Genomic DNA, 135744 nt, shown 5'->3' on the forward strand with positions numbered 1-135744 from the left:
ACATGTTTTTGGACAAACCTAATTGCGATGTTATTAAACATAACAAATTTGGTAAGGAATTACCTTTCTAACAATTATTTCCGTCTCGAGTTAAATTAAAGGGCTTGCTACATTAACCAGATAAATCCATATTTATTCAAATTTGTTTTTTTGATTAAAAAATGTTCTTTGAAATGTTACTTCTAATTTGCTGTTGCAAACAGTTGTAACATCTTTGTATCTCTTAATTAAAAAGACACTACGATAGGCGCGTTTTTTCACCAATTGTAGTGATTTGATAAAACATTTTCTTTTGATGGTCCTAGAAAATTTAAAAATTGGGATTTATATGATTGCGTTATAAGTTCTAGGAGTTTTAATGTGCCTGTTCTATTAATTCCTTCGCTTCATACTTATATTCCTCTCTAATAGCCACTAATTTTGGAAATATTTTTTTATTTTGAACACAACTCACCAGACCGCACTTAATATACTCACAACATCTTCGATTTCTTCGATGTCTGTTACGTTAAATTCTTCAATTTGTTTACCTTTTTCTTCCCAAAATCGAACAACAACAAGATATAAAACATTACTTAATTTTTATTTTAGGGTATAACGCACTCGTGGGCAGCAGACCTAAAGTCAAATTAGACCAAGAACTTCATTTGCTGGATCTATAAATTGTGGAAAATGAATAAACATCATATTATTTTCGAAAGTTATATTGATGATTTAATAAGTTAAGATTTAATAATAAATTTTAAACTATGTGTATTTGTATTAATTAAGAAAAAGTATTTTTAGCACATATTTTCTTAAAAAGACAATAAGTTTAAAAAGCACCTCGATAAAATAATAAACGCCTATTGAAACTAAACAATTAAAATTTATATCTAATTTTTTATTATTTTTATAAAATGTTAAGTAGTTTTACTGGCAAAGCATTGTATCTTTTTGGATACAACTATGGAAATGAAGTAAAAGCGTTGGACAGCGTCCTTAACCAACGTGACTGGTGTAGTTGCCATTTTGAGTCATCAATTTGTAATAATACCCTTATAATACTATAACAACACTTAAAATAATTTGGTTCGATTGGACTAAAATATGGATGGTACTGGGACAACAAATTATAATATGTTGTTTTACCTGACACGCCTCTTAGCTTTATAAAAATTAATTTCGTACACTCGTTGCGCAAATTGTAATAATAATTCAATGAATGGACTGCATAAATAGACTAAAAGATTTTATAAATGAAAATAGCCGTTTGATTGAATGCTTAAAAAAGTACTTCGCTATTGCACTTATCCTAATAATGTTTAACAAATAATTCTACCTGCTCTCTGGCTAGATTGCTAAGACACAATTTAATACATATAATATTAACATCAACCTTTTGTAAAAAAAAAAATTGTATTTATTCTAAATGAAATAAAACGGTTTCTTTTGTCTGTTTTAGGATACATAAAATTTAATTATACTTAAATAACTAAATAAGTGATTGACTTAATATTAATATTTATAAAATATTGAGGCATACATGATCCGTTTCTAACAGCTGAATTAAAACAAATATTTAGGTCTTAAACTGTAAATAAAAAGTGTGTTGAAAGTCAGTCCATATAATACACAGGTTGTCGCTAAGAATAATTATTCAATTGCACTGCAATTGACATGAACCGTTGTTAGATAATTTTTTTTTTTATGTTAACAACCAATGATTGTTTAAAGGCTTAAATAAACCTTTAACTATATTTAACGCCTACCGTCTCCAGAAAAATTACTTAAAAGCTTAGTAACCGTTCTATCATTTCACTAAAAAACTTGTCTGTTGAAAATAAAAAGGGTAAAAATTTCACACAGTTTTTGCTAATAATTAAGCTAACGTTATACCAATATATATTAATAGTGGAAAAAATTTCAAATTCTAAAACAAAATGGTTTGTAAGTATCATATTTTTTAACTTTGAGAAACTTACTAACTAACCGATATGTGTTTAAATTTGTTTTTTAATTTAAACACATATCGGTTAGTTTTTGTGTTGGAATTTTTTTTTAAATGGACAATATGTAATATATTATTATTATATGCTAATCTAATACAAATTTTTGTTTATTATTTAGACACAGTTTAACGCATATAATATAAGAAATATATATTTTTTAAATAGCTCAGTGCGGTTGCTAATGTCATTTTGAATTGTAAACTAAACTCTTTTTTAGTTAAAAATTACTTAAAGTGACAAAGTGACTTTAACTTGTTTACTTGACTGTTGTTGACTTGAACCGTGACTTGTTTTGGTCAATGATTTCTTTTATATATTAAATATTTAATTATATCATATTATTATTATGATAGCTAAATAATCTGTAATTGTCATTATTCATAAACACAATAATATATAATTATGATTCACAATAGATAGTGGTTCATTAATGGTCAACAGTCACTTTGGAAATGATAGGTTATTTTTATACTATATAAAATTATTTATCTTAAATATAATATTTATAAATAAATCACTTTTTTGAAAAAACTATCTTTTCTGATCTATTTACTTGACAATAAATGGGTATTTTCTTGAATAAAAAAATACAATAATTGGTATTAGCAAGCCACTGGACAAAATATGCCTACTTGAACATTGAATCACATAATAGACAAACACTAAATATTTAATTGTGTATAAGGTAATAAGCTATTAAAATTATATGCTTGTCGGACAATTATTTAGGATAATATGATTTTTTGACCGGCCAAAAAAAAAATCGTCCTGAACAAACATATTATTCAAATATTACATTTTATAGTGTACACAAAAACTACTATACACAATAAAGATATACAAAAATATTAATATATGATAATCCTTCGTTGCGATAATAATATGTTAGGTATATTTGTTGTGTACATTAAAGCAAAATTCCTTTGTAAAAGTAAATAGAAAGAAATTTTGAAACATATAAAATAATAATTACATTCTATCAAATCATAATCATTCAGACTATGCAATGACGTCAATGGTCTTAATTAAATTGTTTATTGTCTTGTGCGGCTGTTGTTTTGTCAGGAAAAAAAATGACAAATGTTATTGTGGCCATATTTTCGAGCCTCGAGTTCGAGCCGACAGAGATTTTTAGAGAATTATTGCTAGATCATCAGCAATTCCCATAGGATTTACTTTGGAGAAGGATGGGCAAGGCGGGGAGGGGTCAGTTTTTAGTGTATATAATATATAATATAAATATTATTGTAGGCAATACACGTTTAGATGGCCAATATATATATTTTAATAATATTATGCATACAAGTTAATATTTGTCCCAATACCTCTAACCGCTTACTACAATATAATATACAGTGTGTTTGTTCAACAACAATTTAATAATATTTACAAGTCGGAAGCGTTTACAAATAATAATGTCATTGTATGATTGTTAATATTATACGGGTGGGTGTATAGCCTATGGTACACAACAGTATTATAATATATATCTATATATACCTCTACCTACCTACCTATGTGTATGATGTATTATAAATTGTATTATCTGTATTGTAAGTCAGTCCAAATTTACCTATATGTAAAGGTACGATTAAACTGAAACCCGACCGGAAAGGTTAATAATAATATATAAACATGATTATAATAAATAATTTATGGGCAGTCAAAACCAGTTACGTCCATTTTGATCAAAAATGAGATTATATTTGTTTTGGATTTTAAAGAAAATATCTGATTTTTAAGTAAAAACCGATTAAGTCTATACGCAATCTCTAGTAGAAAAATGTTTGATAAAAAATAGTTATCTCAAAGACAATTAATAATAAGACTATAACAAGTTAAGTCAACTTAAACGGTTGTGGTTTAAAAATAAAAGATAAATATCTATGATCATTTTAGGTTAAGTCCACCTATACCATTTTTACTTAAAAATTTTTTAGTAATTTTTACAACAATTTAGGTTAAGTCACTAAAATTAATTTCTGATCAGTAAATGATAACAACAATGTACAACATTAAAATATATTATTATTTGTTTAGTATTAAAATATATTAAGCTAGTTGATTTTATTATTATACCTACTGTGTAAATTTCTTTAATTTTATTCTCCACGATGAAGCGAGGTCGACTGTTGGTGGGATTAGTTGCTCCCTCAAACGAAAGCTCTGATGAACCTAGTAAGTATATAGTATATTATAATAATTAAAAAATGTATTTTATTAGTTTATGGTATTAATATTATAATAAAATACTTCTAAATTAAAATGTTTTTAAACAAACAGAGAAGGATCCAAAGAAGATAATCCAAGGCATTCTCTACATCATCAAAATAAACAGCTGTCAGATATTGGTTGGTATATGCTAAAAATAAAATTAAACTTTGTATAGTTTATATTAACATAAGGTCCCGTGTTCTTTTTATATCTATATGAAAGAAGGAACTAAAAAAGTTACTAAGTGGCTTGAAGATACGGTTATTTTCAATTGTTCAAGACCAGCTGCAGCTGAGAATCAAACAGTTCCCATTGAAAATGGTAAGAAAAAAAATAATTATTTTAAATTATAAATTTGTAAAATTTGTATTCAGTAAATAACATTATATTACTATATTAAAAATTGACTGGAAAATGATTTTTAAATATTATATTTACTATTGAAAATTAAAATATGATTTTATTGTGCTTAAATATAAATTAGAATGCAGTCAAATGGAGGATCTAAAAAATTGAAAATATTTTTGCAGCACATACATTTTTGGCACTCGTGCACAAATAATGTTTTAGTACATTTTTTTTCGATAAATATTCATAAACCAAAGATTACATTTTCATCTCAATGTTAACACTGTACGCGACCACTTTGGGAAAAAATCAGGACAGTTATTTAGTATTAATTTATTTTTATTCCATCGAACGGCAGTGTCCATATAAGACATATTATAATAATTGCAGGGATCAGTGGCTAAAGGTGTTAACTGACATTTTTGAAATTGTGCAGGAACGCCACTTTTGTAACTAAATATTACACGAAAGCTATGGAACTTTTGTATATTAAATAGATGAAATAACTTGTAAGAGGAAAAATATCGGTCTAGAGATTCACTATACTATAACACTATAACCCTTTTATTAATGCAATAAAATGCATTTTCAAAAAAAAATATTAGTCAACACCTTTACTTCACCACAAATTTTCTGACTTCATTAAACCACATTGTATTGTTTTCACATATTAATAGTGACTAAAATATATTTTATTATTTGTTTGCAGCTCGAACGAGGCGCAAGACTGACAATTTTCATTTCCTAGTTTAGTAATGAAGGTAGTTTTAATTAAAATAGGGGTCATTATTGAAATGGTCATGTCGAAATGTGTATTTTCTTATTTAATAAACAGTTCTCATAAATCGTTTTTTTTCTATTTCAACTATCATGTTTTACAATTATTATATTTATTTTTTCTAAAATTTATTAAAAAGGAGAATTTATTACACGAGGATCAGCAAATTAAATAATTACGAACAACATACTTGTGTAAGTTTCATATTTTTATAAAAACATCACTTATGTTGCACTACATTTTTAAAGTTTCAATCTCAGAAGTAAGTATTCCTAAAAAAACTGTTATATTTATATGCGTCATATTTATATCTGTGGCTTGGAGCAAGAAGGGCCAATGTCACTTTTAGCAACTTTCGGAAAATGAGCTTTGGAGGTTTTATTTTCTATTAGGCTCTATGTTAACTTTTTTATCAAACTCTTCATGAGTAATTCATTTGTTGGTCTAGAGTGTGATTTTTTCACAGTATATAAAGAATGATTCAATTTTTGCAATTAGCTGACTAACTCGCTTATGTACAAAATTGACATTGGCCCTTCTTGCTCCAAGAATCAGATACATCAAAATACAATTTATTGTGGTGGTGGCAAAAAACATTAAAATAACAATTAAAATTACTTGTTTTCGTCACTAAAGCACCGTGTAATCCTATAGACAGCCTAGAGGGGGAGGATATGTATAATTTATTAAATTGAGGCTATCCAAGTCAATTGTACTTAATGTCAATTTGGTAGCTTTGTCGCGTGCTTACAACGGTTGTATGTTTTTCAACATGAACGACCAGATATGTACAACGCTAGTTTTTTAGAGGCGAAAACATAAATCAAGCTAATTAACAAGCGCGCATCGAACGATATGTCTTTCAACATACCTGATCAAGTACTGCCAGCTTTTGGTGCGGTTTAATTTTGCATTTATAATTTATTAAAAAATTGACATAATTTAATACGTTCATCAATCATTTGTCGTATTTTTACTTGTGCCAAAATTAAAATTTAACCTCAAATAATATTTTGAAATCCAGAAAACTCCATTGAAATTACAGTCAAGACCAGTGGACAGCCTCCACCAGTGAATGGCCCTATAAGATCTTCGCCTTATAGACTCGTAGAAAACCCCAAATATGTGTAATTGATATTTAATAAAATATAGATATATTTCCCTCGCATTGTTCTATACATTTGGTGTTCGATATTTGACATTTGAAAATAAATGAATGGGCCCTAACAAAAGTTTTTTTTAGTGTCATTAGAAATTTATATTGTATATATATATTTATATTTATTTATTTATAATTCAACGGGACTAGCCCTTTTACAATAAAATATGTGGTATACATAGTTAAATTAATACATATTAACACAAGATAAATTAAATAACATGCACATCAATACTAACAATTATAATAATAGTTAATAATGTTCATCCTGTAATAGAATAATTTTTTAATAATATGCTTGACTTAAGCCTGAAAGTATCGCGAGATGTATAAAAAAAAATCTAAGGTGGTGCAGACTTTATTAGAAGTTTTTAGCGCTCAAACTAAAAAGGAATCATTACCGATTTTAGACTTAAAATATAGAATAACAAAAACATCACGATTTCGAGAATAATAGGACGGAATTAGAAACTTTATTTGAACTAAAATCTCAGGACATACAATAATTCAATAAATCATACACAAATATAATGTCAGTCAACTGACATCTTAACGCTTGATAGAAGAGAATCTAATTTGTAATATGTGTATTTGTATATGTTAGTTATAACTAACATGTAATAGTCTTTAAAAACGGGAATGTTAGTCATAAAAGCAATTATTTAAAAAAAATGTGTATTGAATATTATCAAGATCTTTTAAATAAGTGGATTACGATTCAGATCAAATTACTGAGCTAAACTCAAGAACGGATCGAACGAGAGAACAATTAAGTGGTTTTATAGTAGGTAATTAGATTTTTAAATTTTCGAGTGTTTCTATTTATAAAGCCTAACATTTTGTAAGATTTGCTAAGGTTGATTTCATGATTAGTTTTAAAATAAAAAGCTCAGAACTGAAGTAAATATCAAGATCCTTAACTGAATTAAACTCTACTTCAGGGGATATTATTCAATTTATTGATACAATTAATAGGATTTTTAGAACAAGTATAGGAAACATTTATATATAGAACATTTTATGATTCTAATACTATTACAGCCAAACCTTGTTTTACACTATAAATTATGGGTGGGTAGCGTATTTTTAAGCTAAAATTTGTAAAAATATATGTTAACTCAAAAAAAAAGGGATTCACTTTTATAACGTATACTGGCCTTATTTTTATACACACATATTTGCCTTTACTTCAAACCGTATGTTGCTAAAAATACTCGGATGAAAAATTGAAAAAAACAATAACCGTTTGGATTCTTCATAAAATTTACAAGGTATCGATAGCGGTACATTTTTTAAATTATATTTTTAATTAGTTAATTACTTCCATGTGAACAATTTTTAAAGTTTTTTTCTATTGATTTTTATAATATCATTAATTCATTTTGTTTCTACTTACCTCTTTATACTAGTTCAACTTGTTAATTAATTTTGTGTTAACTTTAACAAATAAAAATGGATTCAACAGGACATCTCTACTGAGTATACTATAAGATTTTATCATACACGTTTATTAAGATATTAGCACGTCGATAATAGTTATATTCGGCTGTCGCAGATTGTTGTCGACGAGTCTGTGGATCAGCAGATACTGTTCGAGCAACTCTACCCGGCACAACCCGTTATGTCAATTCCTTTGTATCGACCGCAGCCGGTGTAAGTACACTGTATATGACTTATGTCCATCATAGTATTACCACAGAATAGATTCTGGACATTCTCCTATTGGCCGAAAACGCTAAAATATTGTAACGATGGCATATTGTACTTTATCATTTTACATGGATTTTACCAATTAATAATTATAATTTTCCAGTGGCGTATTATATATAAATTTTAGAATTCATAACTTTAGTTTTATTATAAAATTGTACATTGTAACCATTGGTTACATTATCATATTATACGAATTTTTTGTTAATTTTATACCACCTATGATGTGGATATATTTAACATATTTTGATGTTATTAAATAACATTCTTACTTCTAATTTGACTGTGTTATAGTAAAGGATAAGTTATATTTGAACTTTATCCGTACTCGTGTTACATCTAATTTTACTACACAGAACTTGAAAATGACTTTTTATGTCCGCAGATGTCAGGAGTTGTGGGAAAACGGTAGACGGTCCCAGCTGCCGTTATATTTCAACTTTAGTTAACTTAATACATATTAACACAAGATAAATTAAATAACATGCACATTAATACTAACAATTACAATAATAGTTCATAATGATCATCCTGTAATAGACTAATTCTTTAATAATATGCTTGACTTAAGCCTGAAAGTATCGCGAGATGTATAAAAAAAAATCTAAGGTGGTGCAGACTTTATTAGAAGTATTAGCGCTCTAATTAAAAAGGAATCATTACCGATTTTAGACTTAAAATATGGAATAGCAAAAACATCACAATTTCGAGAATAATAGGACGGAATTAGAAAGTTTATTTGAACTAAAATCTCAGGACATACAATAATATAATTCAATAAATCATACACAAATATAATGTCAGCCAACTGACGTCTTAACTCTTAATAGAAGAGAATCTAATTTTACTGTACTCTAAACTAACATGTAAGAGCCTCTAGAAATGGGAATGTTAGTCATAAGAGCAATTATTTTTAAAAACGTATACTGAATATCATCAAGATTTTTTATATAAGTGGATTACGATTCAGATCAAATTACTGAGCCAAACTCAAGAACGGATCGAACGAGAAAACAATAAAGTGTTTTTATAGTAGGTAATTCGATTTTTAAATTTTCGAGTGTTTCTATTTATAAAGCCTAATATTTTGTAAGATTTGCTGAGGATGATTTCATGATTAGTTTTAAAATAAAAAGCTCAGAACTCAAGTAAATACCAAGGTCCTGAATTAAACTCTACTTCAGGGGATATTATTCAATTTATAGATACAATTATTAGGATTTTTTGAACGAGTATAGGAAACAATTTTACATTTATCTGTATTCAAAGGAAGTAAATTACTTGTACTCCAAACAAGAAACTTACCCAAATATAACATACAACATATTCACTTGACGACAGAAAGTAGCTGATAATTTGATATTTTTCTACAATATTACGTTAAAATATGACTTATATAATTATGGAAATTTGTCAATGTACATTCATTGTTTAATGATAAAAAAATAAAGAAATAAAATGATATTAATTAAATGACTGTTAACTGTATGTATTCTATTAACTTCAGTAAGTTTCATTGCCGTAATATTGGTATAATAATTATATTGTGTATTGTATATAATATTATATTGCTAGCCAATATCATAACGGCGATATTATTGTTATTATTAGAGAATGTCAATATTATGAAACAAATTAAAATTTTGTACATCGTAATTTTGTTATTTTTGAAATCATCTAAAAATGGGCATTATTAAGAAATTGGTATGGAATTTTAGAAAATGTGGGTTTGTGTGTTGGCTAATATATGACAATATCAAACAACGAAAAATATGATAACGGAATGTTGAGTTATTAATTCTTAGTTTCTTCACGAAATAACGTTAAAAAAAAATTAATAGATCTTTTTTCTGTTAAGGTACTCTACACTAGCATTTATTAGGGTGCATTAAAAATGTGTGAATTAAATTAATCATCAAAACAGATAACTTTTTGTCGAGTTATATGAGTACTTCCAAATTTTAACTTAAATACGAAGTTTTGAAAACAAATTGCCTATACAATATTCCTTAATAGCTGCTACCGTAAAGGCCCATTAAAGGTAAACTTCACATAAACTAATGTAAGTGGTAACCAGGTAACATAAACCTTATTAAAAAATCTCGCAAAATAAAATTATTTTGGCACGTTATTCGCGTCATTATTCAATCAATGCTTGGCGAACATCATCATCAATTTTGTATAATATATTCTATATTTAATCGGTCGACTACCATAAATTCCTACTAACTATCTTGAGAAATTTCGATGTTAGCATTGAAGAAAAATACATGTAGGTATGTTGTAAGTTGTGATAACTTAATGGCAATAATACGGCCATTTATTTAAAATTCACTCTATTATTAAACTACAAAAAAATATAAAGTAAAACAAAAATCTGACCTGACAAACGAATCAACCCAAGTTGTATCTGCACTTTGTAGTAGTTAACGGCTAGCTTAACAAACACGTCCCTTATCAATTAGTTTATTTCAAGTGTCCGATTCATCACTTTGACCGTGTTTTTAAGCAAATAGTATGTCTAAAATAGCGGAGAAATAAAAACAATATTCTGTAATCAATAATTATCTTTAGTTATTTTATAGGTAGGTACCTGTCAACTTCCACTTTCTGTTTTATTGTCAGTTCCTTCGTCGACTTGTTCATCGGTTAGCATAGTTATTATGGAGTTTTTACAACCTCGTATAGTTTCACCACGATTATGTTTATGAGTGTTTTCCGCAGTTCTTTAAGAAACGAACTAGGACAAAGTAACGGCAAAAATATTCATCTTAGATTATTGGTGATCATTGTAGTTTTTATTTAAGCAAAATTGGTTGAATGGTCTATTTGATAATAACCGGTCCGAATAAATTCCAGTAGTCGAATTAAAATAATACATATTTGTCGCTGACGGTCAAACACTTCAGATACCAATGGTTTATTATAAAAAAAAAAGAATATTAGATAGTCGTATAAACTTATGTCTGGATTATCCTGTCTGGTACTAAATAAATACTACATAAATGATTAAACGATCAACAACAAACGAAAAAAGAAATAACACCTACTTGTGATTGTTGATCAAAAAGTTCAGATACAAATAGTTGATCAACAAAACGTTTTTAAATATTTGTAATATTACCGTTATAGTTGCTATTTCGACTTTTGGAAAGTTCTGTTGTCTTAATATTTGCGATCACTCATCACCGTTCCATTAAGATAGTCACAGAAAAAAAATAAATGTAAAAGAAATTTCTGAAGAAAACATTGAACTTTGTGAACGAAAAAAAATCTTTCACTGATTGGCAAAATACAAATAATGATTGTTGTTTACAGTTTATTTATCGACCAGGCAATTTTGATTTTTCCGTAACCAAGTGACTTATCGTTGCTAAGTTACTAATCGTGTATGGCGAACAAACGTGGCAACGTTATAATACAGGTAATTCGAAGAAAATGATCTCATAAAATTATCGACAAACTTTGACTACTGTTACTGTCGAAGAAAAATGTATTTAAAAGCCATATTAATTTTTAAAAAAACTGAAAAGTTTTTATTCGCATGCTATGAAATCCTTTTGGCTTATAGATTGAGGGTAATTAAATAACAGTGCCAGAAAAAAATTATCCAAAAATCTATACAATGACTACCCACCATAAAAGGAATTCAGTATATTTTATCATCAGGTCAAACTGTTTGGTATCGAAAATATAATTTGACACTTATTTTTAATACAGTAAACTGTTAACGAGCAAAGCATATTGTTTAAAATATTTTTACGATATTATTGAAAAATAAGTGCATTCTGCTTACAATAATTTGCAGCAAATAATATTTTTAGAATTAGACCGGTTAAGATTAGAATAGGTCGTCTGTCTACTGCAATTTGTTCTTGATTCATAGTTTTTAAAAAATAAAAACATTACAATGTTTTAAATATGTATCGACTTAATAACTTTTGTATTGATTTCACACCAAACCTCTCAATAAACGTTTGAATATCATAATATGTATATTACCGCAACATGATAAATAGTTTAACAGTAAAAAGGGTTTTTAATTTTTGTAAGATTATGGTTAAAATCATTAAAAGAATATACGAAAGTCGTATGTTGTTTGAATATTTTTCAAATGTATACTAACTAATAAACACTATTTGAATAACATTAATACAAACATACCTGTATTGGAATTGGTCGACAAATGCTTTTCCAATAGTCGCCACATCGTTTTCGAAAATTCTGCCGTCTCAGTGACACAACCTTCAATCCTTTCGAGTTTCGATCACTGTTATCCATTAAAAAAAAAACAATAAAAAAAAAATTTCTAAAGAAATAATTGAGTTTCATCGGAAAGAAAATTGCTTGAGTTGATGTAAAAGTAAAAACCGTAGGTAATGATTATTGTTTATTTATCGACTTGGCGATTTTGCTTTTGTCCGTCGCTAAGCACATTATTAGCAGTATATAACGACCAAATATTAATACATTAACTATAATAATGTGAATCCGAAAATCTGTATATTCACAAAAAATATAAACGCTATTTAAGCCATATAAAAATCATTTAAGTATTAAATATTATTACAATATATAGCTGTGTACTTAAGTTCAATATAATCGATAAAATTGTAAAAATAAAAAAAAACACTGAAAAGAAAAATTTCTTTTGGATTTCGGATTTGTTGAAATGGAATCCTGAATCCGAAATCAAGTTATAGTCAAAGTTATGCGTTTTATTTTTAATTTTCACCAAAACATTTTACTTAGGGTGTACCTAAGTAAAATGTTTTGTAGCTTTATACTGTAATGTTATTTAATAGGTTTAACATTTTTAAAGTGGCTGAAATATCGTTTTTTGTTTTAAATCGGAATTTTCGATTTCTCATCACCACTTCAAACATATTTTTAAGTAATTTAAGTGTACTCAGATACAATTTTGGTAATAACCGGCCGAGAAAAAATTTCAGTAGTTGTATTAATAAAAAGACATATTTTTTTATTGTTAGTCAAACACATCAGAATAGTTGAATAGTAATATTATTAAATATATTATGTAAGTTTTAAAAATATATGCGATTGTAAATCTAAACTAAAAATGTATTAGACAGTTTTGAAAATATATTATTTTAAAACATGATATTGTTCTATTCATCTTCTTTACGTTACAAATTATAATTTTAGATTGTAATTTCATGTATGTCAGCATGTGGTTTTCTAGAATTTTTTCTAGTAAAATTACCTCTTAAATTTTAGTGTTTGTCTATTTAGGGCGAGTGAACCTAAGAACACCTTTTTTTCATAAAAAAAAAACATTATAGCCTCATAAATAATTTTAAAATAATAACATCTTCGTATGATATGGATGGGATAGCGGTTATATTAGGTATATCTTAGGTGCTTTTATGAAATACTAGTCCGTGCATTGAAAATATGTTGTATAAATTATCTATTTAATATTTCAAACACAGGAAGCTTTAACACATTCATATTGCTTTATTTTTGTTTATGCCAAAAAATTAAGTGTACCTCGGTGGTGATTCACAGTGATCCAATGACTGAATGAATTTTGTTCTAATACCATAATATAAAATACATTTTCTATTATAATGTTAATTAGTTTAAACTCAAACTGATAACAGTTAATTGTGAGTCCCTTTCTAGTTCAACCGATTTTTAATTAACCTTGGCAAAACTAATTTACTATTGTGGAGTGCCGTTGAGTATTGTGCGCAGAATAAAATATTACTACACTCCTACCAATCTTTTAACCCATGCGGCAAAGCTAAAAATATTAAAACTTTAAATACTCAATCTTTTATTTATTTTTTTCAATATGGAATGTTTGATGTAATGGCCAATATTCATGAACATATTTTGGACAATATTAATCACGAGTTATATCACCTGTAATAATAATTATTACTAAAAAACTAATATTTAATTTCGTTGAATAACTTAACGTGACATACTTCTTTTGAATATAGACAACATAATTACTACATCAGTTGTACTTTAGTGTTATCCAATAGTATCTTACGACTATTATTATGATATAATGTAGCAACCCTGTAGCCCTGTATGTATGTATTGCAGGCTGTTTGAGTGTTGTTACAATCGTGGTGATAGGTTTTTAGATATTTAATAGAATAACTTCAGAGTAAATCACAAACATTTAATTTAATATACTTATAAAACATGTACAACGACAACCAGTTAATAGCATAAGTTCAGTATGCTTCAAAAATATGATGATTAAGACAATTATAAGCCGCTTAAGACTTCAAAAGAAGATGATAGGTAGAAACTTCAAGTGTAGTGTATGGTGGTCCCAGTACATCTGCTCTGCTATGACTGAAGTTCTCCCTTATATGTTGGTCCGCTCGCTGAATGGCCGTGGGAATCCTCGCAATTATCGAAAGTCCGCGTATGGATGACCTCGCTCGTCCATGGCATCCGCTTATGTCAACGGTGGAGGAAGGGTAGAGGCATGAGAGTGCAGCCTTCGCATGGTCGAAATTGGCTAGCTTCGATGTGAGATTCGCACGGTAGTTGCCAAAAACGTTAAGTTTCTCTTAGTGGTTGGCCTCGTGTTTGAGGTCAACTGTGAACAAAATTGCAAGTTGTCTGCTTTCGCAAGATGCTGTAATGACCTTTTGGGTCTGATGTGAAATCGGCACGTGTGGTACATTCATATTTAGCAATATTTAATAATGAGAAGTTATATAATATAATATATAGATATATGTATATGTTAGTCCTGATAAGTTGTACAATGTAATAAATATATATATGTATCTATTAGCCCTGATAAGGGTGGGTCCGTTACATCTCCATCGTTTTTTTTTAGTTTTTTGGACGTAGTACAAAAAACTTCATTAAAGGTTACAATTTGCTTGGGATAGTTACATAAAGTGTTGTGTTACATGATTAAATTCATAATAAAATGTATAAAGTTTAAAATACTTCGTGTTCTTAACTAATTTGCTTAAGAGGTTAATAATGGTTAGTTAACAATATATATTAATGGGGTTTCCTTAGAACAATAAAAAGGTGGTTAGTACTTATTTGTATAATATATTAGATTAATTAGAACATTTTTTTTTTTTCGCATGTGCGCTTATTTACATACATCAAATTATCCTTATTCTAATGGTAGTAAGACCCAGTACGTTAGAACTTAATTGAATCTTAACTAAATGGTTTATTACCGGATGGGAGAAATGTAGTAGTGATAGTTTATAATTTGAGTTACTGTTTAGAATAAATACTACAATAGAGGATTATGTATATCTATATATATTCTTTTTTTTTTTTTTTTTTTTTTTATCTCTACAAATCTCAGGGCATATGATGTTTCCAGCCCCTAATAAAACGTGTGGTTCTGGAAAGTAACGTATCTGCGGCCCGGTTGTGAAGAGATCGACTGGCGTCGTTCTCCTAGGGCGTGTAGACACGCGTCTAACTCGCACTCATCATCGTCCCCTATGTCAATGTATAGGCTTAAGGCCATGGTTGTATCATATGGCCCTTAAAATATATATATATAAAAATGATTCTTATTAGTGAATCTTTTAATCTAACTGCTAAACTAAATTTCTACTTTTACTTTCAGTTAATATATTATAAAATGTTAATCTACTCCTCTTAATTCTACTCCTTCTTCCTCTCCTGGAGTATATACAATTTGACGTCGCGGTTGACGTAAAGAATTCCGATGGTTAATGTCATGTAGATAAATTATGGCAAGTATCATTAGTAAATTAATTGAACATATTATAAATAAGATATAGTTATAATAAAAATGTTTGTTTGGTGCTTGCAACAGATTTTGTTGAAGCTGCAACTGAGAGAGGGTTTTTCCCGTATTTAAAAAATCAGTTATGGACCTTATTGGTGATTGAAAAGGGTCAAGGATTTGATCAACTAAAGTAGAAGTCAAAATGTTTGCTTCTTTTATTGTCACATTTGCTATGTAGTTACCATAATTATCTTGTTCGTTAGTTGGAGTGCTTGGAATTAATACATGATCGGCACCATAAGCCTTGCAAGTTTCGTTAAGAGTTAAAATACCAGTACCCATTATATCAATGAGTGCTAGGGACTTATTGGTGCTGTTACTGCAGGTAATAAGTATTGACTCCCCGTTTGAAATGAAATACCATTTATTTTGATGTGTTAACTTATAGAACACCGTAGTACCTAATTGGTTGAATGTTATATCACAGACAGCTGGTGCTGTGTCTAACTCTTGGAATAATAAGGCTTCGCATAAGGGTTTATTTGAGGTTAGATGTAATGGATAAATTTCCGGACATAATCTAAATTCGTCGGTTTGTTGGCATTCTATTTGATCAATCCTTTCGAAAGTGGAATATAGCTTTCGTGAGGCTGTCATAGCTATGTAATGGAATTTGGGCTTGATAAAAACACAATTATGGTTAATACAAACAGGATGAGGTAATATATGAAATACATCTAAGGTTTCATCATATGTTAACGGAATTCCTATTTTTAGTACAACTCGGTCGTTAGAATAATATATAGCTAGTTTGGATACCTTTAGTAATTTAGGTATATTTCGTAGTGATAAGGCGTAAGGTAATTCGGTGTTTGGATCGAATTGATCTGTAATGGACTTAAGTTGTTCTAGAATTGCCTCGTCATTAATCAGACTAGGGTGTATATAACCTAACCTAGCGCTTTGGAGTATTTCAAAAAGAGTGTTCGCTTCTAGTGAAAATTGATTAAGTAATGCGTTTAGAGCTAAAGCGTTGTCTATTCGAACGCGATCCAAATCTCCTATTGTGTTATTTTGGTCATATGCGGATATCATTTCCAAAGTATCGACAGACGGCTGCTTAGAAGTAATGTTAGGAAGGCCAAGGACCTTTGTTAGAATTGGTAGAACCGAATGTTCACCTGATAATACCTTGTCTATTATTTTATCTGAATTTTGTATACATAGCTCACTGCATAATCCGAATAGTAGGCGAGCTGCCTTGCTTAATAATTTAAAAGGAATTCCCCGCTTTGAACGACTAGGTTCAATAGTTCTGAAGATTAAATCAGTTTTATTTACAATGCTAGATAGAGAAACCCTTGCTTGTGTGTTTAAAGTTACACAATGATCGTGAATAGAATTAATATAGCTTTCATTAATTGATGCTAATTGAGGGGAAAATGATTTAGTAAAGTGTTCACAATATTCGTATGATGCATTAACCCTTGCCTCTAGTAGTTGGGCATTCTGATTGTACTGACTTAAGTCTAAATAAGTCAATAGAGTAACTTCCTTGGTTTGAACCTTAAGAGAATCAAGTTTTTCATAGTATAACCCGCTTTGGGTATCGGATAATGTGTCAACGTGGTACCGAAAATCCGCGCAGACTGTTCGAAGTATACACATTCCTATGACCCTGAAATGTTGTATTTCGTATTAGAATATATCTTAACAACCCGTATAGCAATTTGTTGCTATATTTGTTTTCTATTTATCCAAGTGATTGAAAAAAGTGGTTTAACAGTATTTTAAATTTTAAATCTTTAGCTTTTTAAAGAAAGAAAAGAAAACTATCATTTTATTTTAAAAGTAATTAAAATAACATAATATATTAGTTTATTATAACATATGACAGACATAATAATATTATTTCGTATCGCGTGTCGCCGGTACGTGTCTTCGTTCGTATATGATTATAATACGGGGTTTGGTTGATAAATATCAACGAGTCGATTATCCGAATAGAATTAAATATACTAATATCGTTTGTACGGTGTAAAATAATGTTGTGTTATACTATACGTACGGTATAGTATAGGCACTGAAAGGTAATATATTTTTTTTTTTTTTTACGTGACATACTTCAAATTCATCTAAGTTGTCATAATTTAATTCGTTTATCTGCGAGAAACTAAACGGTTTTGTTGCGTTTCATTTATATTTATTGGCAAAACGCCATCCTTTATTATACTAGTTATGTTAGCGCTGGTAAATTACCAGGTGTAAATTGTAATTTATTCACTAAAATACGTGTGTCTTCCGATAATGGATTTATGATTATATAATTTACTGATGTCGTTCATGTCGAAATTATCATGCTAAACTTGGTATTTAATTCGCGAGCCAATAATATATATTTTTTTTTTTTCTATTACATACAGGTATGGTTTCACTTTTTATCTCACGATTCGCGTTAATAATTTGTTCACGTCGGTTAACCCGTTCAATTTTTTTTTTTAAATCAATTTAATTTCGATAGCTGGATCTATTTCGATAGAATTTGCAGCGTCGTGTTTTTCAATTATATTACTCGCGTTAATTAATTAATTTGTGTTTTCGATAGAGTTATCATTAGTATTCATTTTATCACGCTTTTTTACCGCGCTACTATAAAGCATTTTACTCGGTTTCATCGAAATATTTCTATCATTACTATGTAATTTAATCGCGTTATTCTTTGATATCCTGCTATCTATTTTTTTTTTTTTTTTTAACCTCATGGCTATAATCGAAATCATTATTATCATTAATTATATTAGCGGTTTCAACCGTACCGGGATTAATGTTTAATTTACATGTTACCGTTTTTTATCGATAGTCTTTTTTTTTTAAAACGTTCAAAGATTCGTTACTTTTTATAATTTTTCCAACTTCTTTATTAAAATTCGCGTCATTTTTAGTTTTTAGTGGAAATTCAACGATTTAGGTTGATCTTTCCACTCTTAATTTATCATAACCTTGTATATTTAATTTATCTTTATCATTATCAACATGCAGTAGGATTCTGCTCAAATTATTTTTTATATCAACATGCAGTAGGATTCTGCTCAAATTATTTTTTATATCAACATGCAGTAGGATTCTGCTAAATTTATTTTTTATATCATTGTTTAATACCGGAGTTAACGTCTTTATATTCGTGTTACCGTAACTAAGGACTGTCTCCGTGAAACATCCACATTAGCATTTTTATTGAAAGTATAGACTACCGGACTTAATGTTTAAAATTCATATTACCGTGTCTTGGGGACTGTTTCCGTGAAACACCCAATTTAATATTTTTATCGTTTAGTGCCATGTTCAACACCTTTCCTATTAATGGACTTATAATTTTATGATTATCTCAATCGAGTATACCTAAAATTTATCCAATGGATTGGGTTTTTTATGTTCTGTTAGAAATTGCCTTATACTAAAATCCGCCATAAGTGTAAGGATGCTATTTGCCCATCCATTCTAACTTAGCAGTAAAAATAAAATTTTCAGAATATTAATTTGTTTAGCGTTCTAATACAAATTCTTTTCAATATCAATACTAAACTACGATTCAAATTTTATTTATTTAAATAGCCTAACAAAGTACTCTGGAAAATTGGTTAGGATTGGTTAAAAAGAAAAGTGATCAGTTTCTCGTTCTAACATCCTTGTGTTAATCAATTCCAAGCCTAACAAGATATATATATAACGTGTATATATATAAATATTTTCATAAAATTGGTATAGCAAAGTGGGAAAATAAAAGCATGAATAGATCCGCAGATCGGTAAGCTTCCTTTTAAACATAAAAAGTGGCCCTTTTTAGGCGTTTAATAAATAAGTAATATTCAACTCGAGTCGGCAACTCTAACAGAATGGCGAACATATTATATTTATTTATATATCTATTATTTTTTTTTTTTATACGCTACATATTATTTAATATATGTATTATAAAGAACAGCATTTTACTTATTAACTTATAATTAAAAAATTTTTTTTTTCTATAGGCAACACCCAGAAACTCGCCAAGATTGCCATATTCATAGTTATTTATTTACTTCTAAATTCGTATATATATATATTTTTTTCTAACTGAAAGTTACTTGGTTATAAGTCATTAACCACAATTGATTTAATTATTTAGGTAATAATAATGATTTTGACATTAACAATAGTTAAGTTAATTTATAATATAGGTATTACTGAGACGTATATGAACTTTTGATTCGATTTATGGTCTATCAATCTGGTCAAGGTGTTTCTAGGTGTTATTTCTCTTTAAGTGATAAGCATTTTTTTTTCTTTCTATCACTGGAAATGCGCCGATTGGCGATTCAGCGATCTCTCTTTAAAAATGATGCCTGTACCGTTGCAATCATTACATATAGCTGGACGAGTTCGAACAGAAGTTTTATAATTTCTATTATTATTATTTGTATTAATACTATATTTCATACGTGATTTACAAAAAAAGGAAATATGGCCAAGCCTATTACAAATCCAACAGCGTGTGTTTGCATACTTGTTAATGTTAACATTACTACGGTCAATAATGTTAGAAACAGTCTTAGGTGATTAAGATTTTTGTTTAGGTTCCCTTACACTAGATTTGCTAACATTACGTTGTGAATTATAACATCTATCTATTTCTTTTTCTATTGATTCAACTGACCTCCCCTTAACATCCTTATCTACTACATCGTTACAATCATTTCCTATGTCATTGTTTCCTATTTTAATTAGTTCAGGGGATTCTATAATTTCTGATTCAAAAAATCCTTCATTACTACTTTCATTACTATCGCTTTTGGTCAGGTCTATTAATTGGTCTATAACTTGATTTCCTAAAGTATCTTTTGATTCCATTTTTTTTTTTTTTTTAATTTTGGGAGATGACTGGGCCTACCTACACTTAAGATTATCACTTATATAAAACAAAAATTCTTAACTTAGCTTAATACAATTTAAGTTTCTTATCTACTTACAAAAGAGCGTTCATATTTGAATGGTTCTTCCAAAAACGTCGATTTCAACGAAGTGCTTCAATTGACTTGTCCCTTCCAGTTGAAATCAGTTGGACTTGATGTCGTTACCGTCTTTGAACGATCCCTTTAGACTGCGCCAATGTAGCAACCCTGTAGCCCTGTATGTATGTATTGCAGGCTGTTTGAGTGTTGTTACAATCGTGGTGATAGGTTTTTAGATATTTAATAGAATAACTTCAGAGTAAATCACAAACATTTAATTTAATATACTTATAAAACATGTACAACGACAACCAGTTAATAGCATAAGTTCAGTATGCTTCAAAAATATGATGATTAAGACAATTATAAGCCGCTTAAGACTTCAAAAGAAGATGATAGGTAGAAACTTCAAGTGTAGTGTATGGTGGTCCCAGTACATCTGCTCTGCTATGACTGAAGTTCTCCCTTATATGTTGGTCCGCTCGCTGAATGGCCGTGGGAATCCTCGCAATTATCGAAAGTCCGCGTATGGATGACCTCGCTCGTCCATGGCATCCGCTTATGTCAACGGTGGAGGAAGGGTAGAGGCATGAGAGTGCAGCCTTCGCATGGTCGAAATTGGCTAGCTTCGATGTGAGATTCGCACGGTAGTTGCCAAAAACGTTAAGTTTCTCTTAGTGGTTGGCCTCGTGTTTGAGGTCAACTGTGAACAAAATTGCAAGTTGTCTGCTTTCGCAAGATGCTGTAATGACCTTTTGGGTCTGATGTGAAATCGGCACGTGTGGTACATTCATATTTAGCAATATTTAATAATGAGAAGTTATATAATATAATATATAGATATATGTATATGTTAGTCCTGATAAGTTGTACAATGTAATAAATATATATATGTATCTATTAGCCCTGATAAGGGTGGGTCCGTTACAATAATATAAAGTAATTAAATAATTGGTTAATGGTTTTTAAAAAAAATGCACTACTATAATAGAAAACAATAATGTTAATTCTTCAGTTTGACCACTTTTACGAATATAAAATAATTTACCGGATGAAAAACTGGTTTTCTGATTTGCTTTGAAGAATCGCTATTACAATCAAGGGTCCGGATATTGTTCTTAAAATTCCTATCCGATATTTATTCTGGAACAAATAAACTTATTTCCAGAGTAAATAAACTGCCATACCATTTATTTTATTCAACTTTTGTTACAAAATATATAAAACTTGGATACATGTAGAGGTGGATCTCTTTTTTTTTTTATCTCGTTTAAAATAAAATATATAATATAATTATAATACATTAATTGTAACGAAATGCATATAATAATTCAAATTTTAATAATTAAAAAACAAATTTAACCACTATTTATTTACATAGGTAGTCATAAAACATAATAGTCATAATATAATACAATACATTAATAAAAAAAAATATATAAATATAATACATTTTACTTTAAGCACTATTTACTGTCCTTTAAATAGTATAAGTTTGTTATACCAATTCCGTAACCTAGTTTTTTTAACTACTAACAATTTATTGATTGATAAACTCTTATATTTTTTTCAGTCTGCATACACAGTTTAATTAAATCAGGACTTGGGTATGACAAACCACCTCCATCCCTCAAATTAATTGCTTAAGACTTTAATTCCGTGATGCTCGGTTAAAAGGCATTAATTCCAAAAATTGCGAAAATGGGGTTAAGTATTAATCGTGTAAAAAAAAAAAATATTTGTTTGTGAAATTAGTTATTTTGGAAAAACATAATTTTATCCAACGACAAACTGAATTTAATCTATTTTAACACCTGTACACGTATATTCGGTGTTAACTGTATTCGTTTAGTCGATTGCAGGTCATAATCAGTTTTTAAAATTTAATTTAGAAAAAAAAATTGTACTTAAGTATTAAAAAATATTTAATTTTTGCAAAAAGTAAATTATAATGATAAACAGCTAAAAACAGATTTTACTATTTCTATTATTATTTTTTCATACTATTTAAAATAGTTAATTAGTTTTATCATCAACCATTAATTTTGTTTTTAATATAATAATTTTTTTGATATATTGAACGCTGTACACGGTGATCATTGTGTCGTAAGCCACTCAATATATCATAGGCTTTAATGCGCATACATTTCATTAACTTTTTAAATTGTGAATAATGTACTAAAAATGATATGTTTGTTAGAATATATTTCCCTATAAACTCTTCAAATTAAAAATAGTTCGCCTTGTAGAGTGGAATGTTGGCCATCAGTAAAGCTTGAGCGGGTTCAAAATTAGGCGCATTATTTTTGTTATTTTGATTTAATAACAATTGTTCGCATATTTTTTTGCAGTTTTCAAGTGTTGTGTGACCAAAAACCGACATGTAAACGAAACGTAATACCAAACGGTCTGTTCAAATATTGAAAGGTACAAAACCGTTTTGTTTCATTCGCGTACAATGAAATAACTAGAGCTCGTTTCTAACTTTAAGTAAAATGTTTCTAAGTAATCGTTCAATCGACATGTTTCCAAGTCACTATTAACTTAAGTTTTTAGTCGGTGATTCTATAAAAAAAAAAAAAAAAATAATAAAAATAATAATATTTCTTATAAAATGCTGCACTCAAAATTGCTTCTGGTAATCGTTTCGAGTTTGGTGGTGCCCGTGTGTCGATCCGCACTATCCGAGGAGAATGTTACCAAATCTATAACTTTGAAATGCACTTGTGTGATGTCCGGACTGACACACATGCGATTGACCATGCTGGCGATTACAAACCCATCGACTCCGCCGAATTCACTTCTTAGCACAATAATGTGGTACAACGGCAGAGAAGTAATATCTGTACTGTACAATTTGGACGGTGTGAAAATCGGCTCGTTGTGGGCATTGCATTTGTACACGGCGTTGGTGAGGAGTTACTTTGACGTGGAATCGAGTACCGAAGACCGGAGTGGCAGGTTGTACAACCTCGAGAGTATTATATTCCCGATACATAGTTATGTTACCGAATTACTGTGGTCCGACTGGCACGGTACCGGTTGTTCCAAGTTCGACATAGACGACCGGTACCGACAATGGCTTGAACGAAAACCGGATGCCGATTTATCGGAGATAACAAAAATGGTAAGGGACAACAACCATGAATTGCATTTGGTTTTGGACGAAAAAAAGATTCGATGAGCGCAGACGAGCATCTGACGACCTTGGCGTTGGCAGAGTCTTTGAAAATGAAAAATCTATTCTTGAACGACTTGGGCAATGATCACGACACCAGACGTGAATTGATGAGTTCGTACGACGTTCAAGTGAATTGGACGGGGGCCGACCGAATTCTCACAAAGGTCTGGGTAAATTTAAGTGTCATCACGTGGACCGAAAATAACTTTCAAAACATCAAATCGTACTACACGGCGTGTTTTGATTTTTTCAAGATCATCTATTTCCACCTGATATGGAAGGACCTGTTGTATAAAACGCCATTCTTCCAAGTATATCAATTACGTACAAAAATGTCACGAGTTACTGACAGAGTTCGGAATGGTGTTACGCATCGAAGACGATACAGACATCCAGAAATTGGCAAGATCTATCGACATGGTCGCCAAACGGAAGAAAGCAATAGATTACGCGATAGACGTTTTAAAAGAAATACTGCACAGTAGCGCCATGTCATTAATGTGCAATGCCACCGATTGGATGACCCATGCAGAAGTGAGACGCGAATGGCGAGCCGTATTATTTGCCAAGGACGAATTTCCCGAACTCGGTACTCAGGAAACCGCGAAGGCTTTCATGAATCGTCTGACAACATTGTGTCGGGGAGTGGACTTTGGCATCATACGATCGCTCATTGTATTCATTGATGAAATCAACCAGGAGTTAAATAAAAGTCAGTAAAAACTGCGTTGTTGTACTGTGATGTTTGTCGTCTAGATATAAACATTTTCTTATTATAATAATTCATTGTCGCTGTTAAATTTCAAATAAACATTCTTTAATTCGAGTTATATTTCTGCATCTTTTGGTATCCCTCGAGGTGGGTCATATTTCCCTTCTTTAACGTTCACGTCCTTTAAACAGTTTTGTAAACACCAGTTCTATGCTGGGGACCTAAAAAAATATATGCAATTACATCTTCGTTAGAGATTTGCATCTTGGTTTAAGCGGATTTGGACCAACTAGGTTGACCTACTAAACTTGATTGAATATGTACATATTGTTTTTTGAACAAAAATCAATTCTAGCCGATTTTTTTATAATTAATACAATTCGGAATTATTTATAATTTATTTAAAAAAATATATATATTGCAGTATTGACATTGTTTAACACGATATTACAATTCATAGTAGCATATTTGTTTTGTTTGGTTTGCCTTTTGTAGGCCGTCGTAAATGGTAAAAACACCATGTTCAGCTAAATCCTACGTTAAAAACAACTTTTAAAAAAAACATAACACTGTAAATTCTAAACCTTGTCGGCTTCGCAGCGAAGACAATAACATTGTAATATTAGTTGTGTAATTGGCTGTTGAAAAAGCTAGTTTCTTTTTAAATAAGTATACTCACAGTGAAACAAGCGATAGTTCAAAAACTATTTATATCTTACCTAACTCATGTATGTATAAACGAATTCATTGCTAAAATACATGGACTAAGTTGGCATTTATTGAATACTTTCTTAGTATTTAAAATCAAAATGCAATGAAGGCTATAAAAAAAAATCAAAATATAATATAAGACGTTCATCGAAATTCAGTATTAGATCAGGCTAAGTAATAATACAAATCAGAACTTCAATAAGTAATTAAAATAAATAAAACTAAGCTTATATTAAAATTAAAATTGATTATTAACCGATTAGGAATATTATTAGGTTGTGATGGGCTAGATAAGATTAAAATAGTAAAATCAAAATATTAAACAGCACTGTAATAACTTCATGTTTTAAGCTAAACAGTTATTAAAAATTATATTCTTCGTCGAGCTGATGTTTTCAACGTAAGACAATACAGAAATATGAATAAAATAAAAAAATGTTATTATGGTTATCTTTAAGTTATGGTTATCAAATTAAACGATTTTTTTATCTGTATATGCATTGACAAGTTAAATATTGAATTTAAAAACTATACAGAAAAAAGAAGTAGATAAAAAAATCGTTTAATTTGATATTACAATATATCTGAACCCTACACGATAGGATCCTAAAAGTATGTTTGTTATTGTATCCAATGAGTATGTACACTAGTGCTGCACAAAAATGTATGAGTTGGATTACAATCAAAACTTAAAGATAACCATAATAACATTTTTTTATTTTATTCATATTTCTGTATTGTCTTACGTTGAAAACATCAGCTCGACGAAGAATATAATTTTTAATAACTGTTTAGCTTAAAACATGAAGTTATTACAGTGCTGTTTAATATTTTGATTTTACTATTTTAATCTTATCTAGCCCATCACAACCTAATAATATTCCTAATCGGTTAATAATCAATTTTAATTTTAATATAAGCTTAGTTTTATTTATTTTAATTACTTATTGAAGTTCTGATTTGTATTATTACTTAGCCTGATCTAATACTGAATTTCGATGAACGTCTTATATTATATTTTGATTTTTTTTTATAGCCTTCATTGCATTTTGATTTTAAATACTAAGAAAGTATTCAATAAATGCCAACTTAGTCCATGTATTTTAGCAATGAATTCGTTTATACATACATGAGTTAGGTAAGATATAAATAGTTTTTGAACTATCGCTTGTTTCACTGTGAGTATACTTATTTAAAAAGAAACTAGCTTTTTCAACAGCCAATTACACAACTAATATTACAATGTTATTGTCTTCGCTGCGAAGCCACGTAACAGCGACAATGAATTATTATAATAAGAAAATGTTTATATCTAGACGACAAACATCGCAGTACAACAACGCAGTTTTTACTGACTTTTATTTAACTCTTGGTTGATTTCACCAATGAATACAATGAGCGATCGTATGATGCCAAAGTCGACTCCCCGACACAATGTTGTCAGACGATTCATGAAAGCCTTCGCGGTTTCCTGAGTACATGCACAGTGTAATTTTCACCTGCACGGCATATCTTTAGGGTATTCTTATTGATATATCTAAAGGCTTTATCAACATACATATAAATAAGGGACCTTATATATATTATAATATAACGTATTTGCCCACGTGTGATTTTATAAAGGTCATACGAATTTTTATAAGAAGCTGTTTAAATAATTAGGTCTAAAAAAAATTTAATGAATAACAAATTATATATATTTTTTTTTTAAACTAAAACTAAAAAAAAAAAATTCAGTGAAACCTGTCTACGATAGAATTTTATTTCGGTGCCGTGTGAATCCGTCTTAGACCGGTTTCACAGTAATATTTTATTTTATTTTGTTTCATACGCCCAATAGGGCAGAGAGTGTACATTATAAAAATTTGAACAAAACAAACAAAAACAGATGTCATTATTGAAACATAATATGTTTTAGTTTAACAACATTACTATAATATTGTTTAACGTTAGAAACATTTTGCTTTGTCCGAACTCCAGTTAGAATCGGTGGTTTGCAATGCTATTATACTAAAGCATCCAGTGACATTTTCATTTGGACCGTAAACCTCTTGTATAATTTTCCAACATCCGAACGGCACTATTGGACGTAGCTGATTCGACACTTGACTTTTCGTTATTAAATGCACACACTGTCGTATAAAACCAGCATCACAATGGAATGGAATTTGTTAGTTAGTTGATTGCCATAATATTGCATAAAATCTATCATATTTTGCACTTACTTTTCGAAGAGGACATCCATGTGGGAATGACGGTATGAAAAGTCTTTTTAATCTTTCAACTGAAGTATGGTTAGAATGAAAAACAAATTTTAAAACGTCAGTGTGGTCCTTATTAAAAAGAGGTACACCTAACGCTGTACGACATCAAAACGTTAAGTTTTAAAAATTAATATTTTTTCTCTGTTACTCTACATAAATAAAATGAAAATCTCTTACACTATTTTTGTGATTCCTTTATATTTGTTTCAGTACGCTGATGCAAATCTTCTTGTAAGAATACTTTAAGAGGGGACATCACTGGTGTGACATCAAATGGTGCGACTATTGCAGTGTTAAATAAGGTTATATATATAAAAGATATTTAAGTGCATAAATAGGTGTTCAAGCATAATTTGTATCATAAGTAGTAAGGCCTTCAAATTTCAAATTTACTTATAACTGTACTATAATATTTACTCTTTTTAGTGAATGAATTTTAAACCGTCAAACAGGATGTGTAAGGGCAAATTATTTCCATCGAAATTAGTTTTTTTTCTGAATTGAAAAACAGAAATAAATACTGCTCTGTAGCTTGACGTGTTGATACAAATTTTAAATACCATCTGATAAAAAAAAAGAACAGAACTATATAATAATACTAAAACAGTTAGGGTGTGAAGTACGCAGGATTTTAGAAATTGTTGTAACTATAGCCGATAAAATCACAAAAAAAATATCCTCCCATTAAAATATCTGAAAATAGCTTAACCCTAACCTTAACTAACCTGTGATACATTTTGGGTTTGAAATATTGTATAAAATAATTTGTGTATCACAGACCATGATAGTTTACATTTTATTCCTGTGACAAGTTTTCAAAAATAGCATCTCTCTCAATTCAAATTGTATGTGATTGGTAATTATTTGTCAGTTGGCTATTACTAAACTCCAACATGCTATACCGAAATTTCCTTTCATCGTAATTATTCATTTTAAATATACCCACACTCTAAGAGATAATAGTGGTAGTCTGCTTGTAACCCTCCTTACATGCTCTAAATTTTTTAATTTTATTTTAATTAAGAAAATATTTACAATCTGTATACAAACCAACAATACAATAAGTAAATGGGCTGGATAAGAAAATTAAACAGGACGACGTGTAGGAAAGGAGCGTCCATTAATTTAACTTCCAGATATGAACTTAAAGGATTAGTTTAAGAGATAAATATTTTTATTATTGTAACATGTTAAGTAGATCTCGCGGTCAGTTCCGTTTTAATCGGCGAAGAGGATTGTAGGGTAATGTGAGAGACAAAAACTTAGATACAAGAGGGTTTAAGTGGTTAAAGTTATCGTCTAAGCTCGTCGAGAGCAATAAGATATTTAATTATTTTGTTATAAATACAAAAAAATAATAATATAAGTAATCCCTATATGTTTATACGTCCAAACGTCTTAATTCATTTAACACGCGTCATAGGTTAATTATATTAGTAATACCTACTTCCACCACGAACAGGAACCGGCATACAGCGCCTGATAGTCATTTAGATGCTATTTGATTTCAGTTGAACGTCCAATACAAATTTAATGGGCATCTGTAGATAAAAATTCTGAGGCGGATAAATCGTTGGATGGGTATTGATAGTTTTGAATAAGTGATTACGTGATACTTTTCGAAAAACATCTACCTGAGTTGCTGGAAATTTACTTTCTATTGAAATATAATTTGTTATTTATTTAAAATATTTGCAGATCTATTTATTTAAATACCTTCTTATAGAAAATCGTATGACCTGTATGAAATTACACGTGGACAAATACCTTATATTATAATAAGTATAAGGTCCCTTATTTAGTTCGACGATAAAGCCTCTGTCAAAGTATGCAAACTAGTCCTGCACAAAAATCTATGAGTTGGATTACAACCAAAACTTAAAGATAACCATAATAACATTTTTAATTTTATTTATATTTTTAATTTTTAATAACTGTAATTAAAAAACGTAAAATCGTCTAAGCTGTACATATAAGTTTAGCTTAAACATGACGTTATTACAGTACGTTTTTAAAAATAACACTATTTAATTGCAATGCGATTACTTTATATTTTAATTAACCTGAGATATTTATGCCGTATCAAATCATTATTTTATAGCGATTTCATGGTAATTATAAGACTTTAAAATGTATAAATAAAGAAATAGCCATTGATTATATTATTTAACTACAATGATATGTTTATTAGGACATTAAATATTTAAAAATAGAATGTCATGTGTCATAAAACTGGTAGAATATTTAAGAATATTTGATAAAATATGTGCCTAAATAACTATGCAGTATTGTAATATTACATTTTTTTTTTATTACTATAATATTGTTTAACGTTAGAAACATTTTGCTTTGTCCGAACTCCAGTTAGAATCGGTGGTTTGCAATGCTATTATACTAAAGCATCCAGTGACATTTTCATTTGGACCGTAAACCTCTTGTATAATTTTCCAACATCCGAACGGCACTATTGGACGTAGCTGATTCGACACTTGACTTTTCGTTATTAAATGCACACACTGTCGTATAAAACCAGCATCACAATGGAATGGAATTTGTTAGTTAGTTGATTGCCATAATATTGCATAAAATCTATCATATTTTGCACTTACTTTTCGAAGAGGACATCCATGTGGGAATGACGGTATGAAAAGTCTTTTTAATCTTTCAACTGAAGTATGGTTAGAATGAAAAACAAATTTTAAAACGTCAGTGTGGTCCTTATTAAAAAGAGGTACACCTAACGCTGTACGACATCAAAACGTTAAGTTTTAAAAATTAATATTTTTTCTCTGTTACTCTACATAAATAAAATGAAAATCTCTTACACTATTTTTGTGATTCCTTTATATTTGTTTCAGTACGCTGATGCAAATCTTCTTGTAAGAATACTTTAAGAGGGGACATCACTGGTGTGACATCAAATGGTGCGACTATTGCAGTGTTAAATAAGGTTTATTATGACTGTTTGTATTCTATACTATGGGTACAACAAGTATAATTGAAAATAGATATAAAAGTGATAGAGACCTAAGGAGGAGGCTTACAGTAGAGCCATTTGTACATAACTATTTAAATTTAAATTAAATAACATTCAGTAGATCTCTGGACCCATTGCGGTTGAGACACCTGTTTGGTATGCCCGGAAATGTTTTTGTGTGAAGTTATGTAATATGTCCGTTGCATTTTGAATGAAGTCCCGATTAGAACATGGGTGCTATAAAAAGTTCCATATTGGTGATGTTCTATGGAGCTTTGATATCCAAGCATAGGCATATGAATTAAAAAGCCTTAAATACCTTAAATAAAAATAATTTAATTTAAATGCTTTTCTCAATCACATATTTGAAAGTCTATTACTTATGTACCATATACATTATAATTTTTTTATTCTAACACAACTACATTATTTTTTATTTATCCTCATACAGTACATCATTACATGTCTTTTTCTCCATTATCCTGTTTGGATGTAAGCACAGGGGCCATATATTCTTCTTAAAATTTTTCTCTCAAATAAAATTAATCAGCTTTCCTCTGATTATCTAAGAGGCCATGTCTCAAAGGCACATAAAATAATAGGATGTATCAATGTCATATAAATCTGTACTTAAAGATTTCTTTATATGGATATCCTGAGCATAGTATTTATCCAAGGACAAAATACCACTTAAAGGCCTTTTGTATCCTGTTAATCTTTTCCATTTTTAGGCCATTGACTTGTATTAAAAGATGACTAAACTATTTGAAATATGGCACCGCTTTGAATGTGTGTCCTTCGAAGTTCATAAAATGTCCCTGTTGATATTCCTTCTTTACGATGACGTTTGGCGCCTCCTTTTCCCCAACCCTTTTCCTCCTTTGCCGCGTCCGGTCATTGTTGCTGATTGTCGTTCGGAGAGCTGCGGTAGACTGAAGAAACAAATCGAATGATGCCGGACAACGTTTTCGCGCCGTATTTATATGATCGGGCCGTCGCGCGGACCAATCACGGCGCGGTATCGCGCGAACCCCCTCTGTTTCGGCAGGTCGTTCCGTCGACCAATGAGAACTCGCGCCTATGATCCGAATTTGTATATATATACGAGCTCATTCGGTGTGCGGAGACATATTCGACCGTTTCGAGTTTTCACAGACAGTTTACGAACTACCGACATGGCCCGTACCAAGCAAACCGCCCGCAAATCTACCGGAGGCAAGGCTCCCAGGAAGCAGTTGGCCACCAAAGCCGCCCGCAAGAGCGCACCGGCGACCGGAGGAGTGAAGAAACCCATCGTTACCGTCCCGGTACCGTGGCTCTCCGTGAAATCCGTCGTTACCAGAAGAGCACCGAGCTGTTGATCCGCAAATTGCCTTTCCAACGTTTGGTCCGTGAGATCGCCCAAGACTTCAAGACCGACTTGCGTTTCCAGAGCTCGGCCGTCATGGCTCTGCAAGAAGCCAGCGAAGCATACTTGGTCGGTCTGTTCGAAGACACCAACTTGTGCGCTATCCACGCCAAGCGCGTTACCATCATGCCCAAGGACATCCAGTTGGCTCGCCGTATTCGCGGAGAACGTGCTTAATCGTCTCAATACTCTACAAATCCTCTTTAAAACGGCCCTTTTCAGGGCCACTACATGCGTTACAATTATTTCTTTATTGACCTTACAGCGGGCGCCGCGCTGTTGGTAAAATGAATACAACAGTTTTGTACTTAATAGTTTTATTATTATCGACGGTCGTGGGTATCCCCCCGAGAATGTTGTTACTTACATTTTTAAATTAATGTTGAAAATTCCCAACGACCCGTTTTTATTGAAGTATTATTTATATTAAAAAAAAAAGCGGGTAAAAGAATAGGCGGTAGACACGGCGGTGGCGATGGACGACGAACGGGTCGGTGTAGCGTTAGGCACAGTGTGAAACGTATTTTTGGCGCGCGCGGGAAGTAGTCGGCGGCGACGGCGGCCGCGTTATAGTCGATATGAGTTTGTTAGGTTGTAGAACGCGGTGTGTAAAGGAATTATTATTTTCTATACTCTGCGCCATGAGAGAAGTAACCCGTTTCGCGCATCACGACTGTCCCGAGGCCCCATTTCCCCCACTTTGTGCCATTCGGTGTCGCGCTGAGGCGTGCATACAGCGCGAAACAGACGATATACAGAGTGATTGTGTATAGAGTATATTATTTATTATAATTTATAAATATTTATATTTATAAATTAACATAATTTATTATATTATTATTTTATTTATTATAATAATATAATATGTTATTATTATAACATATTTTTACAACCAGGTCAAGTGAGGTCAGAGGTTTTTGTGTACAGGCAAAGGAAAGCCGCGTCCCGACTTTTGGTGTACAGGCAAAGAAATGACGCATCCCAAACCTTCGTGTATAACCTAATTATATAAATTAAAACTAAAGAATATTTAAATTAAATATGAATTTAATATTTATTATAAAATATATAATATATTATTTATTATTATATTATTATTATAATAATAATATAATAATGTAATAATTCAACAGTAAACGCAAGCGCGTGGTTCAAAGACGTAAGACGTGAGTCTTATGACTTGTGACACACTGTATCGAGTTTACGTTATAATACACCCTATATATGCAGCGCCGCCGCCGACCGTGGGTGTGGCCTATCGGTGGCGATGCGCGGAATCGGACGCGTTTCGGTCGAGCAACGGGTTACTTCTCTCATGGCGCAGAGTATATCCGGTTTGTCCGACGGGAGGGATGGACGCGTTACTAAAAAAAAAAAATAAAAAACCCCGTAGATTGTGGCGCGTCGTTTAAAACTATATTATCTGAAAGTAGGTAGATACGGGCTCCGCACGTTTCCGCGGCACTGAATTTAAAACACACGGACAGTGATTTTAGGAAAATATGAAAAAACCCGTTTAATAAAATGTCCAAAACAAACGGTCTTTACCTACAAATTGCAATTTTTTTTACATACATATATAGCTAATTTAAGTGTTATCTATAGCTAATATTGTTTTCCCGTTTTTTTTCTAATTTGTGTAGTAATTTTATAAATTTTTAGTAATATAATGTGAATAAATTCGATGAATGTACAAATAAAACACACGTGTACAGACCAACGACAAACATAATAAATGATACAAAAGACGATAACGCACACGGCGTCAAAACAAAAGGCGGTCGTCGGTCGGTGATATTGTCTATACAAATTAAAAACCCCAGATATTAATAACTTAAATAGGGTACAACACTACGAATAATAATAATATTATAACGGGAGACGAGACCGTGTATCAAAATAATTTGGTGGCCCTGAAAAGGGCCGTTTTAAGTGGATATAGCGCGCGACTAATATCGAAACGCTTATTTGGAACTGGTGTACTTGGTCACGGCCTTGGTGCCTTCACTGACGGCGTGCTTGGCCAATTCACCGGGCAACAGCAGACGGACGGCGGTCTGGATCTCCCGGCTGGTGATGGTCGAACGCTTGTTGTAGTGGGCCAGACGGCTGGATTCGGCGGCGATGCGTTCGAAAATGTCGTTGACGAAGCTGTTCATGATGCTCATCGCCTTGGAGGAAACGCCGGTGTCGGGGTGGACTTGTTTCAACACCTTGTAGATGTAAATACCGTACGATTCTTTCCTCTTCGGCTTGCGCTTCTTGTCGGACTTGGTGATGTTTTTCTGCGCCTTGCCGGACTTCTTCATGGCCTTGCCTGCGGATTTACCTCCTGGTGCCATAGTGACTGCGGTTGTACACGGTTTGCGGGTCGTCGAAATAGTTGGCCGGTAGCTGGTGGACGAATGATGGTTCGAAAATCGTTTACGCTCATATTTATTACGCGTCGCGACTTGGTTTATCGAGTACGGTTTGTAAGAGTCGACGAAAAAACGACGAGTAAAAATAACACTTTGTGTTTAAAGGCGAACCCTACAATTTGCCGTTTTTTCATCGTCAACGTCCATGCATCGAAGAAAAACACGACGAGTATAAACAACACTTTGCATTGAACGTTTATATCTACAAAGTGTGGTTTTTCATCGTCGTTATTTTCAAACGTAGGCCAACATACAGACGCTTTTACGTCGTAAAAGTGTATAAATACCGATTTTGGCCCGTTTCGATCATCAGTATCGTCTGGATTTTCTCTCGTTTCACTACACGACAATCTACAATCGAGCATCATGACCGGACGCGGCAAAGGAGGAAAAGCAAAGAGCGGCAAATCGAAGACCCGGTCGTCCCGTGCCGGACTCCAGTTCCCGGTCGGTCGTATCCATCGTCTGTTGAGGAAGGGCAACTACGCCGAGCGCGTCGGTGCCGGCGCTCCCGTGTACCTGGCCGCCGTCATGGAGTACTTGGCCGCTGAAGTGTTGGAGTTGGCCGGTAACGCCGCCCGTGACAACAAGAAGACCCGTATCATCCCCAGACATTTGCAGTTGGCCATCAGGAACGACGAGGAGTTGAACAAACTGTTGTCCGGCGTCACCATCGCCCAAGGCGGTGTGTTGCCCAACATCCAAGCCGTCCTTTTGCCCAAGAAGACCGAAAAGAAAGCTTAAGAACGCGTCGTCGCCGTATTTATACATATTAAAACGGCCCTTTTCAGGGCCACCAAATATTAACTAGTTATACAACACTCTTGTTGTTTTCGGCATAGATGACGTGCGGCGTTGTGCTAAATATCGTTGTATTATTTTGTCAAGCCTTAGAAAATATAAGTATATTTAAAAAAAAATAATTGTAACATAGAATTTCAACAAATCTACCTTAGTCCTTTTTTTATTTTTTCAAGGTCAAAAGCAATTTATAAAATGTGTCTGTTAACTTAAATTGGAAATAATACTCAAGTATAGTAATATACATAAATACTTTTTTTTTTTTTTTTTTTGTCTTTTCATTAATATTGTCATCAATGTTAATAGATTTAGATCAAAGACTTACAATATTATGTACCCATTTGCGATTACAAATATACAATTAGTATGTTACATTTTTTATACTATATTATACATTTAGTTTGTTTTGTGACGATTAGCATGTATATTACGGAGTACATATCATTCTGTATGTACTATAAAATATTAATTTGAACAATTACATAGTATACCGTTAAAACTACTCGTGTATGTTATTTATTATAAAGGCAATACACTATAACGTTATGTTAGTTTATACGGTATATATACTTAGAACACTCATTAAATATACTCGACTGCATTAAATGACATATGAACGTTAACCGATAATAATGTAAATAATATAAAATGGTGGCCCTGAAAAGGGCCGTTTTAAAGAACAGTAGGTAGGGTGCAAAGCGAACGGTCGTCGGGAATTAACCTCCGAATCCGTACAGAGTGCGGCCTTGGCGTTTCAGAGCGTAGACCACGTCCATGGCGGTGACGGTCTTCCTCTTGGCGTGCTCGGTGTAGGTGACGGCGTCGCGGATTACGTTTTCCAGGAACACCTTCAACACTCCGCGGGTCTCTTCGTAGATCAGGCCGGAGATACGTTTGACACCACCGCGGCGGGCTAACCGACGAATGGCCGGCTTGGTGATTCCTTGGATGTTGTCCCGGAGCACTTTACGATGACGTTTGGCGCCTCCTTTTCCCAAACCTTTTCCTCCTTTGCCGCGTCCGGTCATTGTTGCTGATTGTCGTTCGGAGAGCTGCGGTAGACTGAAGAAACAAATCGAATGATGCCCGGACAACGTTTTCGCGCCGTATTTATATGATCGGGCCGTCGCGCGGACCAATCACGGCGCGGTATCGCGCGAACCCCCTCTGTTTCGGCAGGTCGTTCCGTCGACCAATGAGAACTCGCGCCTATGATCCGAATTTGTATATATATACGAGCTCATTCGGTGTGCGGAGACATATTCGACCGTTTCGAGTTTTCACAGACAGTTTACGAACTACCGACATGGCCCGTACCAAGCAAACCGCCCGCAAATCTACCGGAGGCAAGGCTCCCAGGAAGCAGTTGGCCACCAAAGCCGCCCGCAAGAGCGCACCGGCGACCGGAGGAGTGAAGAAACCCCATCGTTACCGTCCCGGTACCGTGGCTCTCCGTGAAATCCGTCGTTACCAGAAGAGCACCGAGCTGTTGATCCGCAAATTGCCTTTCCAACGTTTGGTCCGTGAGATCGCCCAAGACTTCAAGACCGACTTGCGTTTCCAGAGCTCGGCCGTCATGGCTCTGCAAGAAGCCAGCGAAGCATACTTGGTCGGTCTGTTCGAAGACACCAACTTGTGCGCTATCCACGCCAAGCGCGTTACCATCATGCCCAAGGACATCCAGTTGGCTCGCCGTATTCGCGGAGAACGTGCTTAATCGTCTCAATACTCTACAAATCCTCTTTAAAACGGCCCTTTTCAGGGCCACTACATGCGTTACAATTATTTCTTTATTGACCTTACAGCGGGCGCCGCGCTGTTGGTAAAATGAATACAACAGTTTTGTACTTAATAGTTTTATTATTATCGACGGTCGTGGGTATCCCCCCGAGAATGTTGTTACTTACATTTTTAAATTAATGTTGAAAATTCCCAACGACCCGTTTTTATTGAAGTATTATTTATATTAAAAAAAAAAGCGGGTAAAAGAATAGGCGGTAGACACGGCGGTGGCGATGGACGACGAACGGGTCGGTGTAGCGTTAGGCACAGTGTGAAACGTATTTTTGGCGCGCGCGGGAAGTAGTCGGCGGCGACGGCGGCCGCGTTATAGTCGATATGAGTTTGTTAGGTTGTAGAACGCGGTGTGTAAAGGAATTATTATTTTCTATACTCTGCGCCATGAGAGAAGTAACCCGTTTCGCGCATCACGACTGTCCCGAGGCCCCATTTCCCCCACTTTGTGCCATTCGGTGTCGCGCTGAGGCGTGCATACAGCGCGAAACAGACGATATACAGAGTGATTGTGTATAGAGTATATTATTTATTATAATTTATAAATATTTATATTTATAAATTAACATAATTTATTATATTATTATTTTATTTATTATAATAATATAATATGTTATTATTATAACATATTTTTACAACCAGGTCAAGTGAGGTCAGAGGTTTTTGTGTACAGGCAAAGGAAAGCCGCGTCCCGACTTTTGGTGTACAGGCAAAGAAATGACGCATCCCAAACCTTCGTGTATAACCTAATTATATAAATTAAAACTAAAGAATATTTAAATTAAATATGAATTTAATATTTATTATAAAATATATAATATATTATTTATTATTATATTATTATTATAATAATAATATAATAATGTAATAATTCAACAGTAAACGCAAGCGCGTGGTTCAAAGACGTAAGACGTGAGTCTTATGACTTGTGACACACTGTATCGAGTTTACGTTATAATACACCCTATATATGCAGCGCCGCCGCCGACCGTGGGTGTGGCCTATCGGTGGCGATGCGCGGAATCGGACGCGTTTCGGTCGAGCAACGGGTTACTTCTCTCATGGCGCAGAGTATATCCGGTTTGTCCGACGGGAGGGATGGACGCGTTACTAAAAAAAAAAAATAAAAAACCCCGTAGATTGTGGCGCGTCGTTTAAAACTATATTATCTGAAAGTAGGTAGATACGGGCTCCGCACGTTTCCGCGGCACTGAATTTAAAACACACGGACAGTGATTTTAGGAAAATATGAAAAAACCCGTTTAATAAAATGTCCAAAACAAACGGTCTTTACCTACAAATTGCAATTTTTTTTACATACATATATAGCTAATTTAAGTGTTATCTATAGCTAATATTGTTTTCCCGTTTTTTTTCTAATTTGTGTAGTAATTTTATAAATTTTTAGTAATATAATGTGAATAAATTCGATGAATGTACAAATAAAACACACGTGTACAGACCAACGACAAACATAATAAATGATACAAAAGACGATAACGCACACGGCGTCAAAACAAAAGGCGGTCGTCGGTCGGTGATATTGTCTATACAAATTAAAAACCCCAGATATTAATAACTTAAATAGGGTACAACACTACGAATAATAATAATATTATAACGGGAGACGAGACCGTGTATCAAAATAATTTGGTGGCCCTGAAAAGGGCCGTTTTAAGTGGATATAGCGCGCGACTAATATCGAAACGCTTATTTGGAACTGGTGTACTTGGTCACGGCCTTGGTGCCTTCACTGACGGCGTGCTTGGCCAATTCACCGGGCAACAGCAGACGGACGGCGGTCTGGATCTCCCGGCTGGTGATGGTCGAACGCTTGTTGTAGTGGGCCAGACGGCTGGATTCGGCGGCGATGCGTTCGAAAATGTCGTTGACGAAGCTGTTCATGATGCTCATCGCCTTGGAGGAAACGCCGGTGTCGGGGTGGACTTGTTTCAACACCTTGTAGATGTAAATACCGTACGATTCTTTCCTCTTCGGCTTGCGCTTCTTGTCGGACTTGGTGATGTTTTTCTGCGCCTTGCCGGACTTCTTCATGGCCTTGCCTGCGGATTTACCTCCTGGTGCCATAGTGACTGCGGTTGTACACGGTTTGCGGGTCGTCGAAATAGTTGGCCGGTAGCTGGTGGACGAATGATGGTTCGAAAATCGTTTACGCTCATATTTATTACGCGTCGCGACTTGGTTTATCGAGTACGGTTTGTAAGAGTCGACGAAAAAACGACGAGTAAAAATAACACTTTGTGTTTAAAGGCGAACCCTACAATTTGCCGTTTTTTCATCGTCAACGTCCATGCATCGAAGAAAAACACGACGAGTATAAACAACACTTTGCATTGAACGTTTATATCTACAAAGTGTGGTTTTTCATCGTCGTTATTTTCAAACGTAGGCCAACATACAGACGCTTTTACGTCGTAAAAGTGTATAAATACCGATTTTGGCCCGTTTCGATCATCAGTATCGTCTGGATTTTCTCTCGTTTCACTACACGACAATCTACAATCGAGCATCATGACCGGACGCGGCAAAGGAGGAAAAGCAAAGAGCGGCAAATCGAAGACCCGGTCGTCCCGTGCCGGACTCCAGTTCCCGGTCGGTCGTATCCATCGTCTGTTGAGGAAGGGCAACTACGCCGAGCGCGTCGGTGCCGGCGCTCCCGTGTACCTGGCCGCCGTCATGGAGTACTTGGCCGCTGAAGTGTTGGAGTTGGCCGGTAACGCCGCCCGTGACAACAAGAAGACCCGTATCATCCCCAGACATTTGCAGTTGGCCATCAGGAACGACGAGGAGTTGAACAAACTGTTGTCCGGCGTCACCATCGCCCAAGGCGGTGTGTTGCCCAACATCCAAGCCGTCCTTTTGCCCAAGAAGACCGAAAAGAAAGCTTAAGAACGCGTCGTCGCCGTATTTATACATATTAAAACGGCCCTTTTCAGGGCCACCAAATATTAACTAGTTATACAACACTCTTGTTGTTTTCGGCATAGATGACGTGCGGCGTTGTGCTAAATATCGTTGTATTATTTTGTCAAGCCTTAGAAAATATAAGTATATTTAAAAAAAAATAATTGTAACATAGAATTTCAACAAATCTACCTTAGTCCTTTTTTTATTTTTTCAAGGTCAAAAGCAATTTATAAAATGTGTCTGTTAACTTAAATTGGAAATAATACTCAAGTATAGTAATATACATAAATACTTTTTTTTTTTTTTTTTTTTGTCTTTTCATTAATATTGTCATCAATGTTAATAGATTTAGATCAAAGACTTACAATATTATGTACCCATTTGCGATTACAAATATACAATTAGTATGTTACATTTTTTATACTATATTATACATTTAGTTTGTTTTGTGACGATTAGCATGTATATTACGGAGTACATATCATTCTGTATGTACTATAAAATATTAATTTGAACAATTACATAGTATACCGTTAAAACTACTCGTGTATGTTATTTATTATAAAGGCAATACACTATAACGTTATGTTAGTTTATACGGTATATATACTTAGAACACTCATTAAATATACTCGACTGCATTAAATGACATATGAACGTTAACCGATAATAATGTAAATAATATAAAATGGTGGCCCTGAAAAGGGCCGTTTTAAAGAACAGTAGGTAGGGTGCAAAGCGAACGGTCGTCGGGAATTAACCTCCGAATCCGTACAGAGTGCGGCCTTGGCGTTTCAGAGCGTAGACCACGTCCATGGCGGTGACGGTCTTCCTCTTGGCGTGCTCGGTGTAGGTGACGGCGTCGCGGATTACGTTTTCCAGGAACACCTTCAACACTCCGCGGGTCTCTTCGTAGATCAGGCCGGAGATACGTTTGACACCACCGCGGCGGGCTAACCGACGAATGGCCGGCTTGGTGATTCCTTGGATGTTGTCCCGGAGCACTTTACGATGACGTTTGGCGCCTCCTTTTCCCAAACCTTTTCCTCCTTTGCCGCGTCCGGTCATTGTTGCTGATTGTCGTTCGGAGAGCTGCGGTAGACTGAAGAAACAAATCGAATGATGCCCGGACAACGTTTTCGCGCCGTATTTATATGATCGGGCCGTCGCGCGGACCAATCACGGCGCGGTATCGCGCGAACCCCCTCTGTTTCGGCAGGTCGTTCCGTCGACCAATGAGAACTCGCGCCTATGATCCGAATTTGTATATATATACGAGCTCATTCGGTGTGCGGAGACATATTCGACCGTTTCGAGTTTTCACAGACAGTTTACGAACTACCGACATGGCCCGTACCAAGCAAACCGCCCGCAAATCTACCGGAGGCAAGGCTCCCAGGAAGCAGTTGGCCACCAAAGCCGCCCGCAAGAGCGCACCGGCGACCGGAGGAGTGAAGAAACCCCATCGTTACCGTCCCGGTACCGTGGCTCTCCGTGAAATCCGTCGTTACCAGAAGAGCACCGAGCTGTTGATCCGCAAATTGCCTTTCCAACGTTTGGTCCGTGAGATCGCCCAAGACTTCAAGACCGACTTGCGTTTCCAGAGCTCGGCCGTCATGGCTCTGCAAGAAGCCAGCGAAGCATACTTGGTCGGTCTGTTCGAAGACACCAACTTGTGCGCTATCCACGCCAAGCGCGTTACCATCATGCCCAAGGACATCCAGTTGGCTCGCCGTATTCGCGGAGAACGTGCTTAATCGTCTCAATACTCTACAAATCCTCTTTAAAACGGCCCTTTTCAGGGCCACTACATGCGTTACAATTATTTCTTTATTGACCTTACAGCGGGCGCCGCGCTGTTGGTAAAATGAATACAACAGTTTTGTACTTAATAGTTTTATTATTATCGACGGTCGTGGGTATCCCCCCGAGAATGTTGTTACTTACATTTTTAAATTAATGTTGAAAATTCCCAACGACCCGTTTTTATTGAAGTATTATTTATATTAAAAAAAAAAGCGGGTAAAAGAATAGGCGGTAGACACGGCGGTGGCGATGGACGACGAACGGGTCGGTGTAGCGTTAGGCACAGTGTGAAACGTATTTTTGGCGCGCGCGGGAAGTAGTCGGCGGCGACGGCGGCCGCGTTATAGTCGATATGAGTTTGTTAGGTTGTAGAACGCGGTGTGTAAAGGAATTATTATTTTCTATACTCTGCGCCATGAGAGAAGTAACCCGTTTCGCGCATCACGACTGTCCCGAGGCCCCATTTCCCCCACTTTGTGCCATTCGGTGTCGCGCTGAGGCGTGCATACAGCGCGAAACAGACGATATACAGAGTGATTGTGTATAGAGTATATTATTTATTATAATTTATAAATATTTATATTTATAAATTAACATAATTTATTATATTATTATTTTATTTATTATAATAATATAATATGTTATTATTATAACATATTTTTACAACCAGGTCAAGTGAGGTCAGAGGTTTTTGTGTACAGGCAAAGGAAAGCCGCGTCCCGACTTTTGGTGTACAGGCAAAGAAATGACGCATCCCAAACCTTCGTGTATAACCTAATTATATAAATTAAAACTAAAGAATATTTAAATTAAATATGAATTTAATATTTATTATAAAATATATAATATATTATTTATTATTATATTATTATTATAATAATAATATAATAATGTAATAATTCAACAGTAAACGCAAGCGCGTGGTTCAAAGACGTAAGACGTGAGTCTTATGACTTGTGACACACTGTATCGAGTTTACGTTATAATACACCCTATATATGCAGCGCCGCCGCCGACCGTGGGTGTGGCCTATCGGTGGCGATGCGCGGAATCGGACGCGTTTCGGTCGAGCAACGGGTTACTTCTCTCATGGCGCAGAGTATATCCGGTTTGTCCGACGGGAGGGATGGACGCGTTACTAAAAAAAAAAAATAAAAAACCCCGTAGATTGTGGCGCGTCGTTTAAAACTATATTATCTGAAAGTAGGTAGATACGGGCTCCGCACGTTTCCGCGGCACTGAATTTAAAACACACGGACAGTGATTTTAGGAAAATATGAAAAAACCCGTTTAATAAAATGTCCAAAACAAACGGTCTTTACCTACAAATTGCAATTTTTTTTACATACATATATAGCTAATTTAAGTGTTATCTATAGCTAATATTGTTTTCCCGTTTTTTTTCTAATTTGTGTAGTAATTTTATAAATTTTTAGTAATATAATGTGAATAAATTCGATGAATGTACAAATAAAACACACGTGTACAGACCAACGACAAACATAATAAATGATACAAAAGACGATAACGCACACGGCGTCAAAACAAAAGGCGGTCGTCGGTCGGTGATATTGTCTATACAAATTAAAAACCCCAGATATTAATAACTTAAATAGGGTACAACACTACGAATAATAATAATATTATAACGGGAGACGAGACCGTGTATCAAAATAATTTGGTGGCCCTGAAAAGGGCCGTTTTAAGTGGATATAGCGCGCGACTAATATCGAAACGCTTATTTGGAACTGGTGTACTTGGTCACGGCCTTGGTGCCTTCACTGACGGCGTGCTTGGCCAATTCACCGGGCAACAGCAGACGGACGGCGGTCTGGATCTCCCGGCTGGTGATGGTCGAACGCTTGTTGTAGTGGGCCAGACGGCTGGATTCGGCGGCGATGCGTTCGAAAATGTCGTTGACGAAGCTGTTCATGATGCTCATCGCCTTGGAGGAAACGCCGGTGTCGGGGTGGACTTGTTTCAACACCTTGTAGATGTAAATACCGTACGATTCTTTCCTCTTCGGCTTGCGCTTCTTGTCGGACTTGGTGATGTTTTTCTGCGCCTTGCCGGACTTCTTCATGGCCTTGCCTGCGGATTTACCTCCTGGTGCCATAGTGACTGCGGTTGTACACGGTTTGCGGGTCGTCGAAATAGTTGGCCGGTAGCTGGTGGACGAATGATGGTTCGAAAATCGTTTACGCTCATATTTATTACGCGTCGCGACTTGGTTTATCGAGTACGGTTTGTAAGAGTCGACGAAAAAACGACGAGTAAAAATAACACTTTGTGTTTAAAGGCGAACCCTACAATTTGCCGTTTTTTCATCGTCAACGTCCATGCATCGAAGAAAAACACGACGAGTATAAACAACACTTTGCATTGAACGTTTATATCTACAAAGTGTGGTTTTTCATCGTCGTTATTTTCAAACGTAGGCCAACATACAGACGCTTTTACGTCGTAAAAGTGTATAAATACCGATTTTGGCCCGTTTCGATCATCAGTATCGTCTGGATTTTCTCTCGTTTCACTACACGACAATCTACAATCGAGCATCATGACCGGACGCGGCAAAGGAGGAAAAGCAAAGAGCGGCAAATCGAAGACCCGGTCGTCCCGTGCCGGACTCCAGTTCCCGGTCGGTCGTATCCATCGTCTGTTGAGGAAGGGCAACTACGCCGAGCGCGTCGGTGCCGGCGCTCCCGTGTACCTGGCCGCCGTCATGGAGTACTTGGCCGCTGAAGTGTTGGAGTTGGCCGGTAACGCCGCCCGTGACAACAAGAAGACCCGTATCATCCCCAGACATTTGCAGTTGGCCATCAGGAACGACGAGGAGTTGAACAAACTGTTGTCCGGCGTCACCATCGCCCAAGGCGGTGTGTTGCCCAACATCCAAGCCGTCCTTTTGCCCAAGAAGACCGAAAAGAAAGCTTAAGAACGCGTCGTCGCCGTATTTATACATATTAAAACGGCCCTTTTCAGGGCCACCAAATATTAACTAGTTATACAACACTCTTGTTGTTTTCGGCATAGATGACGTGCGGCGTTGTGCTAAATATCGTTGTATTATTTTGTCAAGCCTTAGAAAATATAAGTATATTTAAAAAAAAATAATTGTAACATAGAATTTCAACAAATCTACCTTAGTCCTTTTTTTATTTTTTCAAGGTCAAAAGCAATTTATAAAATGTGTCTGTTAACTTAAATTGGAAATAATACTCAAGTATAGTAATATACATAAATACTTTTTTTTTTTTTTTTTTTTGTCTTTTCATTAATATTGTCATCAATGTTAATAGATTTAGATCAAAGACTTACAATATTATGTACCCATTTGCGATTACAAATATACAATTAGTATGTTACATTTTTTATACTATATTATACATTTAGTTTGTTTTGTGACGATTAGCATGTATATTACGGAGTACATATCATTCTGTATGTACTATAAAATATTAATTTGAACAATTACATAGTATACCGTTAAAACTACTCGTGTATGTTATTTATTATAAAGGCAATACACTATAACGTTATGTTAGTTTATACGGTATATATACTTAGAACACTCATTAAATATACTCGACTGCATTAAATGACATATGAACGTTAACCGATAATAATGTAAATAATATAAAATGGTGGCCCTGAAAAGGGCCGTTTTAAAGAACAGTAGGTAGGGTGCAAAGCGAACGGTCGTCGGGAATTAACCTCCGAATCCGTACAGAGTGCGGCCTTGGCGTTTCAGAGCGTAGACCACGTCCATGGCGGTGACGGTCTTCCTCTTGGCGTGCTCGGTGTAGGTGACGGCGTCGCGGATTACGTTTTCCAGGAACACCTTCAACACTCCGCGGGTCTCTTCGTAGATCAGGCCGGAGATACGTTTGACACCACCGCGGCGGGCTAACCGACGAATGGCCGGCTTGGTGATTCCTTGGATGTTGTCCCGGAGCACTTTACGATGACGTTTGGCGCCTCCTTTTCCCAAACCTTTTCCTCCTTTGCCGCGTCCGGTCATTGTTGCTGATTGTCGTTCGGAGAGCTGCGGTAGACTGAAGAAACAAATCGAATGATGCCCGGACAACGTTTTCGCGCCGTATTTATATGATCGGGCCGTCGCGCGGACCAATCACGGCGCGGTATCGCGCGAACCCCCTCTGTTTCGGCAGGTCGTTCCGTCGACCAATGAGAACTCGCGCCTATGATCCGAATTTGTATATATATACGAGCTCATTCGGTGTGCGGAGACATATTCGACCGTTTCGAGTTTTCACAGACAGTTTACGAACTACCGACATGGCCCGTACCAAGCAAACCGCCCGCAAATCTACCGGAGGCAAGGCTCCCAGGAAGCAGTTGGCCACCAAAGCCGCCCGCAAGAGCGCACCGGCGACCGGAGGAGTGAAGAAACCCCATCGTTACCGTCCCGGTACCGTGGCTCTCCGTGAAATCCGTCGTTACCAGAAGAGCACCGAGCTGTTGATCCGCAAATTGCCTTTCCAACGTTTGGTCCGTGAGATCGCCCAAGACTTCAAGACCGACTTGCGTTTCCAGAGCTCGGCCGTCATGGCTCTGCAAGAAGCCAGCGAAGCATACTTGGTCGGTCTGTTCGAAGACACCAACTTGTGCGCTATCCACGCCAAGCGCGTTACCATCATGCCCAAGGACATCCAGTTGGCTCGCCGTATTCGCGGAGAACGTGCTTAATCGTCTCAATACTCTACAAATCCTCTTTAAAACGGCCCTTTTCAGGGCCACTACATGCGTTACAATTATTTCTTTATTGACCTTACAGCGGGCGCCGCGCTGTTGGTAAAATGAATACAACAGTTTTGTACTTAATAGTTTTATTATTATCGACGGTCGTGGGTATCCCCCCGAGAATGTTGTTACTTACATTTTTAAATTAATGTTGAAAATTCCCAACGACCCGTTTTTATTGAAGTATTATTTATATTAAAAAAAAAAGCGGGTAAAAGAATAGGCGGTAGACACGGCGGTGGCGATGGACGACGAACGGGTCGGTGTAGCGTTAGGCACAGTGTGAAACGTATTTTTGGCGCGCGCGGGAAGTAGTCGGCGGCGACGGCGGCCGCGTTATAGTCGATATGAGTTTGTTAGGTTGTAGAACGCGGTGTGTAAAGGAATTATTATTTTCTATACTCTGCGCCATGAGAGAAGTAACCCGTTTCGCGCATCACGACTGTCCCGAGGCCCCATTTCCCCCACTTTGTGCCATTCGGTGTCGCGCTGAGGCGTGCATACAGCGCGAAACAGACGATATACAGAGTGATTGTGTATAGAGTATATTATTTATTATAATTTATAAATATTTATATTTATAAATTAACATAATTTATTATATTATTATTTTATTTATTATAATAATATAATATGTTATTATTATAACATATTTTTACAACCAGGTCAAGTGAGGTCAGAGGTTTTTGTGTACAGGCAAAGGAAAGCCGCGTCCCGACTTTTGGTGTACAGGCAAAGAAATGACGCATCCCAAACCTTCGTGTATAACCTAATTATATAAATTAAAACTAAAGAATATTTAAATTAAATATGAATTTAATATTTATTATAAAATATATAATATATTATTTATTATTATATTATTATTATAATAATAATATAATAATGTAATAATTCAACAGTAAACGCAAGCGCGTGGTTCAAAGACGTAAGACGTGAGTCTTATGACTTGTGACACACTGTATCGAGTTTACGTTATAATACACCCTATATATGCAGCGCCGCCGCCGACCGTGGGTGTGGCCTATCGGTGGCGATGCGCGGAATCGGACGCGTTTCGGTCGAGCAACGGGTTACTTCTCTCATGGCGCAGAGTATATCCGGTTTGTCCGACGGGAGGGATGGACGCGTTACTAAAAAAAAAAAATAAAAAACCCCGTAGATTGTGGCGCGTCGTTTAAAACTATATTATCTGAAAGTAGGTAGATACGGGCTCCGCACGTTTCCGCGGCACTGAATTTAAAACACACGGACAGTGATTTTAGGAAAATATGAAAAAACCCGTTTAATAAAATGTCCAAAACAAACGGTCTTTACCTACAAATTGCAATTTTTTTTACATACATATATAGCTAATTTAAGTGTTATCTATAGCTAATATTGTTTTCCCGTTTTTTTTCTAATTTGTGTAGTAATTTTATAAATTTTTAGTAATATAATGTGAATAAATTCGATGAATGTACAAATAAAACACACGTGTACAGACCAACGACAAACATAATAAATGATACAAAAGACGATAACGCACACGGCGTCAAAACAAAAGGCGGTCGTCGGTCGGTGATATTGTCTATACAAATTAAAAACCCCAGATATTAATAACTTAAATAGGGTACAACACTACGAATAATAATAATATTATAACGGGAGACGAGACCGTGTATCAAAATAATTTGGTGGCCCTGAAAAGGGCCGTTTTAAGTGGATATAGCGCGCGACTAATATCGAAACGCTTATTTGGAACTGGTGTACTTGGTCACGGCCTTGGTGCCTTCACTGACGGCGTGCTTGGCCAATTCACCGGGCAACAGCAGACGGACGGCGGTCTGGATCTCCCGGCTGGTGATGGTCGAACGCTTGTTGTAGTGGGCCAGACGGCTGGATTCGGCGGCGATGCGTTCGAAAATGTCGTTGACGAAGCTGTTCATGATGCTCATCGCCTTGGAGGAAACGCCGGTGTCGGGGTGGACTTGTTTCAACACCTTGTAGATGTAAATACCGTACGATTCTTTCCTCTTCGGCTTGCGCTTCTTGTCGGACTTGGTGATGTTTTTCTGCGCCTTGCCGGACTTCTTCATGGCCTTGCCTGCGGATTTACCTCCTGGTGCCATAGTGACTGCGGTTGTACACGGTTTGCGGGTCGTCGAAATAGTTGGCCGGTAGCTGGTGGACGAATGATGGTTCGAAAATCGTTTACGCTCATATTTATTACGCGTCGCGACTTGGTTTATCGAGTACGGTTTGTAAGAGTCGACGAAAAAACGACGAGTAAAAATAACACTTTGTGTTTAAAGGCGAACCCTACAATTTGCCGTTTTTTCATCGTCAACGTCCATGCATCGAAGAAAAACACGACGAGTATAAACAACACTTTGCATTGAACGTTTATATCTACAAAGTGTGGTTTTTCATCGTCGTTATTTTCAAACGTAGGCCAACATACAGACGCTTTTACGTCGTAAAAGTGTATAAATACCGATTTTGGCCCGTTTCGATCATCAGTATCGTCTGGATTTTCTCTCGTTTCACTACACGACAATCTACAATCGAGCATCATGACCGGACGCGGCAAAGGAGGAAAAGCAAAGAGCGGCAAATCGAAGACCCGGTCGTCCCGTGCCGGACTCCAGTTCCCGGTCGGTCGTATCCATCGTCTGTTGAGGAAGGGCAACTACGCCGAGCGCGTCGGTGCCGGCGCTCCCGTGTACCTGGCCGCCGTCATGGAGTACTTGGCCGCTGAAGTGTTGGAGTTGGCCGGTAACGCCGCCCGTGACAACAAGAAGACCCGTATCATCCCCAGACATTTGCAGTTGGCCATCAGGAACGACGAGGAGTTGAACAAACTGTTGTCCGGCGTCACCATCGCCCAAGGCGGTGTGTTGCCCAACATCCAAGCCGTCCTTTTGCCCAAGAAGACCGAAAAGAAAGCTTAAGAACGCGTCGTCGCCGTATTTATACATATTAAAACGGCCCTTTTCAGGGCCACCAAATATTAACTAGTTATACAACACTCTTGTTGTTTTCGGCATAGATGACGTGCGGCGTTGTGCTAAATATCGTTGTATTATTTTGTCAAGCCTTAGAAAATATAAGTATATTTAAAAAAAAATAATTGTAACATAGAATTTCAACAAATCTACCTTAGTCCTTTTTTTATTTTTTCAAGGTCAAAAGCAATTTATAAAATGTGTCTGTTAACTTAAATTGGAAATAATACTCAAGTATAGTAATATACATAAATACTTTTTTTTTTTTTTTTTTTTGTCTTTTCATTAATATTGTCATCAATGTTAATAGATTTAGATCAAAGACTTACAATATTATGTACCCATTTGCGATTACAAATATACAATTAGTATGTTACATTTTTTATACTATATTATACATTTAGTTTGTTTTGTGACGATTAGCATGTATATTACGGAGTACATATCATTCTGTATGTACTATAAAATATTAATTTGAACAATTACATAGTATACCGTTAAAACTACTCGTGTATGTTATTTATTATAAAGGCAATACACTATAACGTTATGTTAGTTTATACGGTATATATACTTAGAACACTCATTAAATATACTCGACTGCATTAAATGACATATGAACGTTAACCGATAATAATGTAAATAATATAAAATGGTGGCCCTGAAAAGGGCCGTTTTAAAGAACAGTAGGTAGGGTGCAAAGCGAACGGTCGTCGGGAATTAACCTCCGAATCCGTACAGAGTGCGGCCTTGGCGTTTCAGAGCGTAGACCACGTCCATGGCGGTGACGGTCTTCCTCTTGGCGTGCTCGGTGTAGGTGACGGCGTCGCGGATTACGTTTTCCAGGAACACCTTCAACACTCCGCGGGTCTCTTCGTAGATCAGGCCGGAGATACGTTTGACACCACCGCGGCGGGCTAACCGACGAATGGCCGGCTTGGTGATTCCTTGGATGTTGTCCCGGAGCACTTTACGATGACGTTTGGCGCCTCCTTTTCCCAAACCTTTTCCTCCTTTGCCGCGTCCGGTCATTGTTGCTGATTGTCGTTCGGAGAGCTGCGGTAGACTGAAGAAACAAATCGAATGATGCCCGGACAACGTTTTCGCGCCGTATTTATATGATCGGGCCGTCGCGCGGACCAATCACGGCGCGGTATCGCGCGAACCCCCTCTGTTTCGGCAGGTCGTTCCGTCGACCAATGAGAACTCGCGCCTATGATCCGAATTTGTATATATATACGAGCTCATTCGGTGTGCGGAGACATATTCGACCGTTTCGAGTTTTCACAGACAGTTTACGAACTACCGACATGGCCCGTACCAAGCAAACCGCCCGCAAATCTACCGGAGGCAAGGCTCCCAGGAAGCAGTTGGCCACCAAAGCCGCCCGCAAGAGCGCACCGGCGACCGGAGGAGTGAAGAAACCCCATCGTTACCGTCCCGGTACCGTGGCTCTCCGTGAAATCCGTCGTTACCAGAAGAGCACCGAGCTGTTGATCCGCAAATTGCCTTTCCAACGTTTGGTCCGTGAGATCGCCCAAGACTTCAAGACCGACTTGCGTTTCCAGAGCTCGGCCGTCATGGCTCTGCAAGAAGCCAGCGAAGCATACTTGGTCGGTCTGTTCGAAGACACCAACTTGTGCGCTATCCACGCCAAGCGCGTTACCATCATGCCCAAGGACATCCAGTTGGCTCGCCGTATTCGCGGAGAACGTGCTTAATCGTCTCAATACTCTACAAATCCTCTTTAAAACGGCCCTTTTCAGGGCCACTACATGCGTTACAATTATTTCTTTATTGACCTTACAGCGGGCGCCGCGCTGTTGGTAAAATGAATACAACAGTTTTGTACTTAATAGTTTTATTATTATCGACGGTCGTGGGTATCCCCCCGAGAATGTTGTTACTTACATTTTTAAATTAATGTTGAAAATTCCCAACGACCCGTTTTTATTGAAGTATTATTTATATTAAAAAAAAAAGCGGGTAAAAGAATAGGCGGTAGACACGGCGGTGGCGATGGACGACGAACGGGTCGGTGTAGCGTTAGGCACAGTGTGAAACGTATTTTTGGCGCGCGCGGGAAGTAGTCGGCGGCGACGGCGGCCGCGTTATAGTCGATATGAGTTTGTTAGGTTGTAGAACGCGGTGTGTAAAGGAATTATTATTTTCTATACTCTGCGCCATGAGAGAAGTAACCCGTTTCGCGCATCACGACTGTCCCGAGGCCCCATTTCCCCCACTTTGTGCCATTCGGTGTCGCGCTGAGGCGTGCATACAGCGCGAAACAGACGATATACAGAGTGATTGTGTATAGAGTATATTATTTATTATAATTTATAAATATTTATATTTATAAATTAACATAATTTATTATATTATTATTTTATTTATTATAATAATATAATATGTTATTATTATAACATATTTTTACAACCAGGTCAAGTGAGGTCAGAGGTTTTTGTGTACAGGCAAAGGAAAGCCGCGTCCCGACTTTTGGTGTACAGGCAAAGAAATGACGCATCCCAAACCTTCGTGTATAACCTAATTATATAAATTAAAACTAAAGAATATTTAAATTAAATATGAATTTAATATTTATTATAAAATATATAATATATTATTTATTATTATATTATTATTATAATAATAATATAATAATGTAATAATTCAACAGTAAACGCAAGCGCGTGGTTCAAAGACGTAAGACGTGAGTCTTATGACTTGTGACACACTGTATCGAGTTTACGTTATAATACACCCTATATATGCAGCGCCGCCGCCGACCGTGGGTGTGGCCTATCGGTGGCGATGCGCGGAATCGGACGCGTTTCGGTCGAGCAACGGGTTACTTCTCTCATGGCGCAGAGTATATCCGGTTTGTCCGACGGGAGGGATGGACGCGTTACTAAAAAAAAAAAATAAAAAACCCCGTAGATTGTGGCGCGTCGTTTAAAACTATATTATCTGAAAGTAGGTAGATACGGGCTCCGCACGTTTCCGCGGCACTGAATTTAAAACACACGGACAGTGATTTTAGGAAAATATGAAAAAACCCGTTTAATAAAATGTCCAAAACAAACGGTCTTTACCTACAAATTGCAATTTTTTTTACATACATATATAGCTAATTTAAGTGTTATCTATAGCTAATATTGTTTTCCCGTTTTTTTTCTAATTTGTGTAGTAATTTTATAAATTTTTAGTAATATAATGTGAATAAATTCGATGAATGTACAAATAAAACACACGTGTACAGACCAACGACAAACATAATAAATGATACAAAAGACGATAACGCACACGGCGTCAAAACAAAAGGCGGTCGTCGGTCGGTGATATTGTCTATACAAATTAAAAACCCCAGATATTAATAACTTAAATAGGGTACAACACTACGAATAATAATAATATTATAACGGGAGACGAGACCGTGTATCAAAATAATTTGGTGGCCCTGAAAAGGGCCGTTTTAAGTGGATATAGCGCGCGACTAATATCGAAACGCTTATTTGGAACTGGTGTACTTGGTCACGGCCTTGGTGCCTTCACTGACGGCGTGCTTGGCCAATTCACCGGGCAACAGCAGACGGACGGCGGTCTGGATCTCCCGGCTGGTGATGGTCGAACGCTTGTTGTAGTGGGCCAGACGGCTGGATTCGGCGGCGATGCGTTCGAAAATGTCGTTGACGAAGCTGTTCATGATGCTCATCGCCTTGGAGGAAACGCCGGTGTCGGGGTGGACTTGTTTCAACACCTTGTAGATGTAAATACCGTACGATTCTTTCCTCTTCGGCTTGCGCTTCTTGTCGGACTTGGTGATGTTTTTCTGCGCCTTGCCGGACTTCTTCATGGCCTTGCCTGCGGATTTACCTCCTGGTGCCATAGTGACTGCGGTTGTACACGGTTTGCGGGTCGTCGAAATAGTTGGCCGGTAGCTGGTGGACGAATGATGGTTCGAAAATCGTTTACGCTCATATTTATTACGCGTCGCGACTTGGTTTATCGAGTACGGTTTGTAAGAGTCGACGAAAAAACGACGAGTAAAAATAACACTTTGTGTTTAAAGGCGAACCCTACAATTTGCCGTTTTTTCATCGTCAACGTCCATGCATCGAAGAAAAACACGACGAGTATAAACAACACTTTGCATTGAACGTTTATATCTACAAAGTGTGGTTTTTCATCGTCGTTATTTTCAAACGTAGGCCAACATACAGACGCTTTTACGTCGTAAAAGTGTATAAATACCGATTTTGGCCCGTTTCGATCATCAGTATCGTCTGGATTTTCTCTCGTTTCACTACACGACAATCTACAATCGAGCATCATGACCGGACGCGGCAAAGGAGGAAAAGCAAAGAGCGGCAAATCGAAGACCCGGTCGTCCCGTGCCGGACTCCAGTTCCCGGTCGGTCGTATCCATCGTCTGTTGAGGAAGGGCAACTACGCCGAGCGCGTCGGTGCCGGCGCTCCCGTGTACCTGGCCGCCGTCATGGAGTACTTGGCCGCTGAAGTGTTGGAGTTGGCCGGTAACGCCGCCCGTGACAACAAGAAGACCCGTATCATCCCCAGACATTTGCAGTTGGCCATCAGGAACGACGAGGAGTTGAACAAACTGTTGTCCGGCGTCACCATCGCCCAAGGCGGTGTGTTGCCCAACATCCAAGCCGTCCTTTTGCCCAAGAAGACCGAAAAGAAAGCTTAAGAACGCGTCGTCGCCGTATTTATACATATTAAAACGGCCCTTTTCAGGGCCACCAAATATTAACTAGTTATACAACACTCTTGTTGTTTTCGGCATAGATGACGTGCGGCGTTGTGCTAAATATCGTTGTATTATTTTGTCAAGCCTTAGAAAATATAAGTATATTTAAAAAAAAATAATTGTAACATAGAATTTCAACAAATCTACCTTAGTCCTTTTTTTATTTTTTCAAGGTCAAAAGCAATTTATAAAATGTGTCTGTTAACTTAAATTGGAAATAATACTCAAGTATAGTAATATACATAAATACTTTTTTTTTTTTTTTTTTTTGTCTTTTCATTAATATTGTCATCAATGTTAATAGATTTAGATCAAAGACTTACAATATTATGTACCCATTTGCGATTACAAATATACAATTAGTATGTTACATTTTTTATACTATATTATACATTTAGTTTGTTTTGTGACGATTAGCATGTATATTACGGAGTACATATCATTCTGTATGTACTATAAAATATTAATTTGAACAATTACATAGTATACCGTTAAAACTACTCGTGTATGTTATTTATTATAAAGGCAATACACTATAACGTTATGTTAGTTTATACGGTATATATACTTAGAACACTCATTAAATATACTCGACTGCATTAAATGACATATGAACGTTAACCGATAATAATGTAAATAATATAAAATGGTGGCCCTGAAAAGGGCCGTTTTAAAGAACAGTAGGTAGGGTGCAAAGCGAACGGTCGTCGGGAATTAACCTCCGAATCCGTACAGAGTGCGGCCTTGGCGTTTCAGAGCGTAGACCACGTCCATGGCGGTGACGGTCTTCCTCTTGGCGTGCTCGGTGTAGGTGACGGCGTCGCGGATTACGTTTTCCAGGAACACCTTCAACACTCCGCGGGTCTCTTCGTAGATCAGGCCGGAGATACGTTTGACACCACCGCGGCGGGCTAACCGACGAATGGCCGGCTTGGTGATTCCTTGGATGTTGTCCCGGAGCACTTTACGATGACGTTTGGCGCCTCCTTTTCCCAAACCTTTTCCTCCTTTGCCGCGTCCGGTCATTGTTGCTGATTGTCGTTCGGAGAGCTGCGGTAGACTGAAGAAACAAATCGAATGATGCCCGGACAACGTTTTCGCGCCGTATTTATATGATCGGGCCGTCGCGCGGACCAATCACGGCGCGGTATCGCGCGAACCCCCTCTGTTTCGGCAGGTCGTTCCGTCGACCAATGAGAACTCGCGCCTATGATCCGAATTTGTATATATATACGAGCTCATTCGGTGTGCGGAGACATATTCGACCGTTTCGAGTTTTCACAGACAGTTTACGAACTACCGACATGGCCCGTACCAAGCAAACCGCCCGCAAATCTACCGGAGGCAAGGCTCCCAGGAAGCAGTTGGCCACCAAAGCCGCCCGCAAGAGCGCACCGGCGACCGGAGGAGTGAAGAAACCCCATCGTTACCGTCCCGGTACCGTGGCTCTCCGTGAAATCCGTCGTTACCAGAAGAGCACCGAGCTGTTGATCCGCAAATTGCCTTTCCAACGTTTGGTCCGTGAGATCGCCCAAGACTTCAAGACCGACTTGCGTTTCCAGAGCTCGGCCGTCATGGCTCTGCAAGAAGCCAGCGAAGCATACTTGGTCGGTCTGTTCGAAGACACCAACTTGTGCGCTATCCACGCCAAGCGCGTTACCATCATGCCCAAGGACATCCAGTTGGCTCGCCGTATTCGCGGAGAACGTGCTTAATCGTCTCAATACTCTACAAATCCTCTTTAAAACGGCCCTTTTCAGGGCCACTACATGCGTTACAATTATTTCTTTATTGACCTTACAGCGGGCGCCGCGCTGTTGGTAAAATGAATACAACAGTTTTGTACTTAATAGTTTTATTATTATCGACGGTCGTGGGTATCCCCCCGAGAATGTTGTTACTTACATTTTTAAATTAATGTTGAAAATTCCCAACGACCCGTTTTTATTGAAGTATTATTTATATTAAAAAAAAAAGCGGGTAAAAGAATAGGCGGTAGACACGGCGGTGGCGATGGACGACGAACGGGTCGGTGTAGCGTTAGGCACAGTGTGAAACGTATTTTTGGCGCGCGCGGGAAGTAGTCGGCGGCGACGGCGGCCGCGTTATAGTCGATATGAGTTTGTTAGGTTGTAGAACGCGGTGTGTAAAGGAATTATTATTTTCTATACTCTGCGCCATGAGAGAAGTAACCCGTTTCGCGCATCACGACTGTCCCGAGGCCCCATTTCCCCCACTTTGTGCCATTCGGTGTCGCGCTGAGGCGTGCATACAGCGCGAAACAGACGATATACAGAGTGATTGTGTATAGAGTATATTATTTATTATAATTTATAAATATTTATATTTATAAATTAACATAATTTATTATATTATTATTTTATTTATTATAATAATATAATATGTTATTATTATAACATATTTTTACAACCAGGTCAAGTGAGGTCAGAGGTTTTTGTGTACAGGCAAAGGAAAGCCGCGTCCCGACTTTTGGTGTACAGGCAAAGAAATGACGCATCCCAAACCTTCGTGTATAACCTAATTATATAAATTAAAACTAAAGAATATTTAAATTAAATATGAATTTAATATTTATTATAAAATATATAATATATTATTTATTATTATATTATTATTATAATAATAATATAATAATGTAATAATTCAACAGTAAACGCAAGCGCGTGGTTCAAAGACGTAAGACGTGAGTCTTATGACTTGTGACACACTGTATCGAGTTTACGTTATAATACACCCTATATATGCAGCGCCGCCGCCGACCGTGGGTGTGGCCTATCGGTGGCGATGCGCGGAATCGGACGCGTTTCGGTCGAGCAACGGGTTACTTCTCTCATGGCGCAGAGTATATCCGGTTTGTCCGACGGGAGGGATGGACGCGTTACTAAAAAAAAAAAATAAAAAACCCCGTAGATTGTGGCGCGTCGTTTAAAACTATATTATCTGAAAGTAGGTAGATACGGGCTCCGCACGTTTCCGCGGCACTGAATTTAAAACACACGGACAGTGATTTTAGGAAAATATGAAAAAACCCGTTTAATAAAATGTCCAAAACAAACGGTCTTTACCTACAAATTGCAATTTTTTTTACATACATATATAGCTAATTTAAGTGTTATCTATAGCTAATATTGTTTTCCCGTTTTTTTTCTAATTTGTGTAGTAATTTTATAAATTTTTAGTAATATAATGTGAATAAATTCGATGAATGTACAAATAAAACACACGTGTACAGACCAACGACAAACATAATAAATGATACAAAAGACGATAACGCACACGGCGTCAAAACAAAAGGCGGTCGTCGGTCGGTGATATTGTCTATACAAATTAAAAACCCCAGATATTAATAACTTAAATAGGGTACAACACTACGAATAATAATAATATTATAACGGGAGACGAGACCGTGTATCAAAATAATTTGGTGGCCCTGAAAAGGGCCGTTTTAAGTGGATATAGCGCGCGACTAATATCGAAACGCTTATTTGGAACTGGTGTACTTGGTCACGGCCTTGGTGCCTTCACTGACGGCGTGCTTGGCCAATTCACCGGGCAACAGCAGACGGACGGCGGTCTGGATCTCCCGGCTGGTGATGGTCGAACGCTTGTTGTAGTGGGCCAGACGGCTGGATTCGGCGGCGATGCGTTCGAAAATGTCGTTGACGAAGCTGTTCATGATGCTCATCGCCTTGGAGGAAACGCCGGTGTCGGGGTGGACTTGTTTCAACACCTTGTAGATGTAAATACCGTACGATTCTTTCCTCTTCGGCTTGCGCTTCTTGTCGGACTTGGTGATGTTTTTCTGCGCCTTGCCGGACTTCTTCATGGCCTTGCCTGCGGATTTACCTCCTGGTGCCATAGTGACTGCGGTTGTACACGGTTTGCGGGTCGTCGAAATAGTTGGCCGGTAGCTGGTGGACGAATGATGGTTCGAAAATCGTTTACGCTCATATTTATTACGCGTCGCGACTTGGTTTATCGAGTACGGTTTGTAAGAGTCGACGAAAAAACGACGAGTAAAAATAACACTTTGTGTTTAAAGGCGAACCCTACAATTTGCCGTTTTTTCATCGTCAACGTCCATGCATCGAAGAAAAACACGACGAGTATAAACAACACTTTGCATTGAACGTTTATATCTACAAAGTGTGGTTTTTCATCGTCGTTATTTTCAAACGTAGGCCAACATACAGACGCTTTTACGTCGTAAAAGTGTATAAATACCGATTTTGGCCCGTTTCGATCATCAGTATCGTCTGGATTTTCTCTCGTTTCACTACACGACAATCTACAATCGAGCATCATGACCGGACGCGGCAAAGGAGGAAAAGCAAAGAGCGGCAAATCGAAGACCCGGTCGTCCCGTGCCGGACTCCAGTTCCCGGTCGGTCGTATCCATCGTCTGTTGAGGAAGGGCAACTACGCCGAGCGCGTCGGTGCCGGCGCTCCCGTGTACCTGGCCGCCGTCATGGAGTACTTGGCCGCTGAAGTGTTGGAGTTGGCCGGTAACGCCGCCCGTGACAACAAGAAGACCCGTATCATCCCCAGACATTTGCAGTTGGCCATCAGGAACGACGAGGAGTTGAACAAACTGTTGTCCGGCGTCACCATCGCCCAAGGCGGTGTGTTGCCCAACATCCAAGCCGTCCTTTTGCCCAAGAAGACCGAAAAGAAAGCTTAAGAACGCGTCGTCGCCGTATTTATACATATTAAAACGGCCCTTTTCAGGGCCACCAAATATTAACTAGTTATACAACACTCTTGTTGTTTTCGGCATAGATGACGTGCGGCGTTGTGCTAAATATCGTTGTATTATTTTGTCAAGCCTTAGAAAATATAAGTATATTTAAAAAAAAATAATTGTAACATAGAATTTCAACAAATCTACCTTAGTCCTTTTTTTATTTTTTCAAGGTCAAAAGCAATTTATAAAATGTGTCTGTTAACTTAAATTGGAAATAATACTCAAGTATAGTAATATACATAAATACTTTTTTTTTTTTTTTTTTTTGTCTTTTCATTAATATTGTCATCAATGTTAATAGATTTAGATCAAAGACTTACAATATTATGTACCCATTTGCGATTACAAATATACAATTAGTATGTTACATTTTTTATACTATATTATACATTTAGTTTGTTTTGTGACGATTAGCATGTATATTACGGAGTACATATCATTCTGTATGTACTATAAAATATTAATTTGAACAATTACATAGTATACCGTTAAAACTACTCGTGTATGTTATTTATTATAAAGGCAATACACTATAACGTTATGTTAGTTTATACGGTATATATACTTAGAACACTCATTAAATATACTCGACTGCATTAAATGACATATGAACGTTAACCGATAATAATGTAAATAATATAAAATGGTGGCCCTGAAAAGGGCCGTTTTAAAGAACAGTAGGTAGGGTGCAAAGCGAACGGTCGTCGGGAATTAACCTCCGAATCCGTACAGAGTGCGGCCTTGGCGTTTCAGAGCGTAGACCACGTCCATGGCGGTGACGGTCTTCCTCTTGGCGTGCTCGGTGTAGGTGACGGCGTCGCGGATTACGTTTTCCAGGAACACCTTCAACACTCCGCGGGTCTCTTCGTAGATCAGGCCGGAGATACGTTTGACACCACCGCGGCGGGCTAACCGACGAATGGCCGGCTTGGTGATTCCTTGGATGTTGTCCCGGAGCACTTTACGATGACGTTTGGCGCCTCCTTTTCCCAAACCTTTTCCTCCTTTGCCGCGTCCGGTCATTGTTGCTGATTGTCGTTCGGAGAGCTGCGGTAGACTGAAGAAACAAATCGAATGATGCCCGGACAACGTTTTCGCGCCGTATTTATATGATCGGGCCGTCGCGCGGACCAATCACGGCGCGGTATCGCGCGAACCCCCTCTGTTTCGGCAGGTCGTTCCGTCGACCAATGAGAACTCGCGCCTATGATCCGAATTTGTATATATATACGAGCTCATTCGGTGTGCGGAGACATATTCGACCGTTTCGAGTTTTCACAGACAGTTTACGAACTACCGACATGGCCCGTACCAAGCAAACCGCCCGCAAATCTACCGGAGGCAAGGCTCCCAGGAAGCAGTTGGCCACCAAAGCCGCCCGCAAGAGCGCACCGGCGACCGGAGGAGTGAAGAAACCCCATCGTTACCGTCCCGGTACCGTGGCTCTCCGTGAAATCCGTCGTTACCAGAAGAGCACCGAGCTGTTGATCCGCAAATTGCCTTTCCAACGTTTGGTCCGTGAGATCGCCCAAGACTTCAAGACCGACTTGCGTTTCCAGAGCTCGGCCGTCATGGCTCTGCAAGAAGCCAGCGAAGCATACTTGGTCGGTCTGTTCGAAGACACCAACTTGTGCGCTATCCACGCCAAGCGCGTTACCATCATGCCCAAGGACATCCAGTTGGCTCGCCGTATTCGCGGAGAACGTGCTTAATCGTCTCAATACTCTACAAATCCTCTTTAAAACGGCCCTTTTCAGGGCCACTACATGCGTTACAATTATTTCTTTATTGACCTTACAGCGGGCGCCGCGCTGTTGGTAAAATGAATACAACAGTTTTGTACTTAATAGTTTTATTATTATCGACGGTCGTGGGTATCCCCCCGAGAATGTTGTTACTTACATTTTTAAATTAATGTTGAAAATTCCCAACGACCCGTTTTTATTGAAGTATTATTTATATTAAAAAAAAAAGCGGGTAAAAGAATAGGCGGTAGACACGGCGGTGGCGATGGACGACGAACGGGTCGGTGTAGCGTTAGGCACAGTGTGAAACGTATTTTTGGCGCGCGCGGGAAGTAGTCGGCGGCGACGGCGGCCGCGTTATAGTCGATATGAGTTTGTTAGGTTGTAGAACGCGGTGTGTAAAGGAATTATTATTTTCTATACTCTGCGCCATGAGAGAAGTAACCCGTTTCGCGCATCACGACTGTCCCGAGGCCCCATTTCCCCCACTTTGTGCCATTCGGTGTCGCGCTGAGGCGTGCATACAGCGCGAAACAGACGATATACAGAGTGATTGTGTATAGAGTATATTATTTATTATAATTTATAAATATTTATATTTATAAATTAACATAATTTATTATATTATTATTTTATTTATTATAATAATATAATATGTTATTATTATAACATATTTTTACAACCAGGTCAAGTGAGGTCAGAGGTTTTTGTGTACAGGCAAAGGAAAGCCGCGTCCCGACTTTTGGTGTACAGGCAAAGAAATGACGCATCCCAAACCTTCGTGTATAACCTAATTATATAAATTAAAACTAAAGAATATTTAAATTAAATATGAATTTAATATTTATTATAAAATATATAATATATTATTTATTATTATATTATTATTATAATAATAATATAATAATGTAATAATTCAACAGTAAACGCAAGCGCGTGGTTCAAAGACGTAAGACGTGAGTCTTATGACTTGTGACACACTGTATCGAGTTTACGTTATAATACACCCTATATATGCAGCGCCGCCGCCGACCGTGGGTGTGGCCTATCGGTGGCGATGCGCGGAATCGGACGCGTTTCGGTCGAGCAACGGGTTACTTCTCTCATGGCGCAGAGTATATCCGGTTTGTCCGACGGGAGGGATGGACGCGTTACTAAAAAAAAAAAATAAAAAACCCCGTAGATTGTGGCGCGTCGTTTAAAACTATATTATCTGAAAGTAGGTAGATACGGGCTCCGCACGTTTCCGCGGCACTGAATTTAAAACACACGGACAGTGATTTTAGGAAAATATGAAAAAACCCGTTTAATAAAATGTCCAAAACAAACGGTCTTTACCTACAAATTGCAATTTTTTTTACATACATATATAGCTAATTTAAGTGTTATCTATAGCTAATATTGTTTTCCCGTTTTTTTTCTAATTTGTGTAGTAATTTTATAAATTTTTAGTAATATAATGTGAATAAATTCGATGAATGTACAAATAAAACACACGTGTACAGACCAACGACAAACATAATAAATGATACAAAAGACGATAACGCACACGGCGTCAAAACAAAAGGCGGTCGTCGGTCGGTGATATTGTCTATACAAATTAAAAACCCCAGATATTAATAACTTAAATAGGGTACAACACTACGAATAATAATAATATTATAACGGGAGACGAGACCGTGTATCAAAATAATTTGGTGGCCCTGAAAAGGGCCGTTTTAAGTGGATATAGCGCGCGACTAATATCGAAACGCTTATTTGGAACTGGTGTACTTGGTCACGGCCTTGGTGCCTTCACTGACGGCGTGCTTGGCCAATTCACCGGGCAACAGCAGACGGACGGCGGTCTGGATCTCCCGGCTGGTGATGGTCGAACGCTTGTTGTAGTGGGCCAGACGGCTGGATTCGGCGGCGATGCGTTCGAAAATGTCGTTGACGAAGCTGTTCATGATGCTCATCGCCTTGGAGGAAACGCCGGTGTCGGGGTGGACTTGTTTCAACACCTTGTAGATGTAAATACCGTACGATTCTTTCCTCTTCGGCTTGCGCTTCTTGTCGGACTTGGTGATGTTTTTCTGCGCCTTGCCGGACTTCTTCATGGCCTTGCCTGCGGATTTACCTCCTGGTGCCATAGTGACTGCGGTTGTACACGGTTTGCGGGTCGTCGAAATAGTTGGCCGGTAGCTGGTGGACGAATGATGGTTCGAAAATCGTTTACGCTCATATTTATTACGCGTCGCGACTTGGTTTATCGAGTACGGTTTGTAAGAGTCGACGAAAAAACGACGAGTAAAAATAACACTTTGTGTTTAAAGGCGAACCCTACAATTTGCCGTTTTTTCATCGTCAACGTCCATGCATCGAAGAAAAACACGACGAGTATAAACAACACTTTGCATTGAACGTTTATATCTACAAAGTGTGGTTTTTCATCGTCGTTATTTTCAAACGTAGGCCAACATACAGACGCTTTTACGTCGTAAAAGTGTATAAATACCGATTTTGGCCCGTTTCGATCATCAGTATCGTCTGGATTTTCTCTCGTTTCACTACACGACAATCTACAATCGAGCATCATGACCGGACGCGGCAAAGGAGGAAAAGCAAAGAGCGGCAAATCGAAGACCCGGTCGTCCCGTGCCGGACTCCAGTTCCCGGTCGGTCGTATCCATCGTCTGTTGAGGAAGGGCAACTACGCCGAGCGCGTCGGTGCCGGCGCTCCCGTGTACCTGGCCGCCGTCATGGAGTACTTGGCCGCTGAAGTGTTGGAGTTGGCCGGTAACGCCGCCCGTGACAACAAGAAGACCCGTATCATCCCCAGACATTTGCAGTTGGCCATCAGGAACGACGAGGAGTTGAACAAACTGTTGTCCGGCGTCACCATCGCCCAAGGCGGTGTGTTGCCCAACATCCAAGCCGTCCTTTTGCCCAAGAAGACCGAAAAGAAAGCTTAAGAACGCGTCGTCGCCGTATTTATACATATTAAAACGGCCCTTTTCAGGGCCACCAAATATTAACTAGTTATACAACACTCTTGTTGTTTTCGGCATAGATGACGTGCGGCGTTGTGCTAAATATCGTTGTATTATTTTGTCAAGCCTTAGAAAATATAAGTATATTTAAAAAAAAATAATTGTAACATAGAATTTCAACAAATCTACCTTAGTCCTTTTTTTATTTTTTCAAGGTCAAAAGCAATTTATAAAATGTGTCTGTTAACTTAAATTGGAAATAATACTCAAGTATAGTAATATACATAAATACTTTTTTTTTTTTTTTTTTTGTCTTTTCATTAATATTGTCATCAATGTTAATAGATTTAGATCAAAGACTTACAATATTATGTACCCATTTGCGATTACAAATATACAATTAGTATGTTACATTTTTTATACTATATTATACATTTAGTTTGTTTTGTGACGATTAGCATGTATATTACGGAGTACATATCATTCTGTATGTACTATAAAATATTAATTTGAACAATTACATAGTATACCGTTAAAACTACTCGTGTATGTTATTTATTATAAAGGCAATACACTATAACGTTATGTTAGTTTATACGGTATATATACTTAGAACACTCATTAAATATACTCGACTGCATTAAATGACATATGAACGTTAACCGATAATAATGTAAATAATATAAAATGGTGGCCCTGAAAAGGGCCGTTTTAAAGAACAGTAGGTAGGGTGCAAAGCGAACGGTCGTCGGGAATTAACCTCCGAATCCGTACAGAGTGCGGCCTTGGCGTTTCAGAGCGTAGACCACGTCCATGGCGGTGACGGTCTTCCTCTTGGCGTGCTCGGTGTAGGTGACGGCGTCGCGGATTACGTTTTCCAGGAACACCTTCAACACTCCGCGGGTCTCTTCGTAGATCAGGCCGGAGATACGTTTGACACCACCGCGGCGGGCTAACCGACGAATGGCCGGCTTGGTGATTCCTTGGATGTTGTCCCGGAGCACTTTACGATGACGTTTGGCGCCTCCTTTTCCCAAACCTTTTCCTCCTTTGCCGCGTCCGGTCATTGTTGCTGATTGTCGTTCGGAGAGCTGCGGTAGACTGAAGAAACAAATCGAATGATGCCCGGACAACGTTTTCGCGCCGTATTTATATGATCGGGCCGTCGCGCGGACCAATCACGGCGCGGTATCGCGCGAACCCCCTCTGTTTCGGCAGGTCGTTCCGTCGACCAATGAGAACTCGCGCCTATGATCCGAATTTGTATATATATACGAGCTCATTCGGTGTGCGGAGACATATTCGACCGTTTCGAGTTTTCACAGACAGTTTACGAACTACCGACATGGCCCGTACCAAGCAAACCGCCCGCAAATCTACCGGAGGCAAGGCTCCCAGGAAGCAGTTGGCCACCAAAGCCGCCCGCAAGAGCGCACCGGCGACCGGAGGAGTGAAGAAACCCCATCGTTACCGTCCCGGTACCGTGGCTCTCCGTGAAATCCGTCGTTACCAGAAGAGCACCGAGCTGTTGATCCGCAAATTGCCTTTCCAACGTTTGGTCCGTGAGATCGCCCAAGACTTCAAGACCGACTTGCGTTTCCAGAGCTCGGCCGTCATGGCTCTGCAAGAAGCCAGCGAAGCATACTTGGTCGGTCTGTTCGAAGACACCAACTTGTGCGCTATCCACGCCAAGCGCGTTACCATCATGCCCAAGGACATCCAGTTGGCTCGCCGTATTCGCGGAGAACGTGCTTAATCGTCTCAATACTCTACAAATCCTCTTTAAAACGGCCCTTTTCAGGGCCACTACATGCGTTACAATTATTTCTTTATTGACCTTACAGCGGGCGCCGCGCTGTTGGTAAAATGAATACAACAGTTTTGTACTTAATAGTTTTATTATTATCGACGGTCGTGGGTATCCCCCCGAGAATGTTGTTACTTACATTTTTAAATTAATGTTGAAAATTCCCAACGACCCGTTTTTATTGAAGTATTATTTATATTAAAAAAAAAAGCGGGTAAAAGAATAGGCGGTAGACACGGCGGTGGCGATGGACGACGAACGGGTCGGTGTAGCGTTAGGCACAGTGTGAAACGTATTTTTGGCGCGCGCGGGAAGTAGTCGGCGGCGACGGCGGCCGCGTTATAGTCGATATGAGTTTGTTAGGTTGTAGAACGCGGTGTGTAAAGGAATTATTATTTTCTATACTCTGCGCCATGAGAGAAGTAACCCGTTTCGCGCATCACGACTGTCCCGAGGCCCCATTTCCCCCACTTTGTGCCATTCGGTGTCGCGCTGAGGCGTGCATACAGCGCGAAACAGACGATATACAGAGTGATTGTGTATAGAGTATATTATTTATTATAATTTATAAATATTTATATTTATAAATTAACATAATTTATTATATTATTATTTTATTTATTATAATAATATAATATGTTATTATTATAACATATTTTTACAACCAGGTCAAGTGAGGTCAGAGGTTTTTGTGTACAGGCAAAGGAAAGCCGCGTCCCGACTTTTGGTGTACAGGCAAAGAAATGACGCATCCCAAACCTTCGTGTATAACCTAATTATATAAATTAAAACTAAAGAATATTTAAATTAAATATGAATTTAATATTTATTATAAAATATATAATATATTATTTATTATTATATTATTATTATAATAATAATATAATAATGTAATAATTCAACAGTAAACGCAAGCGCGTGGTTCAAAGACGTAAGACGTGAGTCTTATGACTTGTGACACACTGTATCGAGTTTACGTTATAATACACCCTATATATGCAGCGCCGCCGCCGACCGTGGGTGTGGCCTATCGGTGGCGATGCGCGGAATCGGACGCGTTTCGGTCGAGCAACGGGTTACTTCTCTCATGGCGCAGAGTATATCCGGTTTGTCCGACGGGAGGGATGGACGCGTTACTAAAAAAAAAAAATAAAAAACCCCGTAGATTGTGGCGCGTCGTTTAAAACTATATTATCTGAAAGTAGGTAGATACGGGCTCCGCACGTTTCCGCGGCACTGAATTTAAAACACACGGACAGTGATTTTAGGAAAATATGAAAAAACCCGTTTAATAAAATGTCCAAAACAAACGGTCTTTACCTACAAATTGCAATTTTTTTTACATACATATATAGCTAATTTAAGTGTTATCTATAGCTAATATTGTTTTCCCGTTTTTTTTCTAATTTGTGTAGTAATTTTATAAATTTTTAGTAATATAATGTGAATAAATTCGATGAATGTACAAATAAAACACACGTGTACAGACCAACGACAAACATAATAAATGATACAAAAGACGATAACGCACACGGCGTCAAAACAAAAGGCGGTCGTCGGTCGGTGATATTGTCTATACAAATTAAAAACCCCAGATATTAATAACTTAAATAGGGTACAACACTACGAATAATAATAATATTATAACGGGAGACGAGACCGTGTATCAAAATAATTTGGTGGCCCTGAAAAGGGCCGTTTTAAGTGGATATAGCGCGCGACTAATATCGAAACGCTTATTTGGAACTGGTGTACTTGGTCACGGCCTTGGTGCCTTCACTGACGGCGTGCTTGGCCAATTCACCGGGCAACAGCAGACGGACGGCGGTCTGGATCTCCCGGCTGGTGATGGTCGAACGCTTGTTGTAGTGGGCCAGACGGCTGGATTCGGCGGCGATGCGTTCGAAAATGTCGTTGACGAAGCTGTTCATGATGCTCATCGCCTTGGAGGAAACGCCGGTGTCGGGGTGGACTTGTTTCAACACCTTGTAGATGTAAATACCGTACGATTCTTTCCTCTTCGGCTTGCGCTTCTTGTCGGACTTGGTGATGTTTTTCTGCGCCTTGCCGGACTTCTTCATGGCCTTGCCTGCGGATTTACCTCCTGGTGCCATAGTGACTGCGGTTGTACACGGTTTGCGGGTCGTCGAAATAGTTGGCCGGTAGCTGGTGGACGAATGATGGTTCGAAAATCGTTTACGCTCATATTTATTACGCGTCGCGACTTGGTTTATCGAGTACGGTTTGTAAGAGTCGACGAAAAAACGACGAGTAAAAATAACACTTTGTGTTTAAAGGCGAACCCTACAATTTGCCGTTTTTTCATCGTCAACGTCCATGCATCGAAGAAAAACACGACGAGTATAAACAACACTTTGCATTGAACGTTTATATCTACAAAGTGTGGTTTTTCATCGTCGTTATTTTCAAACGTAGGCCAACATACAGACGCTTTTACGTCGTAAAAGTGTATAAATACCGATTTTGGCCCGTTTCGATCATCAGTATCGTCTGGATTTTCTCTCGTTTCACTACACGACAATCTACAATCGAGCATCATGACCGGACGCGGCAAAGGAGGAAAAGCAAAGAGCGGCAAATCGAAGACCCGGTCGTCCCGTGCCGGACTCCAGTTCCCGGTCGGTCGTATCCATCGTCTGTTGAGGAAGGGCAACTACGCCGAGCGCGTCGGTGCCGGCGCTCCCGTGTACCTGGCCGCCGTCATGGAGTACTTGGCCGCTGAAGTGTTGGAGTTGGCCGGTAACGCCGCCCGTGACAACAAGAAGACCCGTATCATCCCCAGACATTTGCAGTTGGCCATCAGGAACGACGAGGAGTTGAACAAACTGTTGTCCGGCGTCACCATCGCCCAAGGCGGTGTGTTGCCCAACATCCAAGCCGTCCTTTTGCCCAAGAAGACCGAAAAGAAAGCTTAAGAACGCGTCGTCGCCGTATTTATACATATTAAAACGGCCCTTTTCAGGGCCACCAAATATTAACTAGTTATACAACACTCTTGTTGTTTTCGGCATAGATGACGTGCGGCGTTGTGCTAAATATCGTTGTATTATTTTGTCAAGCCTTAGAAAATATAAGTATATTTAAAAAAAAATAATTGTAACATAGAATTTCAACAAATCTACCTTAGTCCTTTTTTTATTTTTTCAAGGTCAAAAGCAATTTATAAAATGTGTCTGTTAACTTAAATTGGAAATAATACTCAAGTATAGTAATATACATAAATACTTTTTTTTTTTTTTTTTTTGTCTTTTCATTAATATTGTCATCAATGTTAATAGATTTAGATCAAAGACTTACAATATTATGTACCCATTTGCGATTACAAATATACAATTAGTATGTTACATTTTTTATACTATATTATACATTTAGTTTGTTTTGTGACGATTAGCATGTATATTACGGAGTACATATCATTCTGTATGTACTATAAAATATTAATTTGAACAATTACATAGTATACCGTTAAAACTACTCGTGTATGTTATTTATTATAAAGGCAATACACTATAACGTTATGTTAGTTTATACGGTATATATACTTAGAACACTCATTAAATATACTCGACTGCATTAAATGACATATGAACGTTAACCGATAATAATGTAAATAATATAAAATGGTGGCCCTGAAAAGGGCCGTTTTAAAGAACAGTAGGTAGGGTGCAAAGCGAACGGTCGTCGGGAATTAACCTCCGAATCCGTACAGAGTGCGGCCTTGGCGTTTCAGAGCGTAGACCACGTCCATGGCGGTGACGGTCTTCCTCTTGGCGTGCTCGGTGTAGGTGACGGCGTCGCGGATTACGTTTTCCAGGAACACCTTCAACACTCCGCGGGTCTCTTCGTAGATCAGGCCGGAGATACGTTTGACACCACCGCGGCGGGCTAACCGACGAATGGCCGGCTTGGTGATTCCTTGGATGTTGTCCCGGAGCACTTTACGATGACGTTTGGCGCCTCCTTTTCCCAAACCTTTTCCTCCTTTGCCGCGTCCGGTCATTGTTGCTGATTGTCGTTCGGAGAGCTGCGGTAGACTGAAGAAACAAATCGAATGATGCCCGGACAACGTTTTCGCGCCGTATTTATATGATCGGGCCGTCGCGCGGACCAATCACGGCGCGGTATCGCGCGAACCCCCTCTGTTTCGGCAGGTCGTTCCGTCGACCAATGAGAACTCGCGCCTATGATCCGAATTTGTATATATATACGAGCTCATTCGGTGTGCGGAGACATATTCGACCGTTTCGAGTTTTCACAGACAGTTTACGAACTACCGACATGGCCCGTACCAAGCAAACCGCCCGCAAATCTACCGGAGGCAAGGCTCCCAGGAAGCAGTTGGCCACCAAAGCCGCCCGCAAGAGCGCACCGGCGACCGGAGGAGTGAAGAAACCCCATCGTTACCGTCCCGGTACCGTGGCTCTCCGTGAAATCCGTCGTTACCAGAAGAGCACCGAGCTGTTGATCCGCAAATTGCCTTTCCAACGTTTGGTCCGTGAGATCGCCCAAGACTTCAAGACCGACTTGCGTTTCCAGAGCTCGGCCGTCATGGCTCTGCAAGAAGCCAGCGAAGCATACTTGGTCGGTCTGTTCGAAGACACCAACTTGTGCGCTATCCACGCCAAGCGCGTTACCATCATGCCCAAGGACATCCAGTTGGCTCGCCGTATTCGCGGAGAACGTGCTTAATCGTCTCAATACTCTACAAATCCTCTTTAAAACGGCCCTTTTCAGGGCCACTACATGCGTTACAATTATTTCTTTATTGACCTTACAGCGGGCGCCGCGCTGTTGGTAAAATGAATACAACAGTTTTGTACTTAATAGTTTTATTATTATCGACGGTCGTGGGTATCCCCCGAGAATGTTGTTACTTACATTTTTAAATTAATGTTGAAAATTCCCAACGACCCGTTTTTATTGAAGTATTATTTATATTAAAAAAAAAAGCGGGTAAAAGAATAGGCGGTAGACACGGCGGTGGCGATGGACGACGAACGGGTCGGTGTAGCGTTAGGCACAGTGTGAAACGTATTTTTGGCGCGCGCGGGAAGTAGTCGGCGGCGACGGCGGCCGCGTTATAGTCGATATGAGTTTGTTAGGTTGTAGAACGCGGTGTGTAAAGGAATTATTATTTTCTATACTCTGCGCCATGAGAGAAGTAACCCGTTTCGCGCATCACGACTGTCCCGAGGCCCCATTTCCCCCACTTTGTGCCATTCGGTGTCGCGCTGAGGCGTGCATACAGCGCGAAACAGACGATATACAGAGTGATTGTGTATAGAGTATATTATTTATTATAATTTATAAATATTTATATTTATAAATTAACATAATTTATTATATTATTATTTTATTTATTATAATAATATAATATGTTATTATTATAACATATTTTTACAACCAGGTCAAGTGAGGTCAGAGGTTTTTGTGTACAGGCAAAGGAAAGCCGCGTCCCGACTTTTGGTGTACAGGCAAAGAAATGACGCATCCCAAACCTTCGTGTATAACCTAATTATATAAATTAAAACTAAAGAATATTTAAATTAAATATGAATTTAATATTTATTATAAAATATATAATATATTATTTATTATTATATTATTATTATAATAATAATATAATAATGTAATAATTCAACAGTAAACGCAAGCGCGTGGTTCAAAGACGTAAGACGTGAGTCTTATGACTTGTGACACACTGTATCGAGTTTACGTTATAATACACCCTATATATGCAGCGCCGCCGCCGACCGTGGGTGTGGCCTATCGGTGGCGATGCGCGGAATCGGACGCGTTTCGGTCGAGCAACGGGTTACTTCTCTCATGGCGCAGAGTATATCCGGTTTGTCCGACGGGAGGGATGGACGCGTTACTAAAAAAAAAAATAAAAAACCCCGTAGATTGTGGCGCGTCGTTTAAAACTATATTATCTGAAAGTAGGTAGATACGGGCTCCGCACGTTTCCGCGGCACTGAATTTAAAACACACGGACAGTGATTTTAGGAAAATATGAAAAAACCCGTTTAATAAAATGTCCAAAACAAACGGTCTTTACCTACAAATTGCAATTTTTTTTACATACATATATAGCTAATTTAAGTGTTATCTATAGCTAATATTGTTTTCCCGTTTTTTTTCTAATTTGTGTAGTAATTTTATAAATTTTTAGTAATATAATGTGAATAAATTCGATGAATGTACAAATAAAACACACGTGTACAGACCAACGACAAACATAATAAATGATACAAAAGACGATAACGCACACGGCGTCAAAACAAAAGGCGGTCGTCGGTCGGTGATATTGTCTATACAAATTAAAAACCCCAGATATTAATAACTTAAATAGGGTACAACACTACGAATAATAATAATATTATAACGGGAGACGAGACCGTGTATCAAAATAATTTGGTGGCCCTGAAAAGGGCCGTTTTAAGTGGATATAGCGCGCGACTAATATCGAAACGCTTATTTGGAACTGGTGTACTTGGTCACGGCCTTGGTGCCTTCACTGACGGCGTGCTTGGCCAATTCACCGGGCAACAGCAGACGGACGGCGGTCTGGATCTCCGGCTGGTGATGGTCGAACGCTTGTTGTAGTGGGCCAGACGGCTGGATTCGGCGGCGATGCGTTCGAAAATGTCGTTGACGAAGCTGTTCATGATGCTCATCGCCTTGGAGGAAACGCCGGTGTCGGGGTGGACTTGTTTCAACACCTTGTAGATGTAAATACCGTACGATTCTTTCCTCTTCGGCTTGCGCTTCTTGTCGGACTTGGTGATGTTTTTCTGCGCCTTGCCGGACTTCTTCATGGCCTTGCCTGCGGATTTACCTCCTGGTGCCATAGTGACTGCGGTTGTACACGGTTTGCGGGTCGTCGAAATAGTTGGCCGGTAGCTGGTGGACGAATGATGGTTCGAAAATCGTTTACGCTCATATTTATTACGCGTCGCGACTTGGTTTATCGAGTACGGTTTGTAAGAGTCGACGAAAAAACGACGAGTAAAAATAACACTTTGTGTTTAAAGGCGAACCCTACAATTTGCCGTTTTTTCATCGTCAACGTCCATGCATCGAAGAAAAACACGACGAGTATAAACAACACTTTGCATTGAACGTTTATATCTACAAAGTGTGGTTTTTCATCGTCGTTATTTTCAAACGTAGGCCAACATACAGACGCTTTTACGTCGTAAAAGTGTATAAATACCGATTTTGGCCCGTTTCGATCATCAGTATCGTCTGGATTTTCTCTCGTTTCACTACACGACAATCTACAATCGAGCATCATGACCGGACGCGGCAAAGGAGGAAAAGCAAAGAGCGGCAAATCGAAGACCCGGTCGTCCCGTGCCGGACTCCAGTTCCCGGTCGGTCGTATCCATCGTCTGTTGAGGAAGGGCAACTACGCCGAGCGCGTCGGTGCCGGCGCTCCCGTGTACCTGGCCGCCGTCATGGAGTACTTGGCCGCTGAAGTGTTGGAGTTGGCCGGTAACGCCGCCCGTGACAACAAGAAGACCCGTATCATCCCCAGACATTTGCAGTTGGCCATCAGGAACGACGAGGAGTTGAACAAACTGTTGTCCGGCGTCACCATCGCCCAAGGCGGTGTGTTGCCCAACATCCAAGCCGTCCTTTTGCCCAAGAAGACCGAAAAGAAAGCTTAAGAACGCGTCGTCGCCGTATTTATACATATTAAAACGGCCCTTTTCAGGGCCACCAAATATTAACTAGTTATACAACACTCTTGTTGTTTTCGGCATAGATGACGTGCGGCGTTGTGCTAAATATCGTTGTATTATTTTGTCAAGCCTTAGAAAATATAAGTATATTTAAAAAAAAATAATTGTAACATAGAATTTCAACAAATCTACCTTAGTCCTTTTTTTATTTTTTCAAGGTCAAAAGCAATTTATAAAATGTGTCTGTTAACTTAAATTGGAAATAATACTCAAGTATAGTAATATACATAAATACTTTTTTTTTTTTTTTTTTTGTCTTTTCATTAATATTGTCATCAATGTTAATAGATTTAGATCAAAGACTTACAATATTATGTACCCATTTGCGATTACAAATATACAATTAGTATGTTACATTTTTTATACTATATTATACATTTAGTTTGTTTTGTGACGATTAGCATGTATATTACGGAGTACATATCATTCTGTATGTACTATAAAATATTAATTTGAACAATTACATAGTATACCGTTAAAACTACTCGTGTATGTTATTTATTATAAAGGCAATACACTATAACGTTATGTTAGTTTATACGGTATATATACTTAGAACACTCATTAAATATACTCGACTGCATTAAATGACATATGAACGTTAACCGATAATAATGTAAATAATATAAAATGGTGGCCCTGAAAAGGCCGTTTTAAAGAACAGTAGGTAGGGTGCAAAGCGAACGGTCGTCGGGAATTAACCTCCGAATCCGTACAGAGTGCGGCCTTGGCGTTTCAGAGCGTAGACCACGTCCATGGCGGTGACGGTCTTCCTCTTGGCGTGCTCGGTGTAGGTGACGGCGTCGCGGATTACGTTTTCCAGGAACACCTTCAACACTCCGCGGGTCTCTTCGTAGATCAGGCCGGAGATACGTTTGACACCACCGCGGCGGGCTAACCGACGAATGGCCGGCTTGGTGATTCCTTGGATGTTGTCCCGGAGCACTTTACGATGACGTTTGGCGCCTCCTTTTCCCAAACCTTTTCCTCCTTTGCCGCGTCCGGTCATTGTTGCTGATTGTCGTTCGGAGAGCTGCGGTAGACTGAAGAAACAAATCGAATGATGCCCGGACAACGTTTTCGCGCCGTATTTATATGATCGGGCCGTCGCGCGGACCAATCACGGCGCGGTATCGCGCGAACCCCCTCTGTTTCGGCAGGTCGTTCCGTCGACCAATGAGAACTCGCGCCTATGATCCGAATTTGTATATATATACGAGCTCATTCGGTGTGCGGAGACATATTCGACCGTTTCGAGTTTTCACAGACAGTTTACGAACTACCGACATGGCCCGTACCAAGCAAACCGCCCGCAAATCTACCGGAGGCAAGGCTCCCAGGAAGCAGTTGGCCACCAAAGCCGCCCGCAAGAGCGCACCGGCGACCGGAGGAGTGAAGAAACCCCATCGTTACCGTCCCGGTACCGTGGCTCTCCGTGAAATCCGTCGTTACCAGAAGAGCACCGAGCTGTTGATCCGCAAATTGCCTTTCCAACGTTTGGTCCGTGAGATCGCCCAAGACTTCAAGACCGACTTGCGTTTCCAGAGCTCGGCCGTCATGGCTCTGCAAGAAGCCAGCGAAGCATACTTGGTCGGTCTGTTCGAAGACACCAACTTGTGCGCTATCCACGCCAAGCGCGTTACCATCATGCCCAAGGACATCCAGTTGGCTCGCCGTATTCGCGGAGAACGTGCTTAATCGTCTCAATACTCTACAAATCCTCTTTAAAACGGCCCTTTTCAGGGCCACTACATGCGTTACAATTATTTCTTTATTGACCTTACAGCGGGCGCCGCGCTGTTGGTAAAATGAATACAACAGTTTTGTACTTAATAGTTTTATTATTATCGACGGTCGTGGGTATCCCCCCGAGAATGTTGTTACTTACATTTTTAAATTAATGTTGAAAATTCCCAACGACCCGTTTTTATTGAAGTATTATTTATATTAAAAAAAAAAGCGGGTAAAAGAATAGGCGGTAGACACGGCGGTGGCGATGGACGACGAACGGGTCGGTGTAGCGTTAGGCACAGTGTGAAACGTATTTTTGGCGCGCGCGGGAAGTAGTCGGCGGCGACGGCGGCCGCGTTATAGTCGATATGAGTTTGTTAGGTTGTAGAACGCGGTGTGTAAAGGAATTATTATTTTCTATACTCTGCGCCATGAGAGAAGTAACCCGTTTCGCGCATCACGACTGTCCCGAGGCCCCATTTCCCCCACTTTGTGCCATTCGGTGTCGCGCTGAGGCGTGCATACAGCGCGAAACAGACGATATACAGAGTGATTGTGTATAGAGTATATTATTTATTATAATTTATAAATATTTATATTTATAAATTAACATAATTTATTATATTATTATTTTATTTATTATAATAATATAATATGTTATTATTATAACATATTTTTACAACCAGGTCAAGTGAGGTCAGAGGTTTTTGTGTACAGGCAAAGGAAAGCCGCGTCCCGACTTTTGGTGTACAGGCAAAGAAATGACGCATCCCAAACCTTCGTGTATAACCTAATTATATAAATTAAAACTAAAGAATATTTAAATTAAATATGAATTTAATATTTATTATAAAATATATAATATATTATTTATTATTATATTATTATTATAATAATAATATAATAATGTAATAATTCAACAGTAAACGCAAGCGCGTGGTTCAAAGACGTAAGACGTGAGTCTTATGACTTGTGACACACTGTATCGAGTTTACGTTATAATACACCCTATATATGCAGCGCCGCCGCCGACCGTGGGTGTGGCCTATCGGTGGCGATGCGCGGAATCGGACGCGTTTCGGTCGAGCAACGGGTTACTTCTCTCATGGCGCAGAGTATATCCGGTTTGTCCGACGGGAGGGATGGACGCGTTACTAAAAAAAAAAAATAAAAAACCCCGTAGATTGTGGCGCGTCGTTTAAAACTATATTATCTGAAAGTAGGTAGATACGGGCTCCGCACGTTTCCGCGGCACTGAATTTAAAACACACGGACAGTGATTTTAGGAAAATATGAAAAAACCCGTTTAATAAAATGTCCAAAACAAACGGTCTTTACCTACAAATTGCAATTTTTTTTACATACATATATAGCTAATTTAAGTGTTATCTATAGCTAATATTGTTTTCCCGTTTTTTTTCTAATTTGTGTAGTAATTTTATAAATTTTTAGTAATATAATGTGAATAAATTCGATGAATGTACAAATAAAACACACGTGTACAGACCAACGACAAACATAATAAATGATACAAAAGACGATAACGCACACGGCGTCAAAACAAAAGGCGGTCGTCGGTCGGTGATATTGTCTATACAAATTAAAAACCCCAGATATTAATAACTTAAATAGGGTACAACACTACGAATAATAATAATATTATAACGGGAGACGAGACCGTGTATCAAAATAATTTGGTGGCCCTGAAAAGGGCCGTTTTAAGTGGATATAGCGCGCGACTAATATCGAAACGCTTATTTGGAACTGGTGTACTTGGTCACGGCCTTGGTGCCTTCACTGACGGCGTGCTTGGCCAATTCACCGGGCAACAGCAGACGGACGGCGGTCTGGATCTCCCGGCTGGTGATGGTCGAACGCTTGTTGTAGTGGGCCAGACGGCTGGATTCGGCGGCGATGCGTTCGAAAATGTCGTTGACGAAGCTGTTCATGATGCTCATCGCCTTGGAGGAAACGCCGGTGTCGGGGTGGACTTGTTTCAACACCTTGTAGATGTAAATACCGTACGATTCTTTCCTCTTCGGCTTGCGCTTCTTGTCGGACTTGGTGATGTTTTTCTGCGCCTTGCCGGACTTCTTCATGGCCTTGCCTGCGGATTTACCTCCTGGTGCCATAGTGACTGCGGTTGTACACGGTTTGCGGGTCGTCGAAATAGTTGGCCGGTAGCTGGTGGACGAATGATGGTTCGAAAATCGTTTACGCTCATATTTATTACGCGTCGCGACTTGGTTTATCGAGTACGGTTTGTAAGAGTCGACGAAAAAACGACGAGTAAAAATAACACTTTGTGTTTAAAGGCGAACCCTACAATTTGCCGTTTTTTCATCGTCAACGTCCATGCATCGAAGAAAAACACGACGAGTATAAACAACACTTTGCATTGAACGTTTATATCTACAAAGTGTGGTTTTTCATCGTCGTTATTTTCAAACGTAGGCCAACATACAGACGCTTTTACGTCGTAAAAGTGTATAAATACCGATTTTGGCCCGTTTCGATCATCAGTATCGTCTGGATTTTCTCTCGTTTCACTACACGACAATCTACAATCGAGCATCATGACCGGACGCGGCAAAGGAGGAAAAGCAAAGAGCGGCAAATCGAAGACCCGGTCGTCCCGTGCCGGACTCCAGTTCCCGGTCGGTCGTATCCATCGTCTGTTGAGGAAGGGCAACTACGCCGAGCGCGTCGGTGCCGGCGCTCCCGTGTACCTGGCCGCCGTCATGGAGTACTTGGCCGCTGAAGTGTTGGAGTTGGCCGGTAACGCCGCCCGTGACAACAAGAAGACCCGTATCATCCCCAGACATTTGCAGTTGGCCATCAGGAACGACGAGGAGTTGAACAAACTGTTGTCCGGCGTCACCATCGCCCAAGGCGGTGTGTTGCCCAACATCCAAGCCGTCCTTTTGCCCAAGAAGACCGAAAAGAAAGCTTAAGAACGCGTCGTCGCCGTATTTATACATATTAAAACGGCCCTTTTCAGGGCCACCAAATATTAACTAGTTATACAACACTCTTGTTGTTTTCGGCATAGATGACGTGCGGCGTTGTGCTAAATATCGTTGTATTATTTTGTCAAGCCTTAGAAAATATAAGTATATTTAAAAAAAAATAATTGTAACATAGAATTTCAACAAATCTACCTTAGTCCTTTTTTTATTTTTTCAAGGTCAAAAGCAATTTATAAAATGTGTCTGTTAACTTAAATTGGAAATAATACTCAAGTATAGTAATATACATAAATACTTTTTTTTTTTTTTTTTTTTGTCTTTTCATTAATATTGTCATCAATGTTAATAGATTTAGATCAAAGACTTACAATATTATGTACCCATTTGCGATTACAAATATACAATTAGTATGTTACATTTTTTATACTATATTATACATTTAGTTTGTTTTGTGACGATTAGCATGTATATTACGGAGTACATATCATTCTGTATGTACTATAAAATATTAATTTGAACAATTACATAGTATACCGTTAAAACTACTCGTGTATGTTATTTATTATAAAGGCAATACACTATAACGTTATGTTAGTTTATACGGTATATATACTTAGAACACTCATTAAATATACTCGACTGCATTAAATGACATATGAACGTTAACCGATAATAATGTAAATAATATAAAATGGTGGCCCTGAAAAGGGCCGTTTTAAAGAACAGTAGGTAGGGTGCAAAGCGAACGGTCGTCGGGAATTAACCTCCGAATCCGTACAGAGTGCGGCCTTGGCGTTTCAGAGCGTAGACCACGTCCATGGCGGTGACGGTCTTCCTCTTGGCGTGCTCGGTGTAGGTGACGGCGTCGCGGATTACGTTTTCCAGGAACACCTTCAACACTCCGCGGGTCTCTTCGTAGATCAGGCCGGAGATACGTTTGACACCACCGCGGCGGGCTAACCGACGAATGGCCGGCTTGGTGATTCCTTGGATGTTGTCCCGGAGCACTTTACGATGACGTTTGGCGCCTCCTTTTCCCAAACCTTTTCCTCCTTTGCCGCGTCCGGTCATTGTTGCTGATTGTCGTTCGGAGAGCTGCGGTAGACTGAAGAAACAAATCGAATGATGCCCGGACAACGTTTTCGCGCCGTATTTATATGATCGGGCCGTCGCGCGGACCAATCACGGCGCGGTATCGCGCGAACCCCCTCTGTTTCGGCAGGTCGTTCCGTCGACCAATGAGAACTCGCGCCTATGATCCGAATTTGTATATATATACGAGCTCATTCGGTGTGCGGAGACATATTCGACCGTTTCGAGTTTTCACAGACAGTTTACGAACTACCGACATGGCCCGTACCAAGCAAACCGCCCGCAAATCTACCGGAGGCAAGGCTCCCAGGAAGCAGTTGGCCACCAAAGCCGCCCGCAAGAGCGCACCGGCGACCGGAGGAGTGAAGAAACCCCATCGTTACCGTCCCGGTACCGTGGCTCTCCGTGAAATCCGTCGTTACCAGAAGAGCACCGAGCTGTTGATCCGCAAATTGCCGTTCCAACGTTTGGTCCGTGAGATCGCCCAAGACTTCAAGACCGACTTGCGTTTCCAGAGCTCGGCCGTCATGGCTCTGCAAGAAGCCAGCGAAGCATACTTGGTCGGTCTGTTCGAAGACACCAACTTGTGCGCTATCCACGCCAAGCGTGTTACCATCATGCCCAAGGACATCCAGTTGGCTCGCCGTATTCGCGGAGAACGTGCTTAATCGTCTCAATACTCTACAAATCCTCTTTAAAACGGCCCTTTTCAGGGCCACTACATGCGTTACAATTATTTCTTTATTGACCTTACAGCGGGCGCCGCGCTGTTGGTAAAATGAATACAACAGTTTTGTACTTAATAGTTTTATTATTATCGACGGTCGTGGGTATCCCCCGAGAATGTTGTTACTTACATTTTTAAATTAATGTTGAAAATTCCCAACGACCCGTTTTTATTGAAGTATTATTTATATTAAAAAAAAAAGCGGGTAAAAGAATAGGCGGTAGACACGGCGGTGGCGATGGACGACGAACGGGTCGGTGTAGCGTTAGGCACAGTGTGAAACGTATTTTTGGCGCGCGCGGGAAGTAGTCGGCGGCGACGGCGGCCGCGTTATAGTCGATATGAGTTTGTTAGGTTGTAGAACGCGGTGTGTAAAGGAATTATTATTTTCTATACTCTGCGCCATGAGAGAAGTAACCCGTTTCGCGCATCACGACTGTCCCGAGGCCCCATTTCCCCCACTTTGTGCCATTCGGTGTCGCGCTGAGGCGTGCATACAGCGCGAAACAGACGATATACAGAGTGATTGTGTATAGAGTATATTATTTATTATAATTTATAAATATTTATATTTATAAATTAACATAATTTATTATATTATTATTTTATTTATTATAATAATATAATATGTTATTATTATAACATATTTTTACAACCAGGTCAAGTGAGGTCAGAGGTTTTTGTGTACAGGCAAAGGAAAGCCGCGTCCCGACTTTTGGTGTACAGGCAAAGAAATGACGCATCCCAAACCTTCGTGTATAACCTAATTATATAAATTAAAACTAAAGAATATTTAAATTAAATATGAATTTAATATTTATTATAAAATATATAATATATTATTTATTATTATATTATTATTATAATAATAATATAATCATAATAATAAAATGTCAATTCAAATAGCCGACGTCCCGCCAGTCGCCTAATCGTCTCTTCCATGGGATTCGTATAATACATCTGGCTCATAGACAAGCATAAAGGCGGCTTGGGCAGCGCGTGGCGTTGGCGCGCGTTTTTATCATGTCACGACGTTATCGTATCAAATAATAACGGTGACGGCGTGTGTTGTTTTTTTTGCCGAGTTTGTACTTTCCTTAAATTAAATTAAACGTAAAATTATTATTATTATTATTAATTACACTGTTGTTCATTATCATACGTGGTTTTTTATTCAATAGTGTTTCCCGGTGTGTCAAACGTTATCATATATATAATAATGAAAATTAAAAACGGCGAACGGCGTGTTTTGTTTTTTTTGGTGAATTTTTGTCTTTGTAGTTTGTTATATTACATACATATAATTATATATTAAACGTATAATAGTTATTATTGATTACATATTTGTCCGTAATTCGCTCACGGTTTTCGTTCAAGAGAAATCGACGTGTTTCCCGGTGAGCAAACATTATCTATTAATATGCGTCGTTGGATGTCGGTACGTTTTTTAGATTTAGAATATATATAATAATATATAGTATAGTAGTATATTACATTTCGCTTAAACCAAATTATCAAATTAATTAGATGTACAAAATTCTTATCTTTTTCAAACCGCTGTGTGTGGTGATAACGATACATTTCATATTTTTTGTTGAAAAATTTGTTGACTACTATTTATTTTCAACTAAATAACTTACTGACTTATTTTATATATATGTAAATTATTTGTTTTAGGCCAATACTATAGTGAAATCATAACCGACGCTTGTCCGTTTAGAAGATTGATTGCTACTTCTATCTACTCTGTCTTTAATTAATACAATAAGTAGTTATTATTGTTACCATTGGTTACAGACTGTTATCCTATGCCGTCACCGATTAATTTGCCTGCGGCCAACAGAAAACTTACACCGTAGAAGTTCATTTTTTGTTATTTATGAAGTATTTTTTAATAATTAGTGCCTATCTAATCTCTATACTCAACCCTAATTTAAATTGACAGTTTTTTTTCATTATACAGTGTCTTAACCGACTTCTCTTAACGCTTTAGTTTCTTAACGTGCACACACATACGATACTAATGTACAAATAATTAAGACATTAATTATTTCAAAATTTTTTGTTAAAGCTGTACAATTATGATCACTACATAGAATAAAAATTATTTTAGTTTTTGTATATATTTTTTTTTAATGATATATTATTTCACGTTAAATTGGCATTATTTGAATATATTTTAATTATTTCATTTAGTAGGATGATTTACCTATATAAATATGTATGATCACTATCGAGTACTATCACTAACCGTTTGGGGTTTTTAAAATTGTTTTTTGACTTAATTTGTGGTTTTAATATTTTAACTTTGGAAAATTCATACATTGTAGGTAAGCTATGTGGAAATCAACAATTCAAGCTAAGAAAAATCTAATAATTGTCATTAAAGTTAAAAATATAGTTTGTATTCTTTGAAATTGACAAACATATAACTTTATTTTTTTAAATCATGTATCTGATTTCACTTTCCAGATAATTTTTTTTTTAGGAAGTATTATTGTAAATTATTTAGTAGAAAAACATTTATTTACTTATCTAAAAATAACATAATACATGGATTAATTAAAAAAAAGTTTATTGTTGTTAAAATAATAATATATATATATAATGAAAAATATTTTTTTAAATAATAATAATAGTATATTTGATGCACTGAATAAAAATTGTTCAGATCTAAAAACAATCGATTTTTAGTTTTATACACCTGGGGCTACTTTTGTGTGCTTAAAATTTATATACATTATTGACATAAAATATCTATGTGTTCATTCCGCTCTAATAAGAAATAACTATATCACATGATCTAATTTATTTTAATCACATTATACATAGCAACATCTTTGCTATTGTAATCATTCCAGTTTTTACTCCCTGGCTTTATAATACTTATTTAACCAACGAATAAATGCATTTTTACACAGTCTTATTATAAAAAATTATAGGTATGTTTTTTAAAAGCATCAGCAAAAGTCCCTATATCATCTTTTTAAATTCTTAAAACAGTTGTCTTTAGATAATTTTAGCGTTCAACATTTTGTGTTCTTAGACCGTTTTTATGAGTAGTAATCAAAAATCAAAAAAATTGTCTGAACATTTATTTTTACTAACTATTTAATGTTAATTTTTTATATTATATGTATGTATATATATTTTGTTTTTTTTTGAGCTGCTGTTGATATAGCTTGAACTAAATTAGATACTTATTAATATTGACTATTTTGGTTTTTTTTGTGGTGTGATTTCAGACATAGGGCATAATTAAAACATAAAAATAATCATTTTATTTCATTTTAACATTTTGAAGCATGGTGGTATAAGTAATTTACTACTTTTTCAAAAAACAGCCTACTCTCGCACAGTGGTATATATTTATTACCACCTTCATAATCATGTTCAGAGAAAATCGGAGAAAAAAATGCTGTGCTTCAAAGGGTTAAAATTTATATTGAAATTCAACATTTAATTTACTATTTTATTATTTATAGAAGTATAATTATAAGTATTCGCTCCACCCTAAAAAAGTATAGTAAATCTATAGATTTTGCTATATTTTTTTAAATTGATACTACATAATAAAAAATAAAATTATTTTAAAATTTTTGATTATTATCATTTAGTAGGATGAATTGTTGGTTAGCCATCTAAAAATATATCAACATATGGATTTATATACCTTTCATGGTTTACTTAAAAAAGTATTAATGTATATATCAATTTATCTATTATGTATAAAATATGTCTGGATAAGTATCAAATAATTTAGGTATTTTATGCACTGAATATTATTATTATTATCATTTTGTACTCTGACCGTTTTTATAATCACCGCCGGACACTCGAATAATCAAAAATATTTGCTACAAATTATTTCAGACATTTCATTTATGTTTTGTACTCTTGAGTTCCCAAGTAACCGTCACACAAACATATCATTCTTCCACACTTTTAAACTTCTAATAACCAACAAACGTCAGACCTTAAGTATCAAAGTACCTTTAGCATTAAAGGTCCAGATCCAAAAACTAAAAGATTTGCATCGAGACATTTCAATTAACCTCTCTTTGGACATTTTTATAAGCTCTGCCAAATAGTCGATCGATAATAATGTATTTATCACTCTTCACTTCTTTCCCTTTTAAGTTTTAATATAATCTAGACATTTCATTCATGTGATTTACTCTTGAATTCTTAAACACTTATGAACTTCTGTTAAACCACCAGACCTTTAATATACATATTTAATGCATTATGCTGTTGGTTACATTCTAAACGTACAGTACGTCATTACCGAATAATGGCATAGACGGTGATTTCTGAACAAATAAGGATTTTAATTCAACCAATATCTAGACATATAACGTATACGTTTGAAAAAGTTTTGTTGCAAATAGGAACACCATATCAGACATATACAGACTGACCTCTAAACATTTTTTTCTATTTTGAACCATAGCTATTACCAAGCCCGTGAAGTAAACAACACCTCAAACAATTCAAATTAAAAAAAAAAAAAAAATTGTCCTTTAAGCAAGTAGCACACTCGCTTTAGTAGTAGGACGTTTCTGATCTGACAGATAGCTAGACTTGCACTACAGTTAACCGGTACTTAGCTTGCAAAACACTTTTTCGAAACTAAGTATGAACTATGATTACTAGATAAAGGTACGATGAATTATAACGGTATACTTTAAAACGTAGTGAGCTGACTCGGCCCCTCGGAACCGCTGTGTACAGACATATAACATACTACGTTTAAACAAATTTTGTTTCACAAAGGCAAACCTTAACAGACATTTAGCTGACTGTCCTCTAGACATTTTTATCTGTTTTCAACTCATAAAGTTAAGCGGAATGACACCGGCCTATATTGATGACGTGGTCTATAATATAACAACTTTTACCAAAGACAATTTCCATTATACACTTTTTCCCAATGGCCAGCTTCTTATCAAGCCTCTTTAACTTTTTAAAATTTTAATTTAAACTTAATTTTAAACCTGTTACCTCCTCATAGACTGTAGCCTACAAACCTAGGATATTTTTAGTTGGCGGAGCGAAGCGACGGCGCCGAGCGAGCGAATGCTAAAACACTCGGAGACCTGCCGTCCTTATTAGTTTTCAATACGAATTCCGCCTGCTGATAAGGAACTGGACATTGGTAGTTCATAAAAATTGGTAAAAGTGGTAACAACCCAAGTAAGCAACACCGGACACTTGATATTTATTAACCGTCTAACTTCTAGACTAGTCTTTTCAATTTAAAATTTAAAAAAATTACAGATACATAGCTAGACTTATTATTATAACATATTTTTACAACCAGGTCAAGTGAGGTCAGAGGTTTTTGTGTACAGGCAAAGGAAAGCCGCGTCCCGACTTTTGGTGTACAGGCAAAGAAATGACGCATCCCAAACCTTCGTGTATAACCTAATTATATAAATTAAAACTAAAGAATATTTAAATTAAATATGAATTTAATATTTATTATAAAATATATAATATATTATTTATTATTATATTATTATTATAATAATAATATAATAATGTAATAATTCAACAGTAAACGCAAGCGCGTGGTTCAAAGACGTAAGACGTGAGTCTTATGACTTGTGACACACTGTATCGAGTTTACGTTATAATACACCCTATATATGCAGCGCCGCCGCCGACCGTGGGTGTGGCCTATCGGTGGCGATGCGCGGAATCGGACGCGTTTCGGTCGAGCAACGGGTTACTTCTCTCATGGCGCAGAGTATATCCGGTTTGTCCGACGGGAGGGATGGACGCGTTACTAAAAAAAAAAAATAAAAAACCCCGTAGATTGTGGCGCGTCGTTTAAAACTATATTATCTGAAAGTAGGTAGATACGGGCTCCGCACGTTTCCGCGGCACTGAATTTAAAACACACGGACAGTGACGATATCAATAGGTTCTGATAAGTTTGTGAAAACTGAAAACTAAATAATATAACAATTAATAATATATCACTTGCTAATGTGAAATGGCCATTGTTCGGCTGGTGTTTGTATTTTGTGTATCGAATAGCCTATGTACAATTAACTATAAAAGTCAACTTTTTTTGAAATTTTGGGTAAATATGAAAAAACCCGTTTAATAAAATGTCCAAAACAAACAGTCTTTACCTACAAATTGCAATTGTTTTTTTGTTAAATCAGTTTTCCAACCACGTTTAAAATGAAAAATTAATAAGGCACTCGAACGTGAGTAAACGAAAAGTTTTTGATTCGAGTAGATTATTTCTGGAGTAAAAAAAAAACACGATTTTATTCATAAAATAAATTTTGTACTTTTAATTTTACAATAATAAATTAGCATTTTCGTTTAATAAAATGAGAAATAAACGTTTCCGACTTTAATATTAAAATACAATATGTAATACCTATGTGAAACCCGTTATGTTGATAATACGTTTTTATTTGACAAACGGTCCAATATTACATGCCTCATGGCAATTACTGCAGACAATAACTTTTGGGAATGGGCCTACACATAAAGTATATGTTTATCAGGTAAAAAATGGGTTATGGAAATTTATTTCAAGACAAAATAAACCAAAACGTTATCATAAAACTTAAAAATAAAAACACCGATATTAATTTTTTGAAACGTAATCGGTTTTGTAAACGGGCTACTCGTTGTGCATACATTGTGCTGCCTCGTCACTTTGGATGAAACCGTCATAATATGGACCCCCGACGATCACGGGCGAGTCTAGATATTTAACAATACTACTATTGAGCAAACGTAGTAAATCAGTCTTGGACTTTCAAAAATATATAAAATAAATTTAAACAAATGTAAAGACGTCATAATCGCGACGGTTTACTCGTTCGAATCGGTTAACGATTTAATTAAAATAGAGTCGAGCGTTTGGCAGTCTTATTTTTAATAGAAATCGGGGCAGCTTTAATAGCCGAATAGGTAATATATTTTTACAATGACAATTTAAATTGTTTTTACTATTTTCGGTGTAATCTTAAGTCGATTCGGTCGGTGTTGCCGCCGTCAAAATATCGCATAGAGTTTTGATGATAACTACGCGACACGTAAAACTACGGAAAACTCGACCGACCGACGGATTTGCTATAACGTTGGCTCTAAGGAGAACGAGATTTGTCGCCGTTGCGTGATTTTCGAGTGGAAAAAACGAGATAAAACGGAACGGGATCACGTCAAAACGGAAAATTCGATTCCGTAAACGTTTACTAGTCGGTATGGCGGCGAGTATATAGACGGCGTGATGGCCAAACGCGAGTTATACACACCGTTCCTGTTTATTTTACCAGAGTACCAGAGTCTATTTCAAACCGCTTCACCATGACCGACACCGCAGTCGCCGCACCAGCACCAGCCGCCTCGTCGCCGGCCCAGGCCAAGTCGCCGAAAAAGAAGTCCGCCGCTCAAGTGGACCGAACGCCAAAAATTAAGATACCGCCAATCATAGTTCAAGGCTCCGCCTGGAGGACCGTGGCGAAAAAACTAATGACTTCAATGCCCGAAGATGCCGTGGATGCAAAAGCCTTCGGCAAAGAAGAAATCAAAATCTAATGTTCTAACATAGAGGCCTTCAAGATAGTGCAAAAATACCTTACAGTGACCGGAACCGAATTTCACACCTTCAGTCTACCCTCTGAAAAATCACTGAAAATCGTCATCAAAGGCCTCCTCAACCGCATCACTGAAGTAGAGGTCGCCGAAGAACTGAAAGATCTTGGATTCGCCACCAAAAGCGTCCGTCAGTTCGGAACTGCAGACAAGAAATTGCCAATCCACATGGTAATTCTACCAAACTCCCCGGAGAACAAAGGGATATTCCAACTTCGCTCTCCGTTCTACATGACGATCAGAGTCGAACGTTACAAATCAAACGCCCCATCACAGTGCTACAACTGCCAAAAATTCGGACACTCAAGCCACAACTGCGGATTCGCCACCAAATGCGTGAAATGCGCTGGACCACACCGACCCAGCGAATGCCTCAAGACCAAGGAAGAGGAACCAACCTGCTCCAACTGTGAAGGCCGCCACACGGCCAACTTCAAAAAATGCCCCGCAGTCATCAAGGCCATCACTGAGAAGCGTTCCACAAGGCCAATAATAACAAGAATCCCCGCAAAAACTACAGCTCCAACACAACCGGAAACCTCCGGGCCCGTCCAACAAGTCTCCCCAGGAATAACCTACGCCAAGGTCACGAAAGGTAACCCAGCAGTGATGATGCAACCAATAGCAGCTAAACTGCAGGAATTGTTACTCAACATTTCCTCGGGAAAAACGGATATGAAGGACGCTCTTATCGCCACAATCATGGCAATCCTGCCCCTTATCCTAAATAACAATGGGTATTAACCCGGATCCTTATTTGGAACTGCCAAGGCGTAACTCCCAAACGCCTACAACTCCTCCAGTTTGCCAGAGACAAGAAAGTAGACATAATGCTACTAAACGAAACGCACCTGACGGACACCGTGAAGTTCAAGCTGGCAAATTTCCACACGTACGCGACAAACCGTACTCGTATGGACAACCGCCGCCCGAGCGGAGGCACGGCAGTTCTCGTGCACAAGAAGTACACCCACCATCAAGTACAAGTTCCAACGATGTCCATCGAGAACACCACAATCCACCTACAGCTTGGCAGAAAAGAATTCAGGCTAACAGCAGCATATAAGAGCCCACACACCCAGCTGGATACGAGCGACATATGCTCGCTGCTAATCTCAAACCTCCCTACAATCGTGGCAGGTGACCTGAACGCCAAACATCCAACGTGGAACAGCAACCAGACAAACACGGCCGGTAGGCGTCTTGAAAGATACCTGTCCACAAGAAACGACACTGCGGTAGCTGCGCCGGACTCCCCGACACACTACCCGGACATCCCGTACCACAACCCAGACGTACTAGACATAGCCATCCTAAAGACGGGCGGAATGCAATACCAGCTGGACAACCTAACTGACGAACTGACTTCGGACCACACAGTCCTACTACTGGACATCCGAACTGGAAAAGAACATTTGACACCCCCGAAACCACTCCGAGCAGTCAACTGGACCCAATTCATGACCGACCTCACGAACTCAGTGGACATTAACCCACACACTGAAACCAAAGAGTCTATTGACGAAGCTATCACAACACTCACCTCCAACATAGCCCAGACACTCAACAACAACACGACAACAGTCATACCGACTGACCGAAAATATGACTTACCCAGAGCGATCACGCTGGAAATCGACTACAAACGCCGGCTTCGGTCAAGATGGCAAAGGACAAGGGACCCCACGGTCAAAACCGCCCTGAACAGACAAAACGCCTTGGTCAAGAACCTCTTACAGTCCCACCATGAAGAGAACTGGACAAACTTCCTGGGCACAGTTGACCCCAGCGAACGCCCATGGACGAGACTCTTCAACCTCAACCGAACCCTCCTCCGGAAAAAACCCGCAGACCGACCACTGGCCGACCAAACCGGAGATCACGTCGGGGACAGACCGTTTCTACGCGTGCAGCTCATACTTCCAATTTGGCGGAGTTCGAGAGACACAACGGTTAGGCCGAGAGTACAGGGTATGCAGGAACGGGTACACGTACCGAAAGAGGCGTGAACAGCTGAAAACCTGGCGAGAGTTCACTACCGAAGAGGGTAACTCTAAGCCTTGGGGGTCCGTATACCGTTGGTGTAGGGACGGAGCGAAAGCCGATGTTCGCGGCGTTCTGACCACTCTCCGAAAGGGGAGCGGTGAGTTCACCGTGGGCTTGGTGGAAACTGCGAGCCTACTGCTTGAGTCGTTGATTCCCGCTGACAGCGCCGAGGGAGAGACCGATCACCACGCCCGGATCCGCGAGGAAACGAGCTTGGTGGCCGGCCGATCTGCGACGTTGGGCGGAGGATCGGAGGCGGAAAGCAGCCAACTGGGAGAGCCGGAATTCTCAGCTGTGGAAGTGAGACGAGCGGTATGGCGTATGGGAAGGGACAAGGCCCCGGGGTACGATGGCGTAACAGCCAGAGTCCTCCGGGTGGCTTGGCCGGCTATTGAGGAATCAGTGACCGCTCTTTTCAATGAGTGTTGGCACAGAGAGCAATTCCCTGAGTGTTGGAAAGTTGGGTGGGTCATCCCGTTGCTGAAGGCCCCAGACAAGGACCGGTCGGACCCCAAGTCCTACCGACCGATCACGTTACTTCCAGTGTTGTCAAAGGCGCTGGAGTACCTGTTCTGTCGGAGGCTAAGGTTGCAGGTCGGCCCGAGTATGAGTCCAAATCAGTACGGTTTCACGAGCAAGCGTTCCACGGTCGATGCAATACTGAGTGTGAGGGAATGGACCGAAAGCCGGGCGGAGAAGTACGTCCTGGGGGTGTTTCTAGACATCTCCGGGGCGTTCGACAACGCCTGGTGGCCGGCAGTCTTGCATCAACTCAAAAGGTTGGGAGCTAGCGACAAGGTGGTGAATTTGACCAGGCAATATCTGGCGGGGAGAGAGGCGGTGATGACTGCGCCGTCGGTTGAGGTTCGCCGACCTCTGTCCAAAGGGTGTCCCCAAGGCTCGCAGTACGGACCGGAGCTCTGGAAGGTTCTGATGGACTCTCTTTTGAGTTCGGAGGAATTGGACAGTGAAACCATCATTGGCTACGCGGACGACGCGTTGCTTTTGGTGGCCGGAAGGTCTCGAGCTGAGGTCATCCGAAAGACAGAGGCCAAGTTAGTGAGAGCGAGTGAGTGGGCCCGCGGTATGAAACTGTCCTTCTCGGTCACAAAGACGAAAGTCATGTGCCTGAAAGGTCAGTTGACTCCGCCATTCACCGTTAGGATGGGGGCTTCCAGGCTAAAGGAAGTGACTTCCATGCGCTACTTGGGGGTAGAATTGGACGATAGGTGGAGCTACCGGGATCACGTGCTGAGCGTAGTAAGCTCGTCCGCGCCGATGTTTCAGCGGGTACGACGCGTGGTCGCCTCTAAGTGGGGGATCAGTGCACGCATCACGCGGATGTTATACCAGTGTGTATACCTCCCGAGGGTGCTGTACGCCTCCGAGCTTTGGGGCGAGCGAGCGTTGGACCCGAGACTGAGAGTCATGATTCTCCGGGCACAGCGGAAGGTGCTCTTGGCAGTGACGGGCGCGTACGGTACCACAAGTACCGAGGCGTGCCCGGTGCTGGCAGGTGTCCTACCGCTGGACCTAGAAATCGTGAAGCGCGGTCGAATGGCTCGCTGCAGGAGGAGGAACGGCTCGGTAGAGGAAGTGAGGGAGCTGGAATTGGAGGCGGTGAGAAGTTGGCAGACCCGCTGGTCAGAGTCAGTAAAGGGTAGGCCTCTGTATAACTTCTTACCGGAGGTGGAAGATCGGTTGAGGTGTAGTTGGCTGGAGGTGGGCCATGATGTCTCGCAGTTCCTTACCGAACACGGGGCGTTTATGGCCTACCTTCACCGCTTCGCAAAATCTGCGACCGACGAATGTGCGGCATGCGGGCGCGTCGACACCGCATTACATGTGGTGTTTGACTGTGCCGGCGTGTTGGACGCTAGACGGGCGCTGATAGCCGATCTGGTGAGGGCAGGAGTACCTTGGCCATGTGAGCCGCGTGCCCTTGTGCGGAGCGAGGGGGCCTTTCGGGCCTTCCAAGTGTTCGTGCGAGCGGCCGCGGCGGCACGCGGTCGGATAGTGGGTGACGTGTGATGCACGACCCATGGGTCTGCAGGCGTACTGGGTACGTGGGGTGTATCCCAGAGGTGCGTGGCAAAATTGTCCGCAGGAGTCCAGGGGACGACGGAGGGCCAGGCGGCGCACGCTGGTGAAAACTAGCGACGCCGTTGGAGGCGCGATAAGACGCGCGACAGCTGGCAACTGTCCGTAGAAGCCCAGGGGGCTTGGAGTGGCCGAAGGCACGGTAGACGGTCACCCGCTTAGGGCAGACGCTGCGGTCCCACGGCCTTGGCGGTGCACGGTATATCCTGCAGGCGTACCGGGTACGTGGAGGTGTGTAAAGGTGCGCGGCAAATCGTCCGCAGGAGTCCAGGGGACGACGGAGGGCCAGGTGGTACTGGTTGGCGAAAGCCGACGGTCTGCTGGAGGCACGATACGATGCGCGACAGCTGGCAACTGTCCGTAGGAGCCCAGGGGGCTTGGGGAGGTCGAAGGTACGGTAGAAGGTCACCCATTTATGGGTGGACGCTTCCGTCCCACGGCCTAGTGATGCACGGTCTTACCTGCAGGCGCACCGGGTGCGAGGTGAGGCCGGAGTAAACAGCACGGCCGGCCGGCCTGGTCAGGCATGCGCTGACGCGCGGTGAGTCTACGTCCTAAGGGAAGTATCTTGCCGGGCGGGGTGCGTGTCTGGTCGGTAACCGGCCCCAGAGCGGGTCTGTTGGCGTGAGTCGCGGAGAGTAGCTCGGTCTGAACGAGAGGTCGTGACTGACACGCCTGGTGGTATCTACCGCCAGGTTAGCACGGGCCCACCACTAGCCCTACTAGGTTTCCGTGAAAGTTAAATAGTCGGGAGGCGGCGCGGTTAGTTCAGGGGTACCGCTCACCCTCTGAATGATTATACCCATGGATACCATGGCTCCGTCGAAGCGGCAAACTGGTGGCCGTGCCTGTGTGCATATATTCCAGGTGAAACCAGTACTACGGGATAATTGTGGATGGGGGGTCGGAAGGCGGCCGATCTCACGCCCAATTTGCGGTTGGATTCGTAGTGGCGGTCGCGCAAGTGACTTTGGTGGTTAACGACAGAATGCTTGTCGGACGAAGTCTCACGGGTGCGGCATTTGACCCCCGGGTGATCAGTCACTCTGTCTGTGGGAGGATAATCACAGACGGTTGCGGTGAACCAAATCATCGCGCCGGTGAGGATAGCACCGGGGCCCCACCCAAGGTCGGCGGACGAGACCAGACCATCTCTAAGCCATTGGGTAGCCTAGTGAAAAACCACTGGGAAGATGGCACTGGTTTGCGGGTTCCAGCGCCCTTGGGTTGCTGTAACACGTAGGCCATAGCCTGATCAGGGGCGGCTGCCGGCAATAGCCGTCAGTCTCATGCGGCGATGCTGGCTTCTTAGGAAGTTGGTGCCTCCGTCTGGGGTAACGAGAGAAATCTCATAGACCTTTAGCCGGGGTGTAGGACCTATGTCCACATTCGGAACTTCTGGCCGACCAAACCGGCAACCTCCACTACAACGCGCACAACAAAGCAGAGATCTTTACCTTAGCAATGGAGAAGCAATTCTCGCTGCCACCTGCCGACGTCATCACTCCAACAGACGAACTAGTACAACAAACCCTAGACAATTACAGAACAGAAACATACGTCAAGTCGATTTACTTCTCGCCCCTGGAAATTCAAAAGAAAATTAAGAGACTCCCAGGCAAAAAAGCCCCAGGACCAGAAGGCATCACAAACGCCGTCCTTAAACATTGCAGCAAAAAGGTCATTATCCAGCTAGCTCACATTTACAACGGTTGCATTCGCCAAGAATACTTCCCGCGGCAATGGAAAACTGCTACAACGATAATGATCCCGAAACCAGGAAAGGACGCCAAAATACCAGCCAACCACAGGCCGATATCACTGCTCAACACAATGTCGAAGGTCTTTGAGTCGCTTCTTCTGGATCGTCTCAAAATGTCATTCACACCACGCTCCGAACAACATGGATTCAGAACCCAACACTGTACGACGACCCAGCTAGTCAAAGTAATTGACGACTTAGCAAACAACTTGAACAACAGGAAGAAAACGGCAGCAGCACTCCTTGACATAGAAAAGGCCTTCGACAAAGTGTGGCACGACGGCTTAATATATAAGCTAATCAAACTCGACACCCCGCACCAACTGGTACACATCATAAAATCCTTTTTAGAAGACAGGTCATTCCACGTCAGAGTCGGAGAAACTGAATCGACACCAAGACACATCAACGCCGGCGTCCCACAAGGATCGAGCCTATCACCACAGCTCTTCTCCGTCTACATCGACGACATGCCCCGGCATCCCAAAACCAAGACCGCTCTCTTCGCCGACGACACTTTAATATACGCATCGAGCCCAACAAACACCTGCTCGTCAAAACGACTCCAAGAACACCTGAATCTACTGACACCGTGGCTCAAACAATGGAAGATTACAGTCAACGCCCAGAAAACAAACGCTATCATGTTCTCCAACAAAGCCACGACGAACACACCACGGATTGTCATGCAAGGTCAACAAATCAAATGGTCCCACTCGACCAGATACCTGGGAGTTCAAATCGACCGGAGGCTCAACTTTTCCCAGCACATCAACAAGACGGTCCAAAAAGCCAAAGCAGCCAAGAGAATGCTATTCCCGGTCATAAACTCAAAGAGCCCCCTCTCCATCAACACAAAACTGTCAATATACAAACTATACATCAGGCCAATCATGACGTACGGAGGAGCAGCCTGGGCGTCAAACCTTTCAGAAACAAGTTGGAAAATACTCGAAACCGTCCAAAACACCACGCTCAGGGCAATAATAAATCCAGCGCCATTTGTGAACAACACGGCAGTAAGAAACAGCACGAAAATGCCAACAATTCGAGAAACCATAAAGAAAGCGACACAAAACGTATACAAGAAGCTTGAAAACACCCCCCACCAACATCTCAAGCTAATCACCACCCGACCAGCTACAAGAGAGCGTCACCACAAACGACCCCTCAGCATCGGAAGTTAAAACACAAACGGAAGAAACCAAACAGGGAAAATAAAATCCACAGAGATTCAAGCCAATATATCAAACTCCCTGGAAGAAGCAAATAGCTTGAAACAGAGGAACAATCCAAACCAGCAATGCAATGCAATGTGCGGAGACATATTCGACCGTTTCGAGTTTTTACACACAGTCTACGAACTACCGACATGGCCCGTACCAAGCAAACCGCCCGCAAATCTACCGGAGGCAAGGCTCCCAGGAAGCAGTTGGCCACCAAAGCCGCCCGCAAGAGCGCACCGGCGACCGCAGGTGTGAAGAAACCCCATCGTTACCGTCCCGGTACCGTGGCTCTCCGTGAAATCCGTCGTTACCAGAAGAGCACCGAGCTGTTGATCCGCAAATTGCCGTTCCAACGTTTGGTCCGCGAGATCGCCCAAGACTTCAAGACCGACTTGCGTTTCCAGAGCTCGGCCGTCATGGCTCTGCAAGAAGCCAGCGAAGCATACTTGGTCGGTCTGTTCGAAGACACCAACTTGTGCGCTATCCACGCCAAGCGTGTTACCATCATGCCCAAGGACATCCAGTTGGCTCGCCGTATTCGCGGAGAACGTGCTTAATCGTCTCAATACTCTACAAATCCTCTTTAAAACGGCCCTTTTCAGGGCCACTACATGCGTTAAAATTATTTCTCTATCGACCTTACAGCGGGCGCCGCGCTGTTGATAAAATTAATACAACAGTTTTGTACTCAATAGTTTTATTATTATCGACGGTCGTGGGTATCCCCCCGAGAATGTTGTTACTTACATTTTTAGATTAATGTTGAAAATTCCCAACGACCGTTTTTATTGAAGTATTATTTATATTTTAAAAAAAAAGCGGGTAAAAGAATAGGCGGTAGACACGGCGGTGGCGGTAGACGATGAACGGGTCGGTATAGCGTTAGGCATAGTGTGAAATGTATTTTTGGCGCGCGCGGGAAGTAGTCGGCGGCCGCGTTATAGTCGATATGAGTTTGTTAGGTCGTAGAACGCGGCGTGTAAAGGAATTATTATTTTCTATCCGGCTTGTCCGACGGGAGGGATGGACGCGTTATTAAAAAAGAAAAAAGAAAAAACCCCGTAGATTGTGGCGCGTCGTTTAAAACTATGTTATCTGAAAGTAGGTAGATATGGGCTCCACACGTTTCCGCGGCACTGAATTTAAAATACACGGACAGTGACGATACCAATAGGTTCTATACGTTTGTGAAAACTGAAAACTAAATAATATAATAAATTACTTTATATAATTAATATGTAATAATTAAATATAATAAATAATAATATATCACTTGCTAATGTGAAATGGCCAATGTTCGGCTGGTGTTTGTATTTTTCGTATCGAATAGCCTATGTACAATTAATTATAAAAGTCAACTTTTTTTGAAATTTTGGGAAAATATGAAAAAACCAGTTTAATAAAATGTCCAAAACAAACGGTCTTTACCTACAAATTGCAATTTTTTTTTTGTTAAATCAGTTTTCCAACCACGTTTAAAATGAAAAATTAGTAAGGCACTCGAACGTGAGTAAACGAAAAGTTTTGGATTCGAGTAGATTATTTCTGGAGTAAAAAAAAAACACGATTTTGTTCATAAAATAAATTTTGTACTTCTAATTTTACAATAATAAACTAGCATTTTCGTTTAATAAAATGAGAAATAATCGTTTCCGACTTTAATATTAAAATACAATATGTAATACCTATGTGAAACCCGTTATGTTGATAATACGTTTTTATTTGACAAACGGTCCAATATTACATGCCTCGTGGCAATTACTGCAGACAATAACTTTTGGAAATGGGCCTACACATAAAGTATATGTTTATCAGGTAAAAAATGGGTTATGGAAATTTATTTCAAGACAAAATAAACCAAAACGTTATCATAAAACTTAAAAATAAAAACACCGATATTAATTTTTTGAAACGTAATCGGTTTTGTAAACGGGCTACTCGTTGTGCATACATTGTGCTGCCTCGTCACTTTAGACGAAACCGTCATAATATGGACCCCCGACGATCACGGGCGAGTCTAGATATTTAACAATACTACTATTGAGCAAACGTAGTAAATCAGTCTTGGACTTTCAAAAATATATAAAATAAATTTAAACAAATGTAAAGACGTCATAATCGCGACGGTTTACTCGTTCGAATCGGTTAACGATTTAATTAAAATAGAGTCGAGCGTTTGGCAGTCTTATTTTTAATAGAAATCGGGGCAGCTTTAATAGCCGAATAGGTAATATATTTTTACAATGAAAATTTAAATTGTTTTTACTATTTTCGGTGTAATCTTAAGTCGATTCGGTCGGTGTTGCCGCCGTCAAAATATCGCATAGAGTTTTGATGATAACTACGCGACACGTAAAACTACTAACGACCCGAATTCGACACCGCCCCCTTCGGTCTCTTCATACCGCAGACTCTTAGAGCCCACGCGATAATTTTTCAATACACGTGCAGATTGCGAATCGAAAAGATTTTTTAGTTTAACTCGAAATTAACGAGTCCTAATCGACCTCGAAAGAGGTGTATCGTTGAATAGTCGGACTGGTCGGAACAACCTCCTGCGGCACGTCGGCCGTCGATTTTAAGTGAAAACTCGACCGACCGACGGATTTGCTATAACGTTGGCTTTAAGGAGAACGAGATTTATCGCCGTTGAGTGATTTTCGAGCGGGAAAAACGAGACAAAACGGAACGGGATCACGTCAAAACGGAAAATTCGATTCCGTAAACGTTTACTAGTCGGTATGGCGGCGAGTATATAGACGGCGTGATAGCCAAACGCGAGTTATACACACCGTTCCTGTTCATTTTACCAGAGTACCAGAGACTATTTCAAACCGCTTCACCATGACCGACACCGCAGTCGCCGCACCAGCACCAGCCGCCTCGTCGCCGGCCCAGGCCAAGTCGCCGAAAAAGAAGTCCGCCGCTCCCAAGGCGAAGAAAGCCGCACCGGCTCATCCTACCACGGCCGTGATGGTGATCGCAGCCGTCAAGGAACTGAAGGAGAAAAAAGGATCGTCGTTGCCGGCTATCAAGAAATATTTGGCCGCCAACTACAAAGTGGACGCTGCCAAGCTAGCGCCTTTCATCCGCAAATTCCTAAAGTCGGCCGTCGCCAGCGGCAAGCTGGTCCAGACCAAGGGCAACGGAGCGTCGGGCCATTTCAAATTGGCCGCCGAAGTCAAAAAAGAGAAGAAGGTAGCGCCGAAAAAGAAGCCGATCGCCAAGAAAGCGGCGGTGTCCAAGGCGCCCGGAGCGGCCAAGAAGAGGAAGAGCACCGGTGCCAAGAAACCGAAATCCGGCGAGCCCGCCGCCAAGAAGGTGAAAAAGGTAGCCGCAGCGCCTAAACCCAAAGCCGCGAAACCGAAAAAGTCTCCGGCCAAGGCTAAGAAAGCGCCGGCCACCAAAGCCAAGGCACCCAAGGCGAAGAAGGTGGCAGTCAAGAAGACGGCTGCGCCCAAAAAGAAGGCGTAATTTGTTAAAAACACTCTCTTAAACCCTTAAAACGGTCCTTTTCAGGACCACCAAATATTTATATAATACAATATACACAACAAGCGTGTCGCGCGGTGTCTCGTACCGATATTTTATAGATTATAGTAATACAAACTACAGTAAGTAATAGTGATTGTGAAATGGAATGAAAAAGTTAAAACGACTACAACATGGGTAAATACGTTTATTGTTGTATGTATATTTAGGGAAATGATTGGCTATTGCAGATAATAACATTTAATTGATTTGACAATACTTAGGACTGTCTGGCCAGCCCTAAACCCTAGTTAACTTATAATTACAAGTATGGCTGTATGCCCACAACAAAACTTTAAATATATCAAAATAACAATAATTATGAAATATTACAAATTCACCTGACTGATTAAAAACGGAAAATATCAACAGACGCGGCCGCTGCGCTGTGCGTTAAACGGCACACGCGAGGTATAGATAACAGGACAAAAACAAAAAAAAAAAAACAAACGAGCGGAATGAACGACCCACGTCGTTGTATTCATTTGTATTTCATTGTAAATTTGTATTCAAATTCAAATACTTGTGTACTATAGTCGTATATGATAAACTGTACACGAAAAACCGTCTCGATATCGATCAATTCTAAAAGCAATATCTGTTGACGTACACACCATCCATGCATACATACATACATGCAAACATACTCACATACAAACGTACTTCATAATCGCTTTTTTTATATTGTACCTATCTGTAAATTGTTCAATAAAACCCCAAATATGCACTCGAAATTTATTTTCTACTTATTTTTAAATATAACTTGTATTTTTTAAATATTATGTTCATACTAGTTGTAACCGCAAAACTTAAATAAAAATAGTTTTTATAAAAAATAAATTTAACACTTTTGAATAAACAAAATTTTTAAATATGACGCAATTATCGAAAATAATAAAACATTTGAGTACCCACCTGCCTAAGAATAAAAAAATCCCAAAATATACAAAAAAAAAAAAATGTTCGATTCTTTAAAATGTAATTAAAAATTGTAACTTGTCAGTGTCGTATACGCACTTTGGTACACGAACCGTTAAACACACACACACACACTTAAAATCGACGGGAGAAAAGGTAACACTTTTAAATTAAGTAGAAGAAAAGTAACTCAAAAGTTAATAAACACACACACAATTATAATATTCGTAAAAACAATAATGCGCGCGACAATACCCTCCTCGTAATAAAACGGTCTATTACGGGAGAGTGCCCCCGTCAAAGTAATTTGGGCGGCCTTAAATGATAAACATTATTGACATTTTTACTGTGTAGACAATTTTGTATAGTTTTGTTTTGATTGTTTGGCCTACGTTTAATTGCTTATTTGCTAAAATACGTTGGTCTTTAAGAACTATACTGCAGTCAGATCTATTTTTCAGACCATTCGGTACAAGTCCCGGGACCTAAAAATATAATATATTCAAATGCAATAATATTATACTCTGCCAGTAAACTGTGTCGTTATGCAATTAACTCGAGTGAGCAGATCACTGTTGTATTTTATTTTAGTTAATAAAGCTGTTATATACATATATAGCTAATTTAAGTGTTATCTATAGCTAATATTGTTTTCCCGTTTTTTTCTAATTTGTGTAGTGAATTTATATTTTTAGTAATGTAATGTGAAAAAATTCGCTGAATGTACAAATAAAATACACGTCGTAGTACTAACCGACGACAAACGTAATATAATGATACAAAAGACGATAACACACACGGCGGTCGTCCGGTCGGTGATATTGTCAATAAAAATTAAAAACCCCAGATATTAATAACTTAAATAGGATACACTACGAATAATAATAATATTATTATATAATAACGTGTATCAGAATAATAATTTGGTGGCCCTGAAAAGGGCCGTTTTAAGTGGATATAGCGCGCGACTAATATCGAAATGCTTATTTGGAACTGGTGTACTTGGTCACGGCCTTGGTGCCTTCACTGACGGCGTGCTTGGCCAATTCACCGGGCAACAGGAGACGGACGGCGGTCTGGATCTCCCGGCTGGTGATGGTCGAACGCTTGTTGTAGTGGGCCAGACGGCTGGATTCGGCGGCGATGCGTTCGAAAATGTCGTTGACGAAGCTGTTCATGATGCTCATAGCCTTGGAGGAAACGCCGGTGTCGGGGTGCACTTGTTTCAACACCTTGTAGATGTAAATACCGTACGATTCTTTCCTCTTCGGCTTGCGCTTCTTGTCGGACTTGGTGATGTTTTTCTGCGCCTTGCCGGACTTCTTCATGGCCTTGCCTGCGGATTTACCTCCTGGTGCCATAGTGACTGCGGTTGTACACGGTTTGCGGGTCGTCGAAATAGTTGGCCGGTAGCTGGTGGACGAATGATGGTTCGAAAATCGTTTACGCTCATATTTATTACGCGTCGCGACTTCGTTTATCGAGTACGATTTGTAAGAGTCGACGAAAAAACGACGAGTAAGACTAACACTTTGTGTTTAAAAGCGAACCCTACAATGTGCCGTTTTTTCATCGTCAACGTCTAAGCATCAAAGAAAAACACGACGAGTATAAACAACACATAGCTTGGGACGTTGAACCCTACGAAGTGTGGTTTTTCATCGTCGTTATTTTCAAACGTAGGCCAACATACAGACGCGTTTACGTCGTAAAAGTGTATAAATACCGATTTTGGCCTGTTCCGATCATCAGTATCGTCTGGATTTTCTCTCGTCTCACTACACGACAATCTACAATCGAGCATCATGAGCGGACGCGGCAAAGGAGGAAAAGCAAAGAGCGGCAAATCGAAGACCCGGTCGTCCCGTGCCGGACTCCAGTTCCCGGTCGGTCGTATCCATCGTCTGTTGAGGAAGGGCAACTACGCCGAGCGCGTCGGTGCCGGCGCTCCCGTGTACCTGGCCGCCGTTATGGAGTACTTGGCCGCTGAAGTGTTGGAATTGGCCGGTAACGCCGCCCGTGACAACAAGAAGACCCGTATCATCCCCAGACATTTGCAGTTGGCCATCAGGAACGACGAGGAGTTGAACAAACTGTTGTCCGGCGTCACCATTGCCCAAGGTGGTGTGCTGCCCAACATCCAGGCCGTCCTTTTGCCCAAGAAGACCGAAAAGAAAGCTTAAGAACGTCGTCGCCGTATTTATACATATTAAAACGGCCCTTTTCAGGGCCACCAAATATTAACTATTTTTACAACACTCTTGTTGTTTTCGACATAAATGATGTGTGGCGTTGTATTATTTTGTCAAGCCTTAGAAAATATTTGTAGCTTAGAATTTCAGCAAATCTACTTTAATTTTTTCTTTAGGTCAATAACAATTTATAAAATATGACTATAACTCGAACTGGAAATAACATTTAAGTGTAATATAGATAAATAATTTTTTTTTTTTTCCAACATTCCAGTTTGCTATTTAGCTACATCAGCCGGCACTACAATGATAACGTCATTGGTTAATATCGAAATATTGTCATCGATGTTAATAGATATTATAGATTTAGATCAATATTATATTATTGTGATAATAAATTAGTACTATATCATATATGTCTATTTCGCCAATGGGCTATAATTATAAAAATCGTATATTACCCACGTGCGATTCTACTACTTGTATAATATACAAATATACAATTAGTATGTTATATTTTTTATATTAAATTATACGTTTAGTTTGTTTTATTGTTTTATGTCAACTAACATGTATGTTACAGAGAACATAATAGTCTGTATGTACTATAAAACACATTAGTTTGAACAATTACAAATGTATACCGTTAAAAAACTACTCGTGTAGTTGTTTATATTATTATAATGGCAATACGCTACAACGTTTTGTCAGTTTTTACGGTATAAATACTTGATAAAATTAACTATTATTATGCACCTCCAGTCTCATAACTTAGAATACTCATTAAATATACTCGCTGCATTAAATGACATAATAAACGTTAACCGACAATTTTAAATAATATAAAATGGTGGCCCTGAAAAGGGCCGTTTTAAAGAACAGTAGGTAGGGTGCAAAGCGAACGGTCGTCGGGAATTAACCTCCGAATCCGTACAGAGTGCGGCCTTGGCGTTTCAGAGCGTAGACCACGTCCATGGCGGTGACGGTCTTCCTCTTGGCGTGCTCGGTGTAAGTGACGGCGTCGCGGATTACGTTTTCCAGGAACACCTTCAACACTCCGCGGGTCTCTTCGTAGATCAGGCCGGAGATACGTTTGACACCACCGCGGCGGGCTAACCGACGAATGGCCGGCTTGGTGATTCCTTGGATGTTGTCCCGGAGCACTTTACGATGACGTTTGGCGCCTCCTTTTCCCAAACCTTTTCCTCCTTTGCCGCGTCCGGTCATTGTTGCTGATTGTCGTTCGGAGAGCTGCGGTAGACTGAAGAAACAAATCGAATGATGCCCGGACAACGTTTTCGCGCCGTATTTATATGATCGGGCCGTCGCGCGGACCAATCACGGCGCGGTATCGCGAGATCTCCCTCTATTCCGGCAGGCCGTTCCGTCGACCAATGAGAACTCGCGCCTACGATCCGAATTTGTATATATACGAGCTCATTCGGTGTGCGGAGACACGACTCACATTGCGTCTCTAGTACCGTACACAAGTCCTCTGACTAAGCTACGCTTACCACAGTACCGCAATACCCAGCTGTTGAGGGGCCGCGCCCTCTCATTGCCGCAGCACCTACGCTCCCTTTGCTGTCGTGGATCCGCGCATTCACATTGCCGCAGCACCATCCAGTCGACCGACATCCCGTCGTCGTTGGGCCGCGCCCCGACATTGCCACGACACCGATTTTACCCACGCCTGGCCGTTCGACTGACCAAGAAACCCCACCTGCCCTTTTCAGGGCACTCGACCGGAAAGGTTACTTGGCAGCAATGGCGGAAGTCAACTGCTCACAGCAGTTTACTACTGTGAAAACCAAGAAGAACAGGAAAAGAAACCAGACCACGCCTACCACCAGGGCTAACAAAAAACCGACGATCTCCACCTCCACACCAGAGGACAACTCCGACACTGAAATGTCGATTGCTAACTCATGTATCTCCGAAGAGGATCATTCAAGGCCAGCCACTCCAGTGGACCGAACACCAAAAATTAAGATACCGCCAATCATAGTCCAAGGCTCCGCCTGGAGGACTGTGGCGAAAAAACTAATGACTTCAATGCCCGAAGATGCCGTGGAGGCAAAAGCCTTCGGCAAAGAAGAAATCAAAATCCAATGTTCTAACATGGAGGCCTTCAAGATAGTGCAAAAATACCTTACAGTGACCGGAACCGAATTTCACACCTTCAGTCTACCATCTGAAAAATCACTCAAAATAGTCATTAAAGGCCTCCTCAACAGCATCACTGAGGTAGAGGTCGCCGAAGAACTGAAAGATCTTGGATTCGCCACCAAAAGCGTCCGTCAGTTCGGAACTGCAGACAAGAAATTGCCAATCCACATGGTAATTCTACCAAACTCCCCGGAGAACAAAGGGATATTCCAACTTCGCTCTCTGTTCTACATGACGATCAGAGTCGAACGTTACAAATCAAACGCCCCATCACAGTGCTACAATTGCCAAAAATTCGGACACTCAAGCCACAACTGCGGATTCGCCACCAAATGCGTGAAATGCGCTGGACCACACCGACCCAGCGAATGCCCCAAGACCAAGGAAGAGGAACCAACCTGCTCCAACTGTGAAGGCCGCCACACGGCCAACTTCAAAAAATGCCCCGCAGTCATTAAGGCCATCACTGAGAAGCGTTCCACAAGGCCAATAATAACAAGAATACCCGCAAAAACTACAGCTCCAACACAACCGGAAACCTCCGGACCCGTCCAACAAGTCTCCCCAGGAATAACCTACGCCAAGGTCACGAAAGGAAACCCAGCAGTGATGCAACCAATAGCAGCTAAACTGCAGGAATTGTTACTCAACATTTCCTCGGGAAAAACGGATATGAAGGACGCTCTTATCGCCACAATCATGGCAATCCTCCCCCTTATCCTAAATAACAATGGATAACACCCGCATCCTCATTTGGAACTGCCAAGGCGTAACTCCCAAACGCCTACAACTCCTCCAGTTTGCCAGAGACAAGAAAGTAGACATAATGTTACTAAACGAAACGCACCTGACGGACACCATGAAGTTCAAGCTGGCAAACTTCCACACGTACGCGACAAACCGTACTCGTACAGACAACAGTCGCCCGAGCGGAGGCACGGCAGTTCTCGTGCACAAGAAGTACACCCACCATCAAGTACAAGTTCCAACGATGTCCATCGAGAACACCACCATCCACCTACAGCTCGGCAGAAAAGAATTCAGGCTAACAGCAGCATATAAGAGCCCACACACCCAGCTGGATACGAGCGACATATGCTCGCTGCTAAACTCCAACCTCCCTACAATCGTGGCAGGCGACCTGAACGCCAAACATCCAACGTGGAACAGCAACCAGACAAACACGGCCGGTAGGCGTCTTGAAAGATACCTGTCCACAAGAAACGACACTGCGGTAGCTGCGCCGGACTCCCCGACACACTACCTGGACATCCCGTACCACAACCCAGACGTACTAGACATAGCCATACTAAAGACGGGCGGAATGCAATACCAGCTGGACAACTTAACTGACGAACTGACTTCGGACCACACAGTCCTACTACTGGACATCCGAACTGGAAAAGAACATTTGACGCCCCCGAAACCACTCCGAGCAGTCAACTGGACCCAATTCATGACCGACCTCACGAACTCAGTGGACATTTACCCACACACTGAAACCAAAGAGTCTATTGACGAAGCTATCACGACACTCACCTCCAACATAGCCCAGACACTCAACAACAACACAACAACAGTCACACCGACTGACAGAAAATATGACTTACCCAGAGCGATCACGCTGGAAATCGACTACAAACGCCGGCTTCGGTCAAGATGGCAAAGGACAAGGGACCCCACGGTCAAAACCGCCCTGAACAGGCAAAACGCCTTGGTCAAGAACCTCTTACAGTCCCACCATGAAGAGAACTGGACAAACTTCCTGGGATCAGTTGACCCCAGCGAACGCCCATGGACGAGACTCTTCAACCTCAACCGAACCCTCCTCCGGAAAAAACCCGCAGACCGACCACTGGCCGACCAAACCGGCAACCTCCACTACAACGCGGACAACAAAGCAGAGATCTTTGCCTTAGCAATGGAGAAGCAATTCTCGCTGCCACCTGCCGACGTCATCGCTCCAACAGACGAACTAGTACAACAAACCCTAGACAATTACAGAACAGAAACATACGTCAAGTCGATTTACTTCACGCCCCTGGAAATTCAAAAGAAAATTAAGAGACTCCCAGGCAAAAAAGCCCCAGGACCAGACGGCATCACAAACGCCGCCCTTAAACATTGCAGCAAAAAGGTCATTATCCAGCTAGCCCACATTTACAACGGTTGTATTCGCCAAGAATACTTCCCGCGGCAATGGAAAACGGCTACAACGATAATGATCCCGAAACCAGGAAAGGACGCCAAAATACCAGCCAACCACAGGCCGATATCACTGCTCAACACAATGTCGAAGGTCTTTGAGTCGCTTCTTCTGGATCGTCTCAAAATGTCATTCACACCACGCTCCGAACAACATGGATTCAGAACCCAACACTGTACGACGACCCAGCTAGTCAAAGTAATTGACGACTTAGCAAACAACTTGAACAACAGGAAGAAAACGGCAGCAGCACTCCTTGACATAGAAAAGGCCTTCGACAAAGTGTGGCACGACGGCCTAATATATAAGCTAATCAAACTCGACACCCCGCACCAACTGGTACACATCATAAAATCCTTTTTAGAAGACAGGTCATTCCACGTCAGAGTCGGAGAAACTGAATCGACACCAAGACACATCAACGCCGGCGTCCCACAAGGATCGAGCCTATCACCACAGCTCTTCTCCGTCTACATCGACGACATGCCCCGGCATCCCAAAACCAAGACCGCTCTCTTCGCCGACGACACTTTAATATACGCATCGAGCCCAACAAACACCTGCTCGTCAAAACGACTCCAAGAACACCTGAATCTACTGACACCGTGGCTCAAACAATGGAAGATTACAGTCAACGCCCAGAAAACAAACGCTATCATGTTCTCCAACAAAGCCACGACGAACACACCACGGATTGTCATGCAAGGTCAACAAATCAAATGGTCCCACTCGACCAGATACCTGGGAGTTCAAATCGACCGGAGGCTCAACTTTTCCCAGCACATCAACAAGACGGTCCAAAAAGCCAAAGCAGCCAAGAGAATGCTATTCCCGGTCATAAACTCAAAGAGCCCCCTCTCCATCAACACAAAACTGTCAATATACAAACTATACATCAGGCCAATCATGACGTACGGAGGAGCAGCCTGGGCGTCAAACCTTTCAGAAACAAGTTGGAAAATACTCGAAACCGTCCAAAACACCACGCTCAGGGCAATAATAAATCCAGCGCCATTTGTGAACAACACGGCAGTAAGAAACAGCACGAAAATGCCAACAATCCGAGAAACCATAAAGAAAGCGACACAAAACGTATACAAGAAGCTTGAAAACACCCCCCACCAACATCTCAAGCTAATCACCACCCGACCAGCTACAAGAGAGCGTCACCACAAACGACCCCTCAGCATCGGAAGTTAAAACACAAACGGAAGAAACCAAACAGGGAAAATAAAATCCACAGAGATTCAAGCCAATATATCAAACTCCCTGGAAGAAGCAAATAGCTTGAAACAGAGGAACAATCCAAACCAGCAATGCAATGCAATGTGCGGAGACATATTCGACCGTTTCGAGTTTTTACACACAGTCTACGATTAGCATACTTGGTCGGTCTGTTCGAAGACACCAACTTGTGCGCTATCCACGCCAAGCGTGTTACCATCATGCCCAAGGACATCCAGTTGGCTCGCCGTATTCGCGGAGAACGTGCTTAATCGTCTCAATACTCTACAAATCCTCTTTAAAACGGCCCTTTTCAGGGCCACTACATGCGTTAAAATTATTTCTCTATCGACCTTACAGCGGGCGCCGCGCTGTTGATAAAATTAATACAGCAGTTTTATTATTATCGACGGTCGTGGGTATCCCCCCGAGAATGTTGTTACTTACATTTTTAGATTAATGTTGAAAATTCCCAACAACCGTTTTTATTGAAGTATTATTTATATTTAAAAAAAAAAAGCGGGTAAAAGAATAGGCGGTGGCGGTAGACGATGAACGGGTCGGTATAGCGTTAGGCATAGTGTGAAATGTATTTTTGGCGCGCGCGGGAAGTAGTCGGCGGCGGCGGCCGCGTTATAGTCGATATGAGTTTGTTAGGTTGTAGAACGCGGTGTGTAAAGGAATTATTATTTTCTATCCGGTTTGTCCGACGGGAGGGATGGACGCGTTAAAAAAAAAAAAAAAGAAAAAACCCCGTAGATTGTGGCGCGTCGTTTAAAACTATGTTATCTGAAAGTAGGTAGATATGGGCTCCACACGTTTCCGCGGCACTGGATTTAAAATACACGGACAGTGACGATACCAATAGGTTCTATACGTTTGTGAAAACTAAAAACTAAATAATATAATAAATTACTTTATATAATTAATATATAATAATTAAATATAATAAATAATAATATATCACTTGCTAATGTGAAATGGCCATTGTTCGGCTGGTGTTTGTATTTTGTGTATCGAATAGCCTATGTACAATTAACTATAAAAGTCAACTTTTTTTGAAATTTTGGGTAAATATGAAAAAACCCGTTTAATAAAATGTCCAAAACAAACAGTCTTTACCTACAAATTGCAATTGTTTTTTTGTTAAATCAGTTTTCCAACCACGTTTAAAATGAAAAATTAATAAGGCACTCGAACGTGAGTAAACGAAAAGTTTTTGATTCGAGTAGATTATTTCTGGAGTAAAAAAAAAACACGATTTTATTCATAAAATAAATTTTGTACTTTTAATTTTACAATAATAAATTAGCATTTTCGTTTAATAAAATGAGAAATAAACGTTTCCGACTTTAATATTAAAATACAATATGTAATACCTATGTGAAACCCGTTATGTTGATAATACGTTTTTATTTGACAAACGGTCCAATATTACATGCCTCATGGCAATTACTGCAGACAATAACTTTTGGGAATGGGCCTACACATAAAGTATATGTTTATCAGGTAAAAAATGGGTTATGGAAATTTATTTCAAGACAAAATAAACCAAAACGTTATCATAAAACTTAAAAATAAAAACACCGATATTAATTTTTTGAAACGTAATCGGTTTTGTAAACGGGCTACTCGTTGTTCATACATTGTGCTGCCTCGACGATCACGGGCGAGTCTAGATATTTAACAATACTACTATTGAGCAAACGTAATAAATCAGTCTTGGACTTTCGAAAATATATAAAATAAATTTAAACAAATGTAAAGACGTCTTAATCGCGACGGTTTACTCGTTCGAATCGGCTAACGATTTAATTAAAATAGAGTTGAGCGTTCGGCAGTCTTATTTTTAACAGAAATCGGGGCTGCTTTAATAGCCGAATAGGTAATATATTTTTACAATGACAATTAAAATTGTTTTTACTATTTTCGGTGTAATCTTAAGTCGATTCGGTCGGTGTTGCCGCCGTCAAAATATCGCATAGAGTTTTGATGATAACAGTAGAAGGGAAACGTACATTGTGGAACAAAAGGACGATTGATGATCGATGATTCCATTGTTTTGAATCATCTCTTTGTATAAGTCATTCGCCATATTGTGTAAACGAATCATCTCTGTGTGTTTCGGGACTAGTGCATCAAAAAATGCGGTTAACCTAACCTAACCTTTGCCGCCCTATAGATGATTGCCATCCGTACCGACCTAACCGTGGACGTTATATATATATATATATATATAGACCTGAAAAATAAATATTGTTTTTGCGTTTGGTTAACATTATATTTATATGCTACCTATATATGTATAACGTCTACGGTTAGTACGGTACGGCTGATGGAGTTATTATATACAGAGGATACTTATTTAGTAGTCTCTCAACCTCCGCTAGGCTAATTTTATCATGTATATATTATATGTATTAATGGCATACAATAAAGTGTTAGTATACTAAATGATTTCGGATAGTGTACACGTATAATATTAAACGTATAGTTATTGTGTAGAATTAGCAGAATCGTAGTCAAACGTATATATATATATATAACTTTATGAAAAAATGGGTTCTCGCATACTTTTCTGTAAACGATCATTTAATATCGATGAGAAAAGAAACATCGCTGTTTCGGTGGGGCTGTATGGATTAAAGTTGTACGTTACCATTTCGTTAGAATACAAAGGTCAAACCAAAATCTATATGACTATAGAATGGTGGAATTACCTTATGCAATTCGATGTACTGAAAACTATTACAAATTCATCTTTGACCAAACCTAAACGTTTTTGCAGTAAATCATATTTTTACTATACGGTAAATCCTAAAAATGATACTATCACTATATCGATAGATAGAATAAGAGAAAAACGTATAACCATCTTAAAATTAAATTTTATAACCTTACACAATCTCAATCCATGTATTCAATCGTGTATCACCAAATATTTACATGAATTACCAGTATATCAGAAATGTCATGACAATATTTACAAAGCCATAAAGGAAGACTTTGACAATATTCCATATGACAATATAGATAATAAATTTATTTCTACATTTATAAGAGATTATAATTTTAACAAGTTTAAATTATGTGACGAATCTAAAACCTTTATACAAGAACTAAAAGTTAAACATGGACATATTACAGATTTGATAAAAGATCGGATTTGTTGGGGGCGCATTCGTAAATATTATGGATAGAATTTAATACAATTCTAAAGTAACAAAACATACAAGTTGAATGTAAATAATGTACATAAATTTAAATCAGTAAGACCACCTACGATAGTGTTATAGAATTTATTAATACTTATGAATTGTATCTCAAATACAATGGTAATAAAAAGACTCGGATTTTGCACCAAAAAAAATACATTACAGTATGTGGGCAGGTGTGTTTTAACAGAGCTCTTCGGTTAAGACACTGGTTATATACATCAAACAAAAGACCCGATTTCGCAGTTACACCTGCATTGCAGTTTATAGGCAGGCAGGTGCGGCTTAACAGGTCTCTACAGGTTAAGACACGTTTAATCCCATTTAACGTTGTTTTAAAAGATACCTTCCCTTTAAATCTAAATGAAGAATTTTTAAATAGCAGGTGACTCTTAGCATGCCTTGTGATTAATTTAACCCGCACCCTCGGTTGCCGACAAAAGTGGGTTATATACATCAAACAAAAGACCTGATTTCGCAGTTACACCTGCATTGCAGTTTATAGGCAGGTGCGGCTTAACAGGTCTCTACAGGTTAAGACACGTTTAATCCCATTTAACGTTGTTTTAAAGATATCCTCCCTCTAAATCGAAATGATGAATTTTTATTGGTTCCAACCCCCCTACAATTCATTTTCATAAACTGCTTAGACCGCGGTTGCAATGGGGTGTATGAAACACTCGTTGTTCAGTATTCGGGCTCTTCAGTTCTATGCAATAGTACGTTTTTAAAGTGTTTAATTTGTTTGAAAAAAATACTTAACCAACTATAAACAAGATGTCTGCACCGAACGCCGCAATCTACAAAAAGCACAAGTATATCTACTTCCCACCAACTCCGCCAAACGAGCTCATCTCATGTAACAGCTATACATTAGACTTTAACGGCCGCAAATTCATTCAAATTGGAATCGACCCTAAAAATTCGTTAAGTGTTATGATTCATATTATAACACCGTCCAGATATGTGAGTATAACCGTAGAGTATATGAAGACTATATATTCAATAACGGGTGATATACTGTCTAATATTATGGAGAACTCGGAAAAAAATACACAAACAATCTTTTTCTCTGACAACAATCTTTTATTAAATAAAATGATATACAAAGAAGAAAATGTATTGGTAATCGAATCGCAAACACAAGACGGTTGTCGCATTCTACTCAATCGTATGGACCTAGTTAAACTAGCTGAAATGGAATACATAGTTCACGAATGTATGGAAAGACACTTAACAATCAACCTGGAAAAAGTCAAGGAACAAATGCAGATGATGATAAAGTATTACAATGGACGTTTCTTCCCTGACAAAAAAACAATGAAATTCGAGTTATCCAGCTACATCAAGGAGGTCTCATGCAACACTATAACGTCTGCGATAGATCCAATGGATGAAGTCAACTACATAAGTGAAATTAAACGATTTGCTGTGGAGGAATTGATCGACGTGTGGATGAAGAAATTAAACAAACGAGTTGAACCATTAAAGGTATTGTATAAAACTTTTTTTTTTTTAAAACTCATAAGAATAATAATAAGTTTTTTAATACATGATAACTTTGTTTAAAGGCTTGCGATGTGAACGATGGTCCTACCAGTTTTGATTACAAGAACGAGTCAGATTCGCAATGTTTTCAATTTTCATCACAATCACCAACATATGATAGTTTTCAACTAACAGAAAGACACACCTGGGCACCACGCAAATTGGAATTTTAAGTGTGTACACTTTGTCAAAAAAAATATATTATTAAAAATGTTTGGTTTAAATAAAAAAACAAAAAAATTAATTTAACAAAATTAGAAATGTTTTCATTTATTTTTTTTACTTTTAAAACTAACTCATACAAAATAACGTATACAAATATTGAAATAAAATAGATTAATATAAAAGGTTACATGAAATAATTTCATAAAAAAAAAAAGGTTTACAAAAAATTTTAAGGCATACAAATCAGTAAATATAGTTACAAAAAAAATTACAATTTTCTAACATCACCCGAAAAAGGGTTGTAAGTAATAATTTGATCATGTAGAATCATGCAGTATGCTGAGGTATTTGCAGGGAAAGCTTTTAAAGCTTCAAATTCAATTCTCAAGTCAATAGTACTAACTTTAAGTTCATCATCCTGATGACTAAGGTCAATAACCGCTACAGGCATAATTTTTAAAAAATTTTCTCTATTAAGAAGAGGTGCATCGCTATCTCGATCATAGTAAGATTTTTGACAATATCACCGACCGGACGACCGCCGTGTGTGTTATCGTCTTTTGTATCATTATATTACGTTTGTCGTCGGTTAGTACTACGACGTGTATTTTATTTGTACATTCAGCGAATTTTTTCACATTACATTACTAAAAATATAAATTCACTACACAAATTAGAAAAAAACGGGAAAACAATATTAGCTATAGATAACACTTAAATTAGCTATATATGTATATAACAGCTTTATTAACTAAAATAAAATACAACAGTGATCTGCTCACTCGAGTTAATTGCATAACGACACAGTTTACTGGCAGAGTATAATATTATTGCATTTGAATATATTATATTTTTAGGTCCCGGGACTTGTACCGAATGGTCTGAAAAATAGATCTGACTGCAGTATAGTTCTTAAAGACCAACGTATTTTAGCAAATAAGCAATTAAACGTAGGCCAAACAATCAAAACAAAACTATACAAAATTGTCTACACAGTAAAAATGTCAATAATGTTTATCATTTAAGGCCGCCCAAATTACTTTGACGGGGGCACTCTCCCGTAATAGACCGTTTTATTACGAGGAGGGTATTGTCGCGCGCATTATTGTTTTTACGAATATTATAATTGTGTGTGTGTTTATTAACTTTTGAGTTACTTTTCTTCTACTTAATTTAAAAGTGTTACCTTTTCTCCCGTCGATTTTAAGTGTGTGTGTGTGTGTTTAACGGTTCGTGTACCAAAGTGCGTATACGACACTGACAAGTTACAATTTTTAATTACATTTTAAAGAATCGAACATTTTTTTTTTTTTGTATATTTTGGGATTTTTTTATTCTTAGGCAGGTGGGTACTCAAATGTTTTATTATTTTCGATAATTGCGTCATATTTAAAAATTTTGTTTATTCAAAAGTGTTAAATTTATTTTTTATAAAAACTATTTTTATTTAAGTTTTGCGGTTACAACTAGTATGAACATAATATTTAAAAAATACAAGTTATATTTAAAAATAAGTAGAAAATAAATTTCGAGTGCATATTTGGGGTTTTATTGAACAATTTACAGATAGGTACAATATAAAAAAAGCGATTATGAAGTACGTTTGTATGTGAGTATGTTTGCATGTATGTATGTATGCATGGATGGTGTGTACGTCAACAGATATTGCTTTTAGAATTGATCGATATCGAGACGGTTTTTCGTGTACAGTTTATCATATACGACTATAGTACACAAGTATTTGAATTTGAATACAAATTTACAATGAAATACAAATGAATACAACGACGTGGGTCGTTCATTCCGCTCGTTTGTTTTTTTTTTTTTGTTTTTGTCCTGTTATCTATACCTCGCGTGTGCCGTTTAACGCACAGCGCAGCGGCCGCGTCTGTTGATATTTTCCGTTTTTAATCAGTCAGGTGAATTTGTAATATTTCATAATTATTGTTATTTTGATATATTTAAAGTTTTGTTGTGGGCATACAGCCATACTTGTAATTATAAGTTAACTAGGGTTTAGGGCTGGCCAGACAGTCCTAAGTATTGTCAAATCAATTAAATGTTATTATCTGCAATAGCCAATCATTTCCCTAAATATACATACAACAATAAACGTATTTACCCGTGTTGTAGTCGTTTTAACTTTTTCGTTCCATTCCACAATCACTATTACTTACTGCGTGGCTTGTATTACACGGGGATAACTACTATAATCTATAATCGGTACGAGACTACCGCGCGACCTACGCGTGTGCAATTATTGTATATATTATAAATCATTTGGTGGTCCTGAAAAGGACCGTTTTAAGGGTTATTTATGAGAGTGTTTTTAACAAACTACGCCTTCTTTTTGGGCGCTGCCGTCTTCTTGACTGCCACCTTCTTCGCCTTGGGTGCCTTGGCTTTGGTGGCCGGCGCTTTCTTAGCCTTGGCCGGAGACTTTTTCGGTTTCGCGGCTTTGGGTTTAGGCGCTGCGGCTACCTTTTTCACCTTCTTGGCGGCGGGCTCGCCGGATTTCGGTTTCTTGGCACCGGTGCTCTTCCTCTTCTTGGCCGCTCCGGGCGCCTTGGACACCGCCGCTTTCTTGGCGACCGGCTTCTTTTTCGGCGCTACCTTCTTCTCTTTTTTGACTTCGGCGGCCAATTTGAAATGGCCCGACGCTCCGTTGCCCTTGGTCTGGACCAGCTTGCCGCTGGCGACGGCCGACTTTAGGAATTTGCGGATGAAAGGCGCCAGCTTGGCAGCGTCCACTTTGTAGTTGGCGGCCAAGTATTTCTTGATGGCCGGCAACGACGATCCTTTTTTCTCCTTCAGTTCCTTGACGGCTGCGATCACCATCACGGCCGTGGTAGGATGAGCCGGTGCGGCTTTCTTCGCCTTGGGAGCGGCGGACTTCTTTTTCGGCGACTTGGCCTGGGCCGGCGACGAGGCGGCTGGTGCTGGTGCGGCGACTGCGGTGTCGGTCATGGTGAAGCGGTTTGAAATAGTCTCTGGTACTCTGGTAAAATGAACAGGAACGGTGTGTATAACTCGCGTTTGGCCATCACGCCGTCTATATACTCGCCGCCATACCGACTAGTAAACGTTTACGGAATCGAATTTTCCGTTTTGACGTGATCCCGTTCCGTTTTGTCTCGTTTTTTCCCGCTCGAAAATCACGTCAACGGCGACAAATCTCGTTCTCCTTAAAGCCAACGTTATAGCAAATCCGTCGGTCGGTCGAGTTTTCACTTAAAATCGACGGCCGACGTGCCGCAGGAGGTTGTTCCGACCAGTCCGACTATTCAACGATACACCTCTTTCGAGGTCGATTAGGACTCGTTAATTTCGAGTTAAACTAAAAAATCTTTTCGATTCGCAATCTGCACGTGTATTGAAAAATTATCGCGTGGGCTCTAAGAGTGTGCGGTATGAAGAGACCGAAGGGGGCGGTGTCGAATTCGGGTCGTTAGTAGTTTTACGTGTCGCGTAGTTATCATCAAAACTCTATGCGATATTTTGACGGCGGCAACACCGACCGAATCGACTTAAGATTACACCGAAAATAGTAAAAACAATTTTAATTGTCATTGTAAAAATATATTACCTATTCGGCTATTAAAGCCGCCCCGATTTCTGTTAAAAATAAGACTGCCGAACGCTCGACTCTATTTTAATTAAATCGTTAACCGATTCGAACGAGTAAACCGTCGCGATTATGACGTCTTTACATTTGTTTAAATTTATTTTATATATTTTCGAAAGTCCAAGACTGATTTACTACGTTTGCTCAATAGTAGTATTGTTAAATATCTAGACTCGCCCGTGATCGTCGGGGGTCCATATTATGACGGTTTCGTCTAAAGTGACGAGGCAGCACAATGTATGCACAACGAGTAGCCCGTTTACAAAACCGATTACGTTTCAAAAAATTAATATCGGTGTTTTTATTTTTAAGTTTTATGATAACGTTTTGGTTTATTTTGTCTTGAAATAAATTTCCATAACCCATTTTTTACCTGATAAACATATACTTTATGTGTAGGCCCATTCCCAAAAGTTATTGTCTGCAGTAATTGCCACGAGGCATGTAATATTGGACCGTTTGTCAAATAAAAACGTATTATCAACATAACGGGTTTCACATAGGTATTACATATTGTATTTTAATATTAAAGTCGGAAACGATTATTTCTCATTTTATTAAACGAAAATGCTAGTTTATTATTGTAAAATTAGAAGTACAAAATTTATTTTATGAACAAAATCGTGTTTTTTTTTTACTCCAGAAATAATCTACTCGAATCCAAAACTTTTCGTTTACTCACGTTCGAGTGCCTTATTAATTTTTCATTTTAAACGTGGTTGGAAAACTGATTTAACAAAAAAAAAATTGCAATTTGTAGGTAAAGACCGTTTGTTTTGGACATTTTATTAAACGGGTTTTTTCATATTTTCCCAAAATTTCAAAAAAAGTTGACTTTTATAGTTAATTGTACATAGGCTATTCGATACGACAAAATACAAACACCAGCCGAACATTGGCCATTTCACATTAGCAAGTGATATATTATTATTTATTATATTTAATTATTACATATTAATTATATAAAGTAATTTATTATATTATTTAGTTTTCAGTTTTCACAAACGTATAGAACCTATTGGTATCGTCACTGTCCGTGTATTTTAAATTCAGTGCCGCGGAAACGTGTGGAGCCCATATCTACCTACTTTCAGATAACATAGTTTTAAACGACGCGCCACAATCTACGGGGTTTTTTCTTTTTTCTTTTTTAATAACGCGTCCATCCCTCCCGTCGGACAAACCGGATAGAAAATAATAATTCCTTTACACACCGCGTTCTACAACCTAACAAACTCATATCGACTATAACGCGGCCGCCGACTACTTCCCGCGCGCGCCAAAAATACATTTCACACTATGCCTAACGCTATACCGACCCGTTCATCGTCTACCGCCACCGCCGTGTCTACCGCCTATTCTTTTACCCGCTTTTTTTTTTAAATATAAATAATACTTCAATAAAAACGGTCGTTGGGAATTTTCAACATTAATCTAAAAATGTAAGTAACAACATTCTCGGGGGATACCCACGACCGTCGATAATAATAAAACTATTGAGTACAAAACTGTTGTATTAATTTTATCAACAGCGCGGCGCCCGCTGTAAGGTCGATAGAGAAATAATTTTAACGCATGTAGTGGCCCTGAAAAGGGCCGTTTTAAAGAGGATTTGTAGAGTATTGAGACGATTAAGCACGTTCTCCGCGAATACGGCGAGCCAACTGGATGTCCTTGGGCATGATGGTAACACGCTTGGCGTGGATAGCGCACAAGTTGGTGTCTTCGAACAGACCGACCAAGTATGCTTCGCTGGCTTCTTGCAGAGCCATGACGGCCGAGCTCTGGAAACGCAAGTCGGTCTTGAAGTCTTGGGCGATCTCGCGGACCAAACGTTGGAACGGCAATTTGCGGATCAACAGCTCGGTGCTCTTCTGGTAACGACGGATTTCACGGAGAGCCACGGTACCGGGACGGTAACGATGGGGTTTCTTCACTCCTCCGGTCGCCGGTGCGCTCTTGCGGGCGGCTTTGGTGGCCAACTGCTTCCTGGGAGCCTTGCCTCCGGTAGATTTGCGGGCGGTTTGCTTGGTACGGGCCATGTCGGTAGTTCGTAGACTGTCTGTGAAAACTCGAAACGGTCGAATATGTCTCCGCACACCGAATGAGCTCGTATATATACAAATTCGGATCGTAGGCGCGAGTTCTCATTGGTCGACGGAACGGCCTGCCGGAATAGAGGGAGATCTCGCGATACCGCGCCGTGATTGGTCCGCGCGACGGCCCGATCATATAAATACGGCGCGAAAACGTTGTCCGGGCATCATTCGATTTGTTTCTTCAGTCTACCGCAGCTCTCCGAACGACAATCAGCAACAATGACCGGACGCGGCAAAGGAGGAAAAGGTTTGGGAAAAGGAGGCGCCAAACGTCATCGTAAAGTGCTCCGGGACAACATCCAAGGAATCACCAAGCCGGCCATTCGTCGGTTAGCCCGCCGCGGTGGTGTCAAACGTATCTCCGGCCTGATCTACGAAGAGACCCGCGGAGTGTTGAAGGTGTTCCTGGAAAACGTAATCCGCGACGCCGTCACCTACACCGAGCACGCCAAGAGGAAGACCGTCACCGCCATGGACGTGGTCTACGCTCTGAAACGCCAAGGCCGCACTCTGTACGGATTCGGAGGTTAATTCCCGACGACCGTTCGCTTTGCACCCTACCTACTGTTCTTTAAAACGGCCCTTTTCAGGGCCACCATTTTATATTATTACAATTATTCATTAACGTTTATGTCATTTAATGCATTTCGCAGTCGGCTACATGAGTACGTTATTATAATATTATGTGTCACGTGTATGGATGCGCAAAATAGTTGATATTATGAAGTATACCGTATAAACTAACAAAACGTTATAGCGTATTGCCATTATAATAATACAAATACACACGAGTAGTTTTAACGGTATACATTTGTAATTGTTCAAATTAATATTTTTTATAGTACATACAGACTATTATGTTCTCTGTAACATACATGCTAGTTGACATAAAAAATAAAACAAACTAAATGTATAATTTAATATAAAAAATATAACATACTAATTGTATATTTGTATATTATACAATTAGTAGAATCGCACGTGGGTAATATACGATTTTTATAACTATAGCCCATTGGTAAAATAGACATATATGATAAGTACTAATTTATTATCACAATAATATAATATTGTAAGTAATTGATCTAAATCTATAATATCTATTAATATCGATGACAATATTATTGAAGAGACAATATTTCGATATTAACCAATGATGTTATCATTGTAGTGCCGGCTGATGTTGTAGCTAAATAGCAAACTGGAATGTTGGAAAAAAAAAAAAATTATTTATCTATATTACACTTAAATGTTATTTCCAGTTCGAGTTATAGTCATATTTTATAAATTGTTATTGACCTAAAGAAAAAACTAAAGTAGATTTGCTGAAATTCTAAGTTACAATTGTTTAATTACCTATATTTTCTAAGGCTTGACAAAATAATACAACGCCACACATCATTTATGTCGAAAACAACAAGAGTGTTGTAAAAATAGTTAATATTTGGTGGCCCTGAAAAGGGCCGTTTTAATATGTATAAATACGGCGACGACGTTCTTAAGCTTTCTTTTCGGTCTTCTTGGGCAAAAGGACGGCCTGGATGTTGGGCAGCACACCACCTTGGGCGATGGTGACGCCGGACAACAGTTTGTTCAACTCCTCGTCGTTCCTGATGGCCAACTGCAAATGTCTGGGGATGATACGGGTCTTCTTGTTGTCACGGGCGGCGTTACCGGCCAACTCCAACACTTCAGCGGCCAAGTACTCCATGACGGCGGCCAGGTACACGGGAGCGCCGGCACCGACGCGCTCGGCGTAGTTGCCCTTCCTCAACAGACGATGGATACGACCGACCGGGAACTGGAGTCCGGCACGGGACGACCGGGTCTTCGATTTGCCGCTCTTTGCTTTTCCTCCTTTGCCGCGTCCGCTCATGATGCTCGATTGTAGATTGTCGTGTAGTGAGACGAGAGAAAATCCAGACGATACTGATGATCGGAACAGGCCAAAATCGGTATTTATACACTTTTACGACGTAAACGCGTCTGTATGTTGGCCTACGTTTGAAAATAACGACGATGAAAAACCACACTTTGTAGGTTCAACGTCCCAAGCTATGTGTTGTTTATACTCGTCGTGTTTTTCTTTGATGCTTAGACGTTGACGATGAAAACACGGCACATTGTAGGGTTCGCTTTTAAACACAAAGTGTTAATCTTACTCGTCGTTTTTTCGTCGACTCTTACAAATCGTACTCGATAAACCAAGTCGCGACGCGTAATAAATATGAGCGTAAACGATTTTCGAACCATCATTCGTCCACCAGCTACCGGCCAACTATTTCGACGACCCGCAAACCGTGTACAACCGCAGTCACTATGGCACCAGGAGGTAAATCCGCAGGCAAGGCCATGAAGAAGTCCGGCAAGGCGCAGAAAAACATCACCAAGTCCGACAAGAAGCGCAAGCCGAAGAGGAAAGAATCGTACGGTATTTACATCTACAAGGTGTTGAAACAAGTGCACCCCGACACCGGCGTTTCTTCCAAGGCTATGAGCATCATGAACAGCTTCGTCAACGACATTTTCGAACGCATCGCCGCCGAATCCAGCCGTCTGGCCCACTACAACAAGCGTTCGACCATCACCAGCCGGGAGATCCAGACCGCCGTCCGTCTCCTGTTGCCCGGTGAATTGGCCAAGCACGCCGTCAGTGAAGGCACCAAGGCCGTGACCAAGTACACCAGTTCCAAATAAGCATTTCGATATTAGTCGCGCGCTATATCCACTTAAAACGGCCCTTTTCAGGGCCACCAAATTATTATTCTGATACACGTTATTATATAATAATATTATTATTATTCGTAGTGTATCCTATTTAAGTTATTAATATCTGGGGTTTTTAATTTTTATTGACAATATCACCGACCGGACGACCGCCGTGTGTGTTATCGTCTTTTGTATCATTATATTACGTTTGTCGTCGGTTAGTACTACGACGTGTATTTTATTTGTACATTCAGCGAATTTTTTCACATTACATTACTAAAAATATAAATTCACTACACAAATTAGAAAAAAACGGGAAAACAATATTAGCTATAGATAACACTTAAATTAGCTATATATGTATATATAACAGCTTTATTAATTAAAAAAAAAAAAATTCAATAGTGATCTGCTCAATCGAGTGAGTTGCATAACGACACAGTTTACTGGTCATTACGTAGTATAATGTAGGTACTAATATTTTTTATTATTTTCGATAATTTTGTTTATTCAAAAAGTGTTAAATTTATTTTTTATAAAAACTCTTTTTATTTAAGTTTTGCGGTTACATCTAGTATGAACATAATATTAAATACTAAGTCATATTTAAAAATATCTTGAAAACAAATTTGAAGAGCATAATATTTGGGGTTTTATTAGTGCGCGCGTTGTTTTTAGCGCATTAACTTCCGGGCCGTTGTTATCATAAAATACCAATTTAGAGGTGGGTACAATATAATCAAAATACGACACATAATATTTATTAGTAACTACTACAAATGTTAGGATAATACTTAAATAACTGTAATTGTATACACTACACAGGATGAACTCAAAAATATATACAATAGCATATTATTAGAATAATATACACAACAAACGCGTAATGAAAACACCAACTGACTTGACCGTTTCAGATCCACGGGTATAATATTTATTAAATATTAAAATACAATTTTACCTTCAGAGTGGACATGTTATTATGTCTTCGAATTTGTGCTGTAGACATTTGACATTTTTTTCTCAAATAATTGGTTAAAACAGCTGGCGATTCCAATAATTATTTCCTCTTTTTCCTTCTCGTTATAATATATTATTATTATTCTTCGTAGTGTATCCTATTTAAGTTATTAATACCTGGGGTTTTTTATTTTTTATGGACAATATCGACGACCGCCGTATGTGTTATCTTCTTTGTATCATTATTATATTATGTTTGTCGTTGGTTAATACTACGACGTGTATTTTATTTGTGCATTCAGCGAATTTGTTCACATTATGTTACTAAAAATATAAATTCACTACACAAATTAGAAAACAATATTAGCTATAGATAACACTTAAATTAGCCATATATGTATATAACAGCTTTATTAACCAAAATAAAATACAACAGTGATCTGCTCACTCGAGTTAATTTCATAACGACACAGTTTACTGGCAGAGTATAATATTATTGCATTCGCATATATATTATATTATTAGGGCCCGGGACTTCTACCGAATGGTCTGAGAAATAGATCAATTTTGATATACAACTTTGAATTACATTATAATTTCGCGCGCCCGGCAACGGTCGACCGCGGCCAACGACGTGGGTCGTTCATTCCGCTCATTTGTTTTTGTCCTGTTATCTATCTCTCGCGTGTGCCGTTTAACGCACAGCGGCCGCGTCTGTTGTTATTTTCCGTTTTTAATCAGTCAGATCAATTTGTAATATTTTATAATTATTGTTATTTTGATATATTTAAAGTTTTGTTTTTCTTTGTTTACTTATGGGTGTACAGCCATACTTGTAATTATAAGTCAATTAGGGTTTAGGACTGGCCAGACAGTCCTATGTATTGTCAAATCAATTAAATGTTGTTATCTGCGATAGCCAAGTATTTTTTATAGTTGGTATTTTTATTATTATTAATTTTTCCCGCTCGTCCGTTCTAAAGGCGTCGGGTAAAGCGTCACCCCTGCCCTTTCAATCTGTTTTAAATACGATTGTCATATTTCTATTTTGTTTGTATTCTATGGGTAATACCGACTAACAGTTGATAAACCACGGATTTATTCTAAGTTTGTATCTGTAGGACATCATTTTCCTAAATATACAATAACAAACGTATTTACCCGTATTGTAGTAGTTTTAACTTTTTCGTTCCATTCCACAATCACTATTACTTACTGCGTGGCTTGTATTACACGGGGAAACTACTATAATCTATAATTCGGTATGAGACTACCCTACCTACCGGGCAATTATTGTATATATTATAATCATTTGGTGGTCCTGAAAAGGACCGTTTTAAGGGTTATTTATGAGAGTTTTTAACAAACTATGCCTTCTTTTTGGGCGCTGCCGTCTTCTTGACCGCCACCTTCTTCGCCTTGGGTGCCTTGGTTTTGGTGGCCGGCGCTTTCTTAGCCTTGGCCGGAGACTTTTTCGGTTTCGCGGCTTTGGGTTTAGGCGCTGCGGCTACCTTTTTCACCTTCTTGGCGGCGGGCTCGCCGGATTTCGGTTTCTTGGCACCGGTGCTCTTCCTCTTCTTGGCCGCTCCGGGCGCCTTGGACACCGCCGCTTTCTCGGCGACCGGCTTCTTTTTCGGCGCTACCTTCTTCTCTTTTTTGGCTTCGGCGGCCAATTTGAAATGGCCCGACGCTCCGTTGCCCTTGGTCTGGACCAGCTTGCCGCTGGCGACGGCCGACTTAAGGAATTTGCGGATGAAAGGCGCCAGCTTGGCGGCGTCCACTTTGTAGTTGGCGGCCAAGTATTTCTTGATGGCCGGCAACGACGATCCTTTTTTCTCCTTCAGTTCCTCGACGGCCGCGATCACCATCACGGCCGTGGTAGGATGGGCCGGCGCGGCTTTCTTCGCCTTGGGAGCGGCGGACTTCTTTTTCGGCGACTTGGCCTGGGCCGGCGACGAGGCGGCCGGTGCTGGTGCGGCGACTGCGGTGTCGGTCATGGCGAAGCGGTTCGAAATAGACTGCGGCACTCGGGTAAAACGAACGGGCACGGTGCGTATAAGTCGCGTTTGGCCGTCGCGCCGTCCTTATATACTCGTCGCCGTACCGACTAGTAAACGTTTACGGAATCGAATTTTCCGTTTTGACGTGATCCCGTGCCGTTTTATCTCGTTTTTTTCCACTCGAAAATCACGTGACGGCGACAAATCTCGTTCTCCTTAAAGCCAACGTTATAGCGAATCCGTCGGTCGGTCGAGTTTTCACTTAAAATCGACGGCCGACGTGCCGCAGGAGGTCGTTCCGACCAGTCCGACTATTCGACGATACACCTCTTTCGAGGTCGATTAGGACTCGTTAATTTCGAGTTAAACTAAAAAATCTTTTCGATTCGCAATCTGCACGTGTATTGAAAAATTATCGCGTAGGCTCTAAGAGTCTGCGGTATGAAGAGACCGAAGGGGGCGGTGTCGAATTCGGGTCGTTAGTAGTTTTACGTGTCGCGTAGTTATCGTCAAAACTCTATGCGATATTTTGACGGCGGCAACACCGACCGAATCGACTTAAGATTACACCGAAAATAGTAAAAACAGTTTAAATTGTCATTGTAAAAATATATAACCTATTCGGCTATTAAAGCCGCCCCGATTTCTGTTAAAAATAAGACTGCCGAACGCTCGACTCTATTTTAACTAAATCGTTAGCCGATTCGAACGAGTAAACCGTCGCGATCAAGACGTCCTTACGTTTGTTTAAATTTATTTTATATATTTTCGAAAGTCCAAGACCGATTTATTACGTTTGCTCAATAGTAGTATTGTTAATATCTAGACTGCCCGTGATCGTCGGGCAGCACAATGTATGAACAACGAGTAGCCCGTTTACAAAACCGATTACGTTTCAAAAAATTAATATCGGTGTTTTTATTTTTAAGTTTTATGATAACGTTTTGGTTTATTCCGTCTTGAAATAAATTTCCATAACCCATTTTTTACCCGATAAACATATACTTTATGTGTAGGCCCATTCCCAAAAGTTATCGTCTGCAGTAATTGCCACGAGGCGTGTAATATTGGACCGTTTGTCGAATAAAAACGTATTATCAACATAACGGTTTTCACATAGGTATTACATATTGTATTTAAAAAAAAAAAACATAATATCGTAATCCCCGGGCGCCGCCGACCGAAAGCCCCGGCGGAGCCGCGTGCGTCCGGCCGAGAGGGACCTGACCTAACCTAACCGACCGGCAGCGGACGGCCGACCGAGAATTAACGTCGAAGCCGGTTCGAACGGCCCGTCGTCGTTTGACTACAGCTAAGGTATCGAGGTTTTTTTTAAACTCTAAAACGTCGATTCCGATGAAAAACGTTTAATTCGTCCGACGGTCAATAATTCAAACCGAAACGACTCGACGCGAAAACGGAAAATTTGTCATTAAAAAAACCTAGGAATAATAGGTACGGGTCCGAACGTTTAGAAAATCAGAGACCTTACGGATATCACGGCTAACGATTTTTTAACGAGAAAAGGCACGGACCGTTTTTTTTTTATTCAGGGCGTCGCGCTGACCCGACCCGACCGCCGTGTTATCCGTTTCGACTTCATCGACTAGAAACGTGTAAACAAAGTCGGCCATTTTTCCCGGCCGTAGCTGTAATAATTTAATATCATTCAGTCGTACGTCGAAATAATACTTTACGGGTCAATCCGGTCCGGACGACGAGTATTTATAATAATAATATTAGTAACGTATAGATATAACATTACGGCGGTAAACGGCCGCCGCGTTATCAGCGTTCGTTATCAGTAGTCGCGGCCGCCATAATAATAGTAATAACGGTGTATAGACATGGCGGTCATAACGGCCGCCGCGTTCTCGCGTGATAAGCTGTTATCACCCGTTGTCACGGTCGTCCCGCGCGCGACCGTACACGACACGATACAATATATATATAATATTATAATATAAATCGTACCGTGTGGTTTTCCTTAAACGATCCACTCGGTCGGGGCTAAACTTTTCGATTGCAAAACGGTATTTAGACAAAAAAAAAAAAACCGCACGTCACGGGTACCCGCGGTCGTTAAAGTCGCCGGTCGAAACGAAAACCGTCGTTCGACGTCGGCGTGCGCTCGGTTCGGTTTCGAATGACGTCACGGCGGTCGTCTTTTTAAATTCGGCGCCGCGATAACCGTCGAAATTGACGATACCGAAAGGAATAGTTTTAAATAAATCCGACCGGGCCGTTTACCCCGTACGCCTCGCCCACCCGCCGGCCGCGCGCGATAAGAACGTGTTGTTACACTGTCGTCCGCGCCCGTACGGTAATAAAAAAATTAACCCCCGCCCACCGCGCCTCCGACTGGTCGCGTACGGCGGGGGAGGGGTTCCCGCGACACGAAACGGCGACGACGTCGGCCGTTTACCCGGTCCGGCGAGCGCGGTGAACACATACACGTCACGAACGGTGCCGCGGCGGCCGACGACGGTAAGGTCGGGTTTAATGTTTTCGATTAGAAAACAAACGGAAAAGTCGTGCCGTCATAACCCGACCGCCGTGTTGTTTATTTCGATTTTATCGACCGGTAATGTCGTGTAAACGAGGGCTTCGGATAGGAAAATTCTGCCGCGTAGTCGTAACGATATAATATCGTGTTGTATTACGTCGAAACGACGATACTCTACGGGTCGGTCCGGTCCGAACAATCAGTATTCTTTCAATATCACCGTCCCGTTTCGTCAGGACCGCACGGACGGTATAGAGTAAAATCGAATTTCGTCCCGATAGAAATATGTACGTCGTGTTTTGAACCGACGCCGTGGTGCCGCGGACGAGACGAGGGCGGGAGATTAAACGAAAACGAAAATTAACGACCCGTCCGGTGTTATACGCTATACCGCCTATTCGCGACCCGATAATAATAGCAGTCGTGTATAGATATAACATTACGGCGGTGGACGGCCGCCGCGTTATCAGTGTTTTTTTTTTAAATTCGGCGCCGCGGAAACCGTCGAAATTGACGATTTCCGAAAGGAATAGTTTTAAATAAATCCGACCGGGCCGTTTACCCCGTACGCCTCGCCCACCCGACGGCCGCGCGCCATGAGAACGTGTTTTTACACTGTCGTCTGCGTCCGTACGGTAATAAAAAAATTAACCCCCGCCCCCCGCGCCTCCGACTGGTCGCGTACGGCGGGGGGAGGGGTTCCCGCGACACGAAACGACGACGACGTCGGCCCGTTTATCCGGTGCCGCAAGGTCAGGTCAGGGTCAGGCTAGGTTAGGTTTAACGTTTTCAATCAGAAAATAAACGGAAAAGTCGCGCGCGGCGGCAAAAGCGAACACGGGGCGGGCGTTTTTTTTTCACGACGACCTTGTAACACACACGATTGTAAAATTCAAACGTGAAGCCGGATATCATATAAATTTACCCGTCCTTCGGTGGGCGGGACGGTTCGCAATTCGCTATTTTAAAACGACGGTCTCGATCGTTGTACGTTTTCCTAAATAAAAGAAAAACCCCGCGTGTGATTTTTTTCGGATTTTTCCAAAAAAAAAACAATATCACGCTCCGGTCGAGCCGCGCGCGTCCGGCCGGAAACGGGCGAGGGAGACCTAACCCGACCCGACCGACCGGCAGACCGAGAATTTAACGCCGAAGTCGGTTTAAACGGCCGACTAGCTTTATCGGAGAGCCCGCCGTCGTTTGACTACGGCCAAGGTTTTCGACTTCGGCACGATCGACTCACTACGGCGGTTTCGCTCGCCCGTATCGAGGTTTTGACTTTAAAATAATGTTTTTTTTTTAATAATACCGTGCCGTTTTGTCGGGACCGCGCACCGAGACCTGTACGCGGTAAAATTCCATTTCGTCTCGATAAAAATAGCATATCGTCGCGTTTCGCACCGACCGCCGTGACGAGCCGAGGACGGGAGATAAGACGAAAAACGAGCGACGACCCGTCCGGACGGTTATACCTATACACGACTGATAATAATATTAATAACGTTATCGGTGTACCGGCGTCCGGGGCGGCGCGGCACGGCAGAGCGAGTGTAGTACGATATCTATATATATTCGTATAGCGCACGCCAAACCTCACCTGACCGCGCGAACTTTTGATTTTGTCCCGGTCGAAACGCGTCGCTTTCCGCGTGAACGCCGATGTAGTATTATACGCGACAAGTATACAAACGACAATCAACAGCAGAGATAACGTATGGATATAGCGGTCATAACGGCCGCCGCGTTCTCGCGTGATAAGCGTTATCACCGTCGTCATAATATCGTGCACGCCGCCTTTTCGCTTTGAACGTCTAAGGCCTGTTTAGCGTTACACCTATACGCGACCGATATTAATAAAAATAACAAATATATATATATATAACAATACGGCGGTGGACGGCCGCCGCGTTATCAGTTTATCAGTGTCCCCGTATAGCACCGGACGGGTTAAACCGTTTGCCGCCGTTCGCGTTTGCATACGACTCGACTTAATATATCTATTATATATACTACCGCCCGTCCGTCGGTATAATAATACGTTGTGCACACCGTACCGGTTATTTAGTAATACGCGTTATATCTATACACGACTGACGATAACGACGATAATAATAATAATGTGACATTACGGCGGTGGACGGCCGCCGCGTGATAACGGACGGCGGCAGTATAGTAGCTACCCGCTCGTGTTTTGCATACGATTTAACACACTACATGATATCGTGCACACCTATCTATGTGACGACCCGTCTACACAGTATTATACGTTATACCTATACACGACCGATAATAATATTTAACAATGTATAGATATGACGTTACGGCGGTAAACGGCCGCCGCGTTATCAGTAGTCGCGGCCGCCGTATAGCGCTGGACGCCTCCCGTAGTAACCCGTTCACGGTTTGCACACGCCGTAATATAACACATCTCGTTACGATCCGGTCACCGGGCTATCGAGTAATTTATTTGTCGTTCAGGAGCCGGAATCGACGCGAGGAAGATGGATTTAAAATAAAATCGAGACTTTAATAACGTTTTAATATTTTATTTACACTTTGTAAAACGTAAAACTGACAAACCGTCACGAGGGCGGTACATAAAAAAATTAACCCCCGCCCCCCGCGCCTCCGACTGGTCGCGTGCGGACGGGGGAGGGGTTCCCGCGACACAAAACGACGACGACGTCGGCCGGCGGGCGCGGTAAAGACAAACGAAATACATACACACACGAACGGTGCCGCGGCGGCCGACGACGGTAAGGTTAGGTTAATATTTTCGATTAGAAAACAAACGGAAAAGTCGCGCGTGGCGGCAAAAGCGAACACGGAGGGGGGGGGGAAGAGAACTCGGTGGAGGCGTTTTTTTTCTACAACGACTCGTGACCTTCACGACGACCTTGTAATTCGTACAATTGTAAAATTCAAACGCGAAACCGGATTTCATATAAATTTACCCGTCGGTCGGGGGCGAGACGAGTCGCAATTCGCTATTTTAAAACTCGGTAACACCTCATCGACGGTCTCGACCGTTATACCTTTTCCTAAACAAAAAAAAACCCCCGTGAAATAAACACGATCACGAAAATACATCGGTTTCGTGTCGTTTGTCACGCCCCGGTTCTATAAAACAGCGTGTGTGCGTGATTTTTTTTTTGGATTTATCAAAAAAAAAAACATAATATTGGCCGCGAACGCGCCGAAAACGGGCGAGGGAGACCCGACCCGACCTGACCGACCGGCGGCGGACGGCCGACCGAGAATTTAACTCCGAAGCCGGTTCGAACGGCCGACTGGCGTTGTCGGAGAGCCCGTCGTCGTTTGACTTCGGCGGTTTCGCTCGCCTAAACAATGTTTCTGACTAATAGAAAATTTTTCTTTAAAAAGACTTAGGAATAATGCGGGTTCGAACGTTTAGAAAACTAAAGATCGTCCTGACGAAATATCACGCGATAAATGAAAAGGCACGGACCGTTTTTTATTTAGGCCGGACCGCCGCGTTATTCGTTTCGATCTTATCGACTAGAAGTATGTAAACAAATGGGCTTCGGTAGGAAGAGACGGCCGTGTTTTATAGCGTTAGTATTCGTTTTGATATTACCGTGCCGTTTTGTCGGGACCGCGCCGAGACCCGTACCGGTATAGAGTAAAATTCGATTTTGTCCCGATAAAAACGTCGTGTCGTGTTTCGCATATCTGTCTACATAGTATTATACGCTGTACCCGTACGCGGCCGATAATAATATTGACAACGTATAGATATAACGTTACGGCGGTAAACGGCCGCCGCGTTATCAGTATTCGTTATCAGTAGTCGCGGCCGCCGTATAGCGCCGGACGCGCCAAACCGAGCGAGACGACGGCCGCCGCCTGTGTAGTAGCCCGTTCGCGTTTTGCACACACCGTAATATAATATAACTATGCGTTCCCAAATACTCGTGTAGGCATACCGTCCGCCCGTCAGTATGATATATTGTGCACGCCAAACTTAACCTGACCGTGCGAAAATTTAATTTCGCCCCGGTCAAATCGATCGTGTTTTGCACCACCGTGCCGGGCGGGGATCCTGACCGATTTAGTAGTATTATACGTTATATCTATACAAATAATAATGTTTAGATACAGTGGTTACGACGGCCGCCGCGTCCCTCGTGTGATAACTGATAAGCGACTTCCCCGTGTCAGTAACCGTTATCATCGTCGTCCTGTTCGTGTTTTGCATACGACTTAATATTATACTACATAATAAAGTATATCTACCGCAGTCCGTTAGTATATATTATTGGCACACCGCCTTTTCGCTTTCAATGTTAACCGAGCGAGACGGTAAAAGCCCGTTCGCGTTTTCCGTACAACACGATATAGTATAATATATATACATATATCTATCGTCATCATCGTACCTCTTCCTGTTTTCCATACGACTCGATATAATATATATATACATACGCCTATATCCGTACAGGCGTCCGTCCGCCAGTATATAACTACAGAGCTTACTACAGTAGCCCGACGAGAGTCGCTTTCCACGTGAACGAAAAAGTGACGACCGATTTAGTATTATACGTTATGTCTATATACAAATAATAATATAACGGTAATGATAATGTATAGATATAGTGGTTATCACGGCCGCCGCGTTCTCGCGTGATAACTGATAAGCGTCTTCCCCGTGTCCAGTAATCGTTATCGTCGTCGTTGTCCGGGACGGCGGCAGTGTAGTAGCTACCTGTTTGTATTTTGCATACGACTTAATATTATACTACATCATATAGTATATCTATACAGTCCGTTAGTATAATAATATTGTGCACACCGCCTTTTCGCTTTCGGTGTAAACGAAAATGTTCAAGGCCTATTTTTAGCGTCTTGACCGACCGATACTGTCTCGGTTAGGTCCTAGCCAGTCAAGGTAAATAATAGGAAATAGTATAAAAGCCCAAACGTGAGTCACAATGTCATCGTACAAATATACACAATACATACATATTGATAATAAAAAGTAAGCACGAGCTTACTACAGTAGCCCGTTCACGTTTTCCGTACAACGCAATATAGTATAATATATACACATATATCTATCGTCATCATCGTACCTCTTCCTGTTTTCCATACGACTCGATATAATATATCTATACATACGCCTATATCCGTACAGGCGTCCGTCCGCCAGTATAACGTTGTGCCACACCGTATACCTTCGCTTTTTTTTTTTTTTTTTTTTTTTTAACTAAATTTCGGGCTCCTACATAGCGAGTACGAAATGTCTCGGACCGCCGTCGGTTGGCAACGTTTCGTGAGATAAAGCTTAATCGTGTGTCTACTATCTACAATTAAATAACACACCTTAATCGTTTTGACACGGCAAAAACCGCCGTCCCGTTATCCCGTTTCACGGCCACCCGACTGATTCGTTTATCGTCCCCGGCTAGAATCCGTTCAAACGGATTCCGTGTTACAATTTAAATATAACGGTCGTTTGTTCGTATTATATCACACGACCCTTCTTATCTGGTGATAAATTAACACGGTATGATCGTCGTGTTTTGTCACCTAGCGGCGGTCGGCGACCTAAAACGACACACGGTTTAACTATTACACCGGCAGTCGTACACAAAAAACATAATAATATCGTGTATACAATCGTTCTTCTGGCGGGCTGTTGTAAATAAAATACATCGTTAATGTAGTCACACTAGTAAACAATAATAAGTAATAACCACCCGATATCTAAGAAATAATTGTAGTATAACGCATGTGGTGGCCCTGAAAAGGGCCGTTTTAAAGAGGATTCGTAGGCTAAACTTTTTGATTTCAAAACGGTATTTAGACGGGGAAAAAAAACGCACATCACGGGTACCCGCGGTCGTCAAAGTCGTCGGTCAAAACGAAAGCGTAAAATAGCGTGTGATTTTTCAAAATAAAAAAAAAAAACATAATATCGTACCCCCGGGCGCAGCCGACCGAAAGCCCCGGCGAAGCCGCGTGCGTCCGGCCGCGAACGCGCCGAAAACGGGCGAGGGAGAATTAACGTCGAAGCCGGTTTGAACGACTTTAACGCGTCCGTATGTTGGCCTACGTTTGAAAATAACGGCGACGAAAAACCACACTTTGTAGGTATAAACGTCCGACGCAAAGTGTTGTTTATGCTCGTCGCGTTTCTCTTCGATGCATGGACGTTGACGATGAAAAACGGCACTTTGTAGGGTTCGCCTTTGAACACAAAATGTTATTCTTACTCGTCGTTTTTTCGTCGACTTATAGGCTATTCGATTACACAAAATACAAACACCAGCCGAACAATGGCCATTTCACATTAGCAAGTGATATATTATTATTTATTATATTTAATTATTATATATTAATTATATAAAGTAATTTATTATATTATTTAGTTTTCAGTTTTCACAAACGTGTAGAACCTATTGGTATCGTCACTGTCCGTGTATTTTAAATTCAGTGCCGCGGAAACGTGTGGAGCCCATATCTACCTACTTTCAGATAACATAGTTTTAAACGACGCGCCACAATCTACGGGGTTTTTTCTTTTTTTTTTTTTAATAACGCGTCCATCCCTCCCGTCGGACAAACCGGATAGAAAATAATAATTCCTTTACACGCCGCGTTCTACGACCTAACAAACTCATATCGACTATAACGCGGCCGCCGCCGCCGACTACTTCCCGCGCGCGCCAAAAATACATTTCACACTATGCCTAACGCTATACCGACCCGTTCATCGTCTACCGCCACCGCCGTGTCTACCGCCTATTCTTTTACCCGCTTTTTTTTTTAAATATAAATAATACTTCAATAAAAACGGTCGTTGGGAATTTTCAACATTAATCTAAAAATGTAAGTAACAACATTCTCGGGGGATACCCACGACCGTCGATAATAATAAAACTATTGAGTACAAAACTGTTGTATTAATTTTATCAACAGCGCGGCGCCCGCTGTAAGGTCGATAGAGAAATAATTTTAACGCATGTAGTGGCCCTGAAAAGGGCCGTTTTAAAGAGGATTTGTAGAGTATTGAGACGATTAAGCACGTTCTCCGCGAATACGGCGAGCCAACTGGATGTCCTTGGGCATGATGGTAACGCGCTTGGCGTGGATAGCGCACAAGTTGGTGTCTTCGAACAGACCGACCAAGTATGCTTCGCTGGCTTCTTGCAGAGCCATGACGGCCGAGCTCTGGAAACGCAAGTCGGTCTTGAAGTCTTGGGCGATCTCGCGGACCAAACGTTGGAACGGCAATTTGCGGATCAACAGCTCGGTGCTCTTCTGGTAACGACGGATTTCACGGAGAGCCACGGTACCGGGACGGTAACGATGGGGTTTCTTCACTCCTCCGGTCGCCGGTGCGCTCTTGCGGGCGGCTTTGGTGGCCAACTGCTTCCTGGGAGCCTTGCCTCCGGTAGATTTGCGGGCGGTTTGCTTGGTACGGGCCATGTCGGTAGTTCGTAGACTGTCTGTGAAAACTCGAAACGGTCGAATATGTCTCCGCACACCGAATGAGCTCGTATATATACAAATTCGGATCGTAGGCGCGAGTTCTCATTGGTCGACGGAACGGCCTGCCGGAATAGAGGGAGATCTCGCGATACCGCGCCGTGATTGGTCCGCGCGACGGCCCGATCATATAAATACGGCGCGAAAACGTTGTCCGGGCATCATTCGATTTGTTTCTTCAGTCTACCGCAGCTCTCCGAACGACAATCAGCAACAATGACCGGACGCGGCAAAGGAGGAAAAGGTTTGGGAAAAGGAGGCGCCAAACGTCATCGTAAAGTGCTCCGGGACAACATCCAAGGAATCACCAAGCCGGCCATTCGTCGGTTAGCCCGCCGCGGTGGTGTCAAACGTATCTCCGGCCTGATCTACGAAGAGACCCGCGGAGTGTTGAAGGTGTTCCTGGAAAACGTAATCCGCGACGCCGTCACTTACACCGAGCACGCCAAGAGGAAGACCGTCACCGCCATGGACGTGGTCTACGCTCTGAAACGCCAAGGCCGCACTCTGTACGGATTCGGAGGTTAATTCCCGACGACCGTTCGCTTTGCACCCTACCTACTGTTCTTTAAAACGGCCCTTTTCAGGGCCACCATTTTATATTATTTAAAATTGTCGGTTAACGTTTATTATGTCATTTAATGCAGCGAGTATATTTGAGGAGTATTCTAAGTTATGAGACTGGAGGTGCATAATAATAGTTAATTTTATCAAGTATTTATACCGTAAAAACTGACAAAACGTTGTAGCGTATTGCCATTATAATAATATAAATAACTACACGAGTAGTTTTTTAACGGTATACATTTGTAATTGTTCAAACTAATGTGTTTTATAGTACATACAGACTATTATGTTCTCTGTAACATACATGTTAGTTGACATAAAACAATAAAACAAACTAAACGTATAATTTAATATAAAAAATATAACATACTAATTGTATATTTGTATATTATACAAGTAGTAGAATCGCACGTGGGTAATATACGATTTTTATAATTATAGCCCATTGGCGAAATAGACATATATGATATAGTACTAATTTATTATCACAATAATATAATATTGATCTAAATCTGTAATATCTATTAATATCGATGACAATATTTCGATATTAACCAATGACGTTATCATTGTAGTGCCGGCTGATGTAGCTAAATAGCAAACTGGAATGTTGGAAAAAAAAAAAAATTATTTATCTATATTACACTTAAATGTTATTTCCAGTTCGAGTTATAGTCATATTTTATAAATTGTTATTGACCTAAAGAAAAAATTAAAGTAGATTTGCTGAAATTCTAAGCTACAAATATTTTCTAAGGCTTGACAAAATAATACAACGCCACACATCATTTATGTCGAAAACAACAAGAGTGTTGTAAAAATAGTTAATATTTGGTGGCCCTGAAAAGGGCCGTTTTAATATGTATAAATACGGCGACGACGTTCTTAAGCTTTCTTTTCGGTCTTCTTGGGCAAAAGGACGGCCTGGATGTTGGGCAGCACACCACCTTGGGCAATGGTGACGCCGGACAACAGTTTGTTCAACTCCTCGTCGTTCCTGATGGCCAACTGCAAATGTCTGGGGATGATACGGGTCTTCTTGTTGTCACGGGCGGCGTTACCGGCCAATTCCAACACTTCAGCGGCCAAGTACTCCATGACGGCGGCCAGGTACACGGGAGCGCCGGCACCGACGCGCTCGGCGTAGTTGCCCTTCCTCAACAGACGATGGATACGACCGACCGGGAACTGGAGTCCGGCACGGGACGACCGGGTCTTCGATTTGCCGCTCTTTGCTTTTCCTCCTTTGCCGCGTCCGCTCATGATGCTCGATTGTAGATTGTCGTGTAGTGAGACGAGAGAAAATCCAGACGATACTGATGATCGGAACAGGCCAAAATCGGTATTTATACACTTTTACGACGTAAACGCGTCTGTATGTTGGCCTACGTTTGAAAATAACGACGATGAAAAACCACACTTCGTAGGGTTCAACGTCCCAAGCTATGTGTTGTTTATACTCGTCGTGTTTTTCTTTGATGCTTAGACGTTGACGATGAAAAAACGGCACATTGTAGGGTTCGCTTTTAAACACAAAGTGTTAATCTTACTCGTCGTTTTTTCGTCGACTCTTACAAATCGTACTCGATAAACCAAGTCGCGACGCGTAATAAATATGAGCGTAAACGATTTTCGAACCATCACTCGTCCACCAGCTACCGGCCAACTATTTCGACGACCCGCAAACCGTGTACAACCGCAGTCACTATGGCACCAGGAGGTAAATCCGCAGGCAAGGCCATGAAGAAGTCCGGCAAGGCGCAGAAAAACATCACCAAGTCCGACAAGAAGCGCAAGCCGAAGAGGAAAGAATCGTACGGTATTTA

At 39.6% G+C, this 135744-nt stretch overlaps 48 protein-coding genes and 2 pseudogenes across 48 annotated transcripts in view; 25 read left to right on the forward strand and 25 right to left on the reverse strand.

Annotated features, from left to right (window-relative positions):
* Window positions 1-15225: 15225 nt before the first annotated feature.
* Window positions 15226-21833, reverse strand: LOC126837802 (uncharacterized). Its single transcript, XM_050571754.1, has 2 exons — window positions 20930-21833; window positions 15226-17601 (listed from the first exon to the last, which is right to left on the reverse strand). Exons 1-2 carry the CDS (start codon window positions 20941-20943, stop codon window positions 15816-15818), a joined length of 1800 nt encoding a protein of 599 aa, XP_050427711.1. The 5' UTR covers window positions 20944-21833; the 3' UTR covers window positions 15226-15815.
* Window positions 21834-31926: 10093 nt separating this feature from the next.
* On the forward strand, window positions 31927-32372 carry LOC126837717 (histone H3-like; annotated as a pseudogene).
* A 1623-nt stretch (window positions 32373-33995) lies between these two features.
* Window positions 33996-34592, reverse strand: LOC126837726 (histone H2B). The gene has a single exon (XM_050571673.1). It carries the CDS (start codon window positions 34504-34506, stop codon window positions 34129-34131), a length of 378 nt encoding a protein of 125 aa, XP_050427630.1. The 5' UTR covers window positions 34507-34592; the 3' UTR covers window positions 33996-34128.
* A 320-nt stretch (window positions 34593-34912) lies between these two features.
* Window positions 34913-35489, forward strand: LOC126837742 (histone H2A-like). Its single transcript, XM_050571689.1, has one exon. It carries the CDS (start codon window positions 34951-34953, stop codon window positions 35326-35328), a length of 378 nt encoding a protein of 125 aa, XP_050427646.1. The 5' UTR covers window positions 34913-34950; the 3' UTR covers window positions 35329-35489.
* A 506-nt stretch (window positions 35490-35995) lies between these two features.
* On the reverse strand, window positions 35996-36452 carry LOC126837749 (histone H4). The gene has a single exon (XM_050571697.1). The coding sequence runs from the start codon at window positions 36411-36413 to the stop codon at window positions 36102-36104; it is 312 nt and encodes a 103-aa protein (XP_050427654.1). The 5' UTR covers window positions 36414-36452; the 3' UTR covers window positions 35996-36101.
* Window positions 36453-36683: 231 nt separating this feature from the next.
* On the forward strand, window positions 36684-41895 carry LOC126837752 (uncharacterized). The gene is made up of 3 exons (XM_050571700.1): window positions 36684-37094; window positions 39659-40030; window positions 41434-41895. The coding sequence occupies exons 1-3, from the start codon at window positions 36692-36694 to the stop codon at window positions 41862-41864; spliced, it is 1206 nt and encodes a 401-aa protein (XP_050427657.1). The 5' UTR covers window positions 36684-36691; the 3' UTR covers window positions 41865-41895.
* Window positions 38757-39352, reverse strand: LOC126837727 (histone H2B). Its single transcript, XM_050571674.1, has one exon. The coding sequence runs from the start codon at window positions 39265-39267 to the stop codon at window positions 38890-38892; it is 378 nt and encodes a 125-aa protein (XP_050427631.1). The 5' UTR covers window positions 39268-39352; the 3' UTR covers window positions 38757-38889.
* Window positions 39674-40251, forward strand: LOC126837741 (histone H2A-like). Its single transcript, XM_050571687.1, has one exon. The coding sequence runs from the start codon at window positions 39712-39714 to the stop codon at window positions 40087-40089; it is 378 nt and encodes a 125-aa protein (XP_050427644.1). The 5' UTR covers window positions 39674-39711; the 3' UTR covers window positions 40090-40251.
* On the reverse strand, window positions 40758-41214 carry LOC126837751 (histone H4). The gene has a single exon (XM_050571699.1). It carries the CDS (start codon window positions 41173-41175, stop codon window positions 40864-40866), a length of 312 nt encoding a protein of 103 aa, XP_050427656.1. The 5' UTR covers window positions 41176-41214; the 3' UTR covers window positions 40758-40863.
* A 1623-nt stretch (window positions 41896-43518) lies between the features above and the next one.
* On the reverse strand, window positions 43519-44114 carry LOC126837724 (histone H2B). The gene has a single exon (XM_050571669.1). It carries the CDS (start codon window positions 44027-44029, stop codon window positions 43652-43654), a length of 378 nt encoding a protein of 125 aa, XP_050427626.1. The 5' UTR covers window positions 44030-44114; the 3' UTR covers window positions 43519-43651.
* Window positions 44115-44435: 321 nt separating this feature from the next.
* Window positions 44436-45013, forward strand: LOC126837740 (histone H2A-like). Its single transcript, XM_050571686.1, has one exon. It carries the CDS (start codon window positions 44474-44476, stop codon window positions 44849-44851), a length of 378 nt encoding a protein of 125 aa, XP_050427643.1. The 5' UTR covers window positions 44436-44473; the 3' UTR covers window positions 44852-45013.
* A 506-nt stretch (window positions 45014-45519) lies between these two features.
* LOC126837748 (histone H4) lies at window positions 45520-45976 on the reverse strand. Its single transcript, XM_050571695.1, has one exon. It carries the CDS (start codon window positions 45935-45937, stop codon window positions 45626-45628), a length of 312 nt encoding a protein of 103 aa, XP_050427652.1. The 5' UTR covers window positions 45938-45976; the 3' UTR covers window positions 45520-45625.
* Window positions 45977-46207: 231 nt separating this feature from the next.
* On the forward strand, window positions 46208-46657 carry LOC126837715 (histone H3). Its single transcript, XM_050571662.1, has one exon. The coding sequence runs from the start codon at window positions 46216-46218 to the stop codon at window positions 46624-46626; it is 411 nt and encodes a 136-aa protein (XP_050427619.1). The 5' UTR covers window positions 46208-46215; the 3' UTR covers window positions 46627-46657.
* Window positions 46658-48281: 1624 nt separating this feature from the next.
* On the reverse strand, window positions 48282-48876 carry LOC126837719 (histone H2B). Its single transcript, XM_050571665.1, has one exon. The coding sequence runs from the start codon at window positions 48789-48791 to the stop codon at window positions 48414-48416; it is 378 nt and encodes a 125-aa protein (XP_050427622.1). The 5' UTR covers window positions 48792-48876; the 3' UTR covers window positions 48282-48413.
* Window positions 48877-49197: 321 nt separating this feature from the next.
* Window positions 49198-49776, forward strand: LOC126837735 (histone H2A-like). The gene has a single exon (XM_050571682.1). The coding sequence runs from the start codon at window positions 49236-49238 to the stop codon at window positions 49611-49613; it is 378 nt and encodes a 125-aa protein (XP_050427639.1). The 5' UTR covers window positions 49198-49235; the 3' UTR covers window positions 49614-49776.
* A 1193-nt stretch (window positions 49777-50969) lies between these two features.
* On the forward strand, window positions 50970-51419 carry LOC126837712 (histone H3). The gene has a single exon (XM_050571658.1). The coding sequence runs from the start codon at window positions 50978-50980 to the stop codon at window positions 51386-51388; it is 411 nt and encodes a 136-aa protein (XP_050427615.1). The 5' UTR covers window positions 50970-50977; the 3' UTR covers window positions 51389-51419.
* Window positions 51420-53043: 1624 nt separating this feature from the next.
* LOC126837720 (histone H2B) lies at window positions 53044-53638 on the reverse strand. Its single transcript, XM_050571666.1, has one exon. It carries the CDS (start codon window positions 53551-53553, stop codon window positions 53176-53178), a length of 378 nt encoding a protein of 125 aa, XP_050427623.1. The 5' UTR covers window positions 53554-53638; the 3' UTR covers window positions 53044-53175.
* Window positions 53639-53959: 321 nt separating this feature from the next.
* LOC126837736 (histone H2A-like) lies at window positions 53960-54538 on the forward strand. The gene has a single exon (XM_050571683.1). It carries the CDS (start codon window positions 53998-54000, stop codon window positions 54373-54375), a length of 378 nt encoding a protein of 125 aa, XP_050427640.1. The 5' UTR covers window positions 53960-53997; the 3' UTR covers window positions 54376-54538.
* A 1193-nt stretch (window positions 54539-55731) lies between these two features.
* LOC126837713 (histone H3) lies at window positions 55732-56181 on the forward strand. Its single transcript, XM_050571659.1, has one exon. It carries the CDS (start codon window positions 55740-55742, stop codon window positions 56148-56150), a length of 411 nt encoding a protein of 136 aa, XP_050427616.1. The 5' UTR covers window positions 55732-55739; the 3' UTR covers window positions 56151-56181.
* Window positions 56182-57810: 1629 nt separating this feature from the next.
* On the reverse strand, window positions 57811-58400 carry LOC126837722 (histone H2B). Its single transcript, XM_050571667.1, has one exon. It carries the CDS (start codon window positions 58313-58315, stop codon window positions 57938-57940), a length of 378 nt encoding a protein of 125 aa, XP_050427624.1. The 5' UTR covers window positions 58316-58400; the 3' UTR covers window positions 57811-57937.
* A 321-nt stretch (window positions 58401-58721) lies between these two features.
* LOC126837737 (histone H2A-like) lies at window positions 58722-59300 on the forward strand. Its single transcript, XM_050571684.1, has one exon. It carries the CDS (start codon window positions 58760-58762, stop codon window positions 59135-59137), a length of 378 nt encoding a protein of 125 aa, XP_050427641.1. The 5' UTR covers window positions 58722-58759; the 3' UTR covers window positions 59138-59300.
* A 1193-nt stretch (window positions 59301-60493) lies between these two features.
* LOC126837714 (histone H3) lies at window positions 60494-60943 on the forward strand. The gene has a single exon (XM_050571661.1). The coding sequence runs from the start codon at window positions 60502-60504 to the stop codon at window positions 60910-60912; it is 411 nt and encodes a 136-aa protein (XP_050427618.1). The 5' UTR covers window positions 60494-60501; the 3' UTR covers window positions 60913-60943.
* A 1629-nt stretch (window positions 60944-62572) lies between these two features.
* LOC126837723 (histone H2B) lies at window positions 62573-63162 on the reverse strand. Its single transcript, XM_050571668.1, has one exon. It carries the CDS (start codon window positions 63075-63077, stop codon window positions 62700-62702), a length of 378 nt encoding a protein of 125 aa, XP_050427625.1. The 5' UTR covers window positions 63078-63162; the 3' UTR covers window positions 62573-62699.
* Window positions 63163-63483: 321 nt separating this feature from the next.
* LOC126837739 (histone H2A-like) lies at window positions 63484-64062 on the forward strand. Its single transcript, XM_050571685.1, has one exon. The coding sequence runs from the start codon at window positions 63522-63524 to the stop codon at window positions 63897-63899; it is 378 nt and encodes a 125-aa protein (XP_050427642.1). The 5' UTR covers window positions 63484-63521; the 3' UTR covers window positions 63900-64062.
* A 1192-nt stretch (window positions 64063-65254) lies between these two features.
* LOC126837753 (uncharacterized) lies at window positions 65255-70465 on the forward strand. The gene is made up of 3 exons (XM_050571701.1): window positions 65255-65665; window positions 68230-68601; window positions 70004-70465. Exons 1-3 carry the CDS (start codon window positions 65263-65265, stop codon window positions 70432-70434), a joined length of 1206 nt encoding a protein of 401 aa, XP_050427658.1. The 5' UTR covers window positions 65255-65262; the 3' UTR covers window positions 70435-70465.
* LOC126837725 (histone H2B) lies at window positions 67341-67920 on the reverse strand. Its single transcript, XM_050571672.1, has one exon. The coding sequence runs from the start codon at window positions 67836-67838 to the stop codon at window positions 67461-67463; it is 378 nt and encodes a 125-aa protein (XP_050427629.1). The 5' UTR covers window positions 67839-67920; the 3' UTR covers window positions 67341-67460.
* LOC126837743 (histone H2A-like) lies at window positions 68245-68823 on the forward strand. Its single transcript, XM_050571690.1, has one exon. The coding sequence runs from the start codon at window positions 68283-68285 to the stop codon at window positions 68658-68660; it is 378 nt and encodes a 125-aa protein (XP_050427647.1). The 5' UTR covers window positions 68245-68282; the 3' UTR covers window positions 68661-68823.
* On the reverse strand, window positions 69339-69784 carry LOC126837750 (histone H4). The gene has a single exon (XM_050571698.1). The coding sequence runs from the start codon at window positions 69743-69745 to the stop codon at window positions 69434-69436; it is 312 nt and encodes a 103-aa protein (XP_050427655.1). The 5' UTR covers window positions 69746-69784; the 3' UTR covers window positions 69339-69433.
* Window positions 70466-72110: 1645 nt separating the features above from the next.
* Window positions 72111-72678, reverse strand: LOC126837732 (histone H2B-like; annotated as a pseudogene).
* A 324-nt stretch (window positions 72679-73002) lies between these two features.
* On the forward strand, window positions 73003-73581 carry LOC126837744 (histone H2A-like). The gene has a single exon (XM_050571691.1). The coding sequence runs from the start codon at window positions 73041-73043 to the stop codon at window positions 73416-73418; it is 378 nt and encodes a 125-aa protein (XP_050427648.1). The 5' UTR covers window positions 73003-73040; the 3' UTR covers window positions 73419-73581.
* A 609-nt stretch (window positions 73582-74190) lies between these two features.
* Window positions 74191-74502, reverse strand: LOC126837754 (histone H4). Its single transcript, XM_050571702.1, has one exon. The coding sequence runs from the start codon at window positions 74500-74502 to the stop codon at window positions 74191-74193; it is 312 nt and encodes a 103-aa protein (XP_050427659.1).
* Window positions 74503-74772: 270 nt separating this feature from the next.
* On the forward strand, window positions 74773-75222 carry LOC126837716 (histone H3). Its single transcript, XM_050571663.1, has one exon. It carries the CDS (start codon window positions 74781-74783, stop codon window positions 75189-75191), a length of 411 nt encoding a protein of 136 aa, XP_050427620.1. The 5' UTR covers window positions 74773-74780; the 3' UTR covers window positions 75192-75222.
* Window positions 75223-76872: 1650 nt separating this feature from the next.
* Window positions 76873-77433, reverse strand: LOC126837728 (histone H2B). Its single transcript, XM_050571675.1, has one exon. The coding sequence runs from the start codon at window positions 77354-77356 to the stop codon at window positions 76979-76981; it is 378 nt and encodes a 125-aa protein (XP_050427632.1). The 5' UTR covers window positions 77357-77433; the 3' UTR covers window positions 76873-76978.
* Window positions 77434-77762: 329 nt separating this feature from the next.
* LOC126837745 (histone H2A-like) lies at window positions 77763-78341 on the forward strand. Its single transcript, XM_050571692.1, has one exon. The coding sequence runs from the start codon at window positions 77801-77803 to the stop codon at window positions 78176-78178; it is 378 nt and encodes a 125-aa protein (XP_050427649.1). The 5' UTR covers window positions 77763-77800; the 3' UTR covers window positions 78179-78341.
* A 611-nt stretch (window positions 78342-78952) lies between these two features.
* LOC126837755 (histone H4) lies at window positions 78953-79264 on the reverse strand. Its single transcript, XM_050571703.1, has one exon. The coding sequence runs from the start codon at window positions 79262-79264 to the stop codon at window positions 78953-78955; it is 312 nt and encodes a 103-aa protein (XP_050427660.1).
* A 270-nt stretch (window positions 79265-79534) lies between these two features.
* On the forward strand, window positions 79535-80007 carry LOC126837711 (histone H3). The gene has a single exon (XM_050571657.1). The coding sequence runs from the start codon at window positions 79543-79545 to the stop codon at window positions 79951-79953; it is 411 nt and encodes a 136-aa protein (XP_050427614.1). The 5' UTR covers window positions 79535-79542; the 3' UTR covers window positions 79954-80007.
* A 14654-nt stretch (window positions 80008-94661) lies between these two features.
* LOC126837703 (histone H3-like) lies at window positions 94662-95626 on the forward strand. The gene has a single exon (XM_050571650.1). The coding sequence runs from the start codon at window positions 94850-94852 to the stop codon at window positions 95327-95329; it is 480 nt and encodes a 159-aa protein (XP_050427607.1). The 5' UTR covers window positions 94662-94849; the 3' UTR covers window positions 95330-95626.
* A 1951-nt stretch (window positions 95627-97577) lies between these two features.
* On the forward strand, window positions 97578-98290 carry LOC126837700 (histone H1-like). The gene has a single exon (XM_050571646.1). It carries the CDS (start codon window positions 97617-97619, stop codon window positions 98244-98246), a length of 630 nt encoding a protein of 209 aa, XP_050427603.1. The 5' UTR covers window positions 97578-97616; the 3' UTR covers window positions 98247-98290.
* Window positions 98291-100204: 1914 nt separating this feature from the next.
* Window positions 100205-100582, reverse strand: LOC126837757 (histone H2B). Its single transcript, XM_050571704.1, has one exon. The coding sequence runs from the start codon at window positions 100580-100582 to the stop codon at window positions 100205-100207; it is 378 nt and encodes a 125-aa protein (XP_050427661.1).
* A 402-nt stretch (window positions 100583-100984) lies between these two features.
* Window positions 100985-101450, forward strand: LOC126837734 (histone H2A). Its single transcript, XM_050571681.1, has one exon. It carries the CDS (start codon window positions 101027-101029, stop codon window positions 101402-101404), a length of 378 nt encoding a protein of 125 aa, XP_050427638.1. The 5' UTR covers window positions 100985-101026; the 3' UTR covers window positions 101405-101450.
* Window positions 101451-102328: 878 nt separating this feature from the next.
* LOC126837758 (histone H4) lies at window positions 102329-102640 on the reverse strand. The gene has a single exon (XM_050571705.1). The coding sequence runs from the start codon at window positions 102638-102640 to the stop codon at window positions 102329-102331; it is 312 nt and encodes a 103-aa protein (XP_050427662.1).
* An 11637-nt stretch (window positions 102641-114277) lies between these two features.
* LOC126837759 (histone H1-like) lies at window positions 114278-114946 on the reverse strand. The gene has a single exon (XM_050571706.1). It carries the CDS (start codon window positions 114905-114907, stop codon window positions 114278-114280), a length of 630 nt encoding a protein of 209 aa, XP_050427663.1. The 5' UTR covers window positions 114908-114946.
* Window positions 114947-117083: 2137 nt separating this feature from the next.
* Window positions 117084-117638, reverse strand: LOC126837707 (histone H3). Its single transcript, XM_050571654.1, has one exon. The coding sequence runs from the start codon at window positions 117605-117607 to the stop codon at window positions 117197-117199; it is 411 nt and encodes a 136-aa protein (XP_050427611.1). The 5' UTR covers window positions 117608-117638; the 3' UTR covers window positions 117084-117196.
* Window positions 117639-117844: 206 nt separating this feature from the next.
* LOC126837747 (histone H4) lies at window positions 117845-118259 on the forward strand. The gene has a single exon (XM_050571694.1). It carries the CDS (start codon window positions 117884-117886, stop codon window positions 118193-118195), a length of 312 nt encoding a protein of 103 aa, XP_050427651.1. The 5' UTR covers window positions 117845-117883; the 3' UTR covers window positions 118196-118259.
* Window positions 118260-119116: 857 nt separating this feature from the next.
* Window positions 119117-119582, reverse strand: LOC126837729 (histone H2A). Its single transcript, XM_050571676.1, has one exon. The coding sequence runs from the start codon at window positions 119538-119540 to the stop codon at window positions 119163-119165; it is 378 nt and encodes a 125-aa protein (XP_050427633.1). The 5' UTR covers window positions 119541-119582; the 3' UTR covers window positions 119117-119162.
* Window positions 119583-119983: 401 nt separating this feature from the next.
* On the forward strand, window positions 119984-120361 carry LOC126837760 (histone H2B). The gene has a single exon (XM_050571708.1). It carries the CDS (start codon window positions 119984-119986, stop codon window positions 120359-120361), a length of 378 nt encoding a protein of 125 aa, XP_050427665.1.
* A 2339-nt stretch (window positions 120362-122700) lies between these two features.
* On the reverse strand, window positions 122701-123330 carry LOC126837761 (histone H1-like). The gene has a single exon (XM_050571709.1). It carries the CDS (start codon window positions 123328-123330, stop codon window positions 122701-122703), a length of 630 nt encoding a protein of 209 aa, XP_050427666.1.
* Window positions 123331-132757: 9427 nt separating this feature from the next.
* LOC126837704 (histone H3) lies at window positions 132758-133322 on the reverse strand. The gene has a single exon (XM_050571651.1). It carries the CDS (start codon window positions 133289-133291, stop codon window positions 132881-132883), a length of 411 nt encoding a protein of 136 aa, XP_050427608.1. The 5' UTR covers window positions 133292-133322; the 3' UTR covers window positions 132758-132880.
* A 206-nt stretch (window positions 133323-133528) lies between these two features.
* LOC126837762 (uncharacterized) overlaps window positions 133529-135744 on the forward strand; it is an 8613-nt gene continuing 6397 nt past the window's right edge. The window contains exons 1-2 of the mRNA XM_050571710.1: window positions 133529-133878; window positions 135574-135744. The exon at window positions 135574-135744 is cut by the window's right edge and continues 240 nt beyond it. Of these exons, the coding sequence (XP_050427667.1) occupies window positions 133568-133878; window positions 135574-135744 (482 nt within the window). The 5' untranslated portion in view covers window positions 133529-133567. The remainder of the gene's footprint in view (window positions 133879-135573) is intronic.
* Window positions 134758-135224, reverse strand: LOC126837718 (histone H2A). The gene has a single exon (XM_050571664.1). The coding sequence runs from the start codon at window positions 135179-135181 to the stop codon at window positions 134804-134806; it is 378 nt and encodes a 125-aa protein (XP_050427621.1). The 5' UTR covers window positions 135182-135224; the 3' UTR covers window positions 134758-134803.

This window comes from Adelges cooleyi, unplaced genomic scaffold, assembly GCF_023614345.1.
Source record: "Adelges cooleyi isolate 19-005CV unplaced genomic scaffold, UGA_ACOO_1.1 ACOO_flye_CR_arks_rails_tigmint_CR_PRNA_29, whole genome shotgun sequence".
Classification (NCBI taxonomy): Eukaryota; Metazoa; Arthropoda; class Insecta; order Hemiptera; family Adelgidae; genus Adelges; species Adelges cooleyi.

Coding starts and splice junctions, on each gene's coding strand:
- LOC126837726 (XM_050571673.1), bottom strand. CDS start 34,506: ATGGCACCAGGAGGTAAATCCGCAGGCAAGGCCATGAAGAAGTCCGGC.
- LOC126837742 (XM_050571689.1), top strand. CDS start 34,951: ATGACCGGACGCGGCAAAGGAGGAAAAGCAAAGAGCGGCAAATCGAAG.
- LOC126837749 (XM_050571697.1), bottom strand. CDS start 36,413: ATGACCGGACGCGGCAAAGGAGGAAAAGGTTTGGGAAAAGGAGGCGCC.
- LOC126837752 (XM_050571700.1), top strand. CDS start 36,692: ATGGCCCGTACCAAGCAAACCGCCCGCAAATCTACCGGAGGCAAGGCT. Junction 37,095..39,658: donor TCGCCGTATTCGCGGAGAAC/GTGCTTAATCGT, acceptor TTCGATCATCAG/TATCGTCTGGATTTTCTCTC. Junction 40,031..41,433: donor CGTCACCATCGCCCAAGGCG/GTGTGTTGCCCA, acceptor GAGTTTTCACAG/ACAGTTTACGAACTACCGAC.
- LOC126837727 (XM_050571674.1), bottom strand. CDS start 39,267: ATGGCACCAGGAGGTAAATCCGCAGGCAAGGCCATGAAGAAGTCCGGC.
- LOC126837741 (XM_050571687.1), top strand. CDS start 39,712: ATGACCGGACGCGGCAAAGGAGGAAAAGCAAAGAGCGGCAAATCGAAG.
- LOC126837751 (XM_050571699.1), bottom strand. CDS start 41,175: ATGACCGGACGCGGCAAAGGAGGAAAAGGTTTGGGAAAAGGAGGCGCC.
- LOC126837724 (XM_050571669.1), bottom strand. CDS start 44,029: ATGGCACCAGGAGGTAAATCCGCAGGCAAGGCCATGAAGAAGTCCGGC.
- LOC126837740 (XM_050571686.1), top strand. CDS start 44,474: ATGACCGGACGCGGCAAAGGAGGAAAAGCAAAGAGCGGCAAATCGAAG.
- LOC126837748 (XM_050571695.1), bottom strand. CDS start 45,937: ATGACCGGACGCGGCAAAGGAGGAAAAGGTTTGGGAAAAGGAGGCGCC.
- LOC126837715 (XM_050571662.1), top strand. CDS start 46,216: ATGGCCCGTACCAAGCAAACCGCCCGCAAATCTACCGGAGGCAAGGCT.
- LOC126837719 (XM_050571665.1), bottom strand. CDS start 48,791: ATGGCACCAGGAGGTAAATCCGCAGGCAAGGCCATGAAGAAGTCCGGC.
- LOC126837735 (XM_050571682.1), top strand. CDS start 49,236: ATGACCGGACGCGGCAAAGGAGGAAAAGCAAAGAGCGGCAAATCGAAG.
- LOC126837712 (XM_050571658.1), top strand. CDS start 50,978: ATGGCCCGTACCAAGCAAACCGCCCGCAAATCTACCGGAGGCAAGGCT.
- LOC126837720 (XM_050571666.1), bottom strand. CDS start 53,553: ATGGCACCAGGAGGTAAATCCGCAGGCAAGGCCATGAAGAAGTCCGGC.
- LOC126837736 (XM_050571683.1), top strand. CDS start 53,998: ATGACCGGACGCGGCAAAGGAGGAAAAGCAAAGAGCGGCAAATCGAAG.
- LOC126837713 (XM_050571659.1), top strand. CDS start 55,740: ATGGCCCGTACCAAGCAAACCGCCCGCAAATCTACCGGAGGCAAGGCT.
- LOC126837722 (XM_050571667.1), bottom strand. CDS start 58,315: ATGGCACCAGGAGGTAAATCCGCAGGCAAGGCCATGAAGAAGTCCGGC.
- LOC126837737 (XM_050571684.1), top strand. CDS start 58,760: ATGACCGGACGCGGCAAAGGAGGAAAAGCAAAGAGCGGCAAATCGAAG.
- LOC126837714 (XM_050571661.1), top strand. CDS start 60,502: ATGGCCCGTACCAAGCAAACCGCCCGCAAATCTACCGGAGGCAAGGCT.
- LOC126837723 (XM_050571668.1), bottom strand. CDS start 63,077: ATGGCACCAGGAGGTAAATCCGCAGGCAAGGCCATGAAGAAGTCCGGC.
- LOC126837739 (XM_050571685.1), top strand. CDS start 63,522: ATGACCGGACGCGGCAAAGGAGGAAAAGCAAAGAGCGGCAAATCGAAG.
- LOC126837753 (XM_050571701.1), top strand. CDS start 65,263: ATGGCCCGTACCAAGCAAACCGCCCGCAAATCTACCGGAGGCAAGGCT. Junction 65,666..68,229: donor TCGCCGTATTCGCGGAGAAC/GTGCTTAATCGT, acceptor TTCGATCATCAG/TATCGTCTGGATTTTCTCTC. Junction 68,602..70,003: donor CGTCACCATCGCCCAAGGCG/GTGTGTTGCCCA, acceptor GAGTTTTCACAG/ACAGTTTACGAACTACCGAC.
- LOC126837725 (XM_050571672.1), bottom strand. CDS start 67,838: ATGGCACCAGGAGGTAAATCCGCAGGCAAGGCCATGAAGAAGTCCGGC.
- LOC126837743 (XM_050571690.1), top strand. CDS start 68,283: ATGACCGGACGCGGCAAAGGAGGAAAAGCAAAGAGCGGCAAATCGAAG.
- LOC126837750 (XM_050571698.1), bottom strand. CDS start 69,745: ATGACCGGACGCGGCAAAGGAGGAAAAGGTTTGGGAAAAGGAGGCGCC.
- LOC126837744 (XM_050571691.1), top strand. CDS start 73,041: ATGACCGGACGCGGCAAAGGAGGAAAAGCAAAGAGCGGCAAATCGAAG.
- LOC126837754 (XM_050571702.1), bottom strand. CDS start 74,502: ATGACCGGACGCGGCAAAGGAGGAAAAGGTTTGGGAAAAGGAGGCGCC.
- LOC126837716 (XM_050571663.1), top strand. CDS start 74,781: ATGGCCCGTACCAAGCAAACCGCCCGCAAATCTACCGGAGGCAAGGCT.
- LOC126837728 (XM_050571675.1), bottom strand. CDS start 77,356: ATGGCACCAGGAGGTAAATCCGCAGGCAAGGCCATGAAGAAGTCCGGC.
- LOC126837745 (XM_050571692.1), top strand. CDS start 77,801: ATGACCGGACGCGGCAAAGGAGGAAAAGCAAAGAGCGGCAAATCGAAG.
- LOC126837755 (XM_050571703.1), bottom strand. CDS start 79,264: ATGACCGGACGCGGCAAAGGAGGAAAAGGTTTGGGAAAAGGAGGCGCC.
- LOC126837711 (XM_050571657.1), top strand. CDS start 79,543: ATGGCCCGTACCAAGCAAACCGCCCGCAAATCTACCGGAGGCAAGGCT.
- LOC126837703 (XM_050571650.1), top strand. CDS start 94,850: ATGCAATGCAATGTGCGGAGACATATTCGACCGTTTCGAGTTTTTACA.
- LOC126837700 (XM_050571646.1), top strand. CDS start 97,617: ATGACCGACACCGCAGTCGCCGCACCAGCACCAGCCGCCTCGTCGCCG.
- LOC126837757 (XM_050571704.1), bottom strand. CDS start 100,582: ATGGCACCAGGAGGTAAATCCGCAGGCAAGGCCATGAAGAAGTCCGGC.
- LOC126837734 (XM_050571681.1), top strand. CDS start 101,027: ATGAGCGGACGCGGCAAAGGAGGAAAAGCAAAGAGCGGCAAATCGAAG.
- LOC126837758 (XM_050571705.1), bottom strand. CDS start 102,640: ATGACCGGACGCGGCAAAGGAGGAAAAGGTTTGGGAAAAGGAGGCGCC.
- LOC126837759 (XM_050571706.1), bottom strand. CDS start 114,907: ATGACCGACACCGCAGTCGCCGCACCAGCACCAGCCGCCTCGTCGCCG.
- LOC126837707 (XM_050571654.1), bottom strand. CDS start 117,607: ATGGCCCGTACCAAGCAAACCGCCCGCAAATCTACCGGAGGCAAGGCT.
- LOC126837747 (XM_050571694.1), top strand. CDS start 117,884: ATGACCGGACGCGGCAAAGGAGGAAAAGGTTTGGGAAAAGGAGGCGCC.
- LOC126837729 (XM_050571676.1), bottom strand. CDS start 119,540: ATGAGCGGACGCGGCAAAGGAGGAAAAGCAAAGAGCGGCAAATCGAAG.
- LOC126837760 (XM_050571708.1), top strand. CDS start 119,984: ATGGCACCAGGAGGTAAATCCGCAGGCAAGGCCATGAAGAAGTCCGGC.
- LOC126837761 (XM_050571709.1), bottom strand. CDS start 123,330: ATGACCGACACCGCAGTCGCCGCACCAGCACCGGCCGCCTCGTCGCCG.
- LOC126837704 (XM_050571651.1), bottom strand. CDS start 133,291: ATGGCCCGTACCAAGCAAACCGCCCGCAAATCTACCGGAGGCAAGGCT.
- LOC126837718 (XM_050571664.1), bottom strand. CDS start 135,181: ATGAGCGGACGCGGCAAAGGAGGAAAAGCAAAGAGCGGCAAATCGAAG.